This window comes from Oncorhynchus mykiss, chromosome 25 (assembly GCF_057628025.1).
Source record: "Oncorhynchus mykiss isolate SJ-2025 chromosome 25, ASM5762802v1, whole genome shotgun sequence".
Classification (NCBI taxonomy): domain Eukaryota; kingdom Metazoa; phylum Chordata; class Actinopteri; order Salmoniformes; family Salmonidae; genus Oncorhynchus; species Oncorhynchus mykiss.
Genome location: NC_143046.1, coordinates 72,374,470 through 72,487,301, shown reverse-complemented (window position 1 = coordinate 72,487,301; position 112,832 = coordinate 72,374,470). Strand labels below are relative to the sequence as shown.

Here is a 112,832-nt window from a genome sequence, read left to right as displayed (position 1 = left end):
CACTTGTGTGGGTTGTAGACTCCGTCTCATGCTACCACTAGAGTGAAAGCACCACCAGCATTCAAAAGTGACCAAAACATCAGCCAGGAAGCATAGGAACTGAGAAGTGGTCTGTGGTCCCCACCTGCAGAACCACTCCTTTATTGGGGGTGTCTTGCTAATTGCCTATAATTTCCACCTGTTGTCTATTCCATTTGCACAACAGCATGTGAAATTTGTCAATCAGTGTTGCTTCCTAAGTGGACAGTTTGATTTCACAGAAGTGTGATTGACTTGGAGTTACATTGTGTTGTTTAAGTGTTCCCTTTATTTTTTTGAGCAGTGTATATACACAGTGGAAGAACAAGTATTTGATAACCTGCTAAAATCAGCAGTGTTTCCTACTTACAAAGCATGTAGAGGTCTGTAATTTTTAATCATAGGTACACTTCAACTGTGAGAGACAGAACCTAAAACAGAAATCCAGAAAATCACATTGTACGATTTTTAAGTAATTAATTTGCATTTTATTGCATGACATAAGTATTTGATACATCAGAAAAGCAGAACATAATATTTGGTACAGAAACCTTTGTTTTGCAATTACAGAGATCATACGTTTCCTGTAGTTCTTGACCAGGTTTGCACACACTGCAGCAGGGATTTTGGCACACTCCTCCATACAGACCTTCTCCAGATCCTTCAGGTTTCGGGGCTGTCGCTGGGCAATACGGACTTTCAGCTCCCTCCAAAAATGTTCTATTGGGTTCAGGTCTGGAGACTGGCTAGGCCACTCCAGGACCTTGAGATGCTTCTTACAGAGCCACTCCTTAGTTGCCCTGGCTGTGTGTTTCGGGTTGTTGTCATGCTGGAAGACCCAGCCACGACCCAACTTAAATGCTCTCACTGAGGGAAGGAGGTTGTTGGCCAAGATCTCACGATACATGGCCCCATCCATCCTCCCCTCAATACAGTGCAGTCGTCCTGTCCCCTTTGCAGAAAAGCATCCCCAAAGAATGATGTTTCCACCTCCATGCTTCACGGTTGGGATGGTGTTCTTGGGGTTGTACTCATCCTTCTTCTTCCTCCAAACACGACGAGTGTAGTTTAGACCAAAAAGCTCTATTTTTGTCTCATCAGACCACATGAACTTCTCCCATTCCTCCTCTGAATCATCCAGATGGTCAGTGGCAAACTTCAGACGGGCCTGGACATGCGCTGGCTTGAGCAGGTGGACCTTGTGTGCGCTGCAGGATTTTAATCCATGACGGCGTAGTGTGTTACTAATGGTTTTCTTTGAGACTGTGGTCCCAGCTCTCTTCAGGTCATTGACCAGGTCCTGCCGTGTTTAGTTCTGGGCTGATCCCTCACCTTCCTCATGATCATTGATGCCCCACGAGGTGAGATCTTGCATGGAGCCCCAGACTGAGGGTGATTGACCGTCATCTTCTTCCATTTTCTAATAATTGCACGAACAGTTGTTGCCTTCTCACCAAGCTGCTTGCCTATTGTCCTGTAGCCCATCCCAGCCTTGTGCAGGTCTACACTTTTATCCCCGATGTCCTTACACAGCTCTCTGGTCTTGGCCATTGTGGAGAGGTTGGAGTCTGTTTGATTGTGTGTGTGGACAGGTGTCTTTTATACAGGTAACGAGTTCAAACAGGTGCAGTTAATACAGGTAATGAGTGGAGAACAGGAGGGCTTCTTAAAGAAAAACTAACAGGTCTGTGAGAGCCGGAATTCTTACTGGTTGGTAGGTGATCAAATACATATGTAATGCAATAAAATGCAAATGTATTACTTAAAAATCATACAATGTGATTTTCTGGATTTTTGTTTTAGATTCCGTCTCTCACAGTTGAAGTGTACCTATGATAACAATTACAGACCTCTACATGCTTTGTAAGTAGGAAAACCTGCAAAATCGGCAGTGTATCAAATACTTGTTCTCCCCACTGTATATACAGTGCCTTGCGAAAGTATTCGGCACCCTTGAACTTTGTGACCTTTTGTCACATTTCAGGCTTCAAACATAAAGATATAAAACTGTATTTTTTTGTGAAGAATCAACAACAAGTGGAACACAATCATGAAGTGGAACAACATTTATTGGATATTTCAAACTTTTTTAACAAATCAAAAACTGAAAAATTGGGCGTGCAAAATTATTCAGCCCCTTTACTTTCAGTGCAGCAAACTCTCTCCAGAAGTTCAGTGAGGATCTCTGAATGATCCAATGTTGACCTAAATGACTAATGATGATAAATACAATCCACCTGTGTGTAATCAAGTCTCCGTATAAATGCACCTGCACTGTGATAGTCTCAGAGGTCCGTTAAAAGCGCAGAGAGCATCATGAAGAACAAGGAACACACCAGGCAGGTCCGAGATACTGTTGTGAAGAAGTTTAAAGCCGGATTTGGATACAAAAAGATTTCCCAAGCTTTAAACCTCCCAAGGAGCACTGTGCAAGCGATAATATTGAAATGGAAGGAGTATCAGACCACTGCAAATCTACCAAGACCTGGCCGTCCCTCTAAACTTTCAGCTTATACAAGGAGAAGACTGATCAGAGATGCAGGCAAGAGGCCCATGATCACTCTGGATGAACTGCAGAGATCTACAGCTGAGGTGGGAGACTCTGTCCATAGGACAACAATCAGTCGTATATTGCACAAATCTGGCCTTTATGGAAGAGTGGCAAGAAGAAAGCCATTTCTTAAAGATATCCATAAAAAGTGTTGTTTAAAGTTTGCCACAAGCCACCTGGGAGACACACCAAACATGTGGAAGAAGGTGCTCTGGTCAGATGAAACCAAAATTGAACTTTTTGGCAACAATGCAAAACGTTATGTTTGGCGTAAAAGCAACACAGCTGAACACACCATCCCCACTGTCAAACATGGTGGTGGCAGCATCATGGTTTGGGCCTGCTTTTCTTCAGCAGGGACAGGGAAGATGGTTAAAATTGATGGGAAGATGGATGGAGCCAAATACAGGACCATTCTGGAAGAAACCCTGATGGAGTCTGCAAAAGACCTGAGACTGGGACGGAGATTTGTCTTCCAACAAGACAATGATCCAAAACATAAAGCAAAATCTACAATGGAATGGTTCAAAAATAAACATATCCAGGTGTTAGAATGGCCAAGTCAAAGTCCAGACCTGAATCCAATCGAAAATCTGTGGAAAGAACTGAAAACTGCTGTTCACAAATGCTCTCCATCCAACCTCGCTGAGCTCGAGCTGTTTTGCAAGGAGGAATGGGTAAAAATGTCAGTCTCTCGATGTGCAAAACTGATAGAGACATACCCCAAGCGACTGACAGCTGTAATCGCAGCAAAAGGTGGCGCTGCAAAGTATTAACTTAAGGGGGCTGAATAATTTTGCACGCCCAATTTTTCAGTTTTTGATTTGTTAAAAAAGTTTGAAATATCCAATAAATGTTGTTCCACTTCATGATTGTGTCCCACTTGTTGTTGATTCTACACAAAAAAATACAGTTTTATATCTTTATGTTTGAAGCCTGAAATGTGGCAAAAGGTTGCAAAGTTCAAGGGGGCCGAATACTTTCGCAAAGCACTGTATGTACAATTTGGTTGCACAGTGCATATGTAAAGTCTCCACCATATTAATATAACACTATGGACTCCCCTCGGATCATAAGGAAACCTGAGGAGGAAAGAGAACGAATGAAGTCTTCAAAAGAATCCCACAAGATTAAAACTCACCATTTTATTATGATAATGTTATTTGATATGACAAATTACAAGTGTATGCATATTTACATTATATATTTATGAAAAGTAACAAGTTACATCTGTATGAAGAAAATACAACTATGACATGAGTTATTGAACTATACATTTTACATCATATACTTGGAATTTTCAAACCATGGTAGAAATACCTAGACATATATAAACCAATATAACCAGAACAAGAGCTGTTAAGTTTTAGACGGAAACTATGATGGACGTGAGGCACTTTTTCAAGGTTGTCAGGATGTGAAGCCAATGGCACTAAGAAACTGATAGAAAAGAGGCATGAGAAAGAAAGGAAACAGGCAGTGTTCACAGAAGAATTAAGAGTACCATTTATACTGCAATTTACAAAACACAAATGTTTTACACAATTTAGAACTAATCACAGAAATGTTACATCATCAAGCGCTGTAAGAAAGAAAACCTACATTCATCATCAGTGCACCAAAGCATTGGAGAATTGAAAAGTAACCACTCAACTGCTGTGAAAAGAAACCCTTTTAAGCAATACACTGAACACGTTTATATAGGCATTTCTTTTTAAACGCAGACAAAGTCAAGAATGTACATTTTTAAGCATTCCAAAAATATGCACACTTTCCAAGACTGAAAGAAGAATAAAAGACTAGCAGCAAAGTGGTTAAGAACTGAAGTCTTATGCAAAGTTAACTGACAGGTAAAACATAACTATATTAAAGCAGACAAACATGTTGCATATATAATACAGTACATGATAGCGAGTTACACTGTGCTGGTTAATGCAGAATGAAACAGATGATTTCAGTATCTCTCAGCTAAACTTGTATGAATGTACGTCCTACACTTTACTCCTCAGCCAGCAAGTTTTTAAATCAGGTTCATCTAATCTTGGGTTCAGCTTGAAATATGCAGGGCAATCCAAATTACAATATGGGAGAATAAAAACATTGATAAACCAACCAAACGAGCACGCACACACACGGTTATATGCGGCCATAGGAACTAGGTGCTGACTTTTCTCTCAAATCAATAAAAAAATGAGTGATTGTATCTAGCAGCTTTATATATATATATATATATATATATATATATATATATATATATATATATATATATATATATATATATATATATATATATATATATATATATATATATATATATATATATATATATATATATATATATATATTTTTTTTTTTTTTAAATAAGTGGACTGCCACTACTGTACCATGTTAGCATTCTAGCCTTCCTCCCTTCATAGAAAACTAGAATGAAACTCCATTAAAAGCTTAATTGTCATTTCCATCATGAACGCCCTCCACTTTCAATGTGAAGTAATACTAAAAGGTGACCTATGTACATAATGCTGTCAATTGAAGCTACAGTATATGCTGACAGCAATGACAAATACAGCTCTCTTTTAATTACCAAAAAACAAAATGGGATTCTGATCCGGTATTTAAATATAGTGTTACTTATTTATAGGTGCTTGGAGTTTAGTACCTGGGGTAACGTCTACATAGCGTTAGTAAAGTGTCCTGTCACTGACTCAGTGTGGAGAGGTCTATGTGTTTCTCATGGCCAACAGTTTGCATAGAAAGTAAAGGGTGTTGGTTGGTACCTCGCATGGGGCATAAGAGAGGGATATGGAAGAAGTTGACTGCCCCCATCCAGTCTGGCGACGACAGGGTTGCCACGTCCTTCTCAAGAAGGGGTGGTCCGGGGGATGGTGTGCATATCTATTGGTTACAGTACAGGGCTGTAATGACAAGCTTTTTAAATAGGGGTGATTTTAAATCCTTTTGATAACGATTTTGTCTAAATCACGTGTCAAACTCATTCCATGGAGTGTCTGAGGGTTTTTGCTCCACCCTTGTACTTGATTGATGAACTAATTAGTAAGGAACTCCCCTAACCTGGGTGTCTAGGTCTTAATTGAAAGGAAAAAAACAAAAACCCACAGACACTCAACCCTCCGTGGAATGACTGACACCGCTGGCCTAAATGATCAAAGAAACCAATTTCTTTGTTCTCAAAAACGATTCCGGAACACAGGCAGACAGATTTCTTAAAACAGTGGAATTAGCAATAACATACTGTCTTTTAAAGACGCAGCATCAAATGAATACAACCAGAGGTATGTCTACAGTTATTGTGGCTATGTTCCTCGGAGTGAAACATGGATTTCAACAAAGACCTTCATACTGCATCTCCCCATCAGCTTTCAACAAAGTCAGGTTTGTAACAACGAGTCAACATAGTTATCAGTTTCTATGATCACTGTGCTTGACATCTCACTGCATATGAAGACCTACGCACATATAGTGTGTAACAAACAATCATATCCATATGCTATAATTACCTATAGGCAAATGCCCTTTGACATTTAAAATGAGGTACCTGTTCATTCATGACTGGGCAAATGTTAAACTATGTATTCTCTGACTTACCGTGGACAAGCTGCAAAATGACTTAACAGTAGTACATTTGACTCGTTACAAATGCTTCAAATCACAAGGGGACAGACATCAAGTACTTTTGAAATTTGAAGATGGTGCTGTAACCAAAGCTTGGAGACCAGTGCTTTCAAGGTTGGCTTTTTGCACACAACATTTGAGTTTTAGTTGGTAATTTCTAGTTTCAAACTAGTCTAATTTAAGTGCCTTGTTCAACAAAGGGGCACTCAAGACCCCTTACTCACCAACATTAAACAGAAAAACTTGCTGGTTGAGAAAATCTTCAGCTTTAAATAAAAAAACAACAGTTTTACCATGAAGCGAAGATGTGATGGAGTCAAAATAGAAAATCCGGTAAAGTACCTGGAATTGTGACATTTTGGTCTCATGGAAGGTGAGTCAAGAAGTGCTAACATTAATTCTTGACTAGTTCGGGGGAAGGAGGATTGCAGAAGACATTACCATATTTTCCATCCTGCTCATGGAATTGATCACTTTATGTTGGAATGCAATTAAGTGGTCCAAATCACCTTACCAAAACAAGGAAATCATTCTAACATCTAGCTATGTCAGACTGTACCAGCAAAAGATAAAAAGGTGTTACCTTCTTTTTTTTGTTCAACAATTGATGAATAGGAAAAATAAGGAAACACGTACACATCCACCACAGCAACTGTTAAATGACTCAATAAGAATGGTCTTAAGGTTAATGTACCATTAGAATTGTGTGAAGGGGGATAAACATTTCTAGTGCACCTTCTCTAACAATTACACCGTCAGCGAACGCTCGAGTCATAAAGGACCTGGCAATGTTAACCAACTACAAGTTCACAACAACATATCCCTTTTAGCAGACTTCAAGTTTGTTTTCTGTATGCACAAATGTTTACTTTTTTGCTGTTGTTGTTGTGTAGTTGCTGCTCTCTGTACAAAAGACAATATTCCTTCATAAAGTTACACATTACTTGTAGGGAGAGTGACATGGTGGCCTGGTTGTTGTGTGTATTATGTACGAGTGTGAGTAAGTGTGTTTGTTTAATAATATTTCCATGTCTGCTAGTCTCAATGCCTTCTCCTCACGTTCAGCTCCTGAACTCTACTTCACGCTCAGAGCCCGTAAAGCACAAGGTTAGTCTTCCGCTGCTCTCTGCGTCGAAGGACACAAAAGACCTCCAGAGCCCGGCGTCTACAACAACATGTCACCCCCTCTGAGGTGAATGAAAAACAAGGTTGCCGGCATTTGAATACCCAGCTTTTTTCCGCTTTCCTGTGTCAGCTAGCTGTGTTGTGGGTAGGTCATCCCGGGTGAGGGGTCAGAGTTCAGTCAGGTCACCCAGCGGCCTTGTGCTTGCCCCCGCAGCATCTGCAGGCCTCCCCACAGTGGTGGCAGGCTCTCAGCGGCAGGTAGCAGCACATACAGGGAGCGATGAAGGACAGTGCCGTCAGGGCCAGCCAGCGCAGGCAGAACTGCTCGTCAGCCGTGTCACACGAGCACGGGTCCGAGAAGTCTCCCTCCGAGTCGGACATGCAGTGGTACAGCATGCTCTCAGCACACAGCATGCAGCTGACTTTATAGATGCACTGCTTGATGGGGTCAGGAGCATCCTGGCACTGGCCCCGCTGGTTGTCCTCATGGTTGAACATTTCCCGGCAGTAGATGCAGCGAGAACGCTCCCCGTCTTCCCTCCTCCGCCGCCCTTTTTTGGACTTGAGCAGTGGTGAGGGCTGCACCTTGGAGGAGTCTTTACCCAGCCCTAGCCCCAGTCCTGTGCCCATGCCCATACTCCCAGGGCCTGAGTGGGACTCCATGCCCGGCCCCTCGGGGAAGAGGTACTCACACTTCTTGCTGTCCAGTTTGTGGAATAGGGCAGGGAAGTCAGGGTCCTCTCGCTCTGCCTCCTGCTTCCACATGACTGGGTGGCGGTAGTCCTCGTAGCCGCGAATCAGAACATCCTTACGAGGGTTGATCCTTACAATCTCCTCCTCATCCATGTGAAAGCTCACATGGCGCGTAGACTTGAAGGACACCTGATGGAGACAGTGTTATTTTATTGAATTCAGTTCAGAGAACACAGACATTCTAGCAGTGTCAGTATATATTTTATTTATTTGAGTATGAGTTGTGAATGATCTTTACTGTCCTTCCATGTCATGTAGGACATTATTCAGAATTAGTATACCTTATTAAACTAGATCTAACATGGAGGCTTAATCTCCAGTGGTAATACAGGGCTATTCATATACTGTAATATAGTGAGTGGGTCACGGGTCCAACTTAGGGAATGGAAAGTGGCATTCCCACCTGACCTGATATGAATAAATTAACTTTATAAAAATGGAGACCCGTTTCCGAATGAACCCGAGGACTGTCAGACATGTTCTGAAAAGGCCCGTGGAGAAACAGACCCAAACAAACGCCTCCCGATCTGGATCCGAAGACCAGTCAAGATCCGAGAGCAGAAAGAAACCTCAGACTGAACGCTGCCAACGCCATCAATAAACAAGTGATATTGGCCAAATGATCAACAGTTGTGTCCTTAAAACCTGCCTATAACAAATAAAATAAAACGTTGTAATTTTCGATGTGTAGAATATGAAAAACTTTATAGCCTATTGTTATATTGGTTTTTACTTTCCTAAAACAATAAATTGTCCACCTCACGGCTCAGCTGTCAGAGAGATGAGTGCTATATGCGCCAGGGCATTGCATGCATATAGGCGTATCAGTCCAGGTGTCCACTGTATGATATTAATATTTAAAAATATATATATAAAAAAGGAAGATAAGCTTAGGCCTAGCCACACAGAGTTCCTATCTATGTTCACCTGGACAAGAGGAACACCTACGTGAGAATGCTGTTCGACTATAATTCAACGTTCAACACCATGGTGCCCTCCAAGCTCATCACTAAGCTCAGGACCCTGGGAATGAACACCTCCCTTTGCAACTGGATCCTGGACTTCCTGACTGGCGGCCCCCAGGTGGTGACTGTAGGCAACAACACATCTGCCACAACAAATGGGCCCATCAGGGATGCGTGTGTTTGATGTATTTAATTCCACTCCAGCCATTACCACGAGCCGTCCACCTCAATTAAGGTGCCACATTATGTTATGGGTATGCTTGTAATCGTTAAGGACTGGGGAGTTTCAGAATAATAAAAAAAGGAATGGTGATAAGCACAGGCAAAATCGTAGAGGAAAATCTGGTTCAGTCTGCTTTCCACCAGACACAGGGAGATTAATTCACCTTTCAGCAGGACAATAACCTAAAACACAAGGCCAAATCTACACTGGAGTTGCTTACCAAGAAAACAGTGAATACTCCTGCGTGGCCAAATTACAGTTTTGACTTAAATCTACTTGAAAATCTATGGCCAGACCTGAAAATGGTTGTCTAACCATGATCAACAACCAATTTGACAGAGCTTGAAGAATTTATTGAAGAATGTGCAAATTTTGCACAATCCTGGTGTGGAAAGCTCTTAAGAGACTTACCAAGAAACACTCACAGCTGTAATCGCTGCCAAAGGTACTTCTAAAAAGTATTGACTCAGGGGTGTGAAAAAATATGTCAAAATTAGATTTCTGATTTAATTTTCAATAAATTAACTAAAATGTCTAAAAACCTGTTTTAATTTTGTCATTATAAGATATTGTGTGTAGAGGGGTGATATTTTTAATTTATTTAATCCATTTTGAATTCAGGATGTAACAATAAAATGTGGAATAAGTCAAGGGCTATGAATACTTCCTGAATGCACTGTATATTTACATATCTACCTCAGTTACCTCGAACACCTGCACATTGTCCCGGTACTGTGTACTGTAATTATTTATCTTTTTCTCCCTACCAGTTCTTCCTCTCCTCTCTACCCGTTCTTCTTCTCCTCTCCTCTCGTTCTACCTCTCCTCTCCTCTCGTTCTTCCTCCCCTCTAGCCGTTTTTCCTCTCCTCTCCTCTCTACCTGTTCTTCCTCTCCTCTCTTCTCTACCCGTTCTTCCTCTCCTCTCTACCCTTTCTTCCTCTCCTCTCTACCCTTTCTTCCTCTCCTCTCCTCTCTACCCGTTCTTTGCTTCCTCTCTACCCGTTCTTCCTCTCCACTCCTCCTTCGTCCTCTCCTCTCCCTCTTCCTCTCCTCTCCTTCCTCTCCTCTCCTTCTTCCTCTCCTCTCCTCTCGTTCTTTCTCCCCTCTAGCAGTTCCTCACCTCTCTACCCGTTCTTCCTCTCCTCTTGTTCTTCATCTCCCCTCTAGCCGTTCCTCTCCTCTCCACCCGTTCTTCCTCTCCTCTCTACCCGTTCTTCCTCTCCTCTCTACCCTTGCTTCCTCTCCTCTCCTCTCTACCCGTTCTTTGCTTCCTCTCTACCCGTTCTTCCTCTCCACTCCTCTCCTTCGTCCTCTCCTCTCCTTCTTCCTCTCCTCTCCTTCCTCTCCTTCTTCCTCTCCTCTCCTCTCGTTCTTTCTCCCCTCTAGCAGTTCCTCACCTCTCTACCCGTTCTTCCTCTCCTCTCCTCTTGTTCTTCATCTCCTCTCCCCGTTCTCTCCCCTCTAGCCGTTCCTCTCCTCTCCTCTCTACCCGTTCTTCCTCTCCTCACCTCTCTACCAGGTCTTTGCCTCCTCTCTATCCGTTCTTCCTCTCCACTTCTCTCGTTCTTCCTCTACTCTCCTCGTTCTTTCTCCCCTCTATTAGTTCCTCTCTCCTCTCCACCCGTTACTCCTCTCCACCCGTTATTTTCCTCCTCTCCACCCGTTCTTTGCCTCCTCTCCTCTCTACCCGTTCTTTGCCTCCTCTCCTCCCGTTCTTTGCCTCCTCTCCTCCCGTTCTTTGCCTCCTCTCCACCCGTTCTTTGCCTCCTCTCCACCCGTTCTTTGCCTCCTCTCCACCCGTTCTTTGCCTCCTCTCCACCCGTTTCTCCTCTCCACCCGTTTCTCCTCTCCTCTCCACCCGTTTCTCCTCTCCACCCGTTTCTCCTCTCCTCTCTACCCGTTTCTCCTCTCCTCTCCACCCGTTCCTCCTCTCCTCCCGTTCCTCCTCTCCTCCCGTTCCTCCTCTCCTCCCGTTCCTCCTCTCCTCCCGTTCCTCCTCTCCTCTCGTTCCTCCTCTCCTCCCGTTTCTCCTCTCCTCTCCACCCGTTTCTCCTCTCCTCCCGTTCCTCCTCTCCTCTCCAGCCGTTCTTTGCCTCCTCTCTACCCGTTCTTTGCCTCCTCTCCACCCGTTCTTCGCCTCCTCTCCACCCGTTCTTCCTCTCCACCCGTTCATCCTCTCCTCTCCAGCTGTTCTTTGCCTCCTCTCCTCTCCAGCCGTTCTTTGCCTCCTCTCCTCTCCAGCCGTTCTTTTCCTCCTCTCTAGCCGTTCTTTGCCTCCTCTCCTCTAGCCGTTCTTTGCCTCCTCTCCTCTAGCCGTTCTTTGCCTCCTCTCCTCTCTAGCCGTTCTTTGCCTCCTCTCCTCTCTAGCCGTTCTTTGCCTCCTCTCCTCTAGCCGTTCTTTGCCTCCTCTCCTCTAGCCGTTCTTTGCCTCCTCTCCTCTCTACCCGTTTCTCCTCTCCACCCGTTTCTCCTCTCCACCCGTTCTTTGCCTCCTCTCCTCCCGTTTCTCCTCTCCACCCATTCTCCTCTCCTCTCGTTCCTCCTCTCCTCTCTACCCGTTTCTCCTCTCCACCCGTTTCTCCTCTCCACCCGTTCCTCCTCTCCACCTGTTCCTCCTCGCCTCTCCACCTGTTCCTCCTCTCCTCTCCAGCCGTTCTTTGCCTCCTCTACCCGTTCCTCCTCTCCACCCGTTTCTCCTCTCCAGCCGTTCTTTGCCTCCTCTCTACCTGTTCTTTGCCTCCTCTCTACCTGTTCTTTGCCTCCTCTCCACCCGTTCCTCCTCCTCTCCAGCCGTTCTTTGCCTCCTCTCCTCTCCTCTCCAGCCGTTCTTTGCCTCCTCTCCAGCCGTTCTTTTCCTCCTCTCTAGCCGTTCTTTGCCTCCTCTCCTCTAGCCGTTCTTTGCCTCCTCTCCTCTAGCCGTTCTTTGCCTCCTCTCCTCTCTAGCCGTTCTTTGCCTCCTCTCCTCTAGCCGTTCTTTGCCTCCTCTCCTCTAGCCGTTCTTTGCCTCCTCTCCTCTCTACCCGTTTCTCCTCTCCACCCGTTTCTCCTCTCCACCCGTTCTTTGCCTCCTCTCCTCCCGTTTCTCCTCTCCACCCATTCTCCTCTCCTCTCGTTCCTCCTCTCCTCTCTACCCGTTTCTCCTCTCCACCCGTTTCTCCTCTCCACCCGTTCCTCCTCTCCACCTGTTCCTCCTCGCCTCTCCACCTGTTCCTCCTCTCCTCTCCAGCCGTTCTTTGCCTCCTCTACCCGTTCCTCCTCTCCACCCGTTTCTCCTCTCCAGCCGTTTCTCCTCTCCAGCCGTTCTTTGCCTCCTCTCTACCTGTTCTTTGCCTCCTCTCTACCTGTTCTTTGCCTCCTCTCTACCTGTTCTTTGCCTCCTCTCCAGCCGTTCTTTGCCTCCTCTCCTCTCCAGCCGTTCTTTGCCTCCTCTCCAGCCGTTCTTTTCCTCCTCTCTAGCCGTTCTTTGCCTCCTCTCCTCTAGCCGTTCTTTGCCTCCTCTCCTCTAGCCGTTCTTTGCCTCCTCTCCTCTCTAGCCGTTCTTTGCCTCCTCTCCTCTAGCCGTTCTTTGCCTCCTCTCCTCTAGCCGTTCTTTGCCTCCTCTCCTCTCTACCCGTTTCTCCTCTCCACCCGTTTCTCCTCTCCACCCGTTCTTTGCCTCCTCTCCTCCCGTTTCTCCTCTCCACCCATTCTCCTCTCCTCTCGTTCCTCCTCTCCTCTCTACCCGTTTCTCCTCTCCACCCGTTTCTCCTCTCCACCCGTTCCTCCTCTCCACCCGTTCCTCCTCTCCACCCGTTCCTCCTCTCCACCTGTTCCTCCTCGCCTCTCCACCTGTTCCTCCTCTCCTCTCCAGCCGTTCTTTGCCTCCTCTCTACCCGTTCCTCCTCTCCACCCGTTTCTCCTCTCCAGCCGTTTCTCCTCTCCAGCCGTTCTTTGCCTCCTCTCTACCTGTTCTTTGCCTCCTCTCCACCCGTTCCTCCTCTCCTCTCCAGCCGTTCTTTGCCTCCTCTCCTCTCCAGCCGTTCTTTGCCTCCTCTCCTCTCCAGCCGTTCTTTGCCTACTCTCCTCTCTAGCCGTTCTTTGCCTACTCTCCATTCTAGCCGTTCTTTGCCTCCTCTCCTCTCTAGCCGTTCTTTGACTCCTCTCCTCTCTAGCCGTTCTTTGCCGCCTCTCCTCTCTAGCCGTTCTTTGCCTCCTCTCCTCTCTATCCGTTCTTTGCCTCCTCTCCTCTCGAGCCGAACTTTGCCTCCTCTCCTCTCTAGCCGTTCTTTGTCTCCCCTCTCCACCCGTTCCTCCTCTCCAGCCGTTCTTTGCCTCCTCTCCAGCCGTTCTTTGCCTCCTCTCCTCTCTAGCCGTGCTTTGCCTCTCCTCTCTAGCCGTGCTTTGCCTCCTCTCCGCCCGCTCTTCCTCTCCGCCCCGCCCGCTCTTCCGCTCCGCCCCGCCCGTTCTTCCTCCTCTCCGCCCCGCCCGTTCTTCCTCCTCTCCGCCCCGCCCGCTCTTCCTCCCCGCCCGCTCTTCCTCTCCGCCCCGCCCGCTCTTCCTCTCCGCCCCGCCCGCTCTTCCTCTCCGCCCCGCCCGCTCTTCCTCTCCGCCCCGCCCGCTCTTCCTCTCCGCCCCGCCCGCTCTTCCTCTCCGCCCCGCCCGCTCTTCCTCTCCGCCCCGCCCGCTCTTCCTCTCCGCCCCGCCCGCTCTTCCTCTCCGCCCCGCCCGTTCTTCCTCTCCGCCCCGCCCGTTCTTCCTCTCCGCCCTACCCGTTCTTCCTCTCCGCCCTACCCGTTCTTCCTCTCCACCTTACCCGTTCTTCCTCTCCGCCCTACCCGTTCTTCATCTCCGCCCTACCCGTACAGCAATAGAATACATTTTTAACATACCTACTTTTAACCCATCTTAAAATAAAATACAGAGTACAAAATTAAAGTTAATTTTAGATTCATAAGTCTACAATAATAATAATAATAAAACAAATGATAATAAACACAATTAAATTAAAGTTTGAAAATTGCCTCAAACCCAAATAGCGAGTTGCACAGAGTCCATTAGGCCACATCAACGTTCTTCTCATCTTTGTCCACTACAACATTAAAAACTTAAAACACTCCCCTTGAAAGATTAGTGGAATCTGTGTGAGTAGCTGGACAGGTAGGATGACTGACAGTGAAGGTGAACAGGTGGTCACGTGTCAGGTGACAGAGGAATGGATGAGACTGAGGCAGGAATTCCTTTAACCATAAAGTGGTATATTTACTGAGTAGTCTGTGGTGGATTCATGGACGCACAGAACTTCTGGATCAGATGGAGTTAAGGAAGAGAAAGCAGCGAGATCAGGCGATGGCAATTTCCTCCTTTTATGGAGTTGAGATCTGTCGGACATTTCCACCTGACCTAATTAAAGCGCCCCTGGCCCAGCTGAGTAAATGGCAATGAATTAAAGGAGTATTCCACCAACTCCATGGGCCTTTTCTACAGCCACCCCGGAAATTTGTTAAATTCCACACTCCTCAAAAAAGGCTCATTGCTCCCCGTCCTCTGTCATCTCAGGGAGAGGAATTAGTCGGGCAACTGGCCGGATATATGTCCGGTTCTTCACCTGGATCTCCACTGATCTAACACGACCATCGGTCCCAGGCATAGTCTTAGTTATACGGCCCACCGGCCAGGAGGCTCGAGGCAGCTGAGGGTCCACCATCATTACTACTTGGCCAGTTTCCAGGCTGGCCATTTCTCTCCGCCATTTCCCTCTGTGCAGTAGACTTGGTAGGTAATCCCGAATGAATCGGGCCCAAAAATGGTCAGCTAAGATTTGGCTGTGTCGCCACCGGCGTCTGCCTACGAGGTTGGTATCAGCATACATGGCTTGAAGAAGTGATGCATCTCGGCGTCCCATCAAGAGCATAGTCGGTGTAACCGGATCGGGGTCAGCGATGTCTGCAGAGAGATATCCCAAGGGTTTGGAGTCAATGATAATTGGGTGGATGGCATCTGGGTCCAAAACCTCTGCTTGGCGCAGCCTCCCTCCGACTCTGATCACTCCAAGGATTGGATCATATTCTGGGGCAAGAGAGAGAAGACGGCTGTCCTTAGCCACTTCCCTACCGGCTTTCAGAGCTTTTAACTCCTCAGGGAAGCTAACTGCTTGTGCTTGCTGGAGGAGTAGTGTCTCTGCCGCGAGGGAGGTAGGTATAGAAGCCACCCCATCTGAGGTCTGGTTTGTGGCGGTGATCAGATCCGGCAGTGTTTGGGATTGTGTTAGGTCAGGGAGAGCCGTTGTTGGTTCCGTAGAAATGCTGTAGCATTGGGCGGACCTCCTTAACTCATGAGCTTCAGTTGGTTGCGGAGGGGCCGTACGCCTGGGGGCTGTCGGCCACTCGTTCTCTGGTTGGGACAAGCCTGCCTTCACAAGGTTATGAATATCTCGGTTATGAACTTCTGCAAGCTCAGGATTCTTCACCAGGCTTCGCTCCGTTCCACGCAGTAGTGGGAGTACAGCCTGTGTCGTGGTTGCCAGAGGAGGATGGTTGGGCACCCGTAGCAGTGGGGTTGCATACCTGCGAACGCCATCCATTTCAGTGGTGGTGGTGCTCTTCTCCAGGAGGTCTAATGCATAGGAGTCATGTTTCGAGCGAGTGACCTCCTGTAGCTTCCGGTTGGAGAATGTGTCCATCTTCCAGAGCATCTCAACATTCCGAAGGAGGTCAGTGGCTGCATCTGGATTGCTCCTGGTGAAGAGGACTTGCTGTGACTGTACAGCTTGGGTGGAGAGAAGTAGATGGGATGGACCTTGCACAGCCCAACCCAAGGATGTATGGACAGCAATGGGCCCTCCTTCTGGTCCAGCTCGTATAGGCTCAGTCGGGGTGACGAGATGTTTCCGGTCCTTGGCTCAGAGGGGATGGTTGATGGCTGAAACGTATAGTTGATCCATCAACACTTTGAGCTCTGGTGGGCTTGCCCTTTGATGTCGGAAACTCGACCACATAATCCTTAAGATACCCAGGTGCTTGCCTGGTTCTTCTGTTGCTGCTGGTGGTTGAGGATGAAGCCTTTGTTGGTTTAGGCTTAGCTCCTGGATATTTCCTTTGTTCCAAAACCTTTCCCTCAGCTGCTCTCTCCTCCCCTCTTCTTCCTTCCAGTGGAGACAATTCTTCCCTCTCCGCCTCCATTTCCTTTTCACCTGTCTTTGGTTCAGTCATCATCCTGCTCGAAGGACCATTGAAAGATTAGTGGAATCCGTGTGAATCTTCTCATCTTTGTCCACTACAACATTAAAACTTAAAACACTCCCCTTGAAAGATTAGTGGAATCTGTGTGAGTAGCTGGACAGGTAGGATGACTGACAGTGAAGGTGAACAGGTGGTCACGTGTCAGGTGACAGAGGAATGGATGAGACTGAGGCAGGAATTCCTTTAACCATAAAGTGGTATATTTACTGAGTAGTCTGTGGTGGATTCATGGACGCACAGAACTTCTGGATCAGATGGAGTTAAGGAAGAGAAAGCAGCGAGATCAGGCGATGGCAATTTCCTCCTTTTATGGAGTTGAGATCTGTCGGACATTTCCACCTGACCTAATTAAAGCGCCCCTGGCCCAGCTGAGTAAATGGCAATGAATTAAAGGAGTATTCCACCAACTCCATGGGCCTTTTCTACACCCCTTGTTGGCTTCTTTTCACTATACTCTTTCTCTTTTAACTTCAATTAAAACCTGTTGCGACTCTAGGGGCAGTATTTTCATTTTTGGAAAAAAAAACGTTCCCGTTTTAAACGGGATATTTTGTCAGGACAAGATGCTAGAATATGCATATAATTGACAGCTTTGGACAGAAAACACTAACGTTTCCAAAACTGTAAAGATATTGTCTGTGAGTATAACAGAACTGTTGCAAGCGAAAGCCTGAGAAAAATCCAATCCGGAAGTGCCCCAGGTTTTGAAAGCGCTGCGTTCCAATGACTCCCTATTTGACTGTGAATGTACGAGCTTACGCTTTCTACGTATTCCCCAAGGTGTCTACAGCATTGTGATGTAGTTTTACGCATTTCTGTTGAAGAATAGCCGTAGGCGAGCACATTGCGTAAGTGGTCACATGGTGGCTCCGAGAGAGATTCTCGCGTAAAGTACAGAGGTAGCCATTACTCCAATCGGTCCTAGAGAAAAAATAATTGTCCCGACAGATATATTTTCGAATAGATATTAGAAAAACACCTTGAGGATGGATTCTAAACAACGTTTGCCATGTTTCTGTCGATATTATGGAGCTAATTTGGAATATTTTTCGGCGTTGTGGTGACCGCAATTTCTAGGCGATTTCTCAGCCAAACGTGAAGAACAAACGGAGCTGTTTCGCCTACAAAAATAATATTTCGGGAAAAAATGAACTTTGGCCATCTACCATCTACATCCGAAGTTCATCAAAGGTAAACGATTTCATTTGATTGCTTTTCTGATTTCCGTGACAAGGTTGCCTGCTGCTAGCAGGGCATAATGCTATGCTAGGCTATCTATAAACTTACACAAATGCTTGTCTAGCGTTGGCTGTAAAGCATATTTTGAAAATCTGAGATGACAGGGTGATTAACAAAAGGCTAAGCAGTTTCTCAATATATTTCATTTGTGATTTTCATGAATAGTTGAATTAGTTTCAGGCAATGATTACGCTCCCGCATGCGGGTTTGGGAGTCACTAGAGGTTAAAAAGGCCATCTTCACAATCAACAATGGCCTAGGCCAAAGCTCCTTTCACTCGCTCCCTGTCTGTCTCTCTCCTCAGCAGCAGGAGCATGTGAGGCGAGTGGCGGGAACCACTTTTAGCTGGACATTACTTATGTTTTATTGAGTTGCAATTGGCTGACAGATAAAAAGTCGGATCTCAGAATTCCAGGTCTGTTGTACCCGTGAAGACTTCCAGTCTAGAGGTGTTTGGTACTGACCTGAGGCGGCAGGTAGTGGTGGTTGCTGGAGTGAAACTGGTCAAAGGGCTGAGCGCGGACGTAGCAGCCCCGGTAGGGTTCAGTGGACACCACATTGTGGACACTCAGGGGGGAAAAGGGCTCCTTCATTGGCGTACAGATGGAGGGCAGCGCCTCACACAGGGGCTGCAACACAACGACAAAACTTCTATATCATTCATTTTTCACATTTCACCTTAATTATACAAGACACCATTATTATATTTCACAAGTAGGTATAAGATGCATATCACTGACTCACATTAGCTACAGACACCATTGATATTCTAACTATATTTGTCCCACATTTGTCCACCAGGTAGCGCCCAGAGAACACATTTCTCCCTGTGCCTTTGCCTGTGATATGAGATGACTCAAGCCCCTTCTGTTGAGAACTCAAGAGTTCCTTTCAGCCTCCCATGTGTTCTCACAGGCATTTTATTGATGACAAATCCTAGTAAACTGTACTGTTGAGAACTCTAACACACACAAATACATGTATACATTCACCCACCAGCCTATTAGGTGACAACAATGGACTATGAGCTCTGGTGCAGAGGAGAGGTAGAACCGGAGGAGAGGAGAGGTAGAACCGGAGGAGAGGAGAGGTAGAACCGGTATGGAGGAGAGGAGAGGTAGAACTGGTACGGAGGAGAGGAGAGGTAGAACCGGTACGGAGGAGAGGATAGGTAGAACCGGTGCGGAGGAGAGGTAGAACCGGTGCGGAGGAGAGGATAGGTAGAACCGGTGCGGAGGAGAGGAGAGGTAGAACCGGTGCGGAGGAGAGGTAGAACCGGTGCGGAGGAGAGGTAGAACCGGTGCGGAGGAGAGGTAGAACCGGTGCGGAGGAGAGGTAGAACCGGTGCGGAGGAGAGGATAGGTAGAACCGGTATGGAGGAGAGGATAGGTAGAACCGGTGCGGAGGAGAGGTAGAACCGGCATGGAGGAGACGATAGGTAGAACCGGTATGGAGGAGAGGATAGGTAGAACCGGTATGGAGGAGAGGATAGGTAGAACCGGTATGGAGGAGAGGATAGGTAGAACCGGTATGGAGGAGAGGATAGGTAGAACCGGTATGGAGGAGAGGATAGGTAGAACCGGTATGGAGGAGAGGATAGGTAGAACCGGTATGGAGGAGAGGATAGGTAGAACCGGTATGGAGGAGAGGATAGGTAGAACCGGTGTGGTGGAGAGGTAGAACAGGCCTAATGGTGAGTTCTTAATGATGGCCAGCACATTTCAGCACTCACACAAGCATGGAGCTCGCATCTGCGCACATACACACAGCCACACACTTAGACATGCAGTCGCACACAAATTCTCTCACACATATTGGTACACAAACTTATACGCAGTAACACAAAGATGCATATTCTCACACAGATAAGCATATACTTTGTATTTGAAACACACCGTTCCTCATTCAGGCCTCACACTGCCTCGCTCACTCACACTGCCTCGCTGACTGCGTGTGGAGGAGGCTGCTGGCTCTGGTTAGTCAGTGCTGTGTGTAAAGTAGCCCACGCCAGTGTTTTAACACACAGCGGAAATCTGGTTTGCTCCCAGCTGCTGCTACAGTAATTACTGTCCTGTGGTTGCTAAGAGATGCTTCCTTTGACCCCCCCACCCCCCTTCTTTCTCTTTTTACCCTCTTCTCCCCCTCAGACTGCTAAAATACTGTGTGTGTGTGTGTGTGTGAGGGGAAAGAAGAGAAAGAACAGAACAGGGAAAAATAAAAAAAAGTGTGTGTATGTGTGAGGGGAAAGAAGAGAAAGAACAGAACAGGGAAAAATAAAAAAAAGTGTGTGTATGTGAGCATATGCATACGTGAGTGTGTGTGCATGTGTGTGAGAGAGAGAGAGCACAGCCAACAAATCTGCTGAGGGAATGTCATAAACCAACTCCAGCTGGAGAAATGCAGGCCAGAATTTAAAATGCCAGATGACAGCTGTGTGTGTGTGTGTGTGTGTGTGTGTGTGTGTGTGTGTGTGTGTGTGTGTGTGTGTGAGAGAGAGAGAGAGAGAGAGAGAGAGCGAGAGAGGGAGTTAGGGGGATGAAATTGGAACCAGACTTGGGCTTCCTTTTAAAGCGCTGTGCTGAGCCCCTCCATTCAAAAGGCATGCGTGGGTGCCAATCTGGTTCCGATCTGACCCCAGAGATGTGGAGGTGGGGGGTGACCTGGCTCAGGACCAACATACGAGCTCCACGCGGTTCCACCCTCCCAGGCACACACAGGCGAAGGTGCTGGCCTGCTGTTTGTGCATTGTATCAGTGACTCAAAGACTCCCAGGTCCAAGCATCTGCATGTTCACATCATTTCATTGTGAAGCATCCCAAGAAAAAGTAATTCAGATGTGTGTTAGAGAGGGAGAGAGGAGGGTAGAGAGTGGGATTGTGTATGAGTTCTTCAGTGTTACGGATGATGACTCATCCCTAGAATGCAACCTCGTAATGCTGCTCAGCCCTGCTCTACAAGGATTCTACTGGGGCTTCTCTCCCGTACGCTTTCTCCTCAACCAAACAACCAGACTAGAACATGACAGGTGCCATTTGACCCACATTTGGGGTTTACTTGTTTAATCTCTCCAGGACTATGGCACCCCACCTCCTCTCAAATACTTGGTTGAGTTCAAATCGCACCAAACACTACATTTCTACAAGTCCTATATCTATTTAAGATGGAGAGGCTCACCCATCCCCCTCAGCAGATATCGTGCAGTACAAAACAGATGTGGTTTTGCGTTCTCAAACACCTGTCAAATGTTGCACCTAAACAGGGTTCTGCAAGGAGGGTGGGGGGTGTATGCAATTTGTGCAGTATGTCAGCCTTTGAGTGTGTATGTATGTGTCGACTGTGTGATTATGCATGTGTGTGACTGGCTGTGGGGTGTGCGGTGTCGGGGTGAGAGGAAGACTGTGGCGTTTTGGTGGGGGTGCTGAACCCTGCTGGGCAGGATGTGGGCTGATAAGAGGGTCCTACACGCTACACACACAGCAGGTTAAGAGGTTCCAGAAACCAAGAAACCTGGCTGGCCATTGATGTCTGCATGGGCTCAGAGCTTCAGATTATAAGGGGAAAACCAGACATCCCTCCCAAAACACTACTTGGCAGACATGTCACTAGGCCAGTCCAGCTTATGTAGAGAAAGACTAGGCTAAATCCAATACAGGCCCAAACGAGGCTCCAGAGTACCCTCCAGCCCATGTCAAAGTGACTCGTCTCGTGGCTCTCGGCTGGGCTACAGCACAAGGTCACTTTCAGCTAAATCAATTAATGTCAGACCTTTGATGAATAAATGAAACTGAACAAAAAACTCTGAACAAATGTTTTGTCTGTGTACACAGTTCTCATCATTGGAGTCATATTCTGTGATGCAGCCAAGGCTGGAACGTGTTAAATTATGAAGAGGTGCAGGCTAATGGCACACATTGTGTGGTGGCATTTAAGTGGAGCGTTTGTTATCTCTCTGGGTGGCTTGGTGTTAGAGTGACTAGCCTCACGGTTTCTCGTCCGTGTAGCTCAGGTCACAGACCGCAACACTCGGATGCCAAATTACCATGGCGACACCCTCAGTTGCTCACTCACTGAACCCCCCCTTTCCTCTCACCGCCTGCTCTTCTGCTGCTTAGCAACAATGCTGCTCTCCACATGAACAGATTCCCCCTCCCTCTCACACCCTCTGACCTTCTCTACTCCACTCAGTGAATGAGGTCAGATACTGAGGGGTCAAAAGGTGACTGCAGCCCAGCCACCGGGGTCACTGATGGACACAAAACTCACAAATACTGAGAACTAAAGAGCAGCAGGAGCTACTAAATGATTGGCTTGGCAGGTCTTCTGAAACAAGGACTTTCTTTAAAGGGGTTCAGTTTGCCATGTATACTTAGCAAATATCAAATCAAATTTTATTTGTCACATACACATGGTTAGCAGATGTTAATGTGAGTGTAGCGAAATGCTTGTGCTTCTAGTTCCGACAATGCAGTAATAACCAACGAGTAATCTAACCTAACAATTTCACAACTACTACCTTATACGCACAAGTGTAAAGGGATGAAGAATATCTACATACAAATATATGAATGAGTGATGATACAGAACGGCATCGTCAAGATGCAGTAGATGGTATAGAGTTCAGTAAATACATATGAGATGAGTAATGTAAGGTATGTAAACATATAAAAGTGGCATTGTTTAAAGTGGCTAGTGATACATGTATTACATAAAGATGGCAAGATGCAGTAGATGGTATTGAGTACAGTATATACATATGAGATGAGTAATGTAGGGTATGTAAACATTATATTAAGTGGCATTGTTTAAAGTGGCTAGTGATACATTTTTAAATACATTTTTCCATTATTAAAGTGGCTGGAGTTGAGTCAGTGTGTTGGCAGCAGCCACTCAATGTTAGTGTTGGCTGTTTAACAGTCTGATGGCCTTGAGATAGAAGCTGTTTTTCAGTCTCTCGGTCCCAGCTTTGATGCACCTGTATTGACCTCGCCTTCTGGATGATAGCGGGGTGAACAGGCAGTGGCTCGGGTCGTTGTTGTCCTTGATGATCTTTATGGCCTTCCTGTGACATCGGGTGGGGTAGGTGTCCTGGAGGGCAGGGAGTTTGCCCCAGGTGATGCGTTGTGCAGACCTCACTACCCTCTGGAGAGCCTTACGGTTGTGGGCGGAGCAGTTGCCGTACCAGGCGGTGATACAGCCCGACAGGATGCTCTCGATTGTGCATCTGTAGAAGTTTGTGCTTTTGGTGACAAGCCGAATTTCTTCAGCCTCCTGAGGTTGCGCCTTCTTCACCACACTGTCTGTGTGGGTGGACCAATTCAGTTTGTCTGTGATGTGTACGCCGAGGAACATAAAACTTACTACCCTCTCCACTACTGTCCCGTCGATGTGGATAGAGGGGTGCTCCCTCTGCTGTTTCCTGAAGTCCACGATCATCTCCTTTGTTTTGTTGATGTTGAGTGTGAGGTTATTTTCCTGACACCACACTCCAAGGGCCCTCACCACCTCCCTGTAGGCCGTCTCGTCGTCGTTGGTAATCAAGCCTACCACTGTAGTGTCGTCTGCAAACTTGATGAGTTGGAGGCGTGCATGGCCACGCAGTCGTGGGTGAACAGGGAGTACAGGAGAGGGCTCAGAACACACCCTTGTGGGGCCCCAGTGTTGAGGATCAGCGGGGTGGAGATGTTGTTACCTACCCTCACCACTTGGGGGCGGCCCGTCAGGAAGTCTAGTACCCAGTTGCACAGGGCGGGGTCGATACCCAGGGTTGATGATGAGTTTGGAGGGTACTATGGTGTTAACTGCTGAGCTGTATTTGATGAACAGCATTCTCACATAGGTATTCCTCTTGTCCAGATGGGTTAGGGCAGTGTGCAGTGTGGTTACGATTGCATCGTCTGTGGACCTATTGGGGCGGTAAGCAAATTGGAGTGGGTCTAGGGTGTCAGGTAGGGTGGAGGTGATATGGTTGTGGACTAGTCTCTCAAAGCACTTCATGATGACGGAAGTGAGTGCAACGGGGCGGTAGTCGTTTAGCTCAGTTACCTTAGCTTTCTTGGGAACAGGAACAATGGTGGACCTCTTGAAGCATGTGGGAACAGCAGACTGGGATATGGATTGATTGAATATGTCCGTAAACACACCAGCCAGCTGGTCTGCGCATGCTCTGAGGACGCGGCTGGGGATGCCGTCTGGGCCTACAGCCTTGCGAGGGTTAACAAGTTTAAATGTTTTACTCACGTCGGCTGCAGTGAAGGAGAGTCCACAGGTTTTGGTAGCGGGCGTGTCAGTGGCACTGTATTGTCCTTTAATCGAGCAAAGAAGTTGTTTAGTCTGTCTGGGAGACATCCTGGTCCGCGACGGGGCTGGTTTTCTTTTTGTAATCTGTGATTGTCTGTAGACCCTGCCACCTGTGTCTGAGCCATTGAATTGCGACTCTACTTTGTGTCTATGCTGAAGCTTAGCTTGTTTGATTGCCTTGCGGAGGGAATAGCTACATTCTTTGTATTCGGTCATGTTTCCGGTCACCTTGCCCTGGTTAAAAGCAGTGGTTCGCGCTTTCAGTTTTGCGCGAATGCTGCCATCAATCCACGGTATAAATACCACACATTGTACCATCGTGTCACAAATCTGATGGGGTTTTCTACTTGAAGTGTGTTGTTTCTACACCACAAAATCAACTTGGGTGTGTAGTCATATACTCCCTCTTGTTCAGATTGAGAAAACCTTTCTAACCGCACCTGTAGCTTGTGAAAGCTCAGACTGAAGAGGACAAAGTGATAACCAACTCCTTTATCAGCTTACCAACAATACGCCTGAGCACAGCTCAATCTATTAACAGACGAGGAACATGAGTAAATACAAGTGGCTTCCGATAATCCACACAATTATTTTTACACAATTGGGTTCCCCCAGGTATCAGTTTTGACCAGATGACAGATGCACACACCTAAGCCGTGGGCACACTCGACAACTCCCCAGCAAAGGAAGGTAAGGTAAGGCCCTGGCTGTTCAAACAGACTCAAATCCTAAAGACAACTGACAGAGTAGAAGACAGAAGGGCCTGAAGCAGTACAGATTTCCCTCTTCCCTGCTTCCTGGATTCAAGCACCAGCAAGAGAACTCAAACACACACTAGACTTGTGAGAAGTGGAGTTAGTCCTACAGCAAACCTCAGTGCTAGCAAATAGACACACAAGTACATGGAGAATATGAGGACCCCAGTCTTTGGACTCACCTGTAATCCATCTTCAAGAGAGTCCGAGTCATCAAACGCAGGACAGCCTGGAAAAGAGAAGATATAATAAAATCAGATATTCAATAAGACTTCCAGCTGCACAGATACAGGTGAGCTACAGAGAGAGACAGAAAGAGTTCTCATAACACACAGTATGTCCACAAGTCACCAAGTCCCTAAAAATGACTTCCCCACAAGTACGTCACTGGTGATCGAGGAAAGAGAGAAGCCATTAAGGGAGGTATGGTTGGCAAAGACTTCCATTCACCCGAGAACAGCTAAAAAGTAAATGAAAGTGTTTTTTGTGTTAGTGGGACACGTGGCCTAATGAAATCGACTCTACTTGTAAAAGTGCAACTCGAGTCGAGGCTAAAAAGCCATGAATGTTGCATTCACTGACACCTAATGTCAAGTAAGTACTGATAAGAATACTAAGTCAAATCGTACTGTTGAACTCGTACCCGACTCTTAGCAACATGTGTAAAACAAGCTTATCCTGAAATCTTGGGGAAAGTAAATTAGTCCAAAGTTAAATGTTGGCAGTAGTGTAGAAAACAGATATTAGCTCATTTCCACTGGGACGGACGAAGAGGAAACTGTTTGTACCGGAGGCATCAAGAGGCTCTTTTAAGACTCCTAGTTCACTTAATTAGGATCACTAAGACCTCATTTAAAACGAGCCAGGCAGGCAGCAGGAGAAACCAGGCCTCCGTTTTTTACGTCCGTCTGGGTCTCTCTCCGTTAGTTTAGAGAAGACCGAAGAATATTGTTGGAGCATTGAACAGCGTGTGGGTATCCATCTTCCTGTCTGTCAGTCTGCTATGGTGAGACCCAGGCCGTCTGTCTGTCTATAGCACGTTGAGACAGAGACGACTCTGCCAGTGCTGGGTCACGGAGCTGCCTGGGCCATGTGTCCACTGTTCCCATGGCAACAGAGGACCGCAAGGCTGACACACCACACACTCAAACACACACTAAGAAGAACACACACACACTGCAGTCCGGCAGCAGAGCGATGCAACAGGAATACAAAGGAACCTGCCTGTGTGGAGAAGAGGTATTACACAACACTAGCGGAAAACAGAGGAAGCTAGAACAGATCAGAGGATACAGAGAGGAGAGGAGTAGAACAGGCACTGAGAGCTAAGCAGCAGTCTTATTATAAACCCATGAATGACAACAAGACCAAAGACAGGTAGCCTAGCAGTTAAGAGAGTTGGTAGAGTAACCGAAATGGTCGCTGGTTCGACTCCCCTAGCCAGCAAGGTGGAAAAATCTGCCGAGAGCAAGGCAGTTAACCACCAACAACAAATGCTCCCTGGGCACTGATGATGATGTCGATTAAGGTAGCCCTCGCACCTCTCTGATTATTGGGTTGGGTTCAATTTGGAAGACAGATTTCAGTTCAATGCATTCAGGTCTGCAACTGACTAGATATCACCTTTCCTTCCCTTTCCCACTGGCCTGTGTGCTAATTCTGCTAATATGCTTGTATTGATCATCCATACCTAAAATATCCATAGCTAGAGTTATAAGATTATTTGGTGTAGTCCATTATGCTTTATTAATTTAAACAATTGTCATGTTGTTAGACCCCATCAGTTTCCTCCACAGGTCTACAGGGCCGAGGACCGGAGGAGATACAGTAGAGCCCAGGCTAGGTTCTAGTCTTAAGTAACACAGGTCTACAGGGCCATGGCCTGGATGAGATACAGTAGAGCCCAGGCTAGGTTCTAGTCTTAAGTAACACAGGTCTACAGGGCAGAGGACCGGAGGAGATACAGTAGAGCCCAGGCCAGGTACTAGTCTTAAGAAACACAGGTCTACAGGGCAGAGGACCGGAGGAGATACAGTAGAGCCCAGGCTAGGTTCTAGTCTTGAGTAACACAGGGCAGGAGGCTGGATGAGATACAGTAGAGCCCAGGCTAGGTTCTAGTCTTAAGTAACGCAGGGCAGGAGGCTGGATGGCAGATTACTGAGCTGGCGGCTCTCCTGCTAATTGGATGACTTTGCTACCTCTGGCACTACCTCTGCTGGAAATGCGTAACAGGGCCCCAAGCTGTTGTATCAACTTCAGCCCATCTCCAACCAGGTTAACGTAGACTAGCCTCAGCCCATCTCCAACCAGGTTAACCTAGCTTCAGCTCATCTCCAACCAGGTTAACCTAGCTTCAGCCCATCTCCAACCAGGTCAACCTAGCTTCAGCTCATCTCCAAACAGGTTAACCTAGCTTCAGCTCATCTCCAAACAGGTTAACCTAGCAGAGCCCAGCTTATCTCCAACCAGGTTAACCTAGCTTCAGCCCATCTCCAAACAGGTTAACAAGCTTCAGCTCATCTCCAACCAGGTTAACCTAGCAGAGCCCATTTTATCTCCAACCAGGTTAGCCTAGCTTCAGCCCATCTCAAACCAGGTTAGTCTAGCTTCAGCCCATCTCCAACCAGGTTAGTCTAGCTTCAGCTCATCTCCAACCAGGTTAGCCTAGCTTCAGCCCATCTCCAACCAGGTTAGCCTAGCTTCAGCCCATCTCCAACCAGGTTAGCCTAGCTTCAGCCCATCTCCAACCAGGTTAGCCTAGCGTCAGCCCATTTCCAACCGGGTTAGCCTAGCTTCAGCTCTTCTCCAAACAGGTTAACCTAGCTTCAGCTCATCTCCAACCAGGTTAACCTAACAGAGCCCAGCTCATCTCCAAACAGGTTAACCTAGCAGAGCCCAGCTTATCTCCAACCAGGTTAACCTAGCTTCAGCCCATCTCCAAACAGGTTAACCTAGCTTCAGCTCATCTCCAACCAGGTTAACCTAGCAGAGCCCATTTTATCTCCAACCAGGTTAGCCTAGCTTCAGCCCATCTCCAAACAGGTTAGTCTAGCTTCAGCCCATCTCCAACCAGGTTAGTCTAGCTTCAGCTCATCTCCAACCAGGTTAGCCTAGCTTCAGCCCATCTCCAACCAGGTTAGCCTAGCTTCAGCCCATCTCCAACCAGGTTAGCCTAGCTTCAGCCCATCTCCAACCAGGTTAGCCTAGCTTCAGCCCATTTCCAACCGGGTTAGCCTAGCTTCAGCTCTTCTCCAAACAGGTTAACCTGGATTCAGCTCATCTCCAACCAGGTTAACCTAACAGAGCCCAGCTCATCTCCAACCAGGTTAACCTAGCTTCAGCCCATCTCCAAACAGGTTAACCTAGCTTCAGCTCATCTCCAACCAGGTTAACCTAGCAGAGCCCATTTTATCTCCAACCAGGTTAGCCTAGCTTCAGCCCATCTCCAACCAGGTTAGTCTAGCTTCAGCCCATCTCCAACCAGGTTAGTCTAGCTTCAGCTCATTTCCAACCAGGTTAGCCTAGCTTCAGCCCATCTCCAACCAGGTTAGCCTAGCTTCAGCCCATCTCCAACCAGGTTAGCCTAGCTTCAGCCCATCTCCAACCAGGTTAGCCTAGCTTCAGCCCATTTCCAACCGGGTTAGCCTAGCTTCAGCTCTTCTCCAAACGGGTTAACCTAGCTTCAGCTCATCTCCAACCAGGTTAACCTAACAGAGCCCAGCTAATCTTCCAAGATCGCATAGCAGTTCAGACGTCTTTTGTCCTCGTCTTGTCGTGTCCTGTATATATATATATTTACAACTTTTTTTCACATACATTTTATTTTTATTTTCCATCAACTCATCTTCTAAACACTCTCCTGCAACCAGCCTCACCAATTTATATTTATAAAAAAGTATTATTTACCTCAGATCTGCAATCCTTCAGGAAGCTAGCCAGAAACTCCAGGAGGCTGGCCAGAAACTAGCCAGAAGCTAGCCAGGAGCTAGCCCAGAAGCTAATCAGAAGCTAACCACGGTTTGTGGTCATCGGCTGTCCTTTAGTTCGAAAATCTATCGAAAATCTATCGCCAGTTTTGTACGGCGCAGCGCGGCTCGGAACGGAACATACCGGACCATTTTTTTCTCTCCATGTCCCTGGATTTCAACTGCTCTCTGGACGTTCATACCCGGATCTCACAGCTAGCTAGCTGCTATCCGTGTGACAGTCGGCTTTCGTCGATTCCGGAGCAAACATCGATTGTTCCGGTGCTAGCCAGCTCCGTCAATCACGCCTGAGTTCCATCATTCACTCCTGGGCTGCAGTCACCTATCCGGACCCGTTTCACTGCCTACGCGGAGCCCCACCGGGCCTTCACAACCGGACTGCCGACGTTATCTACCTGAAGGAGATCCGGCTGGCTCCTCTGTCGCGACGTTACCGGAACGCCCATCTGCGGCCCGCTAACCGTTAGCTGTCTTTCCGGCTGCTATCTGAATAGACAATCGGACAATTTATTTATTTGAATTATTATGTTTTCTTCTCGGGCCTCTATAACTATATATATTGTTCTTATTTTTGTTGTTGTGTGATTTGGATTAATCCCCTCTACCACACGGAACCCCACTAATCTACTGACCGAACGCAAGAGGTGGCTAACAACAGACTCCATCCTATGCTAGCTTGCTACCGGTTGGCTTGGCTAGCTGTCTAAATCGCCGTGACCCTAAACCAACCTCTCCACTCACTGGACCCTTTTGATCACTCGACTAAGCATGCCTCTCCTTAATGTCAATATGTCTTGTCCATTGCTGTTCTGGTTAGTGTTTATTGGCTTATTTCACTGTAGAGCCTCTAGTCCTGCTCACTATACCTTATCCAACCTATTAGTTCCACCACCCACACATGCAATGACATCTCCTGGTTTCAATGATGTTTCTAGAGACAATATCTCTCTCTTCATCACTCAATACCTAGGTTTACCTCCACTGTATTCACATCCTACCTTACCTTTGTCTGTACATTATACCTTGATGCTATTTTATCGCCCCCAGAAACCTCCTTTTACTCTCTGTTCCAGACGTTCTAGACGACCAATTCTTATTGCTTTCAGTCGCACCCTTATTCTACTCCTCCTATGTTCCTCTGGCGATGTAGAGGTGAATCCAGGCCCTGCAGTGCCTAGCTCCACTCCTATTCCCCAGGCGCTCTCTTTTGACGACTTCTGTAACCGTAATAGCCTTGGTTTCATGCATGTTAACATTAGAAGCCTCCTCCCTAAGTTTGTTCTTTTCACTGCTTTAGCACACTCTGCCAACCCGGATGTTCTAGCTGTGTCTGAATCCTGGCTTAGGAAGACCACCAAAAATTCAGACATTTTAATTCCAAACTACAACATTTTCAGACAAGATAGAACTGCCAAAGGGGGCGGTGTTGCAATTTACTGCAAAGATAGCCTGCAGAGTTCTGTCCTACTATCCAGGTCTGTACCCAAACAATTTGAACTTCTACTTTTAAAAATCCACCTTTCTAAAAACAAGTCTCTCACCGTTGCCGCCTGCTATAGACCACCCTCTGCCCCCAGCTGTGCTCTGGACACCATATGTGAACTGATTGCCCCCCATCTATCTTCAGAGCTCGTGCTGCTAGGCGACCTAAACTGGAACATGCTTAACACCCCAGCCATCCTACAATCTAAACTTGATGCCCTCAATCTCACACAAATTATCAATGAACCTACCAGGTACCTCCCCAAAGCCTTAAACACGGGCACCCTCATAGATATCATCCTAACCAACTTCCCCTCTAAATACACCTCTGCTGTCTTCAACCAAGATCTCAGCGATCACTGCCTCATTGCCTGCATCCGTAATGGGTCAGCGGTCAAACGACCTCCTCTCATCACTGTAAAACGCTCCCTGAAACACTTCAGCGAGCAGGCCTTTCTAATCGACCTGGCCGGGGTATCCTGGAAGGATATTGACCTCATCCCGTCAGTAGAGGATGCCTGGATATTTTTTAAAAATGCCTTCCTAACCATCTTAAATAAACATGCCCCATTCAAGAAATTTAGAACCAGGAACAGATATAGCCCTTGGTTCTCCCCAGACCTGACTGCCCTTAATCAACACAAAAACGTCCTATGGCGTTCTGCATTAGCATCGAACAGCCCCCGTGATATGCAGCTGTTCAGGGAAGCTAGAAACCATTATACACAGGCAGTTAGAAAAGCCAAGGCTAGCTTTTTCAAGCAGAAATTTGCTTCTTGCAACACTAACTCAAAAAAGTTCTGGGACACTGTAAAGTCCATGGAGAATAAGAACACCTCCTCCCAGCTGCCCACTGCACTGAAGATAGGAAACACTGTCACCACTGATAAATCCACCATAATTGAAAATTTCAATAAGCATTTTTCTACTGCTGGCCATGCTTTCCACCTGGCTACTCCTACCCCTGTCAACAGCACTGCACCCCCAACAGCAACTCGCCCAAGCCTCCCCCATTTCTCCTTCTCCCAAATCCATTCAGCTGATGTTCTGAAAGAGCTGCAAAATCTGGACCCCTACAAATCAGCCGGGCTAGACAATCTGGACCCTTTCTTTCTAAAATTATCTGCCGAAATTGTTGCCACCCCTATTACTAGCCTGTTCAACCTCTCTTTCGTGTCGTCTGAGATTCCCAAAGATTGGAAAGCAGCTGCGGTCATCCCCCTCTTCAAAGGGGGGGACACTCTTGACCCAAACTGCTACAGACCTATATCTATCCTACCATGCCTTTCTAAGGTCTTCGAAAGCCAAGTCAACAAACAGATTACCGACCATTTTGAATCTCACCATACCTTCTCTGCTATGCAATCTGGTTTCAGAGCTGGTCATGGGTGCACCTCAGCCACGCTCAAGGTCCTAAACGATATCTTAACCGCCATCGATAAGAAACATTACTGTGCAGCCGTATTCATTGATCTGGCCAAGGCTTTCGACTCTGTCAATCACCACATCCTCATCGGCAGACTCAACAGCCTTGGTTTCTCAAATGATTGCCTCGCCTGGTTCACCAACTACTTCTCTGATAGAGTTCAGTGTGTCAAATCTGAGGGTCTGTTGTCCGGACCTCTGGCAGTCTCTATGGGGGTGCCACAGGGTTCAATTCTTGGACCAACTCTCTTCTCTGTATACATCAATGAGGTCGCTCTTGCTGCTGGTGAGTCTCTGATCCACCTCTACGCAGACGACACCATTCTGTATACTTCCGGCCCTTCTTTGGACACTGTGTTAACAACCCTCCAGGCAAGCTTCAATGCCATACAACTCTCCTTCCGTGGCCTCCAACTGCTCTTAAATACAAGTAAAACTAAATGCATGCTCTTCAACCGATCACTACCTGCACCTACCCGCCTGTCCAACATCACTACTCTGGACGGCTCTGACTTAGAATACGTGGACAACTACAAATACTTAGGTGTCTGGTTAGACTGTAAACTCTCCTTCCAGACCCATATCAAACATCTCCAATCCAAAGTTAAATCTAGAATTGGCTTCCTATTTCGCAACAAAGCATCCTTCACTCATGCTGCCAAACATACCCTTGTAAAACTGACCATCCTACCAATCCTCGACTTTGGCGATGTAATTTACAAAATAGCCTCCAATACCCTACTCAACAAACTGGATGCAGTCTATCACAGTGCAATCCGTTTTGTCACCAAAGCCCCATACACTACCCACCATTGCGACCTGTACGCTCTCGTTGGCTGGCCCTCGCTTCATACTCGTCGCCAAACCCACTGGCTCCATGTCATCTACAAGACCCTGCTAGGTAAAGTCCCCCCTTATCTCAGCTCGCTGGTCACCATAGCATCTCCCACCTGTAGCACACGCTCCAGCAGGTATATCTCTCTAGTCACCCCCAAAACCAATTCTTTCTTTGGCCGCCTCTCTTTCCAGTTCTCTGCTGCCAATGACTGGAACGAACTACAAAAATCTCTGAAACTGGAAACTCTTATCTCCCTCACTAGCTTTAAGCACCAACTGTCAGAGCAGCTCACAGATTACTGCACCTGTACATAGCCCACATATAATTTAGCCCTATCAACTACCTCTTTCCCAACTGTATTTAATTTATTTATTTATTTTGCTCCTTTGCACCCCATTATTTTTATTTCTACTTTGCACATTCTTCCATTGCAAAACTACCATTCCAGTGTTTTACTTGCTATATTGTATTTACCTTGCCACCAAGGCCTTTTTTTGCCTTTACCTCCCTTCTCACCTCATTTGCTCACATTGTATATAGACTTGTTTATACTTTATTATTGACTGTATGTTTGTTTTACTCCATGTGTAACTCTGTGTTGTTGTATCTGTCGAACTGCTTTGCTTTATCTTGGCCAGGTCGCAATTGTAAATGAGAACTTGTTCTCAACTTGCCTACCTGGTTAAATAAAGGTAAAATAAAAAAATAAATAAAAATCTCCAAACAGGTTAACCTAGCTTCAGCTCATCTCCAAACAGGTTAACCTAGCTTCAGCTAATCTCCAAACAGATGAACCTAGCTTCAGCTCATCTCCAAACAGGTTAACCTAGCTTCAGCTCATCTCCAAACAGGTTAACCTAGCTTCAGATCATCTCCAAACAGGTTAACCTAGCTTCAGCTCATCTCCAAGCAGGTTAACCTAGCTTCAGCTCATCTCCAAGCAGGTTAACCTAGCTTCAGCTCATCTCCAAGCAGGTTAACCTAGCTTCAGCTCATCTCCAAGCAGGTTAACCTAGCTTCAGCTCATCTCCAAACAGGTTAACCTAGCTTCAGCTCATCTCCAAACAGGTTAACCTAGCTTCAGCTCATCTCCAAGCAGGTTAACCTAGCTTCAGCTCATCTCCAAACAGGTTAACCTAGCTTCAGCTCATCTCCAAACAGGTTAACCTAGCAGAGCCCAGCTTATCTCCAAACAGGTTAACCTAGCCCAAACTCCACCTAGCCTATTCCCCAGAAAAATATTCCTGCAGCAACAGGATTGTAACATTTAGTGGATAATGTTGCTTGACCTGTAGTAAGGCAATTAGCTGACTAAAATGAGGCTACATGAAAAGTGAAATAATGTTGATATTACTGTTTCAGTGTATTTATGTAAATCACAAAGCTCATCTGCATTACCTGCGGTGCAGGAAAATTCTCAACAAAAGAGTTATCCTACATCTGTACCTTAAAGCCTGAACTCCAAATTCCAGACGACCCCTATCCTGACCTAAAGGTGTCCCTCAGCTTGTAGACCTATCCTCTGACTCGACTGTCTGGGCACGGGCTTGTCAGTCTGTACAGGAAGTGGTGCGCTTATGTCCTAGACAGCTGGCACAGATAAGATAGGAGAGCCAATCATAGGTGAATGAGCCGGGAGCATAGGAAGTCATCACAGCTAATCAACACTACACATCTACCACCAGAAGAACAGGCCAACCATTACATGTCACAGACATAGAACAACACACACACACACACAGAAACCAACACACAAATTACTATGAACACAGGCATAATGTCAGAGGCAAGAGAAGTCTACAAAAGCATATGCTCTGTGAGGTGAGACTGTACTGAGGTGGACTGAAGCTCAGGGGTCCTTCCTAACCCACCTTGGTTGATGTCCTCGATGGCCCTGCGGATCCCTCTATCAAAGGCCCTGGCGTCTGCAGGACTCTGGAAGGTCAGGCCAAACTTCTTGTCGTTGATCCTCCAATGGTGAAATATGGGGTTGACCTTGTTGTAGACCAGGTCCTTCTTTAGAATACACTCCAGAACAACCTGAACAGCGAGAGAGAGACATCTGCTAGTGACTTGAAGTTCACATTTTTCTACACTGACATTTGAGTCATTTACCAGACGGTCTTATCCAGAGAGACTTACAGGAGCAATTAGTGTTAAGGGCCTTGCTCAAGGGAACATACTTGCCCAACGATCTTAACCACTAGGCTACCTGGCCAGATGGTAAAACGTTGGTCCCATTACCTTAATGCAGAATAATATGATACAGAACCACACAGCACAGAATCTAGTCTAGATTTCTCCAGAAGCAGCTAGAAAACCCCAAAATCAGCCTCTCACAAAAGCAAAGCCGTAGAAAGTAGAAATCCAACATGGTATAGGAGTGTAAAACCCTAAATGGAAACGTTGCTATTTACCCCTGTCTGAGGGAGCCTTTGAGGAACAGACATCTAACTGCCATCTTCCTCATCACCCTAAGCTGTTTAAATGTGTCCCGTTTATTTACAACACATAGCGTGTTGAGAAAAATTAAAAGCCCCAACCCTGGATAAATTGAAACACTCCAAATCCAACCAAATAACCCCTTTTCATCCCCTCTTCATTTGTAAAACAGATTACAATATAGTGTGGTTTTATTTTACAAATGATAAAGCTGGAGGGTAAGAACAGTTTTGGAGCCAGGCACAGAAACTAAGTGTGAAAGAGAGAGAGATATTATTAATCAAGACTGTTGGGTGGCCTCCAGCCCCCCCTCCAGCCCCCCCTCCAGCCACCCCTCCAGCCACCCCTCCAGCCACCCCTCTAGCCACCCCTCTAGCCACCCCTCTAGCCCTCCCTCTAGCCCTCCCTCCAGCCCTTCCTCTAGGCAGATTCAATGAAATTAGATATGGCCATTAGTCTTTAAGGCTTTGGCTTTGGGAGAACGTGCACGACGACGAGGGCTGGGTGAGTGAGAGGGTGCGCGCGCACGTTGGGTTGAATGCGGGCGGGAAGGGACGACGTTGTGTGGCAACTTGTGCATTCTGTTAGACGTTCATGTTTGAAACCGTTACTAGGGAGTTGTCTACATGGTAATCTGTGCTATACTGTCACCTTTATAACAAAACGGCAGTATTAGTAAATAAAAAAAGATTGGCAATAACATTTAATTGTCCCTGTGCAAAAATAACATAAGAGACCCGTAACACAAAACAACAGACTCAAGCCCCAATGGCATCCTGACGGTCAGTATATAAATCAGTCACCGTGTACACCTTTGTCTATGTTTGATAAGAGTGCATACGTGGCAGCTGAATGTGTGGGTTGGTGATATATCTGGTGTGTGACGGATCGCATGAGTAGTGCACCAAAACATCTATTACAAATAGGCCTATTAGCTGGAAATGCAGGTGTGTAGACAGACAGGAGTGTTTTGCTCACCCAGAGAAAGAGAGGAGTAAGGGTTAAACCCTTGTATTTACACAGAGCCTGTGGAGGAAAGGAGGGAGGGAGAGAGAGGCGGGAGGAGGTGTCCGCCTCTGGGGCTGATTGTGGGAGGCGAGACTGAACGGAGCCGGAGTGGGTAAGGTGAGCAGCTTGCCTGGGAGAAGAGGAAGTATCGTCGTTGAGGAAGGATGCCACTCAACACCGCATTCATTCAAGTCAGGGAAATAGAGAGGTGGATCCACAGAAAGGTGGAGAGTGGAGACCAGAGAAGAGACCAGAGTAGAGACCAGAGAAGAGACCAGAGTAGAGACCAGAGTAGAGACCAGAGTAGAGACCAGAGAGAGCGAGGGAGAAAGAAAATTCAGATGTAGGATCTTCATTTGAGCCAGTCTCCTACAGCAGGAAAAAAATCACACAGCAACAGGAAATGTGAATTGTGTGTGAACAATTTTGTAGCAGTACATTTTCAGTAAGGGAAAATCAAGTCAAATTTAAAAGTGGAAATTACAAACTGTAGAAGCCTTTTAAACCACAAATACACTAAGTTATCGTGCAACAGGGGGATCAAATTAAGAACCTATGTATGTAGGAGACAGAGGTGTGGCGAGAGAGGGATTGGTAAAGAGATAGAAGGAGAGAGAAGATGAATTGAATTCAGAGTGAGTCTTAATAGATTGGGGAGTTTGTAGTTGCACTCTGGCTTTTGTGACAGAGGGAGGACTGATTCCACTCTGAGATGTTATCAAGAGGACAGGACTGTTTCTCTGTGTGAGAGCAGAGGACAAGCAGACACCAAACAGCAGACATAAATGCCACATACATTCATTCAGTTATCCATTTGATAATCTACCAAGCAGCAATGCTATATCTATAAACTAAATACAAAAACAACTTCCCATGCATATAGAATAACTGGGGCAGAGTCCACTTAGTTTGTACAATCTCTTATCTTTATTAATTTGTGTTAAGAACAAGTCTATAAAATCCTGAAGGAAATTAGTTGGTTCAATCTTTCTTAATCAATCCAATACAAAAGTAGCCTATTGGGCAGGCGACACAAATAAATAAGTACATCTAAGAAGGTTAGGTTAAATCTAGCAGTTGAGAAAGAAATGCCATATTAGAGAGAGTCAGAGAGCTTAGAGAGAGCGGTTATAATCTGAGAGCTGGTAATTCAGCAGCCAATTAAAGCTGTGCTCTTTGACAAAACACAGAAAACGAGTGAGAGGGGGAGAGAGAACAGAGAGAGAAGGGGGGGTCAGAGAGAGCAGAGAGAGAACAGAGAGCGAGAGAGAACAGTGTGAACAGAGAGAGGAGAGTAAGAAAGCAGAGAGAGGAAGAACAGAGAGAAAACAGAGACTAAGAGAGCACACAGAGCAGAGCGAACCGAGCAGAGAGAACCGAGCAGAGAGCGCACAGAGCAGAGAGCGCACAGAGCAGAGAGCGCACAGAGCAGAGAGCGCACAGAGCAGAGAGAGAACAGAGTGTGAACAGAAAGAGCAGAATGTGAACAGAGAGCGCAGAGTGTGAACAGAGAGCGCAGTGTGTGAACAGAGAGCGCAGTGTGTGAACAGAGAGCGCAGTGTGTGAACAGAGAGCGCAGAGTGTGAACAGAGAGCGCAGAGTGTGAACAGAGAGCGCAGTGTGAACAGAGAGCGCAGAGTGTGAACAGGGAGCGCAGAGTGTGAACAGGGAGCGCAGAGTGTGAACAGGGAGCGCAGAGTGTGAACAGAGAGCGCAGAGTGTGAACAGAGACAGCAGAGTGTGAACAGAGACAGCAGAGAATGTGAACAGAGAGAGCAGAGAGAGTGAACAGAGAGAGCAGAGAGAGTGAACAGAGAGAGCAGAGAGAGTGAACAGAGAGTGAGCAGAGAGAGTGAACAGAGAGTGAACAGAGAGTGAACAGAGAGAGTGAACAGAGAGAGTGAACAGAGAGAGTGAACAGAGAGAGCAGAGAGAGTGAACAGAGAGAGCAGAGAGAGTGAACAGAGAGAGCAGAGAGAGTGAACAGAGAGAGCAGAGAGAGTGAACAGAGAGAGCAGAGAGAGTGAACAGAGAGAGCAGAGAGAGTGAACAGAGAGAGCAGAGAGAGTGAACAGAGAGAGCAGAGAGAGTGAACAGAGAGAGCAGAGTGTGAACAGAGAGAGCAGAGAGTGTGAACAGAGAGAGCAGAGAGAGAAAACAGAGATAGTGAGCGAACACACAGAGACAGCGAGAGAGGGGAGAGCGAGAACGGAAAGAGAACAGATAGAACGGAAAGAGAGAACAGTGGGAATATAGAGAGTGAGAAATACCGGAGTGAACAGAGAGAGTGAACAGAGAAAACAGAGAGAGTGAGCGAACACACAGAGACAGCGAGAGGGGAGAGCGAGAGGGGAGAGCGAGAACGGAGAGAACGGAAAGAGAGAACTGAGTGAGAATATAGAGCGAGAAAGAACCGAGAGAGCGCAAGCTAGGGAGAGACAAAGAACACAAAGAGAACAGCGCGAGAGAGAACAGAGCGAGAACAGAGAGTGGAGAGTAAGAGAACAGAGCGAGAGAGAGAGAGAACAGAGAGAGTGGAGAGTAAGAAAACAGAGGGGGAGAGCAGTGTGAACAGAGAGAGTGAACAGAGAGAGAAAGTGTGAAAAGAGAGTGTGAACAGAGAGAGAGTGTGTGTGAACAAAGAGAGTGAACAGAGAGAGTCTGAACAGAGAAAACAGAGAGAACAGCGAGAAAGCGGAGAGCGAGAGGGGAGAGCGAGAACGGAAAGAAAAAGGAGGGTAGAGAAGACAGACCACAGAGCAAGAACAGAGATGGAGAGAATGAGAACAGAGGGAGAAAGAGGGGAAGAGCAGAGAGGTCAGAGAGTGAACAGAGAGAAAGTGAGAGAGAGAACAGTGGAAATAATTTCTTTCCTTCTTAATGCGTTTCAACCAATCAGTTGTGTTCATGACAAGGTAGGGGTGGTATACAGAACATTGCCCTATTCGGTAAAAGACCACGTCCATTTATGGCAAGAACAGCTCAAATAAGCAAAGAGACTATTACGTTAAGACATGAACGTCAGTCAATCCGAAAAATGTCAAGAACTTTGAAAGTTTCTTCAAGTGCAGTCGCAAAAACCATCAAGCACTACGATGAAACTGGCTCTCATGAGGACCACCAGAGGAAAGAAAGACCCAGAGTTACCTCTGCTGCAGAGGATACGTTCATTAGAGTTAACGGCACCTCAGATTTTAGCCCCAATAAATGTGAGTAACAGACACATCAACATCAACTGTTCAGAGGAGACTGTGAATCAGGCCTTCATGGTCGAATTGCTGCAAAGACACCAATACTAAAGGATACCAATAAGAAGACGAGACTTGCTTGGGCCAAGAAACACGAGCAATGGACATTAGACTGGTGGAAATCTGTCCTTTGGCCTGATGAGTCCAAATTTGAGATTTTCGGTTCCAACCGCCGTGTCTTTGTGAGATCAGGTGAACAGATGATCTCGGCATGTGTAGTTCCCACCGTGAAGCATGGAGGAGGAGGTGTGATGGTGTGGGGGTGCTTTACTGGTGACACGGTCTGTGATTTATTTAGAATTCAAGGCACACTTAACCAGCATGGCTACCACAGCATTTTGCAGCGATATGCCATCCCATCTGTTTTGCGCTAATGGGACTGTCACTTGTTTTTCAACAGGACAATGACCCAACATACCTCCACGCTGTGTAAGGACTATTTGACCAAGAAAGAGAGTGATGCAATGCTGCATTAGATGACCTCGCCTCCACAATCACCAGAACTCAACCCAATTGAGATGGTTTGGGATGAGTTGGACCGCAGAGTGAAGCAAAAGCAGCCAACAAATGCTCAGCATATATGAGAACTCCTTCAAGCCTGTATGAAAAGTATTCCAAGTGAAGCTGGTTGAGAGAATGCCAAGCATGTGCAAAGCTCTCATCAAGGCCAAGGGTGGGTACTTTCAAGAATATAAAATATATTTAGATTTGTTTAAAACTTTTTTTGGTTACTACAGGAATCAATGTGTTATTTCATAGTTTTGATGTCTTCACTGTTATTCTACAATGTAGAAAATAGTACGAAATTAAGAAAAACCTTTGATTAGGTGTGTCCAAACATTTGACTGGTACTGTACATAATCAAATACTAGTCTTAGAATCAACTTAAAGACTACCAGAACCCACTGGATTCTCCAATTACATTGAATTTACTACCAGACAAAATACAAACCCTCCATGCCAAAAAGGCCTATGGTGTTGATGGTATCCTGAATGAAATGATAAAATATACAGACCACAAATTCAATTGGCTAGAGTTACTCTTTCACATCATCCTTAGCTCTGGCATCTTCCCTAATATTTGGAACCAAGAACTGATCACCCCAATCCACAAAAGTGGGAGACAAATTTGACCTCAATAACTAACGTGAGACATGCGTCAACAGCAACCTTGGGAAAATCCTCTGCATTATCAATAAAAGCAGATGTACTGAAAACAATGTACAGGGAAAATGTAAAAATGGCTTTTTACCAAATTACTGTACGACAGACCATGTACTCACCCTAATTGACAAACAAACCAAAACAAAGGTGAAGTAGTCTCATGCTCTGTTGATTTCCAAAAAGCTTTTGACTCAAGTTGGCAGGAGGGTCTGCTATACAAATTGATGGAAAGTGGTGTTGGGGGAAAAACACACGACATTATAAAATCCATGTACACAAACAAGTGTGTGGTTAAAAATTGGCAATAAATACACATTTCTTTCCAAAGGGCCATGGGGTGAAACAGGGATGCAGCTTAAGCCCCAACCTCTTCAACATATATATCAACGAATTGGCGAGGACACTAGAACAGTCTGCAACACCCAGCCTCACCTTACTAAAATGTGAAGTCAAACGTCTGTTGGCTGATGATCTGGTGCTTCTGTCCCCACCCAAGGAGGACCGACAGCAGCACCTAGATCTTCTGCACAGATTCCGTCAGACCTGGGCCCTGACAGTAAATCTCAGTAACAGAAATAATGGTGTTTCAAAAAAGGTCCAGTTGCCAGGACCACAAATACAAAATGTATCTAGACACCGTTGCCATAGACCACAGAAAAAACGATATATACCTTGGCCTAAACATCAGCGCCACAGGTAACATCCACAAAGCTGTGAACAATCTGAGACAAGGCTAGAAGGGCCTTCTTTGCCATCAAAAGGAACATACAAAACCGACATATGAATTAGGATCTGGATAAAAACACTTGAATCAGTTATAGAACTCATTGCCCGTTATGGTTGAGGTCTAGGGTCCAAGAATTCATGGGACAAACAACAAATTGAGACGGCATGAAGAATTCTTCAAAAAAATATGCTCTGTCTACAACGTAAAACACCAAATAATGCATGCAGAGCAGAACTAGGCCGATACCCGCTAATTATCCAAATCCAGAAAAGAGACGTTGAATTCTATAACCACCTAAAAGGAAGTGATTCCCAAAGCCATCCATAACGAAGCCATCACCTACAAAGAGATGAACCTGGGGCTCTGTTCAGAAACACAAACAGACCCCACAGAGCCTCAGGACAGCAACACAATTAGACCCAAACAAATCATGAGAAAACAAAAAGTTAATTACTTGACACATTGGAAAGAATTAACAAAGAAACTGAGCATACTAGAATGCTATTTGGCCCTAAAACAGAGATTACACAGTGGCAGAATACCTGAACACTGACTGACCCAAAATTAAGGAAATCTGACTATGTTCAGACTCAGTGAGCATAGCCTTGCTATTGAGAAAGGCCACTGTGGGCAGACCTGGCTCTCAAGAGAAGACAGGCTATGTGCACGCTGCCCACAAAATAAGGTGGAAACTGAGCTGCACTTCTTAACCTCCTGCCAAATGTATTAGAGACACATATTTCCATCAGATTACACAAAACCCACAAAGAATTAAAAAAAAAACAAATCCACAGCTGAAGTTGGAAGTTTACATACATCTTAGCCTTAACATTTAAAATCAGTTTTTCCACAATTCCTGACATTTTATCGTAGTAAAAATTCCATCTTAGGTCAGTTAGGATCCCCACTTTATTTTAAGAATGTGAAATGTCAGAAGAATAGTAGAGAGAATTATTTATTTCTGATTTTATTTCATTCATCACATTCCTAGTGGGTCAGAAGTTTACATACACTCAATTAGTATTTGGTAGCATTGCCTTTAAATTGTTTAACTTGGCTCAAACATTTCGGGTAGCCTTGGCCAAAATTCACCCAACTTATTGTGCCATTCCTCCTGACAGAGCTGGTGTAACTGAGTCAGGTTTGTAGGCCTCCTTGCTCGCACACGCATTTTCAGTTCTGCCCACAAATTTTCTATAGGATTGAGTTAGGGCTTTGTGATGGCCACTCCAATACCTTGACTTTGTTGTCCTTAAGCCATTTTGCCACAACTTTGGAAGTATGCTTGGGGTCATTGTCCATTTGGAAGAACCATTTGCGACCAAGCTTCAACTTCCTGAATGATGTCATGAGATGTTGCTTCAATATATCCACATAGTTCTCCTGCCTCATGATGGCATCTATTTTGTGAAGTGCACCAGTCACTCCTGCAGCAAAGCACCCCCACAACATGATGCTGCCACCATCGTGCCTCACGGTTGGGATGGGTGTTCTTCAGCTTACAAGCCTCCCCCGTTTTCCTCCAAACATAACGATGGTCATTATGACCAAACATTCTATTTTTGTTTCATCAGACCAGAGGACATTTCTCCAAAAAGTACGATCTTTGTCCCCATGTGCAGGCGATTTTGGAACAGTGGCTTCTTCCTTGCTGAGCGGCCTTTCAGGATATGTCAATATAGGACTCGTTTTACTGTGGATATAGATCCTTTTGTACCGGTTTCCTCCAGCATCTTCACAAGGTCCTTTGCTGTTGTTCTGGGATTGATTTGCACAATTCGAACCAAAGTACGTTCATCTTTAGGAGACAGAACACGTCTCCTTCCTGAAGGTTATGACGGCTGCGTGGTCCCATGGTGTTTATACTTGTGTACTATTGCTTGTACAGATGAACGTGGTACCTTTAAGTGCTTGGAAATTGCACCGAAGGATGAACCAGACTTGTGGAGGTCTACAATTGTTTTTCTGAAGACTTGGCTGATTTCTCTTGATGTCAAGCAAAGAGGCACTGCGTTTGAAGGTAGGCCTTGAAATACATCCACAGGAACACCTCCGATTGACTCAAATGATGTCAATTAGCCTAACAGAAGCTTCTAAAGCTATGACATAATTTGCTGGAATTGTCCAAGCTGTTTAAAGGCACAGTCAACTTAGTGTATGTAAACTTCTGACCCACTGGAATTGTGATACAGTGAATTATAAGTGAAATAATAATCTGTAAAGAATTGTTGGAAAAAATACTTGCGTCATGCACAAAGTGGATGTCCTAACCGACTTGCCAAAACTATAGTTTGTTAACAAGGCATTTATGGAGTGGTTGAAAAACTAGTTTTAATGACTCCAACCTTAGTGTATGTAAACTTCCGACTTCAACTGTATCTATGGGGTGAAATACCACAGTGTGCCATCACAGCAGCAACATTTGTGACCAGTTGCCACAAGAAAAGGGCAACCAGTGAAGAACAAAAATTATAAAAACAAACCATATGTTTATTTACTATCCCTTTTTGTATTTTAACTATTTGCACATCGTTACAACACTGTATATAACCATTATGACATTTGACATCGTCACAGTGCCATGCGTTTTGTCACCAATGCCCCATATACTACCCACCACCTGTATGCTCTCATTGGCTGGACCTCGCTTCATATTTGTCGCCAAAACCACTGGCTCCAGGTCATCTACAAGTCTTTACTATGTAAAGCCCCATCTTATCTCAGCTCAATGGTCACCATACCAGCACCAACCCGTAGCACGCGCTCAAGCAGGTATATTTCACTGGTCATCCCAAAAGCCAACTGCTCCGTTGGTCGCCTTTCTTTCCAGTTCTCTGCTGCCAATGACTGAAGTTGGAGACTCATCTCCCTCACTAAATTTAAGCATCAGCTGTCAGAGCAACTTACCGATCATGGTACCTGTACACAGCCCATCTGTAAATTGCCCACCCAACTACCTCATCCCCATATTGTTATTTATTACTTGCTCCTTTGCACCCCAGTATTTCTACTTGCACATTCATCTTCCGCACATCTATTTCTCCAGTGTTTAAATGTAATTATTTTGCCACTATGGCCAATTTATTGCCTTACCTCCCTAATCTTACTACATTTGCACACAAAGTATATATAATTTTCTATTGTGTTATTGACTGTACGTTTGTTTATCCCATGTGTAACTCTGTTGTTGTTTGTGTCACACTGCTTTGCTTTATCTTGGCCAGGTCACAGTTGTAAATAAGAACATGTTCTTAACTGGCCTACCTGGTTAAATGAAGGTGAAATAAATGAAATAAAAATATTCAAAATCAAATCAAATTGTATTAGTCACAAGCGCTGAATACAACAGTAAATTCTTACTTACGAGCCTCTAACCAACAGTAGAGTTTCAAAAAATACAGATAAGAATAAGAGATAAAAGTATCAAGCAGCAGTAAAAACATATACAGGGGGGTGCCGGTATAGAGTCAATGGGCGGGGGCACCGGTGACTATGCAAAAAAAAAAAAAGTGACTATGCATAGATGACGACAGAGAGTGGCATTGGTGTGGAGATGGGAAGGTGGAGAAGGGAGGGGGGGGCAATGCAAATAGTCAGGGTAGCATTTGACTAGATGTTCAAGAGTCTTATGGCTTGGGGGTTGAAGCTGTTTAGAAGCCTCTTGGACCTAGACTTGGCGCTACGGTACCGCTTGCTGTGTGGTAGCAGAGAGAACAGTCTGACCAGGGTGGCTGGAGTCTGACAATTTTTAGGGCCTTCCTCTGACACCGCCTGGTGTAGAAGTCCTGGATGGCCGGAAGCTTGGCCCCAGTGATGTACTGGGCCGTTCGCACTACCCTCTGCAGTGCCTTGCGGTCGGAGGCCGAGCAGTTGCCATACCAGGCAGTGATGCAACCAGCCAGGATGCTCTCGATGGTGCAGCTGTAGAAACTTTTGAGGATCTGAGGACCTTTTCGGTCTCCTGAGGGTGTATAGGTTTTGTTGTGCCCACTTCACGAATGTCATGGTGCGCTAGGACCATGTTAGTTTGTTGGTGATGTGGACACCAAGTAACTTGAAGCTCTCAACCTGCTCCACAGCAGCGTGCTAGGTCCCCATTTTCCTGTAGTCCACAATCATCTCCTTTGTCTTGATCACGTGGAGGGAGAGGTTGTTGTCCTGGCACCACACGACCAGGTCTCTGACCTCCTACCTGTAGGCTGTCTCGTTGCTGTCGGTAATCAGGCCTACCACTGGTGTGTCATTGACAAATTTAATGATGGTGTTGGAGTCGTGCCTGGCCGTGCAGTCATGAGTGAACAGGGAGTACATTAGGGGGCTGAGCACGCACCCCTGAGGGGCCCCTGTATTGAGGATCAGTGTGGCGGATGTGTTGTTGCCTACTCTTACCACCTGGGGGTGGCCTGTCAGGAAGTCCAGGATCCAGTTTCAGAGGGAGGTGTTTAGTCCCCGTGTCTTTAGCTTATTGATGAGCTTTAAGGGCACTATGGTGTTGAACTGTAGTCAATGAATAGCATTCTCACATAGGTGTTCCTTTTGTCCAGGTGGGAAAGGGCAGTGTGGAGTGCAATAGAGACTGCATCCTCTGTGGATCTGTTGGGGCAATATGCAATTTGGAGTGGGTCTAGGGTTTCTGGGATGATGGTGTTGATTTGAGCCAACACCAGCCTTTCAAAGCACTTCATGGCTACAGACGTGAGTGCTACAGGTCGGCAGTCAGTTAGGCAGGTTACCTTAGTGTTCTTGGGCACAGGCACTATGGTGGTCTGCTTGAAACATGTTGCTATTACAGACTCGGACAGGGAGAGGTTAAAAATGTCAGTGAAGACACTTGCCAGTTAGTAAGCGCATGCTCGCAGTACACGTCCTGGTAATCCGTCTGGCCCTGCGGCCTTGTGAATGTTGACCTGTTTAAAGGTCTTACTCACATCGGCTGCGGAGAGCGTGAACATACAGTCTTCCGGAACAGCTGGTGCTCTCATGCATGTTTCAGTGTTACTTGCCTCCAAGCGAGCATAGAAGTAGTTTAGCTCGTCCGGGAGGATATTCTTTTGGGACGTTGAGTGTAATGTTTACGGTTAATTTTATATTGTTTATTTCACTTTTGTTCATTATCCATTTTACTTGCTTTGGCAATGTAAACATATGTTTCCAATGCCAATAAAGCCCTTTGAATTTAATTGAGAACAGAGCGCGCAAGTAAACACACACACACACAGAGACAGACAGAGACAGAGACAGAGACAGAGAGAGAAAAAAAACAGAGAGAGGACTGAGCGAGAGAACAGAGCGAGAAGTCCCATTGGTGGCAATATCAGGAGCCAGCTGACTCATCAGTACACTCTGTGCCGCATCATTGCGCTTATAGGCAGATCCCCCCCCCCCAAACATTGCAGTCACCACCTCATCTCTCTCAATCTCTCCCTCACTTTCTCTTTTTCAGTCTCTATTTTGTCACCCTCCATTTCTTACAGTTTGACTGGCGATCTTTTTTTCCTCCTCTCCATCTCCTTCCCTTGTTCCCATTGTCTCTCTAGTAAAATGGTGGTTTGGACCTCCTGCTTTAACAAGCCCCTGGGGTGGGTGACATCACCAGAATCATGCTCTATATAGCACGGTGGCCCAGGCTCAGAATAGACAGTTATAATCGAAGTGTCTTAGCAGGCACGAGCCACTTATCTACGATACTTAAGAGTCACCTATTAATTATTGTCAAAGGAAATGGTCATCAATCTAATTGTTTAATATGAATAAAGAGACGCAAGGGCTTCACAGTTTCAGGATGAGAGCATAGGAATATGACTAGAAGCTCAGCGCACCAATAAGTTCTGTCCTTCATTCCCTTTTTCCTCTCTTTTTAGTTTGACTTCCTACATCCCTCATCCCATATTCCCCTCTCCTGAGCGGTCTGCCCATCTCTTCTCTCCAATGATGTCAGCATGCACCACACAATCACGCAGCCCGCTCCTATTTACAGATACCTTCCCTGCGCAGAGGAGGTAAGCCAAACAGCCACTTCCTGTGTGACAGTGTATGTGTGTGTGTGACTGTGTGTGTAAGGCGTAGGTTGATGGTGATCTCATCCCACGACCCCCTCTGTGTGGAATGTGTCACAGGCTGAGTTAGTGCATAGTACATTGCGAACATGCTTGCTCTCCATTGTGACAGATGAGTGTGTGTGGTGTGTATGAGGCCCTCAGAGTGAGTGTGAGGTGCTTTAGGTTTGTGTGACTCCCTGAGTGGGAGGTTTGTAAAGTTTTATACGATTCTTAGGCTACATGTCATTAGGCTGGGCGTTATGGGCTGGGCGACATATTTCCCACATTATTAACGGTATTTGATGTTTTTGAATAATAAAAGTTCTACATTTGCTTTACGAGCAGTGCATGACTCTAGGGTGGCAACACATGAAATACCAGTCAAAAGTTTGGACACCAACTCATTCAAGGGTTTTTCATTATTTTTACTATTTTCTACATTTGAGTATAATAGTGAAGACAACAAAACTATAAAATAACACATATGGAATCATGTAGTAACCAAAGAAAGTGATAAACAAATCAAAATATATTTTATATTTGACATTCTTCAAAATAGCCACCCTTTGCCTTGAAGACAGCTTGGCAGTCTCTCAACCAGCTTCATGAGGTAGTCACCTGGAATGCACTTCAAATAACAGGTGTGCCTGATTAAAATGTACATTTGTGGAATTTCTTTCCTTCTTAATGCGCTTGAGCCAATCAGTTGTGTTGTGACAAGGTAGCGGTGGTATACAGAAGTGCAATCGCAAAAAACATCAAGCGCTGTGATGAAACTGGCTCTCATGAGTACTGCCACAGGAAAGGAAGACTCTTCAAAGCCGCCACCCTTTGCCTTAATGCCAAGAGTGTGCAAAGCTGTCATCATCTCAACCAGCTTCACCTGGAATGCTTGTCCAGCAGCCTTGAAGGAGTTCCCACAAATGCTGAGCATTTGTTTTCTGCTTTTCCTTCACTCCGTGATCCAACTCATCCCAAACCATCTCAATTGGGTTGAGGTCGGGTGATTGGGGAGGTCAGGTCATCTGATGCAGCACTCCATCACTCTCGTTCTTGGTCAAATAGCCCTTACACAGCCTGGAGGTGTGTTGGGTCATTGTCCTGTTGAAAAACAAATTATAGTCCCACTAAGCGCATAACAGATTGGATGTCGTATCACTGCAGAATGCTGTGGTAGCCATGCTGGTTGAATATACCTTGAATTCTAAATAAATCCCAGTGTCATCAGAAAATCCCCCCCACACCACCTCCTCCATGCCTCAAGGTGGGAACCACACATGCAGAGATCATCCGTTCACCTACTCTGCGTCCCACAATGACAGGGCAATTGGAACCAAAAATCTCAAATTTGGACTCATCAGACCAAAAGGACAGATTTCCACCGGTCTAATGTCCACTGCTCGTGTTTCTTGGCTCAATAAAGTATCTTCTTATTGGTGACCTTTAGTAGTGTTTTCATTGCAGTAATTCGACCACGAAGGCCTGATTCACGCAGTCTCCTCAGAACAGTTGATGTTGAGACGTGTCTGTTACTTGAACTCTGTTAAGCATTTATTTGGGCTGCAACATCTGAGGCTGGTAACTCTAATGAACTTATCCTCTGCAGCTGGTTTTCTTTCCTGTTTCGCACAAAACTACTCAAAACGAAGTCCGAAGGGTTTTTTACTTTTCCCGAAATAGTCACATTACGTCACAAACCCTGCTGCTGTGGTAATTCTTCAAAGAGAGGATGCCGTATTGAGATAAATTATGTAGCCTAAGCTACTGATAACAGGCCTTTTACAAGACAAAATTATGAGAGGAGCATTTGATTATTATTAAAAAGAGATTGAGTCCAGACAGGCTACTTTAAGAAACTTTCTGAATGGACATATACAGTGCATTCGGAAAGTATTCAGACACTTTCCCTTCTTAAGCAAAAAAAACAAACAGAATACCCTTATTTACATAGGTATTCAAACCCTTTGATATGAGACTCAAAAACTAACCTCAGATGCATCCTGCTTCCAAAGATCATCCTTGAGATGTTTCCACCAGTGGTAAATTCAATTGAATGGATACGATTTGGAAAGGCATACACCTGTCTTTATAAGGTCCCATAGTTGACAGTGCATGTCAGAGTAAAAACCATGCCATGAGGTTGAAGGAATTTTCCGTAGAGCTCCGAGATAGGACTGTGACGAGACACAGATCTGGGGAAAGGTAGCAAAAAATGTCTGCAGCATTGAGGGTCCCCAAGAACACAGTGGCCTTCTGCCCGGCCAAACTGAGCAATCGAGGGAGAAGGGTCTTGGCGAGGGAGGTGACCAAGAACCCGATGGTCACTCTGACAGAGCTCCAGAGATCCACTGTGGAGATGGGAAAACCTTACAGAAGGACAACTATCTCTGTAGCACTCCACCAATCAGGCCTTTATGGTATAGTGGCCAGACAGAAGTCACTTCTCAGTAAAAGGCACGGCAGCCTGCTTGGAGTTTGCCAAAAGGCACCTGAAGACTCTCAGACCATAAGAAACAAGATTCTCTGGTCTAGTGAAACCAAAATTGAACCTTTTGGCCTGAATGCCAAGCGTCACATCTGGAAGAAACCTGGCACCATCCCTACGGTGAAGCATGATGGTGGCTGCATCATGCTGTGGGGATGTTTTTCAGCGGCAGGGACTGGGATACAAATCAGGATCGAGGGAAAGATGAACAGAGCAAAGTACAGCGAGATGTTGGATGAAAACCTGCTCAGGACCTCAGACTGGGGCAAAGGATCACTTTCCAACAGGACAACGACCCTAAACACACAGCCAAGACAATGTAAGAGTGGCTTTGGGACAAGTCTCTGAATGTCCTTGAGTGGCCCAGCCAGAGCACAGACTTGAAGCCGATATAACATCTCTGAAGAGACCTGAAAATAGCTGTGCAGTGACGCTACCCATCCAAACTGATTGAGCTTAAGAGGATCTGCAGAGAAGAATGGGAGAAACTCCCCAGATACAGGTGTGCCAAGCTTGTAGCGTCACACCCAAGAAAACTCGAGGCTGTAATCGCTGCCAAAGGTGATTCAATAAAATACTGAGTAAAGGGTCTGAATACTGAAATGTGACCGACCGGCTCTAAATCGGTTTTCTGCAGCAAAATTTTAAAGTGTGTTTTTCACATTACACAAAAGAGCCTCAAAAGCTACAAAATTATATATTACACACTACAGTTGAGGAACAATTTGAAAGTAATTATGCTTTTAAAGTTGATAAACTTGTAAACTCACTTGAAATTAGCCTTCTGAATGTTTTGGTACTACTGCTGGAGAGTCCTTTGTCTACACCTATTCAGCATCGTTGACACCCTCTTAAGCTTCAGCCCCACCCATCTCTTTAAGGATTGATCCGGGTGTTCTGTATGAACAACAGCAGTCAAGCACCCAAAGCTAACTTGCTAGCTACTTCCAGACAAATGAGTTAACAACTCACTGAACATTACTCTCCCTAGCAGAGCGGGTTAGGCTGTTATGTTATCCAGAGCATTGGTGACTAAAGGTGCTGTCAGATTGTCCGGCTGTAAATTCAGAGCGCTTCGCACTCAGAGCGTTCAGAGTGCACACTGGACGCTCTGGCCGATGAATAGGGTTGATCCGACCTCACAACGGCAGTCAAGCACACAAGTTAACGTGCTAACATTGGCTAGCTACAAATGAGAGAACACCCCACTCCGACCATTTTACTCACCTTAGCAGAGCTGGTTAGGCTATTTCCATGGTATTCAGAGCGTTCGTGCCTGTAACTGTGCTGCTGGCAACAATTTAATTCCGCTTTTATGCCGACGACACCGGCCATATTCAACAGGTGTTGAGCGTTCATAAATTCATCATCATTTATTCTGCGCTGTGGCACACTCAGATGAGAGTGCTCTGAAATCTGAGTAGATGGTCAGACTGGATTTACAAAATGCACCCAAAATGGTTACTTGCATAGTGGAGTCTTTTGTTAAAGACATGTAACGGTAACTAACGCACTTTTGTACATTGCGCTATTCCATACAATTGACCTTATTTTAGCACCCAAAAAACGTAATACTTCCAGGTCAACTGTAATATGAATAACATTGTAAAGTACAATTTCTCCCCTTTCCAGCAAAATCAATGACAAGACTTTCATGCTGCCCATCTCTGCATGATTGAAGAAGGCAATGAGCTCAGTCGGGTATTTAAAAAAATGGTGGATGGGGAAGTGAAACATATTGTGTGCTAGTGAACGGGGGAGATATGTTGTGTGGGGAAACAGCTTTCTTCACCCGATCTGTCCAACTTATCACATCTAAAATGTAAATAAAACACCATAAAGAGTTTATATAATGTGTCATTACATACCTACTTGAAGGTTTGCGTCGAATTTGAATCAGGTTTTTAGGGCAGCGCTAAAGTTTTTAGAAGTAAACAGCAGCTGTCGCAGCTTTTGAGAGTCATGCAGAGATGATGCAAAAAAATAATGGATTCGGTTGTACAAATGACTAGGTAACCCCTTTACCCTGAGCCTTTCTTGTTTTTAATCTGCAACAGAAGGGCTACCCCTGGTGGAAAGAGACTGTACGGCACAAAATGAGATACAAATGCGTCACAACGTACCGTGCGTCAGAGGGGTCAGTTTTGTCAACACTGAATCGAAACTTAGTTCACACCCCGGATTTTGATGCCAACACAGTAGCTACAGTCCCATTAGGTTTCATTGTAGCCTCGTTTGAATGCTGCGGATGCGCAAATTTGTATGGAATGCGGTTAGTCACCGTCAGCTAGCTAGGTAAACAATGAACAATAATCCCAACTCATGACGTTACTAACCTGCATGAATCTGCAGGTAGCTAACCAACCAGGTTCAATGTTAGCTAGCTAACAGACTATAGCTAGCCAAGCAAATTGCTCTTAGATACAAATAATAAGATCATACACGTAACGTTAGCTAGCCAGCCAGCCAGCGTATGCTAGCTAGCTAACAGTATACTTTAACTTGAAATGAAACCACTTTGTCAAAATTAGAAACGTGCAATATCTGAAAAATGTAGCTGGCTAGACTATCTTACCCGTCCATATACATCATTCATGGATGGACGCGTCTCCTGTCGGGATGCCATGGCTGCCCTTAGTTTGAAGATGTAATCCGGAAACAGGTGTTTTCTCCATCTCCTTAGCTATCACTCAAATTCCACGGATTTAAATAAATAAAGAGTCCTCCAGAAAGTGGAGCAACACTTATGCAGCTTTACTACACAATATATATATATTTTTAAATCTGCGTTAGACAGGATTACCTAGACATACTGAACAACTCAAATAGACAGAAGCATGCTATATGGCAGACCATTCCAAACTCATCTCTCGGCATGTCCAGCCCACTCATTCTCACCGAATCCCGGCTTGAGTGATGGTTGTCGTCTTTTCTGCGGCTAAACCAACTAGACTCGTAATTTAACCATTTTATTCGTATTTATAGAAGGCATACAAGTTTGTTAATGAGGCACATTAAAGTTCACATGTTCGAGAAAGCATTTCTGCCAAAAAAAACATTAAAAATTTGATTAAAAATAAGTTTACGTTCAAACGGCTCTCCTGTGAAGTAGTAATGGGTAAGAAATGTGATATTTCAGTTTTTATTTTTAATACATTTGCAAAAATTTCAAAAAACATGTTTGCTTTGTCATTATGGGGTATTATGTATAGATTGGTACGGTTGTAATGTAACAAAATGGGTCTGAATACTTATAGCCTATAGTGCTCTTCACCCCTGCACATTATCAGTTGGAAAGAGACGTTTAACGTTTAATAGACAGACTAAGTTAGCAAAACAATGGCTTATAATCATTAGTAAAATGCTCCCATTATTAGGTAAAGTTTATCTACATTAAAATAATGTAAACAAAAACGTAAATAAATCCTAAAATGAATGCAGGCCTATTTTAACAGTTCTGACAGTTATTTTTTTAGCTTAATAAGGAGAATTGCACTCAGTGTGTGTGTGTGTGTGCGTGGAAAGCGAGGTGAACCCTTACCGATTTGTCTTTGAGCCGCTCCCCCTTGATGAGGAAGTCTGCTGTGGTGCTGCTGTCACTGTCCGGTGTCCGGCTGACTTTGTAGACGGTGACGCAGCTGAGGCCCCCAGCTCCCAGAGGCAGCCACCCACCACTGGAGTCATCCCGAGTCATGACCACTGCTCTCACACGCGCATAACTGTCACTGAACAGAAAGAGAGAGAAAGGGAAAGACATGATTAGGGTGGGACTGTAACAAGACCATGGCATCAACTACCTCTGCATATAGAGAGAACACATACTATGACAACACAACCATGTCGCCTCACGGGTACAGGGCTGCCATTGCACAGACAAAAAATGGTTAGGCATAATGACCGCAACACGGCCACTCCTTGAACACATGCATGACTTGTCACGAAAGGATATGTTATGGCTGTCCTGTAAGGATCCAAATGTGTCAGATCAGCTTCTCAATAAATAACTTCAGCCAGATCTGTCTCAACTGCAGTGGGGGAAGGAGGGAACTGGTGGGGGTTGACAGCTCACACCCTGTTGTAAATCAAGGTCAAGAACTTTCAGCCATTTCCCTCTGCAAATTCACACAAGAATGTGCCTTTGTTTCACAGACATATCCCGCCGAAACCCTAATATGTTCTAAAGCAAATACCGGAACAATATTTCTAACATAAAACGTGGGGAATGGGCAGAGGTTACCTCGGTGTGGTTGTTACTTTGTGATGTCATAAAAATGTTTTAAAAGGAAACTAACTTGAAAGGTATACACAATGTGTGAAGTATCCATCTGATGCGTTGTGCATGAAAGTCATTTTGTTAAAGAGAGGGACGTGATTTTAGAAACTATAAGAGGAAATTATTTCTATAACTTTGTACCGCCCCTGAGATCAGAGAGCATGTCAGCCTCATTAACTGCCTCTTTTGAACGAACTGTATAAAACAATGGGTTAATAATTAACATATCAGACCAGCTCACGTCCAAAGTGGTTCAAACTCTGAAATTTCAACAAAAGGTAGAGAGAGACCTTTAGAGTTGAATTCAGGAGATGGTAACTCTTTAAAGAACCGCTCTCATGGTGCATCAATTCCTAATGAGTTAATTGTTACATGATTCATTTAAAATTGGATAACAATTAAACAGTTAGTTGATTAGATAAATAACAGTCATCAGATTAATGAAAGTAAATTCACAACACACACCATAACCAACCGTAATGTGACTCACAAATGTCAGTAAGAGTGAGAGAGAAAGAGAGAGAGGTTAACAGAAAGATAATTGGGGATGTAAGAGAAACAGTCATTAGAAATGACAGGTAATAAAATACAAGTGGCAGGAGGGCCTGAGAACCCAACACATCCCAAAAAACCTAGAACAATTGTTTACTACCTCCATATCCCAATTGGACCTCATGAGATGTCACTGACCGATGTAGGGCCCTATAAATTAAGTACTATTTTTGGCCCGATTCCGCTTTTCCCCCAAATTCCATTTCCTCTGTTAGTTTTTCCAGGTTTCTAGTTCAGCTTAACTCTCAAAATCACATGGTTTGGTCATCATGACCAAACCGACTCAGAGCATGCATCCAAGCTCGCATGTGGATTATGTCTAACCCCACTAGACGTGTTCATGAAACGCAGGTTAAAATACCAAAAACAACTGTGAACCAAATACACTGAACAAAAATATAAAACGCAACATGTAACGTTTTGGTTTCATGAGCTGAAATACAAGAGCCCAGAAATGTTGCACAAGCACAAAAAGCTTACATCCAAGTCAGTGAGCATTTCTCCTTTGCCAAGATAATCCATCCACCTGACAGGTGTGGCATATCAAGAAGCTGATTAAACCACATGATCATTACACAGGTTCACCTTGTGCTGGGAACAAAAGACCATTCTAAAATGTGCTATTTTGTCACACAACGCCACAGATTTCTCAAGTTGAGGGAGCATTCAATTGGCATGCTGACTGCAGGAATGTCCAGCAGAGCGGTTGCCAGATAATTGAATGTTAATTTTTCTACCATAAGCAGCCTCCAAAAACATTTTAGAGAATTTTTAAGTACACTACTGTTCAAAGGATTTAGAACACCTAATCATTCAAAGGTTTTTCTTAATTTTTTACTATTTTCTAAATTGTAGAATAATAGTGAAGACATCAAAACTATGAAGTGCAGAAGTGCAATCGACATGCGCTGTGATAAAACTGGCTCTCATGAGTACCGCCACAGAAAAGAAAGACTCTTCAAAGTAGCAACCCTTTGCCTTAATAACAGCTTTCAACACGCTTGGCATTCTCTCAGCCAGCTTCACCTGAAATGCTTTTCCAACAGTCTTGAAGGAGTTCCCACATATGCTGAGCACTTGGTGGCTGACTTTCCTTCACTCTGCGGTCCAACTCATCCCAAACCATCTCAAATTGGTTGAGGGATTGTGGAGGCATGGTAATCTGATGCAGCAGTCCATCACTCTCTTTCTTGGTCAAATAGCCCTTACACAGCCTGGAGGTGTTTTGGGTCATTGTCCTGTTGAAAAATAAATGATAGTGGGACTAAGCGCAAACCAGATGGAATGGAGTTTCGCTGCAGAATGCTGTGGTAGCCATGCTGGTTAAGTGTGCCTTGAAATCTAAATAAATCAGTATCACCAGCAAAGCACCCCCACACCATCACACCTCCATACTTTACGGTGGGATATACACATGGAGATCATCTGTTCAGCCACACCGCGTCTCACAAAGAGACAGCGGTTGGAACCAAAAATCTCAAATTTGGACTCCAGACCAAACATGACAGATTTAAACAGGTCTAATGTCCATTGCTCATGTTTCTTGGCCCAAGCAAGTCTCTTCTTCTTATTGGTGTCCTTTAGTAGTGGTTTCTTTGCAGCAATTCGACCATTAAGGCCTGATTCAGGCAGTCTCCTCTGAACAGTTGATGTTGAGATGTGTCTGTTACTTGAACGTGAAGCATTTATTTGGGCTGCAATTTCAGAGGTGCCATTGACTCTAATGAACTTATCCTCTGCAGCAGAGGTAACCTCTGGGTCTTTCTTTCCTGTGGCGGTCCTCATGAGAGCCAGTTTCATCATAGCACTTGGTTTTTGCGACTGCACTTGAAGAAAAGTTCTTGAAAATGTTCCGGATTGACTGACCTTCATGTCCTAAAGAAATTATGGACTGTTGTTTAACTTTGCTTATTTGGGCTGTTCTTGCCATAATATGAACTTGATCTTTTACCAAATAGGGCTATGTTCTGTATACCACCCCTACCTTGTCACAACACAACTGATTGGCTCAAACGCATTAAGAAGGAAAGAAATTCCACTAATTAACTTTTAACAAGGCACACATGTTAACTGAAATGCATTCCAGGTGACTACCTCATGAAGCTGGTTGAGAGAATGCCAAGAGTGTGCAAAGCTGTCACCAAGGCAAAGGGTGGCTTTTTGAAGAATCTCAAATATAAAATATATTTAGATTTGTTTAACACTTTTTTGGTTACTTCATAATTCCATATGTGTTATTTCATAGTTTTGATGTCTTCATTATTATTCTACAATGTAGAAAGCAGTAAAAAAAAAAGAAAAACACCTACTCATTCAAGGGTTTAAAACTTTTGACAAGTAATGTATGTCCAACCAGCCTCACAACCGCAAACCATTTGTAACCACACCAGCCCAGGACCTCCACATCAGGCTTCTTCAACTGTGGAATCGTCGCAGACCAGTCATCAGGACAGCAGCTGAAACTCTGGGTTTGCACAACCTAAGAATTTCTGAACAAACTGTCAGATGGTAGACAGTACGTCGCGCTGCATGAGGCAAATGGTGGTCACACCAGAGATACTGACTGGTTTGCTGATCCACAACTCTATTTTTTATTATGGTGATTTTTTTTGAAAGGTATCGGTGACCAACAGATGCATATCTGTATTCCCAGTCGTGAAATTCATGGATTAGGGCCTAATGAATTTACTTAAATTGACTGATTCCCTTATAGTTCATATAACTCAGTAAAATCTTTGAAATTGTTTAATGTATATAAATTTGGCGACAGGTCGAAAGCACTTGAAAAATTCATGGACATTTAGCTAACTTGTTGTTGCTATCCAATTTGTCCTGAGAGATAAACATTGTGTTGTCATTTTACCTGAGATACATATGGTCCTTTTTCCCCCTGGATCTTTGTAGAATTATGACCCATTTTGAGTCACACAAAATCATGAGTTCTCTATGCCGACAATTAATCCACAGATAAGGGAAACCTAGTTAGATTTTTATTATTAATCTCTCCTCGTTTATTCTTCTTCTATGGATTTTATAAAGAGGCTGGCAACCAACTTTAAGGTACCGCCACCAACTGGATTGGAGTGTGGACCTCGTCCATCTTTCAATCACCCACATGGGTTAGTATGCTCCTAAAAACGAATGAAAAGACCAGAGAGGCGGGACTTTCAGTGAATCGAGCATCAAAAATAGAATCAAGTTCTATTTTAGCGTCTGGCTACGCAGACGCCGTTTTCGAGCACGAGCAGTTTGGATGAAATTATTGAATAATATGCGTGTATATATATTTGCAACGATCGCAATGGGGGTGGTTGGGGCAGCATGTTATGATAATCTTGGGCAAATTAACATATTTTTTTAAATAAGTTAAACACATTTAGTTGAGGTCCTACTAAAATTCAATACATTTTTGATTATTGTTGAATACCGTTGCAGCAAGCACCAGTTAGCCTGGAGCTAGCATTGTGCTAGGCCCATCTCCCGGCAAGCTGAAGAGGTCCATCAGCCAATTTCTTGGGCTACCTATTTTGTCAATTGGCCTGGGCCCTTTAATTGCCAACAGGGAGCCCCGGCGATCCATCGTGACTGCTCAGCAGACGTAACCGTCCGAGGGGGTTTGAACAAACTCATCCGTCGCGACATCCCCCTAAAGCCTGACTGCTAGCACCGGCACGCTAGCTGTCTGAATGGCTGTGTCTCCAGGTCGTCTAGCTACTCACTGGACCCTATGATCACTCGGCTACGCATGCCTCTCCCTAATGTCATTTTGCCTTGTCCATTGCTGTTTTGGTTAGTGATTGTCTTAATTCACTGTAGAGACTCCAGCCCTGCTCAATATGCCTCCCACACATGCAGTGACGGCACCTGGCTTAAATGTTGCCTCTAGAGACAAAAACTCTCATTGTCACTCAATGCCTAGGTTTACCTCCACTGTATTCACATCCTACCATGACCTTGCCTGTACATTATGCCTTGAATCTATTCTTCCGCGCCTGGAAACCTGTTCCTTTTACTCTCTGTTACGAACGCACTAGACGACCACTTCTTATAGCCTTTAGCCGTACCCTTAACCTAATCCTCTTCTGTTCCATTGGTGATGTAGAGGTTAACACAGGCCCTGCAGGGCCTAGATCCACTTCCATTCTCCAGGCGCTCTCATTTGTTGACTTCTGTAACCGTAAAAGCCTTGGCTTCATGCATGTTAACATTAGACTCCTCCTCCCTAAGTTTGTTTCATTCACTGCTTTAGCACACTCTGCCAACCCAGATGTCCAAGCCGTGTCTGAATCCTGGCTTAGGAAGGCCACCAAAAACCCTGAAATTTCCATCCCTAACTATAAAATTTTCCGACAAGAAAGAACTGCCAAAGGGGGCAGAGTTGCAATCTACTGCAGATATAGCCTGCAGAGTTATATAGAGTTCTGTCATACTATCCAGGTCTGAGCCCAAAAATTTGAGCTTCCACTTATAAAAATTCACCATTCCAGAAACAAGCCTCTCACCGTTGCCGCAAGTTATAGACCACCTTCAGCCCCCAGCTGTGTCCTGGACACCATAAGTGAACTGATTGCCCCCCATCGATCTTCAGAACTCGTACTGTTAGGTGACCTAAACTGGGACACGCTTAACACCCCGGCCGCCCTACAATCTAAGATAGATGCCCTCAATCTCACACAAATTATCTAGGAACCAACCAGGTACAACCCTAAATCCTTAACCATGGGCACCCTCTTAGATATCATCCTGACCAACTTGCTATCTAAATACACCTTTGTCGTCGTCAACCAGAATCTCAACGATCATTGTGTAATGGGTCCACGGTCAAACGACCACCCCTCATCACTGTCAAACGCTCCATAAAACACTTCAGTGAGCAGGTCTTTCTAAATAGACCTGGCCAGGGTATCCTGGAAGGACCTCAACCTGTCAGTAGAGGATGCCTGGTTGCTTTTCAAAAGTGCTTTCCTCTCCATCTTAAATAAGCATGCCCATTTAAAAAAATGTAGAACTAAGAACAGGTATAACCCTTGCTTCACCCCAGACTTGACTGCCTTTGACCAGCACAAAAACATCCTGTGGCGTTCTGCATTAGCATCGAATAGCCCCCACGATATGCAACTTTTCAGGGAAGTCGGGAACCAATATACTCAGTCAGTTAGCTTTCCTAAGGCTTGCTTTTTCAAACAGAAATTGGTATTCTGTAGCATTAATTCCAAAATGTTTTGGGTCATTAAATTCCATGGAGAACAAGAGCAGCTCCTCCCAGCTGCCCACTGCGCTGAGGATAGGAAACAATGTCACCAGCGATAAATCTACGACAATTGATCATTTCAATAAGCATTTTTCTACAGCTGGTCATCCTTTCCACCTGGCTACCCCTACCCAGGCCAACATCTCAGCACCCACTGTAGCAACTTGCCCAAGCCCCCCAGCTTCTCCTTCACCCAAATCTAGACAGTTGATGTCCTGAAAGAGCCCAAAAAAATCTGGATCCCTACAAATCAGCAGGACTAGACAATCTGGACTCCCTTTCTAAAATTATCTGCCGAAATTGTTGAAACGCCTATTACTAGCCTGTTCAACCTCTCGAATCGTCTGAGATCCCCAAAGATTAGAAAGCTGCCGCGGTCATCACCCTCTACAAAGGGGGAGACACTCTAGACCTAAACTGTTATACACCTAAATTCATCCTGCCCTGCCATTCTAAAATCTTCAAAAGCCAAGTTAAACAGATCACCGAACATTTCGAATCCCACCGTACCGTACCTTCTCCACTATGCAATCTGGTTTCCGAGCTGGTGATGTGTACACCTCAGCCATGCTCAAGTTTTTATCATAACCGCCATAGATAAAAGACCGCACTGTGCAGCCATCTTCATCGACATGGCCAAGGCTTTCGACTCTGTCAATCACCACATTCTCATCGGCAGACTCAATAGCCTTGGCTTCTCAAATGTCTGCCTTGCCTGGTTCACAAACTACTTCTCTGATAGAGTTCAGTGTGTCAAATCGGAGGGCCTGGTGTTCAGACGTCTGGCAGACTCTATGGGGGTGCCACAGGTTTAAATTCTTGGGCCGACTCCTTTCTCTGTATATATATCAAAGACGGCGCTCTTGCTGCTGGTGATTCTCTGATCCACCTCTATGCAGACGACACCATTCTGTATACTTCTGGCCCTGCTTTAAACACTGTGGTAACAAACCTCCAAACAAGCTTCAATGCTATACAACTCTCCTTCCGTGGCCTCCAGAAGCAAGTAAAACTAAGTGCATGCTCTTCTACCGATTGCTGCCCGCACCCTCCCGCCCGACTACCATCACTACTCTGGACGGATCTGACTTAGAATGTGGACAACTACAAATACATAGGAGTCTGGTTAGACTGTAAACTCTCCTTCCAGACTCACATTAAGCATCTCCAATCCAAAATTACATCTAGAACCAGCTTCATATTTCGCAACAAAGCCTCCTTCACGCATGCTGCCAAACATACTATTATCCTACCGATCCTTTACTTCAGCAATGTAATTTACAAAATAGCCTCCAACACTACTCAGCAAATTGGATGTAGTCTATCACATTGGTGCGGCTGGCTTCTGGGTTGGATGCGCGGTGTTAAGAAGCGGTGCGGCTTGGTTGGGTTGTGTATCGGAGGACGCATGACTTTCAACCTTCGTCTCTCCCGAGCCCGTACGGGAGTTGTAGCGATGAGACAAGATAGTAGCTACTACAACAATTGGACACCACGAAATTGGGGAGGAAAGGGGGGTAAAAAAAAAAAATAAAAAAAAAAATAACAAAGAGTGTAGCAGTACAATAACAATAGCGAGGCTATATACACACCGGGGGTACCGGCACAGAGTCAATGTGTGGGAGCACCGGTTAGTCGAAGTAATGTGTACTTGTTGTTAGAGTTAGAGACCATGCATAGATAAAAAAATAATAATAATAATAATAAAAATGAGTAGCAGCAGCGTAAAGGGGGGGGGGGGGAACACACAAAGCAAATAGTCTGGGTAGCCATTTGATTAGCTGTTCAGGAATCGTATGGTTTGGGGGTAGAAGCTGAATAGAAGTCTTTGGACATAACTTGGTGCTCCGGTATTGCTTGCCATGCAGTAGCAGAGAGAACAGTTAATAACTAGGGTGGCTGGACAATTTTTTAAGTCTTCCTCTGACACCGCCTGGTATAGAGGTCCTGGATGGCAGGACGCTTGACCCCAGTAATGTACTGGGCCGTACGCACTACCCTCTAGGCTTTGCCATGCCCTATTCACGAGTGTGTTGGTGTGTATGGACCATGATAGTTTGTTGGTGATGTGGAAACCAAGGAACTTGAAGCTCTCAACCTGCTCCACTACAGCCCCGTCGATGAGAATGGGGGCGTTCTCGGTTTTCCTGTAGTCCACAATCATCTCCACTGTTGCATCATCGGTAAACTTAATGATGGTGTTGGAGTCGTCCCTGGCCACACAGTCATGATTGAACAGGGAGTACAGAAGGGGACTGAGTACGCACCCCTGAGGGTCCCCCCTGTTGAGGATCATGGAAGAGGTGTTGCTACCTACACTTACCACCTGGGCGCGGCCCATCAGGAAGTCCAGGATCCAGTTGCAGAGGGAGGTGTTTAGTCCCTGGGTTCTTAGCTTAGTGATGAGTTTTGAGGGCACTATTGTGTTGAACTCTGAGCTGTAGTCAATGACTAGCATTCTGACATAAGTGTTCCTTTAGTCCAGGTGGGAAAGGGAAGTGTGGAGTGCAATAGAGATTGCATCATCTGTGGATCTGTTTGGGTGGTATGCAAATTTGAGTGGGTCTAGGGTTTCTGGGATATTTGTGTGAGGTGAGCCATGACCAGCCTTTTAAAGCACTTCATGGCTACAGACGTGAGTGCTACAGGTCGGTAGTCATTTAGGCAGGTAACCTTAGTGTTTCTGGGCACAGGGACTATGGTGGAATACTTGAAACATGTTGGTATTACAGACTCAGACAGGGAGAGGTTGAAAATGTCAGTGAAGACACTTGCCAGTTGGTAAGCGCATGCTCGGAGTACACATCCTGGTAATCCATCTGGCCCTGCGGCCTTGTGAATGTTGGACTGTTTAAAGGTCTTACTCACATTGGCGTGATCACACAGTTGCCCGGAACAGCTGATGCTCTCATGCATGCTTCAGGGTTGCTTGCCTCGAAGCGAGCATAGAAGAAATTTAGCTTGCCTAGTAGGCTCGGTTCACTGCTTCCCTTTGTAATCTATAGTAGTTTGCAAGCCGTGCCACATCTTATGAGCGTCAGATCCGGTGTAGTACGATTCAATCTTATTCCTGTATTGAAGATTTGCCGGTTTGATGTTTCGACAGAGGGTATAGCGGGATTTCTTATAAGCTTATGGGTTAGAGTCCTGCTCCTTGAAAGCGGCAGCTCTACCCTGTAGCTCTATGCTCTATCCAGGCTGTATCACAACCGGCGGTGATTGGAAGTCCCATAGGGTGGCGCACAATTGGTCCAGCATCGTCTGGGTTTAGCCGGTGTAGGCCGTCATTTTAAATAAGAATTTTCTTAACTGACTTGCCTAGTTAAATAAAAGGTCAAATTTAGCTCAGTGAGGATGTTGCCTGTAATCCATGGCTTCTGGTTGTGGTAAGTACAGTCTCTGTAGGGACGAAGTCATCGATGCACGTATTGATGAAGCCAGTGACTGACGTGCTATACTCCTCAATGCTATCGGAGGAATTCCAGAACATATTCCAGTCTGTGCTAACAGAACAGTCCTGTAGCTTAGCATATGCGTCATCTGACCACTTCTTTATTGACAGTCACCGGTGCTTTCTGCTTTAGTTTTTGTGACCACGTGGCTACATGGCCAGGCTACAGACTCCTCAGTGCTGTGCCCTCACCTTTCCCCTACATCAGGTGAGGCAGGTAGCTGAGGATGTCACGGTTAGGTTACTACAGTGAATGTATCCAGCCCTCTTCCTTCTCCCTGCAGTCTGATGGCTGTCTGATTAGATAAGAACATTCCCCTGGGCCACCGGAAACGACAAAGGGCAGCACTTTACAGATCCTACCAGTAACATATTTAAGGCTGAGAGAAAGCAAGAGAGGAGAGAAAGCGAGCGAGCGACCGCAAAACGTATTTTGCTGTGGCATGTTGCACCCTCACAGGGGTTAGTTTATTAACCTATTGATGACACGGCCAGTGCCACTGGATTTGCTTGACAATGGGTATATACTCCCTTCTGTTTATTGTAATCAATTGTAGTAGTCAGTGAACCATGGATGAGAGATACAATGCCAAATTACACTTGATTTTATATTGAACTTTTATTTAAGCTGGGAGTCATGGTCTCTTTCACAGGTGAGCCCTGTATGAACACATCAATAAACAACATTTACACTATACATATCTACAGTGCATTCAGAAAGTGTTCAGACCCCTTCCCCCTTTCCACATTTTGTAACGTTACAGCCATATTCGTATTCTAAAATATAGTGAATTAATTTTGTTCCTCAATCTACACAAAATACTCCATAATGACAAAGTGAAAACAGGGAGAAGGGCCTTGGTCAGGGAGGTGACCAAGAACCCGATAGTTACTCTAAAAGAGCTCCTGAGTTCCTCTGTGGAAATTGGAGAACCTTCCAGAAGGACAACCCTCTCTTCAACACTCCACCAAATCAGACCTTGATGATAGTGGCCAGCCGGAGCACCTCCTCAGTAAAAGGCACGCTTGGAGTTTCTGCTTTGTCATTATTGGCTATTGTCTGTAGGTTGATGGAGAAAAAAACAAGTGAATCCATTTTAGAATAAGGCTGTAACTTATCAAAATGTGGAAAAGTCAAGGTGTCTGAATACTTTCCGAATGCACTGTATACACACATCAATTCCACAAAACATGAAAAGCAGAACACAATCATATCAAACAAACACATTCAGTAAAAAGGCCCTCTAGGGCAATTCATGCTATGACAATCATAGCTGTATAAGGGTTGAAAAGATGCTGAGAAATGCAGTAAATTACAAGGACTATGTATTTTGAAAGATGAGATGTTGAGGATTAAAATAAATTCTCTGGTTGCAATCTATGATATCACACAAGCAAGCCGAACACCCAGGAGTCTAAATGTACACCTCAAATTTCCATAACATAAAATGCATGTATGTGAATGTAGTCTCAACATTTATGATCACTACATTTGATGTACAGTTACAAGATTTGGCATTATACCCTGGGTTGTCCTGAACAGAATAACCGTTTTTGGATTGCGTAAACAGTAATAAAGGTGGTGATGCAGGGCTGTGTTCCAAAGAAAAACAATGACAAGTGTGCTTGCTCTACTTCCTGAACAGCACAAACAGGGGGGAGGGGGGGGGGCACTTATGAACTGCACACTTTGGACTCAACCCTTGTCATTTTTGTTGTCTGATGTTGCACCTACCCATAATATTCCTCATCATGTTACTGAATGTACTTTCAGATTAAGTCATCTACAAAAGGTGGCGTAAAGTACAGTAAATGTAAAATGCACATACAATCAACAGCGTAATGCTTGGATTCAGTCTCGTGTCAGGTGAACCGTTGTGTCCTCACCTTTAGTCTAATCATTTTCCCATAACCTCCAAACTGTTCCCTTTTAATTGCTACTATGGTTATGAAAGACAAGACCTGTTCCTATAGGAGAAGCCTATTTTGATTCTTCATTTCTTAACTAAAACATCAATATGCCTTTAAAAAGATAGCTTTTCATCATTCCTGATAAGAGGGGAAACGATAAATGTCATCTTAAACTGTAAATTGTCACGGTCAAGGCATATTGATGTAATTGTTGGTGGGGAGAGGTCTGTCTGTGATGAAAAAGATGTTCAGCATTTTTAACACTACAGTCGACCAAACAAGTCCTGCAGGTTCTCATTTTTATGACTCTTGACTATTGCCCGGTGATATTGTCAAGTGCTGCAAATAAGGACGAGAACAGAGCAGCACTTTATCCCTTGAATGACACTTAATTATTTTGTCTTGCCCATTGACACTGAATGGCACGCACACACAATCCATTTCTCAATTGTCTCAAGGGTTCTACATGAATTGAATTGGATTCAACAGGTGACATCAATAAGGGAAAATCAAAAACTTTCACCTAGATTTCGCTGGTCAGTCTGTCAAGGAAAGGACTCAAGTAAGACTAGCTTTTCCGTTGGTGTCGGCTAATGGGGATCCTAAATAAAATAAAAATCAAAGCATACACCACAGTTTGCATACAGGTGAAAGTATTTACAAATATTTTTTACAGAACCAATATTGTTCATGTAAATAGTGAAAAGAACCAGACCAAGAATCGGTCCCTGTGGGACACCCTTTGTTATATCCAGAAAACCTGATTTAACACCATCAATAAATACACACTGTGCTCGGTCTGTTAAATAATTTGATGACTCAACGTCTACAAAAGAGATATCTCAAGCAACGTCCAATAGGATAATGGTTTCCGTCACAGCGTTTTCCATTTTCTCCATTCATACCAGTGTAAAGTCTCCTCCCTGCAATAACAACTCAAACAGGTGCCCTTTGCTCTGCATCCACACCCTTGCAAAACCTTGATGCCAAGGTTATTAGTTATCGATTCATCCATTTGAGCCATCGAGCATTAAACTTAGGTAGGCCTACATACAAATACTAGCTACCCCTGGTAATAGTTGACCAACGTTCCTTCCACGATCAATGACCAAGGTTAATTACTCCAAAATAAATTAACCAACAAAACAGAAAAGTTGGTTTAAGCAGCCTTGAAAGCACAGTCTATTCCGGCCCCGTGGGAGTGGAGGAAGGAGGGATGAGGCCTACTGCATTACACCCCTTGTGCACACAATGTGGTAACAAGCTCCTGGTCTTGCTAATCAAAAGTAGCCTTCCTTCCTAGGAAGGTGGATTCATACAAACAATAGGACTTGAAACACAAACAGGAGAGATGTGAACTAATGCATTCTTTACATCAGTAAAATATGTGTAGTAAGATCTGACTTTCTTCAACATCCGTTTTTCACTATCCTTACATTATCCTTGGATGTGGTGTGGCCAAAGCCACATTTCTGTTTCGTGTGTATAGCTTCAGCAAACACTAACTACCATAGTAGTGTAAAGACAAAGAAAAAAAGGATCGCTATCGAACTATACAGGAGCTCATCTAAACCATATTGCCAATAATGTTGCACACTTGATTAATGCAACGATTCAAATGTGCCTTTAATTTTTAATTTGCTAACAACAAAAATGCTCTGTACTGTTATTAAAGGGATACTTCAGGATGTTGGCTATGAAGTTGTTTATCTAATTCCCCAGTCAGATGAACTCGTGGACAGAATTTGTATGTTTCTGCATGCAGTTTGAACAAAGTTGCTAACTAGAGTTGGCGCAACTGCTAACTAGCGTCAGCGCAATGACTGAAAGTCTATGGTAACTGCGGTGATATGGTAATATACAGCGTAGATGTGTCTCATTACCTACGGAGGTGGCTTATGAAAGATATTTTAATCTAGATCAGTCGCTTTACACTTCAAAAATGTGTGTCCTGGAACTAGTATGTTTCGTCAAACTAGTGAAGTGTAAAAAGGCCATAATAATGGTCTGTGATGACCTGACATCAGGTCGAGTTGCATTTGGCAGCTCTTTACAGGGTTCTACACTAACTATTTCCATTATTTGGTGGCACCAATGTTGTTATAAAATAATTCATAATGACCGGGCCTGTGTCCCATAATACGCATGCATTCCATATAGAACCAGGGTAATAATGACTAGCCATCTTTTAAATTGGCATGCCCTTATGTTCTTACACTGATTGGTAGATTTACTGTAACAGAAAAGAAAATATAAATGTTGCACTTTATTTTAAGCATTTATTGCAGATTTCAGTGCTATGTGTTATGAGAAATCCTCTAGAAGGCATAATTAGTCAAAACAATACTTGATACCTAAAACAAAACATTTCAGGTTTTCTTTCTCAGAATCACACTTTAACAGAAAAACAACTAAATTGGATGTTCTAAGTCCACAACAATGCTTAACCTCTCTAGGGTAGGGGGCAGCATTTGGAATTTTGGATGAAAAGCATATCCAAATTTAACGGCCTGCTACTTGGGCCCAGATATGATGTGCATATAACTGGTAGATTTGGATAGAAAACACTCTAAAGTTTCCAAAACTGTTAAAATAGTGTCTGTGAGTATAACAGAACTGATTCAGCAGTCGAAAACCCGAGAAAAATCCATTCAGAAAGTAGTTTTTTGGTTGTTGGTTTTGTCGTTTTCTATTCAATGCCATTACAGTATCCATTGACATAGGACTCCATTTGCAGTTCCTATGCCTTACGCTAGATGTCAACAGTCTTTAGAAATTGATTCAGGCTAGTATTCTTATAAATGGGGGAGTAAGACAAGTCTGAACGAGTGGACCCAAACGTGACGCAGAGTTTTTTCAGGCGCATGTGCATTTCTTGTTTACCTTTTATATTGACGATGTTATTGTCCGGTTGAAATATTATAGATCATTTAGGCTACAAAACAACCTGAAGTTTGAATATAAACATTGTTTTACATGTTTCTATGAACTTTACAGATACAATTAGGATTTTTTGTCTGATTGTTTTGACTGAGTTTGAGCCTGTGGATTACTGAGGAAAACACGCTAACAAAACTGAGGTTTTTGGATATAAAGAGACTTCATCGAACAAAAGGAACATTTATTGAGTAAATTAATGTCTTCTGATTAACACCATATGAATATCAAAGGTAAGGTATTTATTTTCTCTCTATTTCTGAGTTTTGTAACGCAAGAGAGGAGAGGCTATGTCAACTGGGCTATGTTCTGGGCTAGGTATGTTCTGGGCTAGGTATGCTTTCGCCGAAAAGTATTTTATAAATATGACACTGTGGTTGGTTAACTTCTTCGATATAGGGGGCGCGCTTTTAATTTTTGGATGAAAAACGTTCCCGTTTTAAACAAGATATTTTGTCACGAAAAGATGCTCGACTATGCATATAATTGACAACTTTGGAAAGAAAACACTGACGTTTCCAAAACTGCAAAGATATTGTCTGTGAGTGACACAGAACTGATGTTACAGGCGAAACTCAGATAAAAATCCAACCAGGAAGTGCCCCATTTTTTGAAAGCCCTGCATGCCAATGAGTCCCCATTGAGCTGTGAATGTGCTATGAACCAGCTTACGCTTTCTACGTATTCCCCAAGGTGTCTACAGCATTGTGACGTAGTTTTACGCATTTATGTTGAATAATACACGTAGGGGGCCACATTGCGCAAGTGGTCACATGATGCTCCCGGAGAAAATCTCACGTAAAGTACAGAGGTAGCCATTATTCCAATCGCTTCTGAGAAACCAATTGTCCCGGTGGATATATTATCGAATAGATATTTGAAAAACACCTTGAGGATTCATTCTACACAGCATTTGCCATGTTTCTGTCGATATTATGGAGCTAATTTGAAATATTTTTCGGCGTTGTCGTGACCGCAATTTCTGGTCGATTTCTCAGCCAAACGTGAAGAACAAACGGAGCTATTTCGCCTATAAAAATAGTATTTTGGGAAAAAATGAACTTTGGCTATCTACCTGGGAGTTTCGTGAGTGAAAACATACGAAGTTCATCAAAGGTAACCAATTTAATTTGATTGCTTTTCTGATTTTTGTGACAAGGTTGCCTGCTGCTAGCAAGGCATAATGCTATGCTAGGCTATCGATAAACTCACACAAATGCTTGTCTAGCTTTGGCTGTAAAGCATATTTAGAAAATCTGAGATGACAGGGTGATTAACAAAAGGCTAAGCTGTGTTCCAATATATTTAACTTGTGATTTTCATGAATAGGAAGATTTTCTAGGAAGATCTATGTCCGTTGCGTTATGCTAATTAGTGTCAGATGATGACAACGGTCCCGTTCACGGGATGGGGTGTCACTACAGGTTAAGAACACATTCTTATTTTCAATGACGGCCTAGGAACGGTGGGTTAACTGCCTTGTTCAGGGTTGGAACGACAGATTTTTACCTTGTCAGCTCAGGGATTCAATCTTCCAACCTTACGGTTAACTAGTCCAACGCTCTAACCACCTGCCTCACGAGGAGCCCGCCTGTTACGCGAATGCAGTAATAAGCCAAGGTAAGTTGCTAGCTAGCATTAAACTTAATCCTAATCAATACACAGAAGTATATATTTTTAAACCTGCATATTTATCTAAAAGAAATCCAGGTTAGCAGGCAATATTAACCAGGTAAAATTGCACGCAGAGCCAGGGTATATGCAACAGTTTGGGCCGCCTGGCTCAAACTAATTTGCCAGAATTTTACGTAATTATGACATAACATTGAAGGTTGTGCAATGTAACAGGAATATTTAGACTGATGGATGCCACCCGTTAGATGAAGTACAGAACGGTTCCGTATTTCACTGAAAGAATAAACGTCTTGTTTTCGAGATGATAGTTTCCGGATTCGACCATATTAATGACCTAAGGCTCGCATTTCTGTGTGTTATTATGTTATAATTAAGTCTATGATTTGATAGAGCAGTCTGACCGAGCAATGGTAGGCACCAGCAGGCTCATAAGCATTCATTCAAACAGCACTTTCGTGCGTTTTGGTAGCAGCTCTGATGTTTATGACTTCAAGCCTATCAACTCCTGTGATTAGGCTGGTGTAACGATGTGATGTGAAATGGCTAGCTAGTTAGCAGGGTGTGCGCTAATAGCGTTTCAAACGTCACTCGCTCTGAGACTTGGAGTAGTTGTTCCCCTTGAAGCAGCGTTACCCATAAAGAGCAAGTGTGGCTGTTGACGTTGTGTTCCTGGTTCGAGCCCAGGTAGGAGCGAGGAGAGGTACGGAAGCTATACTGTTACACTGGAAATACTAAAGTGCCTATAAGAACATCCAATAGTCAAAGGTATATGAAATACAAATGGTATAGACAGAAATAGTCCTATAATTCCTATAATAACTACCTAAAACTTCTTACCAGGGAATATTGAAGACTCATGTTAAAAGGAACCACCAGCTTTCATATGTTCTCATGTTCTGAGCAAGGAACTGAAACGTTAGCTTTCTTACATAGCATATATTGCACTATTACTTTCTTCTCCAACACTTCGTTTTTGCATTATTTAAACCAAATTGAACATGTTTCTTTACTTATTTGAGGCTAAATTGATTTTTTTGGTCCGCCAATAATCTGTATTGGCGTTGAAAAATCAGAATCGGTCGTCCTCTTGTGCTGACCTGTTGCACTCTCTATAACCACTGATTATTATTTGACCCTGCTGGTCATCTATGAACGTTTTAACATTTTGAAGAACCATCTGGCGTTAATGGCCATGTAGTCCTATGATCTCCACCTGGCACAGCCAAGAGGACTGGCCACCCCGAAGAGCCTGGTTCCCCTCTAGATTTCTTCCAAGATTCCAGCCTTTCTAGGGAGCTTTTAGCCACCATGCTTCTACATCTGCATTGCTTGCTCTCCGGTGTTTTATGTTCAGTTCATGAATAAGAACTTTATGACAACTGCTGATGTAAAAAGGGGTGATTGTTTTTAAAGGTTATTGGGAAAGCCTTTCCAATGACCAGAAGATTTGCTAATCATTGCTAATAGTGCACCGCACCAATAGACAGGGGGAATTCTCATTGCTTCTTCAGACATTTAATACATTTAGTTTATTCCCTACTAATTAAAAAAAATATTTTTTATATTGTTGAATACAGTTTTAAATGTCTAGATTCCGTCTGTGTTTTCCACATTGTGTATTTTATAGGGCCCTAACATGCGCACACACAACCCCCTGTCCTGTACAGAGTGGGGCGGTCCATGGAGACAGGCTGGGCTCCGTGCCCCTCGCTGGGTGCACAGTCCATTGGACACACAATGAGAGCGGAAGCGGATCAGCTGGCTTGGGCCCGCAAGCAGAGAGGGAAAGAGAGAAAAAGAGAGAGTAGCCCTGCCTCAGTCCCCCCCCCCCAATTCCAAATTATTCCAAGTTATTCTGCTGGATGACCGACTTCATTTCCAACAAAAAAGTAGAAGAAAACAGAGGGAATGAGTGAGTGAGGGGAAGAACGGGGGCATGGTAGGGGGAGGGAGGGAGTCGACAGCTCTCATACGGATTTAAACCCCTCAAGTCCATCAACAAACTATGGCATAATTCTCCTCTTCTCTTATAAGAGCGTAGCCTATATGCGCAATTCAGGATTATATCATCTTCCTCAATATAGGCTAGACAAACAGGTTTGTTGAGAAAGGTCATTGAGAAAGTTCGCTCACCCTTCTCAATACAATCTAGTAGGATGTATGACGACAGAGATATCAAACTCAACATAAGGTTGTTTTACTCCATTGTATTTGTCAACAAAAATATCAGTGTCCCTCTAGCTTTATAGTACCCTTTAGCTAAAAAATGAATTAAGGACTGTCTAACTGAGCAAGTAGACAACATACTACTGGAGAAGCAACAGCAAAATACCTCTAAATACCTAAAATTATAGAATGGTCTAAATAACCTAATAAGCTTTGGTGAAATAAACAGAAAGACACTTTCAATCACTTGCAGTTTTTCTTATACCACAACTGCTTGCCTATAATTTCATACCTAAACCAGTGTTTGAAACGCCGTCCATAAACGGCACTTCATTAACCAGGCTTCTTTTCATTTAAAAGTTTAAATTCACTAGTCAGAAAAGTCTGTATAGCCTTCTCCAACTACAGAATAACGATATGCATCTTCTAGTTATCTATTGATTGGACAGGCACCTGTCAGTCACAAAGCGAGGAAAACACTTCTGGTTTGTCAGTCTACAGTCTGTCCAGCCTCTCAGCAATCTGTGTTACTTGTGTATGCTGTGGTTGGTTGCAGTCAAATTTCATTTCACGGAGGAGCGAGAGCATGATGAGTCTCCTGCGAGTGAATTTTCACTTCCCATGTAGTGGTAAGGATGAGTTGAAACCTATTTAAAAGCTCAATATAAACTTTCTGGGTTGACCCGACTAAAATCACATTGAAAAAGTCACTCATTGAAAGCAAATCTAAGAAGTGGTAGATCTGTTCTATGTGCACTATTTCTATGCTTCCCAGTCTTAAATTTATTTTTTGCTTTCGGTTTTGTACACTAGCTTCAAACAGCTGAAAATACAATATTTTGGGTTATTGAAAGGAAGGAACAGCGTCACCTATGGGAACAAACCCACCGTCACTGGACCAGACAGGACTGGCAAAAAGTGCTCTTTACTGACGAGTCGCGGTTTTGTCTCACCTGGGGTGGTGGTCGGATTCGCGTTTATCGTCGAAGGAATGAGCGTTACATCGAGGCCTGAACTCTGGAGCGGGATGGTCTGGGGCGGTGTGTCATAGCATCATCGGACTGAGCTTGTTGTCATACAGGGAAGACATCCTCCTCCCTCATGTGGTACCCTACCTGCAGGCTCATCTTGACATGACCCTCCAGCATGACAATGCCACCAGTCATACTGCTCGTTCTATGCGTGATTTCCTGCAAGACAGGAATGTCAGTGTTCTGCCATGGCCAGAGAAAAACCCGGATCTCAATCCCATTGAGCACGTCTGGGACCTGTTGGATCGGAGGGTGACGGCTAGGGACATTCCCCCCCCAGAAATGTTCGGGAACTTGCAGGTGCTTCTCACAGCAAGGACAGTCCATGAGGAGATGCACTGCAGTACTTAATGCAGCTGGTGGTCACACCAGATACTGACTTTGATTAACCCCCTCCTTTGTTCAGGGACACATTTAATTTCTGTTAGTCACGTCTGTGGAACTTGTTCAGTTTGTGTCTCAGTTGTTGAATCTTGTTATGTTCATACAAATATTTACACATGCTAAGTTTGCTGAAAATCAATGCAGTTGACAGTGAGAGGACTTTTCTTTTTTTGCTGAGCTTATAATTATTGTTTTGTGGCACCTATACAGCCAGCCATGTATTTGGAGAACATGGGCTATTTACTGCACTTCGATTGATGACAGAACAGCTTGTGTCGACTAGCATATAAAAAGGTGTTGAATTGACTAAATAAAGTAAATATCTACAATATTTCTTTGCTATTCATAAATCATACAACATAGTCATGTCCATGGTATCGCATCGGGACAAGTAAACCAAAAGATCTGGTTTATATTTTCCAATAATTTGAAGCCCTTGACTGCTAAAGTGACATGACAGTGTAGCCTAGTGGTGGGTTGGGTTGTTCAAACAATTTTTTTAACTTATCTGTTAGGTCCCAGGTTCCCTGAATCGAGTGAGAGAGCTAGCTGTTAATTTGGTTCCCTAATTTGCATACTGGTAGGCTACTACGGCTTTTGGCGATTATCTGCAGATCAATTATGAAAACACTCATTGAAGATGTTGAATCTCCACTGCAGGAACCATAGGTAGTGGAGAGAGAGCCTCATTCTGGTACATAATATGATAAAAGAGGGTTATATGAAGGTTATAAAAGCTAATGTCACGATCCACTACATGATCAACAGTATCTTGACAAACCATTTCTGTATGGACCTCGCTTTTTGGCTTAGCCCGGACCAAATTTTACATTTGGCACTATGCATTGGGGCAGGTACTGTTCTCCTGGTATCTGCCGAATTTGACAAATTGACTTGTTGGAAAGATGGTATCCTAGGACGGTGCCACATTGAAAGTCACTGAGCTCTTCAGTAAGGCCATTCTAATGCCAATGTTTGTCTATGTAAATTGCATGGCTGTGTGCTCGATTTTATACACCTGTAAGCAATGGGTGTGTCTGAAATAGCCAAATCCTCTACTTTGGAGGGGTGTCCACATACTTTTGTATATATAGTGTACTTATGTCATTGTTAAAGATATTGAGATAGGCCTACTGACTTGATTAGTGTCAACAATGGAGTAGTCAACTGCTGCTTTCTGTGTAGCAAAGCCCATGTTAAACACCTGCTTCATTCTTCAAAACATTCTCGTAGGTCTATTCACGGGTGCCTGACTTGTGCACCCCCACTTTTATACAATTTGGCGGGGGGGTTGGGGGTACTCCCCATAAATGTTTTGTTTTAACCATTTTCCTTGATTACTATATTGTTTCTCAACAGGGAATCCATGTTTACTTTACAAAGCATTTTTCATTAGGTTAAGAAAATAAACCAAACTGAAAGAGTCGACTAGTTTTAGTTTGTCACGATATGTTAGATTGAAAAGGGTAGACTAGAATAATAATCTACCGCCTTCCCTCAAAGTCCCACCCACAGTGATTGATTGATTGACAGGTCTGAAACCCTACCATGTGACTCACAGACATCCTTGATTGACAGGCCAAACTGTTAAAGGGATAGTTGACCAAAATAACATACTGGTTTCCTTACCAGTGTACACAGCAGCAGAGCCCCAAAAAATACATAATTTGAAGACCAAACATAATTGTGGTAATTCATACCTTGCAGTAAAACTGGAGATATGGGAGGTAAAGTCATTAAAGTAGTCCATAACTTAGCTGTGTATTTCAGATGGAATTATGGGCGTTAGACTGTACCAGAGGTCACCAAAAGAGCTCATTCTGGAATTGTTTTTACCTCAGGGGGCATGTCTCCCAGACCCCCACCGCCCAGAACTACCTGACTGGCTACTTTTTCTATTTGGCTGGCAACTCCATGTACTTGCGGAAAACACTGCTAAACCAGCTCAACTTCCACAAACTAGGCTATACATTACACACACCACCACAGTACACACACCACCACAGTACAAGCCACCCAAACACACAGCAGGAACAGCAACATAAAGGGCTGTAGGCTATGACTGTACTTGAGAGCACGTGCTGGCCAGGCCTGCGCCCAGAGGGCCTGGCTGCTTCAGTGTGTGGTGGCGAAGGGGGATCCTGGGACAACCATTTCCTGACCTAACAAAGTGGCCGTTTGTCTGTGGCCCTGGACCGTGGCTCACAGAGCTCCAGCATGCCATCATGCTCTGCTTCTGCCTCAGCCCCTGGGCTTCCCAGACCCTGGGGGGACAGGAGGAGGAGGAGGCCTGAAAGTAAGACAGGAGTGGGACGATGTGGCCTGAGCCCTGGGTGATCGCCAAGTCACCCTCGCCTCCTTCCCATCCGCCCTCCCTCCCCTCCCACCCATCACCCTCCATGGCTGCCTCTCTACACAATGGCTGCTTCTCTGCTGATATTTCACGTTATTGGATCCCAGGCCTGGAGTTTTGTGCTCTCACAATGTCCAGGCAATGGAGCATGCTGCAGGAGAGACACACTCTGCAAGCTAAAGGCTGGAAAACCATTCCTCTTTTCATTAGCATTAGAAAAGTGGAGAGACATCACCACCACTCCCCCTTGTACCTAAAGGGGAGGCAGGCCGTCAAGCCCCAGCAGCCCACTTTGGGATTAAGATTTAGAATAAAAAAAGTCACTCGGAAAATAAACACAAGCTACTTATCCCAATCTGATTCTTTAGATTATCCTTCCGCAAAGTGGGAAAGGAACCGTAAGCAGAACTTATTTTTTTCACTAGCATGGACTCTTTTTTTTTATTATGTCTGAATCATCTGGATACCTTCTTCCATGCAAACTGAGCAACTGCATCAAGGATGAACATACTCTAAACACACACATATCTTTACTGTTGCTACTGTTTAAATGTTCTATAAATACACAACAGGCATGTAGACCCAAAACAAAACACCAACACAACCCTTTCGATGCTGGACAAAATGACAGAACCCAACCATGGAATTGAACAATTTTAGTCATTTAGCAGACGCCCTTATCGAGAGCGACTTAAGTCCATAGTTTCATTCTGGTCCCCCGTGGGAATCGAACCCACAACCCTGGCGTTGCAAGTGCCATGCTCTAAAGGGTTCTATGTACAGCAAGTATTAGGGTAGTTAACGATGAACCTAGCTATCCTGAAATTCAACATGCCTTCCGTACAAGAGCAAATCTACCCAACAAGATGGCTATAAATAGGCTACATATCCTAGCCTATATAGAACTGTAACAAAGAATGAGAGACTGGTTGAAGAACAACCTTTGTTAAGCTCTAATCACAGAAAACAGGTAGAAAATGTAAAAAGAAACTAAGAACTAATTTACTTTGACTAAAGTTAAAGTACATTCTCAATTAGTTTTTAAAAAAATACAGAATAGACTGTATTACTGTAATGTAGGCCTAAAACTGGGGTTGCAAAGGGTCAGAAAATGTCCGGTAAAATTCCCAAAATGTTCCATGTGAAGTATATCCCAGTTTCTGTGGGGTACAAGGCAATTCTAGGTCTTGAGGCATATTTTGGTTAAACTATCCCCAATTCAATGGAATTGCAACCCTCCACATGCACAGTGCACTCTTCCATCACATGTACAGCAGATTCTCAAGATATTGCACACTAATGAGATGCTACTGAGCCCACACTACTATACTGTCTGAGCCAAGTACTACATGCTTTCTGGTAAGTTTTGATTACAATACTGGGTGGGGTCAATATATTTTATATGACATACATGATTTCTTGTTAACTAGTAAATAGTAGCGTACAGGAAAGTGTGTTTAAATCATTTCTACCTTGTTAATCATTTCTGCTAGTTAGTTTTTGCTACCATGTGTGTTTTAGCTGCTTGAGCCAGCTAACTTAGGAGTGTTAATTCACCTGTTTCCATACATGTTTCATTTTAAAACATTTATCATACAAAGGAGTTGTTTAATCTAACTGCCTAACTATTTATCTATACATGGAATTGTATTTTATGTTTTTTTACTCCTTTTTTAAAAGTCTTTACAGAAAAATGCCACAGGCACTATCTGATGTGTGGAGGCATTTTACTGCACCTAATGTAGAAGGAAAAGCTGTGTACATTTGCAAATACTGTGCCAAAATCATGTGTGAAGAATGCAGCATAATTTTGATTTTGATTGGCAGAATCATCTGGGCAATTGCATAAAGTTCCTTGAGCGCTCACAACAAGCAACCTCTGACAAAAGTTCCTATACTTCTAATCAAGGTGAAAATTATGAATCTGACGATAGCAACAGCTCATGGTCCTCCTGGAATTAGAAGTTTTATGGACTCAATGGAGGAACGTAGTCAGAGAAATGCTGATGAATGTCTTGCTCGAGCTGAGTATGCAACTGGTTCACCTCTGATACTCACAGGCAATGTGTATTGGAAGAGATTTTTGAATGTTCTTTGCCCAGCGTACACCCCCCCCCCCAAACAGACATGCTTTATCTACCCATTTTCTGGATGCAGAGTTCAACAGAGTTCAAGTGAAGGTCAAGAAAATAATTGAGAAAGCAGACTATTGCAATCATCTCTGATGGGTGGCCAAGGAATAATTAAAACTACATAATCGCCACCCCTCAACCAGAATTCTACAAGAGCACAGACAAAAGGGACAGACACACAGGTCTCTACATTGCAAATGAGCTGAAGCCAGTCATCAATAACCTTGGACCACAAAGTATTTGCACTGGTGACAGACAATGCTGCGAACATGAAGGCTGCTTGGTCTAAAGTGGAGGAGTCCTACCCTCACATCACACCCATTGGATGTGCTGCTCATGCATTGAATCTGCTCCTCAAGGACATGATGGCACTGAAAACAACACTACAAGAGAGCCAAGGAAATGGTTAGGTATATGAAGGGTCATCAAGTTATAGCAGCAATCTACCTCACCAAGCAAAGTGAGAAGAATAAGAGCACCACATTAAAGCTGCTCAGCAACACCTGTTGGGGTGGTGTTGTCATCTTGGTTGACAGTCTCCTGGAGGGGAAGAAGTCCATCCAAGATAAGGCCATATCACAGTCTGCCGATATGGACAACCCCATCAAGAGGACCCTCCTGCATGATGTATTTTGGGAGAGAGTGGTAAGCAGCCTGAAACCTATAGCAGTAGCCTTTGCACTGATTGAGGGAGACAATCCCATATTGTTTGATGTTCAGACTGCTTGCAGATGTAAGAGAAGAAATCTGTACTGCCCTGCCCACTTCACTGTTGCTCCGAGCAGAGGAAACTGCAGTTCTGAAATACATCAAAAAGTGTTAAGACTTCTGCCTGAAGCCCATACACGCCGCAGCGTGCATTTTGGACTTCAAGTATGCTGGCAAGAGCATCCTGTCCAGTGCAGAGATCAACAAGGCCTATGGTGTCATCACTACTGTGTCTTGCCACCTTGGCCTGGATGAGGGAAAGGTTCTTGGCAGTCTGGAAAAGTACACTTCCAAACAAGGGCTTTGGGATGGAGATGCTATATGGCAGTGGAAGGGACTTTGTGGATCTGAGGCTCTTTCGCCTGTGTCCTCCATCGTCCTCCATATCCCACCAACATCAGCTGCCTCCGAGTGCAACTGGTCCTTATTTGGGAACTCACACTAAACAGGCTGAGCAATACAAGGGTTGAAAAATTGGTGGCCATCTGGGAAATATCAGGATTTTTTAGCCTGACAACATGCCATCCTCAACAAGGTAGTACAGAGACAGTGAAGATGAGGCCTCAGTCTGATGTTCAAGATGTGGACATTGAGGAAGTCCAGGGAGAAGACATGGAAGCCTGAGAGAAAGACAGTCCAGAATCTAAAGCTTTGGTTATCATTTTACAGATGTATACTCAGCATAAAAAGAAAATGTCCCTTTTTTAGGACCCTTTCTTTCAAAGGCAATTGGTAAAAATCGAAATAACTTCACAGATCTTCATTGTAAAGGGTTTAAGCATGCTGCAAAGAGGCATGATAACTGCAGATGCGGCCAGGGCAATACATTGCAATGTCCGTACTGTGAGACGCCTAAGACAGCGCTACAGGGAGAAAGGACGGACAGCTGATCATCCTTGCAGTGGCAGGTCACGTGCAACAACACTTGCACAGGATCGGTACATCCGAACATCACACCTGCGGGACAGGTACAGGATGGCGACAACTGCCCGAGTTGCATCAGGAACGCACAATTACTCCATCAGTGCTCCGACTGTCCGCAATAGGCTGAGTGAGGCTGGACTGAGGGCTTGTAAGCCTGTTGTAAGGCAGGTCCTCAACCAGACCCCATAGGCAACGTTGTTGCCGGTGATAAGAAACCCACCGTCGCTGGACCAAACAGGACTGGCAAAAAGTGCTCTTCACTGACGAGTCACAGTTTTGTCTCACCAGGGGTGATGGTCGGATTCACGTTTATCGGCGGAGGAATGAGCGTTACACCGAGGCTTGTACTCTGGTGCGGGAGGGTCCATCATGGTCTGGGGCAGTGTGTCACTGCTAGAGGTCGACCGATTAATCGGAATGGCCGATTAATTAGGGCCGATTTCAAGTTTTCATAACAAATCGGAAATCTGTATTTTGGGGCGCCGATTTCCGATTATTATTTATTTATTTTTATTATTATACCTTTATTTAACTAGGCAAGTCAGTTAAGAACACATTCTTATTTTCAATGACGGCCTAGGAACTGTGGGTTAACTGCCTTGTTCAGGGGCAGAACGACAGATTTTCACCATGTCAGCCCAGGGGTTCCAATCTTGCAACCGCACAGTTAACTTGTCCAACGCTCTAACCATTGCACTCCACGAGTAGCCTGCCTGTTACGCGAATGCAGTAGAAGCCAAGGTAAATTGCTAGCTAGCATTAAACTCATCTTATAAAAAACAATCAATCATAATCACTAGTTATAACTACTAATCCAGTTTAGCAGGCATTAACAACCAGGTGCAATTGTCATTTCTCTTGCGTTCATTGCATGCAGAGTCAGGGTATATGCAACAGTTTGGGCTGCCTGGCTCATTGTGAAGTAATTTGCCAGAATTTTACGTAATTATGACATACATTGAAGGTTGTGCAATGTAACAAGAATATTTAGACTTAGGGATGCCAACCGTTAGATAAAATACCGTTCCGTATTTCACTGAAAGAATAAACGTTTTGTTTTCTAAATGAAAGTTTCCGGATTCGATCGTATTAATGACCAAAGGCTCGTATTTCTGTGTGTTATGTTATAATTAAGTCTGATTTGATAGAGCAGTCTGACTGAGCAGCAGCAGGCCCGTAATCATTAATTCAAACAGCACTTTCATGCGTTTTGCCAGCCACTCTTCGCAAGCACAGCACTGTTTATGACTTCAAGCCTATCAGCCTAATGGCTGGTGTAACCAATGTGTAATGGCTAGCTAGTTAGCTTGGTGTGCTCTAATACTGTTTCAAACGTCACTCGCTATTAGATTTGGAGTAGTTATTCCCCTTGCGCTGCAAGGGCCGCGGCTTTTGTGGAGCGATGGGTAACGATGCTTCGAGTGTGGCTGTTGTCTAATTTGCCAGAATTTTACGTAATTATGACATAACATTGGTGGTTGTGCAATGTAACAGCAATATTTAGACTTATGGATGCCACCCGTTAGATAAAATACGGAACGGTTCCGTATTTCACTGAAAGAATAAACGTCTTGTTTTCGAGATGGTAGTTTCCGGATTCGACCATATTAATGACCTAAGGCTCATATTTCTGTGTGTTATTATGTTATAACTAAGTCTATGATTTGATAGAGCAGTCTGACTGAGCGATGGTAGGTAGCAGCAGGCTCGTAAGCATTCATTCAAACAGCACTTTCTTGCGTAGTTATTCCCCTTGCTCTGCAAGGGCCGCGGCTTTTGTGGAGCGATGGGTAACGCTGCTTCGATGGTGGCTGTTGTCAATGTGTTCCTGGTTCGAGCCCAGGTAGGAGCGAGGAGAGGGATGGAAGCTATACTGTTACACTGGCAATACTAAAGTGCCTATAAGAACATCCAATAGTCAAAGGTACATGAAATAAAAATGGTATAGAGATAAATAGTCCTATAAATACTATATTAACTACAACCTAAAACCTCTTACCTTGGAATATTGAAGTCTCATGTTAAAAGGAACCCCCAACTTTCATATGTTCTCATGTTCTGAGCAAGGAACTTAAACGTTAGCTTTCTTACATGGCACATATTGCATTTTTACTTTCTTCTCCAACACTTTGTTTTTGCATTATTTAAACCAAATTGAACAGGTTTCATTTTTATTTGAGGCTTAATTGATTTTATTGATGTTTTATATTAAGTTAAAATAAGTGTTAATTCAGTATTGTTGTAATTGTCATTATTACAAATAAATAAATAAATAAATAGGCCGATTAATCGGTATCGGCTTTAATGGTCCTCCAATAATTGGTACCGGCGTTGAAAAATCATAATCGGTCGACCTCTAGTCACAGCATCATCGGACTGAGTTGTTGTCATTGCAGGCAATCTCAACGCTGTGCGTTACCGGGAAGACAACCTCCTCCCTCATGTGGTACCCTTCCTGCATTCTCATCCTAACATGACCCACCAGCATGACAATGCCACCAGCCATACTGCTCATTCTGTGCGTGATTTCCTGCAAGACAGGAATGTCAGTGTTCTGCCATGGCCAGTGAAGAGCCCGGATCTCAATCCCATTGAGCCCGTCTGGGACCTGTTGGATCGGATGGTGAGGGCCAGGGCCATTCCCCCCAGAAATATCTGGGAACTTGCAGGTGCCTTGGTGGAGGAGTGGGGTAACATATCACAGCAAGAACTGGCAAATCTGGTGCAGTCTATGAGGAGGAGATGCACTGCAGTACTTAATGCAGCTGGTGGCCACACCAGATACTGACTGTCACTTTTGATTTTGATCCCCCTTTTGTTCAGGGCCATTTCTGTTAGTCACATGTCTGTGGAACTTGTTCAGTTTCTGTCTCATTTGTTGAATCTTATGTTCATACAAATATGAACATACGCTTGTAAGTAAGCATTTCACGTTAAGGTCTACACCTGTTGTATTCGGCGCATGTGAAAAATAAAATTTGAACTTGACAGAGCTTGAATTGTAAAAATGTGTAAATATTGTACAATCCAGGTGTGCAAAGTTTAGAGACTTACCCAGAAAGACTCACCGCTGTAAATGTGATTCTAACATGTGACTTAGGGGTGTGAATACTTATAATTTTCAATACACTTGCATAATTTAATAAAAATAAACATGTTTTCACTTCATCATTATGGGGTCGTGTGTGTAGATGGGTGAGTAAATAACGATTTAATCCATTTTGAATTCAGGCTGAAACAAAATGGAAAAAGTCTAGGGCTAAGAATACTTTCTGAAGGCACTGTATACATTGTATTTGGAAAATACTCAGACCCCTCAACTTTTTTCACATTGTTACATTACAGCCTTATTAGAAAATGGATTAAAAGAAAAAAAATCCCTAATCAATCTACACAATACCCCATAAACAGGTTTTTCAAAATGTTTGGACATTTATTTAAGAAAAAAATATATATACTTTATTTATACAAGTATTCAGACCCTTTGCTATGAGACTCAAAATTGAACTCCAGTGCATCCGGTTTCCATTGATCATCCTTGAGATGTTTCCACAACTTGGAGTGCACCTGTGGTAAATTCAATTGAGGCACACACAGGTCTATATAAAGGTCCCACAGTTGACAGTGCATGTCAGAGCAAAAAACAAAGTCACAAATCTTGGGAAGGTTACCAAAAAAATGTCTGCAGCATTGAAGGTCCCCAAGAACACAGTGGCCTCCATCATTCTTAAATTGAAGAAGTTTGGAAGCACCAAGACTCTTCCTAGAGCTGAACGCCCGACCAAACTGGGCAAACGGGGGAGAAGGGCCTTAGTCAGGGAGGTGATCAAGAACCCAATGGTCACTCTGACAGAGCTCTAGAGTTCCTCTGTGAAAATGGGAGAACCTTACAGAAGGACAACCATCTCTGCAGCACTCTACCAATCAGGTATTTTTATGGTAGAGTGGCCAGACGGAAGCCACTCCTCAGTAAAAAGGCACATGACATCCCACTTGGAGTTTGCCAAAAGGCATGGGGTATTGTGTGTAGATTGATGAGGAAATTTTAGAAAAAGCTGTAACTTAACAAAATGTGGAAAATGTCAAGGGGTCTCAATACTTTCCGAATGCACTGTATCCCATGTAATTACTTGCATTACAGGATAAAACAAAGCCTGGTTAGTTGAGGTAGTTATCTTAAATTGTAATATAATCTAACTGAACAAAAATATAAATGCAACATGTTAAGTGTTGGTCCCATGTTTCATGAGCTGAAATAAAAGATCCCATACACACAAAATGCCTCAAATTTTGTGCACAAATTTCCTCATCCCTTTTAGTGAGCATTTCACCTTTGCCAAAATAATCCATCCACCTGACAGGTGTGGCATATCAAGGTGATTAAACAGCATGATCATTACACAGGTTCACCTTGTGCTGGGGACAATAAAAGGCCACTCTAAAATGTGCAATTTTGTCACACAACACAATGCCACAGATGTCTCAAGATGAGGGAGCATGCAATTGGCATGCTGACTGCTTGAATGTCCACCAGAGCGGTTGCCAGAGAATAGAATGTTAATTTCTCTACTATAAAAGATGCTTCCAACGCTGTTTTGGAGAATTTGGCAATATGTCCAAATTGGCCTCACAACCGCACACCACGTTTAACCACGTCAGCCCAGGCTCTCCACATTCGGCTTCTTCACCTGCGGGATCGTCTGAGACCAGCCACCTGACAGCTGATGAAGCTGTAGGTTTGCACCACAAAATAATTTGTCAGAAACAGTCTCAGGGAAGCGCATCTGCGTGCTTCTCGTCCTCACCAGGGTCTTAACCTGACTGCAGTTCGGCGTCGTAACAGACTTCTGTGTTATTGTCGGACTCCTGTAATTTGAGTTTGCAAATGGGAAAATAAACCCTCTTAAAATGGTCTGCACATACGTGTGAATTGGTGTATCATGTTGTATTATTGAAGTACTGTAGGTCTAATGGTTAAGATGAGAAGATGCTCGCATAGCATTCTGTGAGATTTACAATACTAGAGGTAGGGCAGAGAGAACATATTGTCGCTGAAGCCACGGCAAGTGTAGCTAATGTGAACACCGGTGCTGGTAACAAGTCTAGTAAATCTGAACGGGCACTAAAGCACCATGTCAAGCTACTCCAGCAATGTTTCTGCAACAATGATTTTATGCCTCACACCAATGCTAACCAACCTCATTACACGTTTGGGCCTGTAACACCAACGACAATGTTCTGGGTACCCCAGCACCAGTGTACTGAAATAAATCAAAAGAATCCCATATGTGTATCAAAAGCCCCAAAACTATTCTCAAAACATCAAAGCACAACATATTGAGATTATCATAATTAAAACAGCAAGCATTTGGCAAATTAAAACCTTGCACTCACCATTACAGAAAAAGAGGAATGGCAAATTTGGACTGCTACGACGTCTACGGGCGGCTTTGATGTGGAAGTAGTCTTTGGAGACCCTGCTTCTAATTGCAATAGTTACTGCAGAATCTCAGATTTAAGACTGGGGAGTGCTAGGAACGGGTACTAGGACAAGGCTGAGAAGAAGCAAGACCTCATTACAAGGAATGCACCATGCTGTAAAGAAGCCATCATCCATCCACCATGGTTGTTAACAATCACAGAAATGGCACATTAGTATGATGTAAACTATCCCTGTAATCCACACTGTTGTTAAAGCATCACAACCACAGCATAATATTAAAAAATATTCACATTGTGGCGAGTTGTAAAGAAACCATAAAACTAGACTACTGTACTGCCCTTTACAATCTAGCACGCTGTAAAGAACAACTGCGTTGAAAAATGTTCTAGCTAGAAGACCTTGTGAGAAACACTTCACACGTGTAGGCTACACATTGGAGAAGTGGCTTCTCATAGAAAGTCAGGTTCAATTTCTAAAAATGGCTAATAAGATGACTCAGCAGATGAGCATCAATTTCCCTATAATAGGCTACATACCCGGTCAAACGTTTGGTTCATAAAAGATTACTTCTATAAAATTAAGTTGTTTGCTTCAATCCCCTCATCTAGCCTATAGCTACTTGTATTTTATAGACACAAACTAGACAAGCATGTACACATGTGAATACACTCACAGGCCCCAACTCCTTCCTGTTTTCAAAGAGTTTGGAAACTCAATCAAAAGACAAGGTTTTGGATTTACATCTGTGCCCTTTTATGTCAGTGGTCTTGCAGGAAAGAACCATCTTACCTCAGCTGCAGCAGCTCCCAGCAAAGCCTTCAGCAAGCAGCAGCAGCACAACTGAAAACAATACCTAAAATGCAGACGTTTTACTGCTCAAAGAATTTCGTAGAAGCATTGCGATATGGCCAAGGCACACCAGAGAGCTTCTTGAAAAAAAGACATTGCTATATATATCTGGTGACAAAAAGAAACAGGGAGGATTTTTTAGCCTGGTCTAATACGACACAGCATAGCCTAGCATTTTCAAAGGTAAATGGGCATTGCATACACATTATCATTTTGTCTTGATTGTTGAGACAGTCAACAAAAATGGGTACAGTCCTGTTTTAAAGAATGAAATTTTACTATACAAATACACTGATGATATTTACTAGTTCAGGTCCGCTCCTAAAATACTTAAGAGGAAATGAGAATTAAAATAGGGAAGTTGCTCAGGTTTAAAATACACCGAATCGTAACTCTGGCCATGGGAAGAGAAGAGCCAGAACAGACTACATTCATACTGTACAGGGCCTGCTCAGTTACACAGTAACACACTGTCAGTAACAAATCATCCCATTCATCCAGACAGGTTTATAGAGAAGTATTGTCATGCAAACAATACAACACCATGTAACAGAAAAGCAGACTATAAATACCCTGTACACAGGGTAATTTCACAGATTAAACAACTGCTCATCCTCCATTAGGCTTGGTACATGTAAAATCCCATAGAGAATAACAAAATGCTGATGTGTGCATTAAACATTTTATACAGTCTGACCTAAACTATTTGCAGGACAGACATCCCAGCTCATAAAGTTATACTAGTAGCTCAAAAAAGCTACTCAGTTTGCTGCAAGAACAAGACAAATATTAGACAGATCCAAGAGGGGATTCTCTGCTGTTACCAAACAATGATTTATTTTGGAAGAAGCTAACCACTTAGCTAACTAGCTACTAAATTAGCAAACCAAATCCACAACTGCACAGCATTTAGAACATTTTAGACATCCTTAGCATGCTAGTACTGGAAGCCTATGGGCAACGCTAGTAGGCATTGGCTCATGAAACTCCCTTCATACTGGACACAGAAACATAAAAAAATGGTATCCACAAGTTCATCTTACTCTGGGGAAGTAGATAAAGGGCATCATAGCCAAAATCCCAAAGTGTCCCTATAATAGTTAAGTTATCTAGCTGGCAAACACTTAGTTGTGAATTCCATACGGTAACTAGATCACCTGCCTCGTGCTGCACAACAGTGAGTGACTCACAAGGCTACGGTCTCTTGTATTTGTGTGCTTGTAAACAAACACTACATGACTGGGGACTACTGGTAAACTTTGTAATGAAACATTTTGTGACAGGTGAAATGAAAAATGCGTTTGTCTTTATCTCTTAAAATATTGCACCGGTTGACTGCAGGTATTTACTTAAAAAGTAGATACAAATATTAAAATGTATTTAAACAACTTCAAAAGAAATAGTTAACGATATTGAGAAACTATCCCGTGGCCATTTTCAAATACCCCGGTATATATGGTATACTGCCCAAGCCTATCCCCCCATAGCTAATTATCATATGTTCAGAATAGGTCAAGAACAAAAGGAGAAATGATGACGTTGCGGCAGGAAAAATACATTTTCTGACATTTGGCAAAATAAATATCTTGAGATAAATGGGAGCAAGAATCAGTGATAATTTGACAACCTACTAGGCCAGCCTGCTGATATAGTTAGAAAAGAACAACGCGCTCTGACCCAATCCAAAGTCAGGATGCTAGCCTATGTAAGACCAAAACTTCCTTCGTACATTTTATTTGCACAGATGACAAGTTCCAATTCAATCAATACAGAGCAGTGGCCAGAAACTATCGAAAGGCTAATTCCCAAAAATAATACAGAAGCAAAACTACAGACAACTCTGAGGACCTCTAAAGCCTTTGACTACCCACTTCACACTAGGATTGGGCGGAATACCGTATATGCCGTATACCGGGGTATTTAGAAAATGCCACGAGATGGTTTTCCAATAACATCAAAACTATTTGTAGTTTCCATAAATTGGAAAATGTGTTGCTACTTTGGAAGTTAATACCTGCAGTCAACTTGTGCAATACATTGAGAGATTAAGCATATTGCTTTCTTCCCTTCAGTCACTTTATGAAGCTTACCCTAGTTCCCCAAAACAGTTGAGCCAGACACGTGTTCGTTGTAAAGAGCACAACGGGAGAAAGCATTCTATGTACATTCAATACAAAAGTTGTATATAGAGTACAAGTCAGAAGTTTGGACACCTACTCATTCAAGGTTCTTTATTTTGACTATTTTCTACATTGTAGAATAAAAGACATCAAAACAACGAAATAACAAATATGGAATCATGTAGAACCAAAAAAGTGTTACAAACCAAAATATATTTTATATTCTTCAAAAGTAGCCACCCTTTGCCTTGATGACAGCTTTGCACATGCTTGTCATTCTCTCAACCAGTTTCATGAGGAATGCTTTTCCAACAATCTTGAAGGAGTTCCCACATATGCTGAGCAGTTGTTGGCTACTTTTCAATCACTCTGGGGTCCAACTCATCCCAAACCATTTCAATTGGGTTGAGGTTGGGTCATTGTGCATGCCAGGTCATCTGATGCAGCTCTCCATCACTCTCCTTGGTCAAATAGCCCTTACACAGCCTGGAGATGTGTTGGGTCATTGTCCTGATGAAAAACAAATGATAATCTCACTAAGTGCCAACCAGATGGGATGGAGTATCGCCACTGAACGCTGTGGTAGCCAGGCATTGAATTCTAAATAAAAGCAACAGTGTTACAGTCAATGTCTTCACTATTATTCTACAATGTAGAAAATAGAAAAAAATAAAGAAAAACCCTTGAATGAGTAGGTGTGTCCAAACGTTTGACTGGTACTGTATATCGGAATGTCTGTTGTGCGGCGCACGAGGCAATGAAGTAAGTTACACTTGTACGCAATTCACTACTAAATGTTTGCCATCAGATATCCTATAACGTCTTTCTGCCGTGTTCGAGAAGTCAAAGTTCTGTACAGCTGCCTGTGCTTCCCCCCCTTCCTACGTTATTCTGTCTTCTGCTCAGTGCTCTTCCTTCAGAAAAGCATGCATCAAAACTTTGAGAGAAATTGTGCGAATGAACATTCACTTGTAAATGTCCACACTCACTGTAAATGACATTCAGTAGCTACTAGCTATGCTTGTATAACTTTATGAGCTGGATTTGCTCATCTTTTCAATTAGTTTGTTAGTTTTCGCTCGTTAGCATTTAGCTAAAGGCATTTTAGCAATGTAACAGACGCTCTTATCTGGAGCGACTTTTTTGTAGAGGCTCAATGGGCACTTTTAGCACCCCCTTGTGTGCTATTCCAGTAATACCGTAAATCCCAGGATGGTGTGAAAATCTGGATACCGCCCAAGCCTACTTCACACCAATTGGTATTTGAAACTCAGGCCTAGGAGTGTGTAAGCCAAGGCTACATTCAGGCTTCAAAACTACAGGCGTGGTGCATTTCCAGGAGGATTTACCCTAGTGTTTTACAGAAGGCTCAGACTATTTTCCAGAACCAGCAACCTTTTGGTTACAGGCCCAACACTAACCGCTAGGCTACCCGCCGCCCTAAAACACTGGCTGCCCACTGATGTGGGGGTAAGTCTTGATGGAAAAGCACCAGTTGTGTTATGTAGGCTATTCATTTCCCCCCATTAGACTGAATCACCCGAAACACTAGCCTAAAGAGATTAACAAAACGTAGCCTACTAAACATTATTTCACAGAGTTCCACAGCACATAACTTGAGCAATTACCACCACCATAAACGACTAGCCGAACAGCTGAAGAAGCTATGCTCTGTCGGAAAGGCACAATACTCACATTCAATCAGTTATTGTTTGAGGGAATTATTTTTGGGAGAAGCCTGTCAGAGGAATGGAGCGAGGGGCAGAACAGGCCCCCAGGTGATAAGATCGTGACAGCCCACATTGACAGAAATGCTGAGCTGTCAAATCAATCACACAGATAGGAAGAAGAGGAGTCCAAGAGGAATCACCTGACTGGCAAACTAGGCTAAACAGAAAACAGAACATCAATCCAAAACCATTAGGCTAACCCTACTTACTTATTAATGACCTTACCAATGCCAGACGTAAAATATGTAATTATTTCCCTGTGCTTCTTACTAGCATTTTTTTCCCCTCCCCTCTGCTCCGTACACTTGCTGCTCTTCCTTCAGGAAAGCATGCATCAACTTTATTCATTCATTTGCAGTTTCTCTCACTCACTTTCACTTGTAAAATGTCCACACTCACTGAAAATGACATTCGGTAGCTACTACCTATGCTTGTATAACTTTATCAGCTGAATTTGCCATTCTTTGCAATTAGTTTGTATTTGCATTTAGCTAACAGCATGTCTGATTTTGCTATTTCGTTATAATTTTGGGCTTTATTAGCCCACCCTTGTTTACTATGCATGTCATAGCTTAAATCCCTGGATGGCAGAAGAACCTTATTAAAGACTACTTCTAAGCTCCCTCGTAAGGATATGTCTCCTATAGTCCCAGACAGACACACCTTGGTTCTTCTACTTTCTCTGTGTGATTATTTTTAGAGGACTACGCTACCTTCTTTGACCACACACACAGTAGGCCATGTTAGGCCTAGCCCTTCCTCTTTTCAGTGTATCATGCAGACTGGATATTTAACATGGTGGTATGCATTTCACGTTCACAGCAAAAAATGTTTTAATAACCTGTACGAGTGCATCGTCGCGTGTGAGTGAGTAGCACACACATTCAACCACATTGTATTCATCACACAGCTTTGTGATCATTTGATGAAGCAACAAGCTGTAATGAATGATATATTACTATGCCCGTGATGCTAACAGAGAAGTGTCCAGAAACTCCCAACAAGACGACAATGTAACCTACTGAGCATCCCATTGTATTCACACAAACGACTCACAACAATAAGTGTGTGGTTTAATGATTGTCCTTGGCTACTCATTGACATGGTTAACGTTAATGCCGTTGTGAGGAGAAACTGAAAGATACACATTACAATGGCTCTGTCATATGCTTTACAAGTACAAAACCTGATAGACCTTAATATTTGATACAATAGTATAGCTCAAATGTGTCAAAATGGCATCCAGTGACATTAAAAACATATTGCTTCTTTGTCATTAGATGCGTGCATTATGTACAACAGCTGCTAGACTGAACGTAAATTCCAGCCAGCATAAATATAAAAATGGATCAGGTGGGGCTTACTGTTCTTTTCCCACCATCTTCCTTGATCTTCAATTGCATCATATGTTGGCCATCTTATGTGTTGTGCTGCTGCAGTCACTAGGAAGAACAAACGCAAAGCACCATACATCATGGCCCTTGCTTATGTAATATATTGAATATGAAACAATATGCCTACATTGCCTAGTTCAAGGACAGAGTTATTTTCCCCCCACTTTAAATCAATCAATCAACATGTGTGCGAGCATGGGCGTCTTTCAGACACAAACGATGGAAATGTCAGCATAGGAACAGATTTCAACCATCTAGAATAAAAAATATATATATGGATGCCAGTTGAGAGCATCAGAAGAATGCAATAAGAACAAATCATCCTTGCATGATTTATTTGTTTTAAAATGAATGGATGTCTGTCATGTCTACATCCAGATTAAGCTCATCCCAAATCTGTGTGTGATCGCCAGTGAGTTGCGAGACACTGTACTGTACAGCGTACTGTGAATGGGCACCCAGGTACTCTTTATGAATGGAAGGGGTCACGTGATCGCAGCACCTCCCGAGCAGATATTTCTCACTGACTGTCAACAAGCCACGCAAGAGATCAGCCCATTAAAACAATACGGATTTACAGCGACACAAAGGACCATATGTCAATTCACATAAATGTTGCTTTCCGGGCGTAGCCCAGTCACATTTGGAACGTAATACGTCCATTTAAAAAAAATATATATGAATGGAGATTGTGATATGCAAATGAGTGCTATTGAGAAAAAAAATATGGCGTCTTCTACTTTTGCAGCAACCAGTTTACAGCCACATTTCCATTGAAAAAAATAATAATATTCGAGAGAATATACATTTTTAAAACCTCTAAATTAACTAACAGAGTAACCTGCTATCAAATGTCAAGAAAACACTATTGTATAATATTGATTCTAATGACAATATAATTTTAGAGTAGGTACAGTAAGCATATAAATATTCTTAAATCATACGCTTAAACACAAAATCTAGCCACAGTGATTGTAATAAATTACGATTTAGTCACACATACAATCTGAAATATCAATAGATATTCAATTGCAGTCCAATCATCAGGTATTTTTCAAAGACATTCTTGATGAAACTACTATCATATATATTGCATCCATTTTCTATACAGTGGTCAAAAGTACATTTAGCATCTGCCGTTGCCATAATATAATAAGACGGTTTTATTTCTATTGCATCAAGTCCCAAAACACGTTGTTGTGATCATGGAAAACAAACCAAACAAAATAAATGGATGTATATGTATAACTTCAATAGTAACCTCATTAAAATATGAGTTCTCAAAATGGTATTTGTAGAACCAAGGATCATCTGGAACAGAGTCATTTAGAATCGTGCAAATCGTTGCAGTGACGATTCGATACATGAAGGCAGAATTATCATCGCGTTCTAGAATGTGGGATAAAAATGTACTCACTCGTTTGGATTTGTTGAATCTTCGCTCATTTTTTCTCACGGGGATCCAAATCCTGGCAATAGCATCGAGGACGCAGTGACGGCGGTGGAATAAACCGCAAATATCACCATTTTCTTTCGCATAAAATCACTAGATATTGTATAAAAGTTAATTGTCTTACAATGGTGCATGCATAACTGAGCTCTTTTAGGAAAACCAAGTAGCCTAGCTAATTGTGTAACTCAATTGCGAGGAGTGACAACCGATCATTAATTTTATTTTCCCTGGAAGTAAAATCCAACCTCAACAAAATGCACATCTTCGTCATCCTCTTCGGTAAAACGAAATCCAATGCGTTCAGATGCTAAAAAGTGTACAAAATAAAACCGACATTTGGCACGTTATTAGTGGCTAGTTATCGAGCATTCCCCTCTCCAACTTCAGGTCCAGGACAACACTTAAAAAGCGCTGGTTGGTCCGTCAATGTGTCGGTGTACGTTGAATTATAGCCTCCACAGCTAGAAAAATGTACAACATAATTTATATTAAGAAATTTACATACAAAAGGCAAATACAGTGAGTTACATTTTCCCGAAGAAGTTGTTGGACATCTGCTTTAATCGAACTCCATTTTCAACTCGAGCAATGAACATCGGAAAACTGGGCGGAAGCGTCGACCACCAGTTCTACAATGAAATCCTTCCGCATGGCTGCAAAAAAATACATATGATATGTCAAAGGATTCTCAACTATAAATTCTATTGCTTACATCAATTCTAACCATATGTGAGAAACATTTGATAAAATATGCCTGTGTCATTAGGCATATATTCGGATTATTTATATCCAAAATTGACCTAAAGTAGTCCCTGCACTTCCCAACAGAAGTTTCCCTTCAATCACGCAGTGATACAGAAAAAAGGAAGCGTCTGTGTGATAGCACGAAAAATAAAAAATAATCTGCGAGAAGGATTGTGTGTGTGATACCACCATCAATAAACTATCATGTGTAGATTTATGGTGGTGTTGGTTGCATTTCGCGCCTTTGGCGTCACAGAAAACAACTGCTTTCATACTGGAAGACTAGCGCTATAAAATGGAGGAGATTGTATAGACATATGAGCCGAATACATGGGGCAGCACGTGGAATTACATCAGATTCCACTTCATGATTTCAAATAACAGAGAACGAAGGCTACAGCTGTATTCTTCAATCGTTTTCTCATTCATTGGCTGTAGGCTTGATCTCAAGAGTAGGTCTGAGGCCAGATATGTGAATGATGATGAATGTAATTTGTTTGAATTCCAGAAAATGATTGTTTCATGTTGACATCACCATGATGGAAAGTGTTAAAAATAATCCAGAAAATTATATTGTATCTGCAGTGACTTTTTGATCCGGCCAGGTAAATGAGTAATCTTCAATATATTTGCTTCGGGCCAGAATATCCGTTTTGACCGTGTTCTTGGATGCAAAAGGCGATACTAATAGACAACAATATAAACATTATTCAGATCGAAATTACATTTGAAGACAGGGAATAAAGTTAGCCAATTATGTTTTGCCTTTCACAGCCATAGAATTATTAAATAATATATTATTTTATTTTAAATATTACATTAACCAGAAAGTGTAAGTAAACCTTTGAAAAACACAACCCACTCATGTTCACAGATCTTTAACTTTATTATGATTATTGTATTTTTCTAACTACATGTTTCTCCAAAAGATAGTGAATGTAGTATATCGTGCTATTACATTGGCATTCTGCAAACAACCATTGGACATTTTTATTTTGTGACATAAAGACAGCCAGAAAACAAAACCAATACCAATTGACAATTTAACCCAAAATTCATATGATATGCATTAATCTTATTCACTCCTGTGAGATGTCATATGCCATGAGAAACAAATGGGGTGGTTATATGAGACTTTAACGCTATTGGATTTCTGGGCTGTCTGGAATAGCGAGAAATTGGGCTAAATGATTCTGCCCGGTTGTCATAGTGACAGTATGTTGTGTGAGAAGTTTCTTTGTATTTCACTGGCTCCCATACAGCTTGTTTTATACAGCTGAGATTTAAGGCTGTGGCACAAACTGTAGTCGTCACTAGTTACCACAGCCACAAAGTCATACTTTTGGCTAAATCCCGCCTATTTCTACAATTTCTCTTCTTAAAGTTAGATTTTAAACCTAACCCTAAATTTAACCACACTGCTAACCTTATACCTAACATTAACCTTAAATTAAGACAACAACAAAAAATTGCTGCTGATATTCTTAGAACAAAGTTATTTTAAATGTATTTACAAAAAAATCAATATGGTTCAGACTCAATTACCATGCTATTTGCAGTGTTATAAGCATGTTGATGTCACCAAACAGACCTTTGTGGCAATGGGTCTATAAAATTAATTCAATTTGAAAAGTAGGTTACAGTAGTACACTTTTCACCCCTCCTTTAATATAATTGAGTGTCCTCATGTTTAGGCTTAGGTCCACAAGCTCAAATAAAGTGTCCCTTGTTTCATTTGAGCAGTAAAACAATGACAATCTTTGAATTTTTCCACTAGCAGTGCCTCTATTCTTTGGAGGACTATTCAGAGTTCAGGAAGTCAGTTTGTTTTCTCATCTCACAAATATGGATGGCCTAATGCATTTCCTGTGTTGTTCACACACAACACAGTGTACAGAGCACAAGGGCACAGGATGTTTAGCTCAAAGGGAAAAGCCTCATTGCGCTACTTCCCTCACATAGAGCAATCATGGTCACCCGTTAAAGGAGATAGATAACATAATGAATCAATACGATTTTCAATGGTGACCTCAATACCTGAAGATTAGATCTAGAGCAGGGTTACCTACTCAAGTTTTAAGGGAGCAATGACTCCTAGTATTTTATAAACACATATCATAGATGCAGTAGATTAAGTAACTCACTCACATACTGCAAGAATGCACACCAACATTGAAAACATTCCAAGGAAAGTGAGTTATGAAAGTCAGGATGGTGTAAAGCAAGACACACATTGAAACACACAGCTTAGGGACACAACGTATCTACTGAAGGAAGATGAAGTTGCTCAAGGTGAAACATCCAAACTAAGCTGCGTTCTATTCAAAGCAGCACCGGTTTCTAGCTCTCATGCATGACCACAATCAGGTGACGACCTCAAACTCAGGTGATCACTAGCGTAAGCAGCAGAGTGATCTAGAGTAGACAGTCAACCTCCGGTCACAAGTGAAGGGAAGTGAAGGTCCCTCTTTGTATGAACATTATGGAGAGAACAGGATGTGTGTGTACATCATCTGACATTCAGTCTGAGAGACCTCTTAGAGCCCATAGACAGTAATGTAAACAACAACTGCTAAAGACACTAATCTAAGGATCCTCTGCCTTTTTATCTACATTGTGTCCCTCCCTCTCTTGTTTATTTGATTTAAGCCACACGGATTGGTTCCCTTTATGTTCCTGTTGATGTTGTTGATTCCTGTTTCCCAATAGCATACCTGTGGGGGAGCAACTCCGTTCCCCTCATCCCATTCTTAAATCTGGAGATCTCCCCTTCAGTTCGCCATCTAACCAGACAATGTACTAGCCTAGTCTAAGGGCTTGGCCTGTGCCCAACTCAACAGAGAGGAGGGGCTTTAAACAAGAGGTGCTGTTTAAAGGGCTGCGAGCTGAACACAACAATGCATACCTATGATTAGTGTGGGCCCGGCCTCGGAAGCCTGTGGCAGCCAGGCATGTTAATTGCTCTGTGGCTGGCGGAAAAGGTGTAGCTGTTCCAAGGAGAGGAAGTGCAAAGCCTTCAGGCATGTTTGACTACTGCCTATGTACAGTTGAAGTCGGAAGTTTACATACACTTAGGTTGGAGTCATTAAAACTAGTTTTTCAACCATTTAAACTCGTTTTTCAACCACTCCACAAATTTCTTGTTAAAAAATCTATAGTTTTGGCAAGTCGGTTAGGACATCTACTTTGTGCATGACACAAGTAATTTTTCCAACAATTGTTTACAGACAGATTATTTCACTTATAATTCACTGTATCACAATTTCAGTAGGTTAGAAGTTTACATACACGAAGTTGACTGTGACTTAAAACAGCTTGGAAAATTCCAGAAAATTATGTAATGGCTTTAGAAGCTTCTGATAGGCTAATATTTCAAAGCCTACCTTCAAACTCAGTGCCTCCTTGCTTGACATCATGGGAAAATCAAAACTGCAGCAAACTCTCTCCAGAAGTTCAGTGAGGATCTCTGAATGATCCAATGTTGACCTAAATGACTAATGATGATAAATACAATCCACCTGTGTGTAATCAAGTCTCCGTATAAATGCACCTGCACTGTGATAGTCTCAGAGGTCCGTTAAAAGCGCAGAGAGCATCATGAAGAACAAGGAACACACCAGGCAGGTCCGAGATACTGTTGTGAAGAAGTTTAAAGCCGGATTTGGATACAAAAAGATTTCCCAAGCTTTAAACATCCCAAGGTGCACTGTGCAAGCGATAATATTGAAATGGAAGGAGTATCAGACCACTGCAAATCTACCAAGACCTGGCCGTCTCTCTAAACTTTCAGCTCATACAAGGAGAAGACTGATCAGAGATGCAGCCAAGAGGCCCATGATCACTCTGGATGAACTGCAGAGATCTACAGCTGAGGTGGGAGACTCTGTCCATAGGACAACAATCAGTCGTATATTGCACAAATCTGGCCTTTATGGAAGAGTGGCAAGAAGAAAGCCATTTCTTAAAGATATCCATAAAAAGTGTTGTTTAAAGTTTGCCACAAGCCACCTGGGAGACACACCAAACATGTGGAAGAAGGTGCTCTGGTCAGATGAAACCAAAATTGAACTTTTTGGCAACAATGCAAAATGTTATGTTTGGCGTAAAAGCAACACAGCTCATCACCCTGAACACACCATCCCCACTGTCAAACATGGTGGTGGCAGCATCATGGTTTGGGCCTGCTTTTCTTCAGCAGGGACAGGGAAGATGGTTAAAATTGATGGGAAGATGGATGGAGCCAAATACAGGACCATTCTGGAAGAAAACCTGATGGAGTCTGCAAAAGACCTGAGACTGGGACAGAGATTTGTCTTCCAACAAGACAATGATCCAAAACATAAAGCAAAATCTACAATGGAATGGTTCAAAAATAAACATATCCAGGTGTTAGAATGGCCAAGTCAAAGTCCAGACCTGAATCCAATCGAGAATCTGTGGAAAGAACTGAAAACTGCTGTTCACAAATGCTCTCCATCCAACCTCACTGAGCTCGAGCTGTTTTGCAAGGAGGAATGGGAAAAAATTTCAGTCTCTCGATGTGCAAAACTGATAGAGACATACCCCAAGCGACTTACAGCTGTAATCGCAGCAAAAGGTGGCGCTACAAAGTATTAACTTAAGGGGGCTGAATAATTTTGCACGCCCAATTTTTCAGTTTTTGATTTGTTAAAAAAGTTCGAAATATCCAATAAATGTCGTTCCACTTCATGATTGTGTCCCACTTGTTGTTGATTCTTCACAAAAAAATACAGTTTTATATCTTTATGTTTGAAGCCTGAAATGTGGCAAAAGGTCGCAAAGTTCAAGGGGGCCGAATACTTTCGCAAGGCACTGTATAAACACCATGGGACCACGCAACCATCATATCGCTCAGGAAGGAGACACATTCGGACTCCTAGAGATGAACGTACTTTGGTGCGAATTGTGCAAATCAATCCCAGAACAACAGCAAAGGACCTTGTGAAGATGCTGGAGGAAATAGGTACAAAATTATCTATATTCACAGTAAAATGAGTCCTATATTGACATAACCTGAATGTCCGCTCAGCAAGGAAGAAGCCACTGCTCCAAAACCGCTATAAAAAAGCAAGACTACAGTTTGCAACTGCTCATGGGGACAAAGATCGTACTTTTTGGAGAAATGTCCTCTGGTCTGATGAAACAAAAACAGAACTGTTTGGCCATCATGACCATCGTCATGTTTGGAGGAAAAAGGGGGAGGCTTGCAAGCCGAAGAACACCATCCCAACCGTGAAGCACGAGGGTGGCAGCATCATGTTGTGGAGGTGCTTTGCTGCAGGAGGGACTGGTGCACTTCACAAAATAGATGGCATCACGAGGCATGAAGATTATGTGGATATATATTTAAGCAACATCTCAAGACATCAGTTAAAGCTTGGTCACAAATGGTTCTTCCAAATGGATAATGACCCCAAGCATACTTCCAAAGTTGTGGCAAAATGGCTTAAGGACAACAAAGTAAAGGTATTGGAGTGGCCATCACAAAGCCCTCACCTCAATCCTATAGAAAATGTGTGGGCAGAACTGAAAAAGTGTGTGCGAGCAAGGAGAACTACAAACCTGACTCAGTTACACCAGCTCTGTCAGGAGGAATGGGCCAAAATTCTCCCAACTTATTGTGGGAAGCTTGTGGAAGGCTACCCGAAATGTTTGAGCCAAGTTAAACAATTTAAAGGCAATGCTACCAAATACTAATTGAGTGTATGTAAACTTCTGACCCACTGGGAATGTGATGAAAGAAATAAAAGCTGAAATAAATCATTCTCTCTAATATTATTCTGACATTTCGCATAGTTAAAATTAAGTGGGGATCCTAACTGACCTAAAACATGGAGTTTTTACTAGGATTACATGTCAGGAATTGTGAAAAACTAAGTTTAAATGTTTTTGGTTAAGGTGTATGTAAACTTCCAACTTCAACTTTATGTAGGACTGCCTGTGGGACTTTTTTAACCGAACGTGACTTATACTGGTTTAGTGTAGAGAAAGACAACACTGCATGGTAATATTGAGGTACCTTTTATGTACATTATTAGCGACATGTGACTATGAGTCCATGTGTTGGACCTGTTGTTGAGCTTATCCAAGGAATGTGCCAGTTAGAGGATCTGGTTAAATGGATGTGTCAAGTGTGTCAACAGTGTCATGCTTAGGAATTATAGTACATGACAAGGATGTATAATATCTGACAAAAAGTATATGGACACCTGCTCGTCTAACATCTCATTCCAAAATCATGGGCATTAATATGGAGTTGGTCCCCCCCCCCCCCCTTTGCTGCTACAGCATAACTCTTCTGGGAAGGCTTTCCACTAGATGTAAGACATTGCTGCGGGGACTTGCTTCCATTCAGCCACAAGAGCATTAGTGAGGTCGGCACTGATGTTGGGCGATTAGGCCTGGCTTGCAGTCTGCGTTCCAATTCATCCCAAAGGTGTTCGATGGGGTTGAGGTCAGGGCTCTGTGCAGACCAGTCTTCCACACCGATCTCGACAAACCATTTCTGTATGGACATCACTTTGTGCACGGGGGCATTGTCATGCTGAAACAGGAAAGGGCCTTCCCCAAACAGTTACTACAAATTTGGTAGCACGGAATCGTCTACAATATCATTGTAAGCTATAGCGTTAAGATTTCCCTTCACTGGAACTAAGGGGCCTAACCCAAACCATGAAAAACAGCCCCAGACCACTATTCCTCCCAGATTCCTCCGTCGAACTGCCAGATCGTGAAGCGTGATTCATCACTCCAGAAAATGCATTTCCACTGCTCCAGAGTCAGTGAGCTTTACACCCCACCAGCCTACACTTGGGAGTGCACATGGTGATCTTAGGCTTGTTTGTGACTGCTCATTTCATGAAGCTCCCGACAAACAGTTCTTGTGCTGACGGTGCTTCCAGAGGCAGTTTGGAACTCTGTATTGAGTGTTGCAACCAAGAACAGACGATTTGTACGCGCTTCAGAACTCGGCGGTCCCGTTCTGTGACCTTGTGTGGCCTACCACTTCACGGCTGAGCCGTTGTTGCTCCTAGACATTTCCACTTCATAATAACAGCACTTACAGTTTACCGGGGAAGCTCTAGCAGTGCAGAAATTTGATGAACTGACTTGTTGGAAAGGTGGCAGTCTATGACAGTGCCACATTGAAAGTCACTGAGCTCTTCAGTAAGGCCATTCTATTGCCAATGTTTGTCTATGGAAATTGCATGGTTGTGTGCTTAATTCTATACACCTGTCAGCAATGGGTGTGGCTGAAATAGCCAAATCCATGCATTTGAAGGGGTGTCCACATACTTTTGTAGATACAGTGCAAATTCAAATGGAGGGTCATTGCTGTGAAGCCCTTGCTAGAGAGAAATGTGTATAATGGATGGCCCCAGCTAGGATAATAGGTAGAATGTGAACTATGTGTGTCTATGTGACCATCCATGATGATGATGATGTTGGGTAAGGAGATAAGTAATTTACCCCTGTATGAGGATATAATAACACTTTAAATGCCATTCAGAAGACACATGAGAGATGTGCTTGACCAGATTGGAAAAACTCCTGTTTAGTTCAGCAACATACTGCACTGTGGGCTTATAGGAAATGAATACTTGGACTCTTTGTTTTCATTTCACCTACAATGGGCCTTTTCTAGTGGTTTCAGACTAGTTTCCGTGATTGTATCCTATGTTAGTGTTATTGAAACCTAAGCCTGCTAAATGGGGGAACTGTGTTTTGGGTGAGGTGGACAGACCTTTGTTGCTAACTGCAGCCGTATTTGGGCGGCTGCAGTTAATTTGGCTTCCCTGTAATCATCTGACCCCACCATATAAATGGGATTATTGAACATGTTGGAGAGGAAGTTACAGATGACTCTTTATCACTCTCATGGGGATGTTACGGAGAGCAGCGAAAGAGAGAGAGAGAAAGAAAGAGAAAGACACTGAGAGAGACAGAGAGAGGCACATCGATACAGCCAATATGACAAATAAATTGACCAACATTGCGGAGATTAATTTGAAATTTCAGAAGCTGGTCCATTTTAAGCACAGTCTTACTTGGGTTTTTCACGCAAAAATATCACTATCTGGCTAATAATGGGGGTCTCAAGGCAAAAAATGGGCTGGTGTGCTACTGGTTTCAATTGAAGTCGGTGCCTAACCTGGCCCAGAGACATTTCCGCTCTCCCCACAATCCCAGAGGAGGACTCACTGACCAATAGCGCTGAGTCACTCATGACTCCTCATCTTACTCTATGCAAGAATATTTAAATATTTTTTTCTCCCAGCTGTGTGATCCCACCTTCCTCCCTCATCCTCCCCTCTTCATCTGGGAATCACCACTTCCCCCTCCATAAAGAGTTGCATTGTGCCCAGATTATTTGATTGTTTTCAGATGTTGGAGCTCTTCCTACACAAAAGAAGAAGAGAAAAGAGGAAGAACAGGGACCTGTCCAGAAAAGCCTCTCAGGGGCCTCCTAGCCACCGGGGGTGGGTGGGGAGACACATGGGGATCGGCGGAGGCAAACAAAGGGGTGGCATGTGGAGAGCAAAGGAAGGGACAAGCTTGGTGCTGGGTGGGGGCGACAATTCAGGGATGAAAAATTTGCCATATGGAAATGGATGAGTAATGGCCAGGGGTGGGTATGAGGTGGGAATTGGCCCACTCTACCAGTATACGTGAACAGGGATGGAGGGATGGAAGGAGAGTGGTGGAAGAAGAGGGAAAGGGGTGGGGGAGATGCAGGAATAGGGGGAAGCAAGAAGAACCGTGAAGGGTGTATAGTCTGCCAAGAATGTTTAGTCTGCCATGCCAGGGAATAATGGGTATGATTCAGGGCTTTTCAAGCATGGTCCCGTGCTTGTCAAATAGCATGTAACCAGCAGACTTTTGTGTGAGGATTGAGTAGTGTGGAGGGGAAGCAACGGACTCACGCTGAATGGCGCTTTTGTTTCTGAGGCTGTTGCGGCTTTTTACATTTGACCAAGCCTGCAGGAGAGGAAGTAGATATCAGGCCTTTGCCTTGTGATTCCTGTAGAGCTCAGAGACGGAGGCAGAAAACCTGGTGATGAGAGGAGAACAAGTGAGAAAAGGACTCCTACTGTGTAGTGCCACACACACAAACACACACACACAAACACACACACTCCACCCCCGTCTGCCCTGTCCATGTGTGACTCACAGCACATCAGCAGCAGCACCGTGAGAACTTCAAAAAGAGTCTGGCTGTACATTCACCGTGTATTCAACCCCTGCTCTTTAAATAGCTCTGCCTCCAAACAGAAAAATCTATGCATTAGAAATGACTGAATCATACATGAATTAAAGAGACACAGTGCTCAAAGGAGTGCTGCACAGACAATGGCATTTTGTATCACCCTTCCCTACGTATCATATGTGTATGAGAGTGGAGGCTGGTGGGAGGAGCTATAGGAGGATGGGCTCATTGTAATGGCTGGAATGGAATGGCTGGAACAGAGTCAAGCATGTGGTTTCCATGTGTTTGATGTGTTTGATACCATTCCATCGATTGAGTGTCACCAAGATGGCATAGCAGTCAGACGTCTTTTGTCCTCGTCTTGTCGTGTCCCGTATCTATATATTTACAACTTTCTTCGCATACCTTTTTATATATATTTTTCATTTTCCATAAACTCAACTTCAAAACACTCTCCTGCAACCAGCCTCAACAATTTATATTTTAAAAAAGAAAGTATTATTTACCTCAAATCTGTAATCCTCCATAGAAGCTAACCAGAAGCTAGCCAGAAGCTAACCAGAAGCTAGCCAGAAGCTAGCCTGAAGCTAACCAGAAGCTAGCCTGAAGCTAACCAGAAGCTAATCAGAAGCTAGCCAGAAGCTAGTTAGCTTCTTTACTGGTTAATCGTTAGTATTCATCTAACCACGGTTTGTGGTCATCAGCTATCCTTTAGCTCGAAAATCTATCGCCAGTTTTGTACGGCGCGGCTCGGACCGGAACATACCGGACCTATTTTTCTCTCCATGTCCCCAGATTTCAACCGCAAGCTCTGGACATTTATACCTGGATCTCGCAGCTAGCTAGCTGCTATCCGTGTGAATATCGGCTTACGTTGATCCCGGAGCAAACATAAATTATTCCGGAGCTAGCCAGCTGAAGTGTTCCATCAGCCACTCCTGGGCTACAATCACCTATCCGGAACCGTTTTACTGCCAACGCGGAGCCCCACCGGCCTTCACAACTGGACTACCGACGTTATCTGCCTGAGGGAGTTATCCAGCTGGCTCCTCCGTCGCGACGTTACCTGAACGCCCATCTGCGGTCCGCTAATTGTTAGCTGTCTTATCAGCTGCAGTCTGAATAGATCTATCGGACATTTTTTTTTTCTTCTTGGGCCTCTATAACTATATCCTATATCTATTTTTTTTGTGAATTGGATTGATCCCCTCTACCACACGGAACCCCACTAATCCTACCGACGGAAACGCACGAGGTGGCTAAAAACAGACCTCCATCCTATGCTAGCTTGCTACCGATGGCCCGGCTAGCTGTCTGAATCGCCGTGACCCCAACCAACCTCACTACTCACTGGACCCTTTTGATCACTCGACTAAGCATGCCTCTCCTTAATGTCAATTTGCCTTGTCCATTGCTGTTCTGGTTAGTGTTTATTGGCTTATTTCACTGTAGAGCCTCTAGTCCTGCTCACTATACCTTATCCAACCTGTTAGTTCCACCACCCACACATGCGATGACATCTCCTGTTTTCAATTATGTTTCTAGAGACAATATCTCTCTCATCATCACTCAATACTTAGATTTACCTCCACTGTATTCACATCCTACCATACCTTTGTCTGTACATTATACCTTGAAGCTATTTTATCGCCCCCAGAAACCTCCTTTTACTCTCTGTTCCAGACGTTCTAGACAACCAATTCTCATTGCTTTTAGCCGTACCCTTATCCTACTCCTCCTCTTTTCCTCTGGTGATGTAGAGGTGAATCCAGGCCCTGCAGTGCCTAGCTCCACTCCTATTCCCCAGGCACTCTCTTTTGATGACTTCTGTAACCGTAATAGCTTTGGTTTCATGCATGTTAACATTAGAAGCCTCCTCCCTAAGTTTGTTTTATTCACTGCTTTAGCACACTCTGCTCTTGTTCTAGCTGTGTCTGAATCCTGGCTTAGGAAGACCACCAAAAATTCAGACATTTTCATCCCTAACTACAACATTTTCAAACAAGATAGAACTGCCAAAGGGGGCGGTGTTACAATCTACTGCAAAGATAGTAACACAGAACTCTGCAGGCTATCCAGGTCTGTACCCAAACAATTTGAACTTCTACTTTTAAAAATCCACCTCTCTAAAAACAAGTCTCTCACCGTTGCCGCCTGCTATAGACCACCCTCTGCCCCCAGCTATGCTCTGGACACCATATGTGAACTGATTGCCCCCCATCTATCTTCAGAGCTCGTGCTGCTAGGCGACCTAAACTGGAACATGCTTAACACCCCAGCCATCCTACAATCTAAGCTTGATGCCCTCAATCTCACACAAATGATCAGTGAATCTACCAGGTACCTCCCCAAAGCCGTAAACACGGGCACCCTCATAGATATCATCCTAACCAACTTGCCCTCTAAATACACCTCTGCTGTCTTCAACCAAGATCTCAGCGATCACTGCCTCATTGCCTGCATCCGTAATGGGTCAGCGGTCAAACGACCTCCACTCATCACTGTCAAACGCTCCCTGAAACACTTCAGCGAGCAGGCCTTTCTAATCGAGCAGGCCTTTCTAATTCCAGGGTATCCTCGGAGGATATTGATCTCATCCCGTCAGTAGAGGGGGCCTGTTTTTTTAAATGTATTTAAATGTATTTAAATTTTACATTTTTAAATGCCTTCCTAACCATCTTAAATAAGCATGCCCCATTCAAGAAATGGAACCAGGAACCTGGTTCACCCCAGACCTGACTGCCCTTAACCAACACAAAAACATCCTATGGGGTTCTGCATTAGCATCGAACAGCCTCCGTGATATGCAGCTTTTCAGGGAAGCTAGAAACCATTATACACAGGCAGTTAGAAAAGCCAAGGCTAGCTTTTTCAAGCAGAAATTTGCTTCCTGCAACACTAACTCAAAAAAGTTCTGGGACACTGTAAAGTCCATGGAGAATAAGAACACCTCCTCCCAGCTGCCCACTGAACTGAAGATATGAAACACTGTCACCACTGATAAATCCACTATAATGGAGAATTTCAATAAGCATTTTTCTATGGCTGGCAATGCTTTCCACCTGGCTGCCCCTACCCCGGTCAACAGCACTGCACCCACCACAACAACTCGCCCAAGCCTTCCCCATTTCTCCTCCGCTGCAAAATCTGGACCCCTACAAATCAGCCGGGCTAGACAATTTGGACCCTTTCTAAAATTATCTGCCGAAATTGTTGCCACCCCTATCACAAGCCTGTTCAACCTCTCTTTCGTGTCGTCTGAGATTCCCAAAGATTGGAAAGCAGCTGCTCTCATCCCCCTCTTCAAAGGGGGGGACACTCTTGACCCAAACTGCTACAGACCTATATCTATCCTACCCTGCCTTTCTAAGATCTTCGAAAGCCAAGTCAACAAACAGATTACCGACCATTTCGAATCTCACCATACCCTCTCTGCTATGCAATCTGGTTTCAGCCACGCTCACGGTCCTAAACGATATCTTAACCGCCATCGATAAGAAACATTACTGTGAAGGCTTTCGACTCTGTCAATCACCACATCCTAATTAGCAGACTCGACAGCCTTGGTTTCTCAAATGATTGCCTCGCCTGGTTCACCAACTACTTCTCTGATAGAGTTCAGTGTGTCAAATCGGAGGGGCTGTTGTCCGGACCTCTGGCAGTCTCTATGGGGGTGCCACAGGGTTCAATTCTTGGACCGACTCTCTTCTCTGTATACATCAATGATGTCGCTCTTGCTGCTGGTGAGTCTCTGATCCACCTCTACGCAGACGACACCATTCTGTATACTTCTGGCCCTTCTTTGGACACTGTGTTAACAACCCTCCAGGCAAGCTTCAATGCTATACAACTCTCCTTCTGTGGCCTCCAATTGCTCTTAAATACAAGTAAAACTAAATGCATGCTCTTCAACCCATCGCTGCCTGCACCTGCCCGCCTGTCCAACATCACTACTCTGGACAGCTCTGACTTAGAATACGTGGACACCTACAAATACCTAGGTGTCTGGTTAGACTGTAAACTCTCCATTCAGACTCACATCAAACATCTCCAATCTAAAGTTAAATCTAGAATCGGCTTCCTATTTCGAAACAAAGCATCCTTCATTCATGCTGCCAAACATGCCCTTGTAAAACTGACCATCCTACCAATCCTCGACTTCGGCGATGTCATTTACAAAATAGCCTCCAATACCCTATTCAACAAATTGGATGCAGTCTATCACAGTGCCATCCGTTTTGTCACCAAAGCCCCATATACGACCCACCATTGCGACCTGTACGCTCTCGTTGGTTGGCCCTCGCTTCATACTCGTCGCCAAACCCACTGGCTCCATGTCATCTACAAGACCCTGCTAGGTAAAGTCCCTCCTTATCTCAGCTCGCTGGTCACCATAGCATCACCCACCTGTAGCACGCGCTCCAGCAGGTATATCCCTCTGGTCACCCCCAAAACCAATTCTTTCTCCTTCCAGTTCTCTGCTGCCAATGACTGGAACGAACTACAAAAATCTCTGAAACTGGAAACACTTATCTCCCTCACTAGCTTTAAGAGCAGCTCACATATTACTGCACCTGTACATAGCCCACCTATAATTTAGCCCAAACAACTACCTCTTTCCCTACTGTATTTATTTAATTTATTTATTTATTTATTTTGCTCCTTTGCACCCCATTATTTTTATTTCTACTTTGCATTCTTCCACTGCAAATCTACCATTCCAGTGTTTACTTGCTATATTGTATTTACTTTGCCACCATGGTCTTTTTTTGCCTTTACCTCCCTTATCTCACCTCATTTGCTCACATCGTATATAGACTTGTTTCTCCTGTATTATTGACTGTATGTTTGTTTTACTCCATGTTTGTTTTACTCCATGTAACTCTGTGTCGTTGTAAGTGTCGAACTGCTTTGCTTTATCTTGGCCAGGTCGCAATTGTAAATGAGAACTTGTTCTCAACTTGCCTACCTGGTTAAATAAAGGTGAAATAAAAAAAATAAAGAAAATAAAAAATAGATTACCTTCCAGCCAATACAATGAGCCTGTCCTCCTATAGCTCCTCCCACCAGCCGCCACTGGTGTATGATGCATTCATGGGAATAGTGTGTGTGTTTGTTTAAGTGGTGCTCTCTGCGTGTGTGTATGCGCGCATGTGTGTGTGTGTCATGTGTATATGTGTGTGTACATGTGTGTGTTTTGGCCCCACCTCACAGAGCGGAATGCAGGTGGTGGAATCCAGGCGGTGGAATGCTGCAGGCCCGCCTCTCACCAAGGGAGGCTGGGCTGCAGGCCCTCTCTCTTTCTCTCAACTGCACAGAGATCCAGATACCCCCCCCCACACACACACACATACATACATACACAGTCTTTAGGCTAGGGTCAGCCTGTAGCCAAGGGCTCCACATGCACCTGTGTGTGTGTGTTTGTGTGTGTGTGTGTGTGTGTGTGTGTGTGTGTGTGTGTGTGTGTGTGTGTGTGTGTGTGTGTGTGTGTGTGTGTGTGTGTGTGTGTGTGTGTGTGTGTGTGTGTGTGTGTGTGTGCGTGTGTGCGTGTGTGTGTGTGTCTGTCTGTTTGTGCTTGGATGAACAAATGTATCTGGAGTGCAACCTGAGAGCAATTCATTTTTCCTTTGGAGCAGAAGCTGTGTAATTTTCATTGCTTCACGCATTGTTATTAAGTCGTTCCATGGTGCTGCAAATTCCAACCAACAAAGTGAGCTTACAGCTTCTTTTAGGAACTGCCAGATCTCCCCCCTGCACTCTTCAGCTCAACTCTGCTTACCCTTACCTTCATCCTCTACTTTCTGACTGTGTGTGTGTGTGTGTGTGTGTGTGTGTGTGTGTGTGTGTGTGTGTATGGGTGCGTGTGCACACTAAGTGTAACTGTATTATACACTCGTAGGGGGAAAAATGCTATCTAGAACATCAAAGAGTTCTTTGGCTGTCCCCAAAGGAAAACACCTTTGAATTACCCTTTTCGGTAAGATTCGGGGTCCTGACAAATTTCATTATCTGGACAAAGTTCAGCTTTGCTGGGAAAAAATCATGTGATTCCAGGGACCAAAACTCTGGGAATACACGTTCACTAAAATGGATCACTCCTACAGACACGTGGCTTGCAATATAAAACAGGCAGACAGGCATCCAGGCATTCAGTTACTGTTCGATTGAATGTTAGAATGGTCAAAACCAGTGACCTAATCAACTTTGAGCGTGGTATGATTGTCTGTGCCAAGCACGCCAGATCCAGTATCCCTGAAACGGCCGCTCTCATGGCCTTTTCACGCACGATAATGCATAGGGTTTCTCAAGAATGGTGCGACAAACAAAAATAATTTAGTCAGCGGCAGTCCTGTGGGCGAAAACAGCTTGTTGATGAAAGAGGTGGAAGAAGAATGCCTAGATTTGTGCAAACTAACGGGAGGGTCACAAACAGGCAAATAACGACTCAGTACAACAGTGGTGTGAACGGTATCCTGTGAGTGAAAACAGCTTGTTGGTGAGAGAGGTTGAAGGAGAACAGAATCTTAGAATGCACAACTCGTCGATATTTGTCACGGATGAGCTGTTGCAGCCGACGACCTCACTGGGTTCTACTCCTATCAGCTAAAAACAAGAAGAAGCGGCTCCAGCGGGCACGCGAACACCAACACTGGACAATTGAGAAGTGGAAAAACATTGCCTGGTTCAATGAATCCCAGTTCCTGTTGTGTTATGCTGATTGCAGAGTCTGGATTTGGTGTAAGCAGCATGAGTCCATGGACCCATTCTGCCTGGTGTCAACGGTACAGGCTGGTGCCGCTGGTGTATCGGCGTCCAATCTGCAGCAACCCAACACTAGATGGGTGTATCTACTAACCTGGCCGGTGAGTGTATGTTTGGTTGCATATTAATTAAAGGTGGAAACAAATGATGAATGATCTGGTATTCTTCTTCATACTTTTAATGGTTAAGGCTAGGTTTGGTAGGAGGATAATCTGACCCTAGATCTGTAGTATTGGCGCAACTTCTACTTAAATGTACCCTTTTTAGCCCTTTTTAGTGATTTTGGATGTGGCACACATAGCACAAGACACACACTGCTTTCAATGATGAGTCCCTCCATCCACATGATTCAAATGCATTTCAGGAAGGAGACCTTCTGCACTCTGTTCTCCCCTCCTAAAAGATTTGTTTTATTTTTTGAAGAGAGGAGCTATAAAAAGAAAGCCTTCGCATAGTGCCGTCTTTCAGGGGCAATTTGCTGCATGGCAGTCTTGAGACTCGCAGAGCCAATTGATTTTTGCATTGCTTTTCTGATCCTTTGCACAGCACCAGGATTTTAGGATTTGTTTCTCAAACGGTACAAATAAGCAGGGGCTGTCTGTTTGTTTGGGATGGGAAAAGGGGGAGAAAGGGGTGAGTGGGGAAGGCAACCCAAGGGGTGCTCCCATCCTTTTGGGGCCTGTTGCATTGACTCTGACCGTGGTTAGAAAGCAAACTCAAAGCGTCTCCTTTCACATTTAAAGTGGCTTTATGTGGGCTGACAGTGGCGCTGAGCTGACTGACAGAGGCTTGGTGTCACACAGACCCAGCTCAGACCCAGCACAGCCCCCAGCTCCCCCAGTGCTGGAGCCTAGTGGGGCTTATTCTCTCAACTCAGGTCGTAGATGGGAAATGGCAGATTTCACTGTTTAGTCAAATAGAGTGAGCGTGCGTGTGGCGGGGGGAGTAGTACACAGTGCACACGCAGATGTTGGGTGTGCCTGTATGTGCTTGTTTGTATGTGCTTGTGATGAATTGCTTTTGCATGTGAACATGGAAGAGAAAAAACGTGTGTGGATACAGTGACTGGGTAGATGTGGAGATGAATAACCAGCAGCACTGTTGCTAAGTTAAATATGAACTACTTTCTTGTATAAGGTTGTTTTGTGGTCTCTAATGCCACCTAGTGTAAAGAGAACCTAAGTGCTATAAAATGATTGACCATAGATTGTAGAACAAATGAGACTGATGTTGGCTACTTATTACCTTTTATCTATTTGCTTTTTAAAATATCCTCTGAATCTGAAGTTATTGTGCAAAGGGGTGACATACTTAGGACATTGTCCCTAGAGAGTGTTCTCTGGATCTTGAAGGTGTGAGTAGGCAGAGATATCATCAACCCCCAAACTAAAGGCTTATTGCCCAACTGAATTCTTTATATAGAATGTGTAAACTTGATCAAATGCTTGCTGCAGTCGTATCCTCGATGAGTCACAGTGCAGTGGCTTGCACTGCATATAATTTCCCATAGAGGTCGCTAATGCACCTAGTCAGACCCATACATGTTACAGCGATAAAGAGGACCCATCCTTGGCTCTTGCAACCTTAGTTTACTCTAATCCCTGATCATTGAAACACTTCCTGATCAGATTGTGCCATCAGAGTTTTTATTAGAAGCTACCAACCAGATTATTATACTATCATCCTTGTATCGTGGTTCCAGTTAATCTTTTACTACCAATATTTAGGATCCTGAGTATTTCCTGACTGTATATAGGGATCTGCCATAACATCCTTTGTGTATGTAGCCTATATATGTAATGTATGTAATGGTTATCATAGCGTTGTGGGATCATGTGTCCACTCTTAGCTTCAGACACAGTGTTCTTCACATTCACACTAATCCATCGGTCTGAATCCCTCTTCAAAGAGTGCAGTCAAATGGAAGGAACGGCCTGTGAGTCACCTTGGAGGAGGGAATCCACTGAGCTGGGATAGTGCAATTATAAACACTGGGGCTAATTCATTAGCACATGATTTCTCACTCTTAATGGAAGCCTGTGCCTGTGCCTCTGTCTGGGCACTGTGGGCCTGCCCCAGACCTTTTGTCGCTTGTGGGTTTGTGTCAAAGGAGGCTGGTGGGAGGAGCTATAGGAGGACATGGTCATTGTTATGCTGGAATGTAATAAATGGAATGGAGTCAAACGTGGTTTCTGTATGTTTGATGTGTTTTATACCCAGTGGTGGAAAAAGTACTCAATTGTCATACTTAAAAGTAAAGTAAAAGTAAAGATGACTCAAGTAAAAATGCAAGTCACCCTGTAAAATACTACTAGTAAAAGTCTTAAAGTATTTGGTTTTAAATATACTTTAGTAGCAAATGTAAATGTAATTGCTAAAATGTACTTATGTATCAAATTATAAATGATTGTATATTGTTTATATTTAGCAAACCAGATGGCACAATTTTCAGATAGCCAGGGGCATGCGCCAACACTCAGACATAATTCAGCGGCTCAGACACGAGACATATGTGGCAGGAACTACAGACAATCACGGACTAGAAAAGAAAAACCAGCCACGTCGCCAAGACCTACGTCTTGCTTCCGGACAGGCTAAACACATTCTTCGCATGCTTTGAGGATAACACAGGGCCCGCTACCAAGGACTGTGGGCTCTCCTTCTCCATGGCCTACGTGAATAAAAATGTAAACGTGTTAACCCTCACCGCGCCCGCAGACCAGCTGGCTAGTATGTTTACGGGCATATTCAATCTCTCCCTATCCCAGTCTGCTGTCCCCACAGGCTTCAAGATGGACACCATTGTTCCTGTACCCAAGAAGGCAAATGTAACTGAACTAAATGACTATTGCCCCTTAGCAATCACTTCTGTCATCATGAAGTACCTTGAGAAACTAGTCAAAGATCATATCACCTCTACCTTACCTGCCACCCTAGACCCACTTCAATTTGCTTACCTCCCCAATAGATCCACAGACAATGCAATGACCATCACTCTGCATTCTGCCCTATCCCACCTGGACAAGAGGAATACCTATGGAAGAATGCTGTTTATTGACAATAGCTCAGCATTCAACACCATAGCACCCTCCAAGCTCATCCTTAAGCTTGAGGCCCTGGGTCTGAACCCCGCCCTGTGCAACTGGGTCCTGGACTTTCTGACGGGCCACCCCCAGGTGGTGAAGGTAGGAAACATCACCTCCACTCTGCTGATCCTCAACACTGGGGCCCCACAAGGGTGCGGGCTCAGCCCCCTCCTGTAATCGCTTTTCACCCATGAGTGGGTGGCCAAGCATGCCTCCAACTCAATCATCAAGTTTGCAGACAATGCAACAGTAGTGGACTTGATTACCAACGATAACGAGACACGCTACAGGGAGGAGGTGAGGGCTCTGGAAGTGTGGTCCCTGGAAAATAATCTCTCACTTAACGTCAACAAAACAAAGGAGATGATTGTGGATTTCAGGAAACAGCAGAGGATGCACCCCCCCCAATCTACGTTGATTGGACCGCAGTGGTGTAGGTGGAAAGCTTCAAGATCCTTGACGTACACATCACTGACAAACTGAAATGGACCACCCACACAGACAGTGTGCTGAAGAAGGCACAACAGAGCCTCTTCAACCTCAGGAAGCTAAAGAAATGTGGCTTGTCACCTAAAACCCTCACAAAATTGTACAGATGCACAATTGAAAGCATCTTGTCGGGCTGTATCACCGCCTGGTATGGCAATTGCACCACCCGCAACCGCAAGGTTCTCCAGAGGGTGGTGCAGTC

At 43.9% G+C, this 112,832-nt stretch overlaps 1 protein-coding gene across 2 annotated transcripts; it reads right to left on the bottom strand.

The window, feature by feature from the left end:
* Positions 1 to 7,043: 7,043 nt before the first annotated feature.
* LOC110505710 (sprouty-related, EVH1 domain-containing protein 1) lies at positions 7,044 to 93,269 on the bottom strand. 2 transcript variants are annotated; one of them, XM_021585101.3, is made up of 7 exons: positions 92,282 to 92,950; positions 90,835 to 90,912; positions 53,162 to 53,345; positions 34,380 to 34,548; positions 24,960 to 25,006; positions 18,190 to 18,354; positions 7,044 to 8,209 (listed from the first exon to the last, which is right to left on the bottom strand). In XM_021585101.3, the coding sequence occupies exons 2-7, from the start codon at positions 90,849 to 90,851 to the stop codon at positions 7,511 to 7,513; spliced, it is 1,281 nt and encodes a 426-aa protein (XP_021440776.1). In that variant the 5' UTR covers positions 90,852 to 90,912; positions 92,282 to 92,950; the 3' UTR covers positions 7,044 to 7,510. The 2 variants fall into 2 exon arrangements, with proteins under 2 accessions (XP_021440776.1, XP_021440775.1); XM_021585100.3 differs by lacking the exon at positions 90,835 to 90,912 and having other exon boundaries at positions 92,282 to 93,269.
* Positions 93,270 to 112,832: the final 19,563 nt, after the last annotated feature.

Bases quoted from the DNA above. Each gene is read 5' to 3' on its own strand.
- LOC110505710 (XM_021585100.3), bottom strand. From the start codon at position 92,310: ATGAGCGAAGATTCAACAAATCCAAACGA. The intron at 53,346-92,281 runs GTGAGTACATTT...CTTTCTGTTCAG, and splicing joins GATTCAACAAATCCAAACGA to TGACAGTTATGCGCGTGTGA. The intron at 18,355-24,959 runs GTGAGTCCAAAG...GTTGTGTTGCAG, and splicing joins CTCTTGAAGATGGATTACAG to CCCCTGTGTGAGGCGCTGCC.